At 43.2% G+C, this 144,179-nt stretch overlaps 2 protein-coding genes and 1 long non-coding RNA gene across 7 annotated transcripts; 1 reads left to right on the top strand and 2 right to left on the bottom strand.

The window, feature by feature from the left end:
- Positions 1 to 25,925: 25,925 nt before the first annotated feature.
- Positions 25,926 to 26,513, top strand: LOC116652258 (uncharacterized). Its single transcript, XR_004305242.2, has 3 exons — positions 25,926 to 25,940; positions 26,001 to 26,162; positions 26,228 to 26,513. It is a non-coding gene; the product is annotated as an uncharacterized lncRNA (long non-coding RNA).
- Positions 26,514 to 27,225: 712 nt separating this feature from the next.
- Positions 27,226 to 52,151, bottom strand: Cep164 (centrosomal protein 164). Of its 5 annotated transcripts, XM_032440499.2 has the most exons (5): positions 51,981 to 52,151; positions 51,783 to 51,855; positions 39,995 to 40,399; positions 35,458 to 35,569; positions 27,226 to 35,385 (listed from the first exon to the last, which is right to left on the bottom strand). In XM_032440499.2, the coding sequence occupies exons 3-5, from the start codon at positions 40,173 to 40,175 to the stop codon at positions 31,728 to 31,730; spliced, it is 3,951 nt and encodes a 1,316-aa protein (XP_032296390.1). In that variant the 5' UTR covers positions 40,176 to 40,399; positions 51,783 to 51,855; positions 51,981 to 52,151; the 3' UTR covers positions 27,226 to 31,727. The 5 variants fall into 5 exon arrangements, with proteins under 5 accessions (XP_032296390.1, XP_032296391.1, XP_032296389.1 ...); XM_032440500.2 differs by lacking the exons at positions 51,783 to 51,855; positions 51,981 to 52,151 and adding an exon at positions 41,237 to 41,312; XM_032440498.2 differs by lacking the exons at positions 51,783 to 51,855; positions 51,981 to 52,151 and adding an exon at positions 41,081 to 41,285.
- Positions 52,152 to 57,437: 5,286 nt separating this feature from the next.
- sog (short gastrulation) lies at positions 57,438 to 100,628 on the bottom strand. Its single transcript, XM_002058223.4, has 7 exons — positions 100,276 to 100,628; positions 86,927 to 87,379; positions 72,625 to 72,734; positions 69,154 to 69,286; positions 62,685 to 62,744; positions 59,661 to 62,050; positions 57,438 to 59,553 (listed from the first exon to the last, which is right to left on the bottom strand). Exons 2-7 carry the CDS (start codon positions 87,270 to 87,272, stop codon positions 59,314 to 59,316), a joined length of 3,279 nt encoding a protein of 1,092 aa, XP_002058259.2. The 5' UTR covers positions 87,273 to 87,379; positions 100,276 to 100,628; the 3' UTR covers positions 57,438 to 59,313.
- Positions 100,629 to 144,179: the final 43,551 nt, after the last annotated feature.

The raw sequence follows: 144,179 nt of genomic DNA on the forward strand, positions 1-144,179 counted from the left end.
GAGATATGACGTTCCAAAACGACATAACTCCGCGCGGTATGATGGATAATAGCTCCGCGCGGAGATATGACGTTCCAAAACGACATAGCTCCGCGCGGTATGATGGATAATAGCCCCGCGGGGAGATATGACGTTCCAAAACGACATAACTCCGCTCGGTATGATGGATAATAGCTCCGCGCGAGATATGACGTTCCAAAACGACATAACTCCGCGCGGAGATATGACGTTCCAAAACGACATAACTCCGCGCGGTATGATGGATAATAGCTCCGCGAGGAGATATGACGTTCCAAAACGACATAACTCCGATCGGAGATATGACGTTCCAAAACGACATATAACTCCCTCCGCTCGGATGGAAACAGCTCCGCGGGGAGATATGACGTTCCAAAACGACATAACTCCCTCCGCTCGGATGGAAATAGCTCCGCGGGGAGATATGACGTTCCAAAACGACATAACTCCCTCCGCTCGGATGGAAATAGCTCCGCGGGGAGATATGACGTTCCAAAACGACATAACTCCGCGCGGAGATATGACGTTCCAAAACGACATTACTCCCTCCGCTCGGATGGAAATAGCTCCGCGGGGAGATATGACGTTCCAAAACGACATAACTCCGCGCGGAGATATGACGTTCCAAAACGACATAACTCCCTCCGCTCGGATGGAAATAACTCCGCGCGGAGATATGACGTTCCAAAACGACATTACTCCCTCCGCTCGAATGGAAACAGCTCCGCGGGGAGATATGACGTTCCAAAACGACATAACTCCGCGCGGAGATATGACGTTCCAAAACGACATTACTCCCTCCGCTCGGATGGAAATAGCTCCGCGGGGAGATATGACGTTCCAAAACGACATAACTCCGCGCGGAGATATGACGTTCCAAAACGACATAACTCCGCGCGGTATGATGGATAATAGCCCCGCGGGGAGATATGACGTTCCAAAACGACATAACTCCGTGCGGTATGATGGGTAATAGCTCCGCGGGGAGATATGACGTTCCAAAACGACATTACTCCCTCCGCTCGGATGGAAACAGCTCCGCGGGGAGATATGACGTTCCAAAACGACATAGCTCCGCGCGGTATGATGGATACTAGCTCCGCGGGGAGATATGATGTTCCAAAACGACATAACTCCGTGCGGAGATATGACGTTCCAAAACGACATAACTCCGCGCGGTATGATGGATAATAGCTCCGCGCGGAGATATGACGTTCCAAAACGACATAACTCCGCGGGGAGATATGACGTTCCAAAACGACATAACTCCGCGCGGTATGATGGATAATAGCCCCGCGGGGAGATATGACGTTCCAAAACGACATAACTCCGTGCGGTATGATGGGTAATAGCTCCGCGGGGAGATATGACGTTCCAAAACGACATTACTCCCTCCGCTCGGATGGAAACAGCTCCGCGGGGAGATATGACGTTCCAAAACGACATAACTCCGCGCGGAGATATGACGTTCCAAAACGACATAACTCCGCGGGGAGATATGACGTTCCAAAACGACATAACTCCGCGCGGTATGATGGATAATAGCTCCGCGGGGAGATATGACATTCCAAAACGACATAGCTCCGCGCGGTATGATGGATAATAGCTCCGCGGGGAGATATGACGTTCCAAAACGACATAACTCCGCGCGGTAAGATGGATAATAGCTCCGCGGGGAGATATGACATTCCAAAACGACATAGCTCCGCGCGGTATGATGGATAATAGCTCCGCGCGGAGATATGACGTTCCAAAACGACATTACTCCCTCCGCTCGGATGGAAACAGCTCCGCGGGCAGATATGACGTTCCAAAACGACATAACTCCCTCCGCTCGGATGGAAATAGCTCCGCGCGGAGATATGACGTTCCAAAACGACATAACTCCGCGCGGAGATATGACGTTCCAAAACGACATAACTCCGCGGGGAGATATGACGTTCCAAAACGACATAACTCCGCGCGGAGATATAACGTTCCAAAACGACATAACTCCGCGCGGTATGATGGATAATAGCTCCGCGCGGAGATATGACGTTCCAAAACGACATAACTCCGCGCGGAGATATGACGTTCCAAAACGACATACTTCCGCGGGGAGATATGACGTTCCATAACGACATAACTCCGCTCGGTATGATGGATAATAGCTCCGCGAGGAGATATGACGTTCCAAAACGACATAACTCCGCGCGGAGACATGACGTTCCAAAACGACATACTCCGCGCGGTATGATGGATAATAGCTCCGCGGGGAGATGTGACGTTCCAAAACGACATAACTCCGCGCGGTATGATGGATAATAGCTCCGCGCGGAGATATGACGTTCCAAAACGACATAACTCCGCGCGGTATGATGGGTAATAGCTCCGCGGGGAGATATGACGTTCCAAAACGACATAACTCCGCGCGGAGATATGACGTTCCAAAACGACATAACTCCGCGGGGAGATATGACGTTCCAAAACGACATAACTCCCTCCGCTCGGATGGAAATAGCTCCGCGGGGAGATATGACGTTCCAAAACGACATAACTCCGCGCGGAGATATGACGTTCCAAAACGACATAACTCCGCGCGGTATGATGGATAATAGCTCCGCGCGGAGATATGACGTTCCAAAACGACATAACTCCGCTCGGTATGATGGATAATAGCTCCGCGAGGAGATATGACGTTCCAAAACGACATAACTCCGCGCGGAGATATGACGTTCCAAAACGACATAACTCCCTCCGCTCGGATGGAAATAGCTCCGCGCGGAGATATGACGTTCCAAAACGACATAACTCCCTCCGCTCGGATGGAAATAGCTCCGCGGGGAGAAATGACGTTCCAAAACGAAATAACTCCGCGCGGAGATATGACGTTCCAAAACGACATAACTCTGCGCGGTATGATGGGTAATAGCTCCGCGGGGAGATATGACGTTCCAAAACGACATAACTCCGCGCGGAGATATGACGTTCCAAAACGACATAACTCCGCGCGGAGATATGACGTTCCAAAACGACATAACTCCGCGCGGAGATATGACGTTCCAAAACGACATAACTCCGCGCGGTATGATGGATAATAGCTCCGCGCGGAGATATGACGTTCCAAAACGACATAACTCCGCGCGGAGATATGACGTTCCAAAACGACATAACTCCGCGGGGAGATATGACGTTCCAAAACGACATAACTCCGCGCGGTATGATGGATAATAGCTCCGCGGGGAGATATGACATTCCAAAACGACATAGCTCCGCGCGGTATGATGGATAATAGCTCAGCGGGGAGATATGACGTTCCAAAACGACATAACTCCCTCCGCTCGGATGGAAATAGCTCCGCGGGGAGATATGACGTTCCAAAACGACATAACTCCGCGCGGTATGATGGATAATAGCTCCGCGGGGAGATATGACATTCCAAAACGACATAGCTCCGCGCGGTATGATGGATAATAGCTCCGCGGGGACATATGACGTTCCAAAACGACATAACTCCGCTCGGTATGATGGATACTAGCTCCGCGCGGAGATATGACGTTCCAAAACGACATAACTCCGCGCGGTATGATGGATAATAGCTCCGCGAGGAGATATGACGTTCCAAAACGACATAACTCCGCGCGGTATGATGGATAATAGCTCCGCGGGGAGATATGATGTTCCAAAACGACATTACTCCGCTCGGTATGATGGATACTAGCTCCGCGCGGAGATATGACGTTCCAAAACGACATAACTCCCTCCGCTCGGATGGAAATAGCTCCGCGGGGAGATATGACGTTCCAAAACGACATAACTCCGCGCGGTATGATGGATAATAGCTCCGCGGGGAGATATGACGTTCCAAAACGACATAACTCCGCTCGGTATGATGGATACTAGCTCCGCGCGGAGATATGACGTTCCAAAACGACATAACTCCCTCCGCTCGGATGGAAATAGCTCCGCGGGGAGATATGACGTTCCAAAACGACATAACTCCGCGCGGTATGATGGATAATAGCTCCGCGGGGAGATATGACGTTCCAAAAGGACATAACTCCGCTCGGTATGATGGATACTAGCTCCGCGCGGAGATATGACGTTCCAAAACGACATAACTCCCTCCGCTCGGATGGAAATAGCTCCGCGGGGAGATATGACGTTCCAAAACGACATAACTCCGCGCGGTATGATGGATAATAGCTCCGCGGGGAGATATGAAGTTCCAAAACGACATAACTCCGCGAGGTATGATGGATAATAGCTCCGCGCGGAGATATGACGTTCCAAAACGACATAACTCCCTCCGCTCGGATGGAAATAGCTCCGCAGGGAGATATGACGTTCCAAAACGACATAACTCTGCGCGGTATGATGGATAATAGCTCCGCGCGGAGATATGACGTTCCACAACGACATAACTCCGCGGGGAGATATGACGTTCCAAAACGACATAACTCCGCTCGGTATGATGGATAATAGCTCCGCGCGGAGATATGACGTTCCACAACGACATAACTCCGCGGAGAGATATGACGTTCCAAAACGAAATAACTCCGCTCGGTATGATGGATAATAGCTCCGCGCGGAGATATGACGTTCCAAAACGGCATAACTCCTTCCGCTCGGATGGAAATAGCTCCGCGAGGAGATATGACGTTCCAAAACGACATAACTCTGCGCGGTATGATGGATAATAGCTCCGTGGGGAGATATGACGTTCCAAAACGACATAACTCCGCGGGGAGATATGACGTTCCAAAACGACATAACTCTCTCCGCTCGGATGGAAATAGCTCCGCGGGGAGATATGACGTTCCAAAACGATATAACTCCGCGCGGTATGATGGATAATAGCTCCGCGGGGAGATATGACGTTCCAAAACGACATAACTCCCTCCGCTCGGATGGAAATAGCTCTGCGGGGAGATATGACGTTCCAAAACGATATAACTCCGCGCGGTATGATGGATAATAGCTCCGCGGGGAGATATGACGTTCCAAAACGACATAACTCCGCGAGGTATGATGGATAATAGCTCCGCGCGGAGATATGACGTTCCAAAACGACATAACTCCGCTGGGAGATATGACGTTCCAAAACGACATAACTACGCGCGGTATGATGGATAATAGCTCCGCGGGGACATATGACGTTCCAAAACGACATAACTCCGCTCGGTATGATGGATAATTGCTCCGCGGGGAGATATGACGTTCCAAAACGACATAACTCTGCGCGGTATGATGGGTAATAGCTCCGCGGGGAGATATGACGTTCCAAAACTACATAACTCCGCGCGGAGATATGACGTTCCAAAACGACATAACTCCGCTGGGAGATATGACGTTCCAAAACGACATAACTACGCGCGGTATGATGGATAATAGCTCCGCGGGGACATATGACGTTCCAAAACGACATAACTCCGCTCGGTATGATGGATAATAGCTCCGCGGGGAGATATGACGTTCCAAAACGACATAACTCCGCTCGGTATGATGGATAATAGCTCCGCGGGGACATATGACGTTCCAAAACGACATAACTTCCTCCGCTCGGATGGAAATAGCTCCGCGGGGAGATATGACGTTCCAAAACGACATAACTCCGCGGGGAGATATGACGTTCCAAAACGACATAATTCCGCGCGCTATGATGGATAATAGCTCCGCGAGGAGATATGATGTTCCAAAACGACATAACTTCGCTCGGTATGATGGATAATAGCTCCGCGCGGAGATATGACGTTCCAAAACGACATAACTCCGCTCGGTATGATGGATACTAGCTCCGCGCGGAGATATGACGTTCCAAAACGACATAACTCCGCGCGGTATGATGGATAATAGCTCCGCGGGGAGATATGACGTTCCGAAACGACATAACTCCGCTCGGTATGATGGATACTAGCTCCGCGCGGAGATATGACGTTTCAAAACGACATTACTCCCTCCGCTCGGATGGAAATAGCTCGGCGGGGAGATATGACGTTCCAAAACGACATAACTCCGCGCGGTATGATGGATAATAGCTCCGCGCGGAGATATGACGTTCCAAAACGACATAACTCCCTCCGCTCGGATGGAAATAGCTCCGCGGGGAGATATGACGTTCCAAAACGACATAACTCCGCGCGGTATGATGGATAATAGCTTCGCGGGGAGATATGACGTTCCAAAACGACATAGCTCCGCGCGGTATGATGGATAATAGCTCCGCGGGGAGATATGAAGTTCCAAAACGACATAACTCCGCGGGGAGATATGACGTTCCAAAACGACATAGCTCCGCGCGGTATGATGGATAATAATAAAACGACATAACTCCGCGGGGAGATATGACGTTCCAAAACGACATAACTCCGCTCGGTATGATGGATAATAGCTCCGCGCGGAGATATGACGTTCCAAAACGACATAACTCCGCGGGGAGATATGACGTTCCAAAACGACATAACTCCGCTCGGTATGATGGATAATAGCTCCGCGCGGAGATATGACGTTCCAAAACGACATAACTCCTTCCGCTCGGATGGAAATAGCTCCGCGAGGAGATATGACGTTCCAAAACGACATAACTCTGCGCGGTATGATGGATAATAGCTCCGCGGGGAGATATGACGTTCCAAAACTACATAACTCCGCGCGGAGATATGACGTTCCAAAACGACATAGCTCCGCTGGGAGATATGACGTTCCAAAACGACATAACTACGCGCGGTATGATGGATAATAGCTCCGCGGGGACATATGACGTTCCAAAACGACATTACTCCGCTCGGTATGATGGATAATAGCTCCGCGGGGAGATATGACGTTCCAAAACGACATAGCTCTGCGCGGTATGATGGGTAATAGCTCTGCGCGGTATGATGGGTAATAGCTACGCGGGGAGATATGACGTTCCAAAACGACATAACTCCGCGCGGTATGATGGATAATAGCTCCGCGCGGAGATATGACGTTCCAAAACGACATAACTCCGCGCGGTATGATGGATAATAGCTCCGCGGGGAGATATGACGTTCCAAAACGACATAACTCCGCGCGGTATGATGGATAATAGCTCCGCGGGGAGATATGACGTTCCAAAACGACATAACTCCCTCCGCTCGGATGGAAATAGCTCCGCGGGGAGATATGACGCGCCAAAACGACATAACTCCGCGCGGTATGATGGATAATAGCTCCGCGGGGAGATATGACGTTCCAAAACGACATAACTCCGAGCGGTATGATGGGTAATAGCTCCGCGCGGAGATATGACGTTCCAAAACGACATAACTCCGCGCGGAGATATGACGTTCCAAAACGACATAACTCAGCTGGGAGATATGACGTTCCAAAACGACATAACTACGCGCGGTATGATGGATAATAGCTCCGCGGGGCATATGACGTTCCAAAACGACATAACTCCGCTCGGTATGATGGATAATTGCTCCGCGGGGAGATATGACGTTCCAAAACGACATAACTCTGCGCGGTATGATGGGTAATAGCTCCGCGCGGAGATATGACGTTCCAAAACGACATAACTCCGCGCGGAGATATGACGTTCCAAAACGACATAGCTCCGCTGGGAGATATGACGTTCCAAAACGACATAACTCCCTCCGCTCGGATGGAAATAGCTCCGCGGGGAGATATGACGTTCCAAAACGACATAACTCCCTCCGCTCGGATGGAAATAGCTCCGCGGGGAGATATAACGTTCCAAAACGACATAACTCCGCTCGGTATGATGGGTTATAGCTCCGCGGGGAGATATGACGTTCCAAAACGACATAACTCCGCGCGGTATGATGGATAATAGCTCCGCGCGGAGATATGACGTTCCAAAACGACACAGCTCCGCGCGGAGATATGACGTTCCAAAACGACATAACTCCGCGCGGTATGATGGATAATAGCTCCGCGCGGAGATATGACGTTCCAAAACGACATAACTCCGCGCGGAGATATGACGTTCCAAAACTACATAACTCCGCTGGGAGATATGACGTTCCAAAACGACATAACTCCCTCCGCTCGGATAGAAATAGCTCCGCGGGGAGATATGACGTTCCAAAACGACATAACTCCGCGCGGTATGATGGATAATAGCTCCGCGCGGAGATATGACGTTCCAAAACGACACAGCTCCGCGCGGAGATATGACGTTCCAAAACGACATAACTCCGCGCGGTATGATGGATAATAGCTCCGCGGGGAGATATGACGTTCCAAAACGACATAACTCCGCTGGGAGATATGACGTTCCAAAACGACATAACTCCCTCCGCTCGGATAGAAATAGCTCCGCGGGGAGATATGACGTTCCAAAACGACATAACTCCCTCCGCTCGGATGGAAATAGCTCCGCGGGGAGATATGACGTTCCAAAACGTCATAACTCCGCGCGGTATGATGGGTTATAGCTCCGCGGGGAGATATGACGTTCCAAAACGACATAACTCCGCGCGGTATGATGGATAATAGCTCCGCGCGGAGATATGACGTTCCAAAACGACATAACTTCGCGCGGTATGATGGATAATAGCTCCGCGCGGAGATATGACGTTCCAAAACGACATAACTCCGCGCGGTATGATGGATAATAGCTCCGCGCGGAGATATGACGTTCCAAAACGACATAACTCCGCGCGGAGATATGACGTTCCAAAACGACATAACTCCGCGCGGTATGATGGATAATAGCTCCGCGCGGAGATATGACGTTCCAAAACGACATAACTCCGCGCGGAGATATGACGTTCCAAAACGACATAACTCCGCTGGGAGATATGACGTTCCAAAACGACATAACTCCCTCCGCTCGGATGGAAACAGCTCCGCGGGGAGATATGACGTTCCAAAACGACATAACTCCCTCCGCTCGGATAGAAATAGCTCCGCGGGGAGATATGACGTTCCAAAACGACATAACTCCCTCCGCTCGGATGGAAATAGCTCCGCGGGGAGATATGACGTTCCAAAACGTCATAACTCCGCGCGGTATGATGGGTTATAGCTCCGCGCGGAGATATGACGTTCCAAAAGGACATAACTCCGCGCGGTATGATGGATAATAGCTCCGCGGGGACATATGACGTTCCAAAACGACATAACTCCGCGCGGTATGATGGATAATAGCTCCGCGGGGAGATATGACGTTCCAAAATGACATAGCTCCGCGGGGAGATATGACGTTCCAAAACGACATAACTCCGCTCGGTATGATGGATAATAGCTCCGCGCGGAGATATGACGTTCCAAAACGACATAACTCCTTCCGCTCGGATGGAAATAGCTCCGCGGGGAGATATGACGTTCCAAAACGACATAACTCCCTCCGCTCGGATGGAAATAGCTCCGCGGGGAGATATGACGTTCCAAAACGTCATAACTCCGCGCGGTATGATGGGTTATAGCTCCGCGCGGAGATATGACGTTCCAAAAGGACATAACTCCGCGCGGTATGATGGATAATAGCTCCGCGGGGACATATGACGTTCCAAAACGACATAACTCCGCTCGGTATGATGGATAATAGCTCCGCGCGGAGATATGACGTTCCAAAACGACATAACTCCTTCCGCTCGGATGGAAATAGCTCCGCGGGGAGATATGACGTTCCAAAACGTCATAACTCCGCGCGGTATGATGGGTTATAGCTCCGCGCGGAGATATGACGTTCCAAAAGGACATAACTCCGCGCGGTATGATGGATAATAGCTCCGCGGGGACATATGACGTTCCAAAACGACATAACTCCGCGCGGTATGATGGATAATAGCTCCGCGGGGAGATATGACGTTCCAAAACGACATAACTCCGCGGGGAGATATGACGTTCCAAAACGACATAACTCCGCGGGGAGATATGACGTTCCAAAACGACATAACTCCGCGGGGAGATATGACGTTCCAAAACGACATAACTCCGCGGGGAGATATCACGTTCTAAAACGACATAACTCCGCTCGGTATGATGGATAATAGCTCCGCGCGGAGATATGACGTTCCAAAACGACATAACTCCCTCCCCTCGGATGGAAATAGCTCCGCGCGGAGATATGACGTTCCAAAACGACATAACTCCCTCCGCTCGGATGGAAATAGCTCCGCGGGGAGATATGACGTTTCAAAACGACATAACTCCGCGGGGAGATATGACGTTCCAAAACGACATAACTCCGCGGGGAGATATGACGTTCCAAAATGACATAACTCCGAGCGGTATGATGGATAATAGCTCCGCGCGGAGATATGACGTTCCAAAACGACATAACTCCGCGGGGAGATATGACGTTCCGAAACGACATAACTCCGCGGGGAGATATGACGTTCCAAAACGACATAACTCCGCGCGGTATGATGGATAATAGCTCCGCGGGGAGATATGACGTTCCAAAACGACATAACTCCGCGGGGAGATATGACGTTCCGAAACGACATAACTCCGCGGGGAGATATGACGTTCCAAAACGACATAACTCCGCGCGGTATGATGGATAATAGCTCCGCGCGGAGATATGACGTTCCAAAACGACATAACTCCGCGGGGAGATATGACGTTCCAAAACGACATAGCTCCGCGGGGAGATATGACGTTCCGAAACGACATAACTCCGCGGGGAGATATGACGTTCCAAAACGACATAACTCCGCGCGGTATGATGGATAATAGCTCCGCGCGGAGATATGAAGTTCCAAAACGACATAACTCCGCTCGGTATGATGGATAATAGCTCCGCGGGGAGATATGACGTTCCAAAACGACATAACTCCGCTCGGTATGATGGATAATAGCTCCGCGGGGAGATATGACGTTCCGAAACGACATAACTCCCTCCGCTCGGATGGAAATAGCTCCGCGGGGAGATATGACGTTCCAAAACGACATAACTCCCTCCGCTCGGATGGAAATAACTCCGCGGGGAGATATGACGTTCCAAAACGACATAACTCCATCTGCTCGGATGGCAATAGCTCCGCGGGGAGATATGACGTTCCAAAACGACATAACTCCCTCCGCTCGGATGGAAATAGCTCCGCGCGGAGATATGACGTTCCAAAACGACATAACTCCCTCCGCTCGGATGGAAATAGCTCCGCGGGGAGATATGACGTTCCAAAACGACATAACTCCGCGCGGTATGATGGATAATAGCTACGCGGGGAGATATGACGTTCCAATACGACATAACTCCGCGGGGAGATATGACGTTCCAAAACGACATAATTACGCGCGGTATGATGGATAATAGCTCCGCGGGGAGATATGACGTTTCAAAACGACATAACTCCGCGGGGAGATATGACGTTCCAAAACGACATAACTCCCTCCGCTCGGATGGAAATAGCTCCGCGTGGAGATATGACGTTCCAAAACGACATAACTCCCTCCGCTCGGATGGAAACAGCTCCGCGGGGAGATATGACGTTCCAAAACCACATAACTCCGCGGGGAGATATGACGTTCCAAAACGACATAACTCCCTCCGCTCGGATGGAAACAGCTCCGCGGGGAGATATGACGTTCCAAAACGACATAACTCCCTCCGCTCGGATGGATAATAGCTCCGAGGGGAGATATAACGTTCCAAAACGACATAGTTCCGCGCGGTATGATGGATACTAGCCCCGCGGGGAGATATGACGTTCCAAAACGACATAACTCCCTCCGCTCGGATGGAAATAGCTCCGCGGGGAGATATGACGTTCCAAAACGACATAACTCCCTCCGCTCGGATGGAAATAGCTCCGCGAGGAGATATGACGCTCCAAAACGACATAACTCACTCCGCTCGGATGGAAATAGCTCCGCGGGGAGATATGACGTTCCATAACGACATTACTCCGCGCGGTATGATGGATAATAGCCCCGCGGGAAGATATGACGTTCCAAACGACATAACTCCGCGCGGTAAGATGGATAATAGCTCCGCGGGGAGATATGACGATCCACAACGACATAGCTCCGCGCGGTATGATGGATACTAGCCCCGCGGGGAGATATGACGTTCCAAAACGACATAACTCCCTCCGCTCGGATGGAAATAGCTCCGCGGGGAGATATGACGTTCCAAAACGACATAGCTCCCTCCGCTCGGATAGAAATAGCTCCGCGGGGAGATATGACGATCCACAACGACATAGCTCCGCGCGGTATGATGGATACTAGCCCCGCGGGGAGATATGACGTTCCAAAACGACATAACTCCCTCCGCTCGGATGGAAATAGCTCCGCGGGGAGATATGACGTTCCAAAACGACATAGCTCCCTCCGCTCGGATAGAAATAACTCCGCTGGGAGATATGACGTTCCAAAACGACATAACTCCCTCCGCTCGGATGGAAATAGCTCCGCGGGGAGATATGACGCTCCAAAACGACATAACTCACTCCGCTCGGATGGAAATAGCTCCGCGGGAAGATATGACGTTCAAACGACATAACTCCGCGCGGTAAGATGGATACTAGCCCCGCGGGGAGATATGACGTTCCAAAACGACATAACTCCCTCCGCTCGGATGGAAATAGCTCCGCGGGGAGATATGACGTTCCAAAACGACATAGCTCCCTCCGCTCGGATAGAAATAGCTCCGCGGGGAGATATGACGTTCCAAAACGACATAGCTCCGCGCGGTATGATGGATAATAGCCCCGCGGGGAGATATGACGTTCCAAACGAAATAACTCTGCGCGGTATGATGGGTAATAGCTCCGCTGGGAGATACGACGTTCCAAAACGACTTAGCTCCGCGCGGTATGATGGATAATAGCCCCGCGGGGAGATATGACGTTCCAAAACGACATAGCTCCCTCCGCTCGGATAGAAATAGCTCCGCGGGGAGATATGACGTTCCAAAACGACATAGCTCCGCGCGGTTAGATGGATAATAGCTCCGCGGGGAGATATGACGTTCCAAAACGACTTAGCTCCACGCGGTATGATGGATAATAGCTCCGCGGGGAGATATGACGTTCCAAAATGACATAACTCCCTCCGCTCGGATGGAAATAGCTCCGCGGGGAGATATGACGTTCCAAAACGACTTAGCTCCGCGCGGTAAGATGGATAATAGCTCCGCGGGGAGATATGACGTTCCAAAACGACATAACTCCGCTGGGAGATATGACGTTCCAAAACGACATAACTCCCTCCGCTCGGATAGAAATAGCTCCGCGGGGAGATATGACGTTCCAAAACGACATAACTCACTCCGCTCGGATGGATAATAGCCCCGCGGGAAGATATGACGTTCCAAACGACATAACTCCGCGCGGTAAGATGGATAATAGCTCCGCGGGGAGATATGACGTTCCAAAACGACTTAGCTCCGCGCGGTATGATGGATAATAGCTCCGCGGGGAGATATGACGTGCCAAAACGACATAACTCACTCCGCTCGGATGGAAATAGCTCCGCGGGGAGATATGACGTTCCAAAACGACATAACTCCCTCCGGTCGGATGGAAATAGCTCTGCGGGGAGATATGTCGTTCCAAAACGACATAACTCCTCGCGGTATGATGGGTAATAGCTCCGCGGGGAGATATGACGGTTCAAAACGACATAACTCCCTCCGCTCGGATGGAAATAGCTTCGCGGGGAGATATGACGTTCCAAAACGACATTACTCCCTCCGTTTGGATGGAAATAGCTCCGCGGGGAGATATGACGTTCCAAAACGACATAACTCCGCGCGGTATGATGGATAATAGCTCCGCGGGGAGATATGACGTTCCAAAACGACATAACTCCGCGCGGTATGATGGATAATAGCTCCTCGCGGAGATATGACGTTCCAAAACGACATAACTCCCTCCGCTCGGATGGAAATAGCTCCGCGGGGAGATATGACGTTCCAAAACGACATAGCTCCGCGCGGTATGATGGATAATAGCCCCGCGGGGAGATATGACGTTCCAAAACGACATAACTCCGCGCGGTATGATGGGTAATAGCTCCGCGGGGAGATATGACGTTCCAAAACGACATAGCTCCGCGCGGTATGATGGATAATAGCTCCGCGGGGAGATATGACGTTCCAAAACGACATAACTCCGCTCGATATGATGGGTAATAGCTCCGCGGGGAGATATGACGTTCCAAAACGACATAGCTCCGCGCGGTATGATGGATAATAGCTCCGCGGGGAGATATGACGTTCCAAAACGACATAACTCCGCGCGGTATGATGGGTAATAGCTCCGTGGGGAGATATGATGTTCCAAAACGACATAGCTCCGCGCGGTATGATGGATAATAGCTCCGCGGGGAGATATGACGTTCCAAAACGACATAGCTCCGCGCGGTATGATGGATAATAGCTCCGCGGGGAGATATGACGTTCCAAAACGACATAACTCCGCGGGGAGATATGACGTTCCAAAACGACATAACTCCGCGCGGTATGATGGATTATAGCTCCGCGGGGAGATATGACGTTCCAAAACGACATAGCTCCGCGCGGTATGATGGATAATAGCTCCGAGGGGAGATATGACGTTCCAAAACGACATAACTCCCTCCGCTCGGATGGAAATAGCTCCACGGGGAGATATGACGTTCCAAAACGACAAGGCTCCGCGCGGTATGATGGATAATAGCCCCGTGGGGAGATATGACGTTCAAAAAGGACATAACTCTGCGCGGTATGATGGGTAATAGCTCCGCGGGGAGATATGACGGTTCAAAACGACATAACTCCGCGCGGTATGATGGATAATAGCTCCGCGCGGAGATATGACGTTCCAAAACGACATAACTCCCTCCGCTCGGATGGAAATAGCTCCGCGGGGATATATGACGTTCCAAAACGACATAACTCCGCGCGGTATGATGGATAATAGCTCCGCGCGGAGATATGACGTTCCAAAACGACATAACTCCGCGCGGTATGATGGATAATAGCTCCGCGCGGAGATATAACGTTCCAAAACGACATAACTCCTTCCGCTCGGATGGAAATAGCTCCGCGGGGAGATATGACGTTCCAAAACGACATAACTCCGCGCGGTATGATGGATAATAGCTCCGCGGGGAGATATGACGTTCCAAAACGACATAACTCCGCTCGATATGATGGATAATAGCTCCGCGGGGAGATGTGACGTTCCAAAACGACATAACTCCGCGGGGAGATATGACGTTCCAAAACGACATAACTCCGCGCGGTATGATGGATAATAGCTCCGCGCGGAGATATGACGTTCCAAAACGTCATAACTCCGCGCGGTATGATGGATAATAGCTCCGCGCGGAGATATAACGTTCCAAAACGACATAACTCCTTCCGCTCGGATGGAAATAGCTCCGCGGGGAGATATGACGTTCCAAAACGACATAACTCCGCGCGGTATGATGGATAATAGCTCCGCGGGGAGATATGACGTTCCAAAACGACATAACTCCGCTCGATATGATGGATAATAGCTCCGCGGGGAGATGTGACGTTCCAAAACGACATAACTCCGCGGGGAGATATGACGTTCCAAAACGACATAACTCCGCGCGGTATGATGGATAATAGCTCCGCGGGGAGATATGACGTTCCAAAACGACATAACTCCGCTCGATATGATGGATAATAGCTCCGCGGGGAGATATGACGTTCCAAAACGACATAACTCCGCGGGGAGATATGACGTTCCAAAACGACATAACTCCCTCCGCTCGGATGGACATTGCTCCGCGGGGAGATATGACGTTCCAAAACGACATAACTCCGCGCGATATGATGGGTAATAGCTCCGTGGGGAGATATGACGTTCCAAAACGACATAACTCCGCGCGGTATGATGGATAATAGCTCCGCGGGGAGATATGACGTTCCAAAACGACATAATTCCGCGCGGTATGATGGATAATAGCTCCGCGCGGAGATATGACGTTCCAAAACGACATAGCTCCGCGCGGAGATATGACGTTCCAAATCGACATAACTCCGCGCGGTATGATGGATAATAGCTCCGCGCGGAGATATGACGTTCCAAAACGACATAACTCCGCGCGGTGTGATGGATAATAGCTCCGCGGTATGATGGATAATAGCTCCGCGCGGAGATATGACGTTGCAAAACGACATTACTCCGCGCGGTATGATGGATAATAGCTCCGCGGGGAGATATGACGTTCCAAAACGACATAACTCCGCGCGGTGTGATGGATAATAGCTCCGCGGGGAGATATGACGTTCCAAAACGACATAACTCCGCGCGGTATGATGGATAATAGCTCCGCGGGGAGATATGACGTTCCAAAACGACATAACTCCGCGCGGTATGATGGATAATAGCTCCGCGGGGAGATATGACGTTCCAAAACGACATAACTCCGCTCGATATGATGGATAATTGCTCCGCGGGGAGAAATAATGACGTTCCAAAACGACATAGCTCCTTCCGCTCGTATGGAAATAGCTCCGCGGGGAGATATGACGTTCCAAAACGACATAACTCCGCGGGGAGATATGACGTTCCAAAACGACATAGCTCCGCGCGGAGATATGACGTTCCAAAACGACATAACTCCGCGCGGTATGATGGATAATAGCTCCGCGCGGAGATATGACGTTCCAAAACGACATAACTCCGCGCGGTGTGATGGATAATAGCTCCGCGGGGAGATATGACGTTCCAAAACGACATAACTCCGCTCGATATGATGGATAATTGCTCCGCGGGGAGAAATAATGACGTTCCAAAACGACATAGCTCCTTCCGCTCGTATGGAAATAGCTCCGCGGGGAGATATGACGTTCCAAAACGACATAGCTCCGCGGGGAGATATGACGTTCCAAAACGACATAGCTCCGCGCGGAGATATGACGTTCCAAAACGACATAACTCCGCGCGGTGTGATGGATAATAGCTCCGCGGGGAGATATGACGTTCCAAAACGACATAACTCCGCGCGGTATGATGGATAATAGCTCCGCGGGGAGATATGACGTTCCAAAACGACATAACTCCGCGCGGTATGATGGATAATAGCTCCGCGGGGAGATATGACGTTTCAAAACGACATAACTCCGCGGGGAGATATGACGTTCCAAAACGACATAACTCCGCGCGGTATGATGGGTAATAGCTCCGTGGGGAGATATGACGTTCCAAACCGACATAGCTCCGCGCGATATGATGGGTAATAGATCCGCGGGGAGATATGACGTTCCAAAACGACATAACTCCGCGCGGTATGATGGGTAATAGCTCCGCGGGGAGATATGACGTTCCAAAACGACATAACTCCCTCCGCTCGGATGGAAATAGCTCCGCGGGGAGATATGACGTTCCAAAACGACATAACTCCGCGCGGTATGATGGGTAATAGCTCCGCGGGGAGATATGACGTTCCAAAACGACATAACTCCGCGCGGTATGATGGATAATAGCTCCGCGGGGAGATATGACGTTCCAAAACGACATAACTCCCTCCGCTCGGATGAAAATAGCTCCGCGGGGAGATATGACGTTCCAAAACGACAAAGCTCCGCGCGGTATGATGGATAATACCTCCGCGGGGAGATATGACGTTCCAAAACGACATAACTCCCTCCGCTCGGATGGAAATAGCTCCGCGGGGAGATATGACGTTCCAAAACGACATAACTCCGCGCGGTATGATGGGGAATAGCTCCGCGCGGAGATATGACGTTCCAAAACGACATAACTCCGCAAGGTATGATGGATAATAGCTCCGCGCGGAGATATAACGTTCCAAAACGACATAACTCCTTCCGCTCGGATGGAAATAGCTCCGCGGGGAGATATGACGTTCCAAAACGACATAACTCCGCGCGGTATGATGGATAATAGCTCCGCGCGGAGATATGACGTTCCAAAACGACATAACTCCGCGCGGTATGATGGATAATAGCTCCGCGCGGAGATATGACGTTCCAAAACGACATAACTCCCTCCGCTCGGATGGAAATAGCTCCGCGGGGAGATATGACGTTCCAAAACGACAAAGCTCCGCGCGGTATGATGGATAATAGCCCCGCGGGGAGATATGACGTTCCAAAACGACATAACTCCGCGCGGTATGATGGGTAATAGCTCCGGGGGGAAATATGATGTTCCAAAACGACATAGCTCCGCGCGGTATGATGGATAATAGCTCCGCGGGGAGATATGACGTTCCAAAACGACATAACTCCCTCCGCTCGGATGGAAATAGCTCCGCGGGGAGATATGACGTTCCAAAACGACAAAGCTCCGCGCGGTATGATGGATAATACCTCCGCGGGGAGATATGACGTTCCAAAACGACATAACTCCCTCCGCTCGGATGGAAATAGCTCCGCGGGGAGATATGACGTTCCAAAACGACATAACTCCGCGCGGTATGATGGGGAATAGCTCCGCGCGGAGATATGACGTTCCAAAACGACATAACTCCGCAAGGTATGATGGATAATAGCTCCGCGCGGAGATATAACGTTCCAAAACGACATAACTCCTTCCGCTCGGATGGAAATAGCTCCGCGGGGAGATATGACGTTCCAAAACGACATAACTCCGCGCGGTATGATGGATAATAGCTCCGCGCGGAGATATGACGTTCCAAAACGACATAACTCCGCGCGGTATGATGGATAATAGCTCCGCGCGGAGATATGACGTTCCAAAACGACATAACTCCGCGCGGAATGATGGATAATAGCTCCGCGGGGAGATATGACGTTCCAAAACGACATAACTCCGCTCGATATGATGGATAATAGCTCCGCGGGGAGATATGACGTTCCAAAACGACATAGCTCCGCGCGGAGATATGACGTTCCAAAACGACATAACTCCGCGCGGTATGATGGATAATAGCTCCGCGCGGAGATATGACGTTCCAAAACGACATAACTCCGCTCGATATGATGGATAATTGTTCCGCGGGGAGAAATAATGACGTTCCAAAACGACATAACTCCTTCCGCTCGTATGGAAATAGCTCCGCGGGGAGATATGACGTTCCAAAACGACATAACTCCGCGGGGAGATATGACGTTCCAAAACGACATAACTCCGCGCGGTATGATGGCTAATAGCTCCGCGGGGAGATATGACGTTCCAAAACGACATAACTCCGCGGGGAGATATGACGTTCCAAAACGACATAACTCCGCGACGTATGATGGATAATAGCTCCGCGGGGAGATATGACGTTCCAAAACGACATAACTCCGCGCGGTGATATGACGTTCCAAAACGACATAACTCCGCGGGGAGATATGACGTTCCAAAACGACATAACCCCGCGCGGTATGATGGATAATAGCTCCGCGGGGAGATATGACGTTCCAAAACGACATAATTCCGCGCGGTATGATGGGTAATAGCTCCGTGGGGAGATATGACGCTCCAAAACGACATAGCTCCGCGCGGTATGATGGATAATAGCTCCGCGGGGAGATATGACGTTCCAAAACGACATAACTCCGCGCGGTTATATGACGTTCCAAAACGACATAACTCCGTGGGGAGATATGACGTTCCAAAACGACATAACTCCCTCCGCTCGGATGGAAATAGCTCCGCGGGGAGATATGACGTTCCAAAACGACATAACTCCGCGGGGAGATATGACGTTCCAAAACGACATAACTCCCTCCCCTCGGGTGGAAATAGCTCCGCGGGGAGATATGACGTTCCAAAACGACATAACTCCGCGCGGTATGATGGGTAATAGCTCCGCGGGGAGATATGACGTTCCAAAACGACATAAATCCGCGCGATATGATGGGTAATAGCTCCGTGCGGAGATATGACGTTCCAAAACGACATAACTCCGCGCGGTGATATGACGTTCCAAAACGACATAACTCCGCGGGGAGATATGACGTTCCAAAACGACATAACTCCGCGCGGTATGATGGGTAATAGCTCCGCGGGGAGATATGACGTTCCAAAACGACATAACTCCGCGCGGTATGATGGATAATAGCTCCGCGGGGAGATATGACGTTCCAAACCGACATAGCTCCGCGCGATATAATGGGTAATAGATCCGCGGGGAGATATGATGTTCCAAAACGACATAACTCCGCGCGGTATGATGGGTAATAGCTCCGCGGGGAGATATGACGTTCCAAAACGACAGAACTCCCTCCGCTCGGATGGAAATAGCTCCGCGGGGAGATATGACGTTCCAAAACGACATAACTCCGCGCGGTATGATGGGTAATTGCTCCGTGGGGAGATATGATGTTCCAAAACGACATAGCTCCGCGCGGTATGATGGATAATAGCTCCGCGGGGAGATATGACGTTCCAAAACGACATAGCTCCGCGCGGTATGATGGATAATAGCTCCGCGGGGAGATATGACGTTCCAAAACGACATAACTCCCTCCGCTCGGATGGAAATAGCTCCGCGGGGAGATATGACGTTCCAAAACGACAAAGCTCCGCGCGGTATGATGGATAATACCTCCGCGGGGAGATATGACGTTCCAAAACGACAAAGCTCCGCGCGGTATGATGGATAATAGCCCCGCGGGGAGATATGACGTTCCAAAACGACATAACTCTGCGCGGTATGATGGGTAATAGCTCCGCGGGGAGATATGACGGTTCAAAACGACATAACTCCCTCCGCTCGGATGGAAATAGCTTCGCGGGGAGATATGACGTTCCAAAACGACATAACTCCCTCCGCTCGGATGGAAATAGCTCCGCGGGGAGATATGACGTTCCAAAACGACATAACTCCCTCCGCTCGGATGGAAATAGCTCCGCGGGGACATATGACGTTCCAAAACGACATAAATCCGCGCGATATGATGGATAATAGCTCCGCGGAGAGATATGACGTTCCAAAACGACATAACTCCGCTCGATATGATGGATAATAGCTCCGCGGGGAGATATGACGTTCCAAAACGACATAACTCCTTCCGCTCGGATGGAAATAGCTCCGCGCGGAGATATGACGTTCCAAAACGACATAACTTCGCGCGGTATGATGGATAATAGCTCCGCGGGGAGATATGACGTTCCAAAACGACATAACTCCCACCGCTCGGATGGAAATAGCTCCGCGGGGAGATATGACGTTCCAAAACGACATAACTCCCTCCGCTCGGATGGAAATAGCTCCGCGGGGAGATATGACGTTCCAAAACGACATAGCTCCGCGCGGTATGATGGATAATAGCTCCGCGGGGAGATATGACGTTCCAAAACGACATAACTCCCTCCGCTCGGATGGAAATAGCTCCGCGGGGAGATATGACGTTCCAAAACGACATAACTCCCTCCGCTCGGATGGAAATAGCTCCGCGGGGAGATATGACTTTCCAAAACGACATAACTCCCTCCGCTCGGATGGAAATAGCTCCGCGGGGAGATATGACGTTCCAAAACGACATAACTCTGCGCGGTATGATGGGGAATAGCTCCGTGGGGAGATATGACGTTCCAAAACGACATAACTCCGCGCGGTATGATGGATAATAGCCCCGCGGGGAGATATGACGTTCCAAAACGACATAACTCTGCGCGGTATGATGGGTAATAGCTCCGCGGGGAGATATGACGGTTCAAAACGACATAACTCCCTCCGCTCGGATGGAAATAGCTTCGCGGGGAGATATGACGTTCCAAAACGACATAACTCCCTCCGCTCGGATGGAAATAGCTCCGCGGGGAGATATGACGTTCCAAAACGACATAACTCCCTCCGCTCGGATGGAAATAGCTCCGCGGGGACATATGACGTTCCAAAACGACATAAATCCGCGCGATATGATGGATAATAGCTCCGCGGAGAGATATGACGTTCCAAAACGACATAACTCCGCTCGATATGATGGATAATAGCTCCGCGGGGAGATATGACGTTCCAAAACGACATAACTCCTTCCGCTCGGATGGAAATAGCTCCGCGCGGAGATATGACGTTCCAAAACGACATAACTCCGCGCGGTATGATGGATAATAGCTCCGCGGGGAGATATGACGTTCCAAAACGACATAACTCCCACCGCTCGGATGGAAATAGCTCCGCGGGGAGATATGACGTTCCAAAACGACATAACTCCCTCCGCTCGGATGGAAATAGCTCCGCGGGGAGATATGACGTTCCAAAACGACATAGCTCCGCGCGGTATGATGGATAATAGCTCCGCGGGGAGATATGACGTTCCAAAACGACATAACTCCCTCCGCTCGGATGGAAATAGCTCCGCGGGGAGATATGACGTTCCAAAACGACATAACTCCCTCCGCTCGGATGGAAATAGCTCCGCGGGGAGATATGACTTTCCAAAACGACATAACTCCCTCCGCTCGGATGGAAATAGCTCCGCGGGGAGATATGACGTTCCAAAACGACATAACTCTGCGCGGTATGATGGGGAATAGCTCCGTGGGGAGATATGACGTTCCAAAACGACATAACTCCGCGCGGTATGATGGATAATAGCTCCGCGGGGAGATATGACGTTCCAAAACGACATAACTCCCTCCGCTCGGATGGAAATAGCTCCGCGGGGAGATATGACGTTCCAAAACGACATAACTCCCTCCGCTCGGATGAAAATAGCTCCGCGGGGAGATATGACGTTCCAAAACGACATAACTCCGCGCGGTATGATGGGGAATAGCTCCGTGGGGAGATATGACGTTCCAAAACGACATAACTCCGCGCGGTATGATGGATAATAGCTCCGCGGGGAGATATGACGTTCCAAAACGACATAACTCCCTCCGCTCGGATGGAAATAGCTCCGCGGGGAGATATGACGTTCCAAAACGACATAACTCCGCGCGGTATGATGGATAATAGCTCCGCGGGGAGATATGACGTTCCAAAACGACATAGCTCCGCGGGGAGATATGACGTTCCAAAACGACATAACTCTGCGCGGTATGATGGGTAATAGCTCCGCGGGGAGATATGACGTTCCAAAACGACATAACTCCCTCCGCTCGGATGGAAATAGCTCCGCGGGGAGATATGACTTTTCAAAACGACATAACTCCCTCCGCTCGGATGGAAACAGCTCCGCGGGGAGATATGACGTTCCAAAACGACATAACTCCCTCCGCTCGGATGGAAATAGCTCCGCGGGGAGATATGACGTTCCAAAACGACATATTTCCCTCCGCTCGGATGGAAATAGCTCCGCGGGGAGATATGACGTTCCAAAACGACATAGCTCCGCGGGGAGATATGACGTTCCAAAACGACATAACTCTGCGCGGTATGATGGGTAATAGCTCCGCGGGGAGATATGACGTTCCAAAACGACATAACTCCCTCCGCTCGGATGGAAATAGCTCCGCGGGGAGATATGACTTTTCAAAACGACATAACTCCCTCCGCTCGGATGGAAACAGCTCCGCGGGGAGATATGACGTTCCAAAACGACATAACTCCCTCCGCTCGGATGGAAATAGCTCCGTGGGGAGATATGACGTTCCAAAACGACATAACTCCCTCCGCTCGGATGGAAATAGCTCCGCGGGGAGATATGACGTTCCAAAACGACATAACTCCGCGCTGTATGATGGGTAATAGCTCCGCGGGGAGATATGACGTTCCAAAACGTCATAGCTCCGCGCGGGATGATGGATAATAGACCCGCGGGGAGATATGACGTTCCAAAACGACAAAACTCTGCGCGGTATGATGGGTAATAGCTCCGCGGGGAGATATGACGTTCCAAAACGACATAACTCCCTCCGCTCGGATGGAAATAGCTCCGCGGGGAGATATGACGTTCCAAAACGACATAACTCCGCGCTGTATGATGGGTAATAGCTCCGCGGGGAGATATGACGTTCCAAAACGACATAGCTCCGCGCGGAGATATGACGTTCCAAAACGACAAAACTCCGCTGGGAGATATGACGTTCCAAAACGACATAACTCCGCGCGGTATGATGGATAATAGCTCCGCGGGGAGATATGACGTTCCAAAACGACATAACTCCGCGCGTTATGATGGGTAATAGCTCCGCGGGGAGATATGACGTTCCAAAACGACATAACTCCCTCCGCTCGGATGGAAATAGCTCCGCGGGGAGATATGACTTTTCAAAACGACATAACTCCCTCCGCTCGGATGGAAACAGCTCCGCGGGGAGATATGACGTTCCAAAACGACATAACTCCCTCCGCTCGGATGGAAATAGCTCCGCGGGGAGATATGACGTTCCAAAACGACATATTTCCCTCCGCTCGGATGGAAATAGCTCCGCGGGGAGATATGACGTTCCAAAACGACATAGCTCCGCGGGGAGATATGACGTTCCAAAACGACATAACTCTGCGCGGTATGATGGGTAATAGCTCCGCGGGGAGATATGACGTTCCAAAACGACATAACTCCCTCCGCTCGGATGGAAATAGCTCCGCGGGGAGATATGACTTTTCAAAACGACATAACTCCCTCCGCTCGGATGGAAACAGCTCCGCGGGGAGATATGACGTTCCAAAACGACATAACTCCCTCCGCTCGGATGGAAATAGCTCCGTGGGGAGATATGACGTTCCAAAACGACATAACTCCCTCCGCTCGGATGGAAATAGCTCCGCGGGGAGATATGACGTTCCAAAACGACATAACTCCGCGCTGTATGATGGGTAATAGCTCCGCGGGGAGATATGACGTTCCAAAACGACATAGCTCCGCGCGGAGATATGACGTTCCAAAACGACAAAACTCCGCTGGGAGATATGACGTTCCAAAACGACATAACTCCGCGCGGTATGATGGATAATAGCTCCGCGGGGAGATATGACGTTCCAAAACGACATAACTCCGCGCGGTATGATGGATAATAGCTCCGCGGGGAGATATGACGTTCCAAAACGACATAGCTCCGCTGGGAGATATGACGTTCCAAAACGACATAACTCCGCTGGGAGATATGACGTTCCAAAACGACATAACTCCGCGCGGTATGATGGATAATAGCTCCGCGGGGAGATATGACGTTCCAAAACGACATAACTCCGCGCGTTATGATGGGTAATAGCTCCGCGGGGAGATATGACGTTCCAAAACGACATAGCTCCGCTGGGAGATATGACGTTCCAAAACGACATAACTCCGCTGGGAGATATGACGTTCCAAAACGACATAACTCCGCGCGGTATGATGGATAATAGCTCCGCGGGGAGATATGACGTTCCAAAACGACAAAACTCCTTCCGCTCGGATGGAAATAGCTCCGCGGGGACATATGACGTTCCAAAACGACAAAACTCCCTCCGCTCGGATGGAAATAGCTCCGCGGGGAGATATGACGTTCCAAAACGACATAACTCCCTCCGCTCGGATGGAAATAGCTCCGCGCGGAGATATGACGTTCCAAAACGACATAACTCCAAGCGGTATGATGGATAATAGCTCCGCGGGGACATATGACGTTCCAAAACGACAATACTCCCTCCGCTCGGATGGAAATAGCTCCGCGGGGAGATATGACGTTCCAAAACGACATAACTCCCTCCGCTCGGATGGAAATAGCTCCGCAGGGAGATATGACGTTCCAAAACGACATAACTCCGCGCGGAGCTATTACCCGAGATATTAAAAAAATCATCGAAAAAGTTTCGATTTTCACACCGACCTAGATTTTGAAAAAATTTTGACTTTACAAGAACCAATTGTTTTTTGGTCAACAACTTTTTTTAGACCCATCGATATTTAATTTCTATGAATGCAAATTGATATAAGGGTTCCGTACGAATTCAAATAGGTATAACATTTCAAAATCCGACAATATTTATCCGAGATATCCAAAAAAAAAAGTATGAAATAAGTTATGATTTTTGAACCGACTCCGATTTCGACAAAAAAAAAGGGTATGATTTGGAAGGTCCGCGCGGAGATATGACGCTCCAAAACGACATAGCTCCGCGCGGAGATATGACGTTCCAAAACGACATAACTCCGCGACATAACGACATAACTCCACTTCCTTTTTTTTATGGTAAGTATATAAGGTCTACGAAAACACATCAATAATGCATCATACTTATTTTCAAATCAGTGTTGCTTTGTCTCGCCTGCAAGACGAAATGTCAATGCTGAAATCGGAAAAGGTTTAGAACATTTTATACAACCGATTAGGGCTAAACTTTTGTAAATTTTAGGACACTTTTCTCATAAAAGTCAGTTATGTGCATTTGAGGTCTGGGGCAGAGGCCATTAGGTAAGTGCTCTTTTGTATTAGACGACTCAAGAAGTGGAACTGCATTGATCCGAGTTTTTGGCTAGAATGGATCGCTGGCTAAACGAGAATTTAACCCAGACGGAGGTCGGGGAGAACTTCGGCAAGACTTGCAACGTGGAGACGGACCCAAGCGATGCATTTAGCAAGCTTTTAAACCTGATAACCAGCGCCACCGTCCAGCTTTTCAAGTGGGTGCTGAGCCACTGTTGCAGCTACGTGGATCCCGAGAACATTCTGCATATTGACTAAAAATTCAATCATTGATCTTCTTTATTTTTAAATTTTTAGTTCCCAATATGGTAATCAAATTAAAGATGCTCTAACAATTGGTTTATCAGGTTTAATATAAGATAGAAGTGCTTTTTTCGATATCTCTTGGTCGATTAATATCGATTTTGAGAGAAGGTTCTTTGAGCCTAACTCGAAAGTTATAAGATCTAGATATACTTATCTTGGTGTATATAAGTACAAATACAAATAACTACTCTGGAGAGCCTTTCGGTTTCCTTTATCAACAGACTTTGCCAGCGACTCCAGCTTTTAAGTCTTTCGCAACATTAATTTGTTGTGAATTGTAGCAAAGCGGGCAAAATTGAAATTAAATGAATTTATACACAAAAAGTTTTGCCTTCAAATAGTAAACTGAAAAATGTTCTAAAACTTAATGCTATAAATTAAACTTAATTAAAAAAAAATACTTAACAAAAACTTCGGATTCGTTTATAACTACAATACAATACAATTAAAAATAAACTATCTATCTAGTATCTAGTATCTGGTATCTAGTATCTAGTATCTAGTATCTAGTATCTAGTATCTAGTATCTAGTATCTAGTATCCAGTATCTAGTATCCAGTATCTAGTATCTAGTATCTAGTATTTATATCTAAGTCCATGTTTATAAAAAGAAGACAATATGATTGTGTTTTTTATTTATTTTTTATTCTTTAATTTTGTTTTATGACTGTTAAATTTCGTGCTAAATATTTTGTTCTTCCGGGTTTTATCTATTTCATTTAAGGGGACTCTCGTTTAACTCACAATATTTACTTGATTTTCGATTTATGTTTATTTGATTTTTTTTTGCAATTTTATGAATCTGTTGCTGTCTGTCTACGCAGCTTTGCCCAGTTCTTTAGTCCTATATCATATCGTAATAGATAAATATATAATAAATTGTTCACATTTATATTCAGTTAATTAATAAACATTTCTCATAATTTACTTCTTTTTAATTGTTTGTTTTTTTTTTAAATATTTTCTTTAGTCCAAAAACCTTTTGTACTTAACCGTCGAGAAAAACCGAAACAACATTTTTTTTTTTTGATTTTTGATATCATTCCCTTTGTTTTTTTTTTTTTGTAAATATTATAGAGCATTTTTTATAATAGAGGGGCTTGCTATGAGTTTTTTTTTTGATCGTGTTAATTTGTGCCTTGCTGGAAATTCAAAGATTTGCTAACCGTATGCAAGCTATGAATTATTTATTTATATGCATATATATCTATATATGAATATATATGTCTATATAGTATAAGGTTATGCGCTTCAGGCTGCAAAACTATTTTCAGCTCAAAACCAAATCCCAGACGAGTTATTTTGAATTATTTCTTAATTAACAAAAAATCAAATTAAACGAGAAAGTAAGTTGATCTTCGGTACGCCGAAGTTTTAATACCCTCGCAGATATTTTCCTCGATTTTGCAGATATACGATAAGGGCGAAGCTCCTTGATAAAAATATCTTGGAAAACAGAATATTTTCATATATAAGATCGTACTATTCCCACCGATTTTTCCAATATAGCAGCTGTATGATATAGTGCTTCAATCTGGGAAAAGAGGATAGCTTTAATACAGAGAGACAAGTTCTTATAGAAACAGACAGTCGGACGGACAAACAGAGGGACTTGTACTTAAGTATATATGTTCTAGTTCAGCATCAACAGCCGATGTCATCTGTCCGTCTGTCTGTTTCTATTCGAACTAGTCTCTCTCCATTTCAAAGCTATCTTTCTCGATATTTTCCATCTCTTTCTTTTGCAGACAGTACATATGTCGAAATCGGCCGAATCGGAGGACTATATCATACAGCTGCTACATAGGAACAATCGATGAAGTATGGGAAAATATTCTGTTTTCCAAGATATTTTCAAAAAACTTCGCATTTATGAGCTTCGCTCTGCTCACATATCTGCAAAAGGGTATTGTCTACAAGGGCATTAAATCTTCGGCGTGGCAAAAAGGATTTAAAAGATATAATAGAAAAAAAGGGAATGTAAAAATGGTTTTGATTTAAAATATATAAATTGTTGAAATTTGATATAAATTAATTTAAAGAAAAAAATAAATATTCAAACAAGTAAAATCAAACGGTTTTCTTAATTGACATTCGAAGTTCTAGAATGTAGAAAACCAGTTTCACAAGCGAGACACTGGTTCAAACCCTAATCCGTAGCATGGCAAAGCATATTATAATGGAGCTTGCAGCCAGAATGTTTCTATACATATATATACAGATATAGACATCTATCATCTGAATATAGACTGAATATAGTATATATATATATAGTTTTGATGTATGTAAATCTTTGCGGGTGCGCACAGAAACTGAAGCGTACATATAACATACATATACATACATATATATGTATCTAGATATATCTAGATATTCTATATAGATATATAAACTTTAATTTTGTTACTTAACTAGCAAAAACTGAACTCGCAATGTCATTGATCAGATGCTGGATATAATCTATCGAGTCGCTATCACATGAATATATCTAGGGGAACAAAAAAACCAATTGACGCGTGCGATGGGTTGAGGGGGCTGGAGGTGTGAAGGGGAGGGGTAAACTAAATAATATGGCTATATCATCATGAAATCACACTAAATAATACATACAGAAACGTATTCAAACTCAATTAAGGTCTTATATGGCTAGAGTCAAATATCACAACATCACATATACATAAGTTCATATATATATCGATATATATATATAATGGTAAATCGGTTATCGTTAATCGATAATAATCGTAGGCATAAATATATGGTATTTAGCCAGACTCGAATGCTACCTGCTCTTTAATCTTAACTTCTTTGAATGTATCAGGGGGCGGGGGGCGTGGTCGGGGCACAACTTGTCAGTTATCGATTATTCAAATTCAGACTTAACCTTCTACATTTCTCTCTCTATATGTGTGTGTGTGTGTGTGTGTGTGCACAGGAACTGAAAGTGTCGGAAGTATATTATTTTTCTTATATTTTCTATACTAGAAATGCCATAGAAAATATAAGTAGAAAATGTTTATAGCTGGGCGTGTATTTTATTTGGAATCTTCTTCTTGTTTTCATTCATATATATATATATATATATAAATATATATATATATATATATATATATAGGAAGAAAGGAAAATATGAAGTTCATATTTTGGAATATTGTTTTTACGTAGAGTTCGTCATAGTTATTTTTTTTTTTTTAAATACTTTAAATTGTATAAATGTATTTGGGCTCTGCCACGAGCTCATATCTAATTTTCCAAACCTTACAAAAAAAAAAAACTATTACAACAACCTTCAACAATACGTGACCTGCATTCCACTAAATTGTGCTTCGAGTTCGCTTCTCTCTCTCTCTCTCTCTCACTCTCTTATTTTTATCTATGACTTCCACTGCCATCTCTTTTATCTTCAATATCTATAAGATAAAACATTTAAACATTTAATAATATTTTTCTTCTTATGTTTTTGTTTCAACTCTGGTACAATTTGTTGACATGCTCGAGACAAACGAACTTTAAAGATCATTTGTTGCAAAAATTTTTACTGATATGTTAAATACCAAAAATACCGAAAACATACCAACAAATATACCAAAAATACCAAAAATGAAATTTGCAGATAATTGTATGAATTATAAAACTAGTTAAGATCTGTAAAGCTAGTTTGCCTCGAGCATTATTTGATTTTAATTATTTAGCTAAATTTTCGGTATATTTTACTTTAAGTATTTTATGTTTTTGTAGGAGCTACTTTTCTAGAAATTTGTTTCATCGAAAAAAGAGTAGAGTAAGTTCTTATTCGGCTTAAGTTCGTCTTTGCTTACGTATTTAGTATTATTTTGATGTCTTTGGTATTTAATTTTTTTTTTTTTGTTAATTATATATAACACATAGTTTTTTGATAGTTCTTCAAGTTGCTATATAAAGTATTTAGTTGTGCATTTTAAGTTTTTAGTCAGATTCAGAAATCATATCAAAATAATTATTTATATATTTATATAAAATATAAGAGTACACAAAACTATCTAGATTTGACACGCTTGCAGGCGTTGACCGTTATGGTATATATATATATATATATATTATCTGGTTCAGCTAGAAATCGGAATGGACTGAAAAACTTTTTAGTTTATCCTCTTGGCATTTAAATGTTATGGTCAGAGTAAAGTCAGACAACTATTTTATATAGTTACTATAGGCTAAATAGGCTAAAATTGGACTGAAAAACTTTACTTTAGTATGCTTTTAAGATTCCCGCAAAATCTTAATAGCGGAACAAATATATCGTATCGTAACTACGTGTGAAATCGGTCGGGAAATAGAGTTTTCGTATGCAAATAATTCCCGCTTTGGCTCTTGAATGAAAACTTTGGCCTTTAAAAGTTGTAGTCAAATTTCAGACTCAAATCGGACATCTATATCATAGAATTACTATGGGGTAAATGGGTCAAAATTGGAGTGAAGAACTTTATTTTATTATTTTATTTAAATGTAGTTTGCTTTTAAGATCCCCACAAAATCTTTTTAACAGCGGACCACTTTATCATATAATAAACAATGAATCGAAAGGAAAATCGCTTTTTTTTTAATATGGAAATACTCCCTGGTAAGCTCTGCAAGGGTATTTTAACTTTGGCGCGCCGACGTTATTCGTTTTTATTTTATCTTCTATTTTGTCTTCATTTATGTTGCTTTATAGATATATATATATATATATTTTTTTTGGAATATCTCTTGTAAGTTTGATTATATTTCTTTCAGTGTAAGCTGCTAAATAACTTTGACAGTCAGATTAACTTGCAGTTAATGTACTCAGTTAATGTACTCAGCCCTTTGCCATTCGACTATGATTTCTCTAGTTGGTTGGCCCAACTGTGAACATACCTTATATGCAGAAAATTTTAGGGTATATATATATACTCGTTTTTTTTTTTTATGATAGCTTGTGGTTTACGCTAGCTTAAAACAAGTTGTCAAAAACACTTAAAACTTAGATATAACTAAAACAATCAAGCTGCATATATACCCTGTAAGCCCGGTTGGCACATATTTACAGGGTATGCGCGCAGCTGTGGCAACTCAGTGCAAAAAACAAAAACAATGCTAGGCTCAAGTAAAAGGCAGACACAAAAGGCATAATAATCGGCTAAATCAAGCTACCCCTCTGCACTTTTTAGAGGGTATTTGTTTTTTTTCTTTCTGTAAAGGGTATTACCAGACTCTGTCCAGAGCTTGGACTAGTGATGCTTTGGCTTACAAATTAGTTTGGGTCGAGCACGCCGCTCCTCCGCCCCCGCCCCCGGCCGCGCCCCCAGCGCCAGCGCTGCCGGGCACTGAGGGCGGCAGGGTCAGGCCATGCTGGACACCGATGCCGGTGAGCAGCTCATGCTCGGTCTTGGCTTGACGCAGCCAATTGCGCAAGTCGCGCGTCCGCTCCACCAGGCTGGTCGTATAGTTGACGGCGCGCGGACTCTGCGAGACAATCGTATTGGCCGCCAAGATGGCGCCGCCCATCGAGCTGTGCATGCGTCCGGCGGCCAGCTGGCGATACGTCTCCAGTCGATCCGCCAGCGTCGGTATCGATTGCGGTGCATGCACGCTCGGATTCGATCCGGCGCTGGCCGTTGCCGTGCCCGTGGCCGTGCCCGTGCCGGACTGCTGGCTGAGCATGTGCGACCAGCTGAGCTCGTTCGGGGAGATAAGCGGCATGGCCATGGCCAGGTGCTGCTGCTGCTGTTGCTTGTGGCCGAGTATGTCTAGGATTTCGCGTATTTCGGCATTGAGTATCTCGAGATTCTGTATGCATTCGTTGGACTCCTGCTGGAAGTACTCCTTGCGCTTGTGCAGATCGGCGGCAGCGCCGCTGGCGAAGTCCGTGCTGCTGAAGCCGGAGCTGGAGTGCGAGGACAGATCGCTGAGCGTGGCCGCCTCATCCTTGGGCTCCGGCTCGACACTGGGCTGCTTCTCCTTCTCGTAGATGCGCAGCAGACTCTGCTCGAGATGACGCAAACGGATGACCTTCTCGCCGAGCAGCGCACGCGTCCGATGCAGATTCACCTCCATTTCGGTCAGCTCCTTCTCCTCCTGGATGAGCTGATCCAGCGAGTGTCGCGTCGCGGCCAGCGCCAAACTCTTGTGGCGCTGCTTAATCTCACGCTGACGTGCCCGGAAATTGGTGCGTTGCGTGCGCAGCGATTCCTTGGCCCGACGCACCGAGTCGCGCTCCAAATGGATGCGATGCTTGAAGAACTCCAGCTCGGAGCCGACCACGGTGCCAACCAGCTGGGCATGCTCGCCGGCAATGTCCGTGAACGGATAGCGCAAATGATAGGTGGTGTCCAGCGTATGCTCCGGCAACTGATCCTCCAGATCCTCCAGCTTTTGCAGCTGATGCCGCAGATTCTCGACGGGCGTACACGGACGCTGTTCCAGCTGCTTGAAGTTCTCCGAATTGAGACGCGATGTCGAAGCGGATTTCGTGCGTGAGAAGAGTTTCTTGCGCGGCGCTGCCAACTTGTTGTTGTTATTATTGTTATTATTGTTGGTCTCGTGCTGTGCCTCCGAGTCGGAGTTGCCATTGTCGCTGAGCAGCACGGTGCTGGCGGTGTTAGGAGCCGGCGCCAAATAGCGTCCCTTGCCGTAGTTGTTCGATATGGTCGTGTCCGACTGGCTGAGCGAGGTGTTTGTGTCCTCCTGCAGCTGCAGCTGCTTAATGTACTTGCTGGCAATGCCCGACGGCTTGCTCAGGTGCGTCTTGGGCGGCACAGGCGGCTTCAGCTTGACGCCGCCAGAGCCACCAATAGCTCCAGCGCCGGCCTGCTCCGAGTAGCTGAGCGAACGGTTCTCGCTGTTGCCAATCGAGGGCTTCTGCGAGAGCGAGCGCTCCGTCTCCGAGTTGGTTGTCGTTTGCGTCTGGCCCTGACCCTGGCCCTGCTCCAGCTGCTGCTGCAGCGCCTGCGCCTCGCGACGTCGACTGCGCCGCTCTAGCGAGAGCTTCACATCGGTCTTGAGCCGCACATACTTCTCCTTGAGGCAGCGATACTTGTCCTCGAGCAGTCGCTTCTCGCAGCGCACCTTCTCGTAGAGACGCTCCTCGCCATTGTCGCGCAGTCGCTGCTTCTCCAGCTCCAGCTCGTGGCTGAGCTTGTCGCGCATCTGGCCCAGCTTGGCGGCGTGCTCGCGTCGCAGCAGCTCCTGTTCGGAGCGCAGATCGCGCTCCAGCTCGTGCAGCAGCTCGGCATGATTCGATTGCAGCGTGGCCATGCGCTGTTTGTGCTCGTGCACTACCTGGGCGCGCTTCGATTGCAGCTGCTGCTCCAGCTGTCCGCGATACTCCTCCAGCTGCAGCTGGAATGCCTCCTCCAGCTGCTGCTGATGCGCGCTCAGCCGCAGGTCGTAGTCGTGGCGCAGGCTCTTCAGGCGCGCCTCATGCTCCCGCTTGATGGCCTCCATGTCCTCCTCGCCGAGCAGCTCGCCGGATCCATGATGCTGCTGCTGCTGCTGCTGCTGCTCCTTGCTCTTGAGCAGCCCGACCAGCTTGCTGGCCATTTTGAGGCTGCGCATGCCGAGCTTTTCGCTGGTGGCCAACGATTTGCGCTGCAGCTGCTCCAGCTCGAAGGGATTGTCCTGCTCCGATTTGTTCACAATGAAACTGCGCACCGAGCTGCCCTTCGAGTCCGAGTCGGTGTCCTCGTACAGAGGCTTCACGGTCGCCCCGCCGGCGCACTCCTTCAGCTTGTCCAGATAGCTGCTCGTCTCCGCCTTAACGCCGGAGGACTCCTCCTGTGCCTTTAGCATTTGTATGGTCTGCGACTTGGGCAGGCTGATAATCCGTATGCCTTTTGGCGAGTCACTGATGAAGGGATTCAGGCTGCACATGCCCACCATGGCGTCCGGATCGGCCACATCCTCGTCCCAGACATCGTCGTCGTCGTCGTCCTCGTCTTCCTCCTCATCCTCCTCGTCGGCATGCTCTACTGCCACATCCTCCTCATCCTCTTCCTCTTCCTCCTCCTCCACCTCCTCCTCCTCCTCCCCCACGCGCTGCTGCTCATGCTCCTCCAGCCCGGCGGCCTCCTCGTCGGACACCTCAGGCGATTGGCTTGGCTTGCGCGCATTCTCCTCCTCCACGACGGGTGAACTGCAAATGCGCTGCGTCTCCACCAGATTAAATCGCACGCTCTTCTTATCCTCCGTCGCCGTCGTCGTCGTCGTCGCCATCGTCGTGGCATCCTCGTCCCGTTCGTAGCGACGTCGCATGTCCGTCAAGCTCGTGTCCCGCAATATGCCCTTGACGCCATACGCATTGCCCGACGCCGGCTCTGTTGGCTCCAGCTGGCGTCGCGACTTGAGGAACATGGCGCCGTTGCCCGATAGCTGAAATCCGCTCTTGGGCTGCGACTCGGCGGCAGCTGGTGCAAATTTCATGGCCAAGCTGATCTGTGTATTCGTTTTGGCCACTTCGAAGCGCGTGTTCTTCACCGGCTGAAAGATCGGCCCGAAGCTCTTGCCGCGCGTCTCCAGAAAGCGGCTGACGCCGCCACTAAATCCGCTGGGACCCGGAAAAGCGGCGGACGCGCTTGCATGCGGCTTGCTGCTCCCAGCTCCAGCTCCAGCTCCAGCTCCCGGTCCTGGTTGTTGGCTGGCGACGTTGTTTAAGGGCGAACTCATGTCGTCCAGCAACTCGTCGGTGCCTTGCATGCTGCGTATGCCCGAGTCCAGCTGCGACACATCGTCCGAATTATCTATAATGGGCGTGGCAGCACCAGCAGCCGCCCCCGTGCCCAGCAGCAGCAGCTTCTGGCGCGTCTGCTCGACCAGCTCACGATAGACGGCGTCCAACGGATGATCCCACTGCGATTGCTTGGTCCGCGTATTGTAATAATAATGTCCGCTCTTCTCCTCCGAATAGCTTAATGGGATAAAGGCAGAGAGTAAGTGCATCCTCAGCTAGCTTGCGCAGAGCCTCTGGCCATCTACTCACCAGATCTTCCACTCCGGGGGCAATGCGGCCATAAGCCCCTCCTTGGCCAGATACAACAGATGCGGCTCCTTGCTCGGCTCGATGCCAATCAGAGACGCATAATCGTTTATCTCTGCGAATCGAAGAGAACAAGGTAAGTATATACAATTTATATGATTACAATAATTATATTATGCGACAATTGTGTTGCCTTACAGCAGCTGCCACGCCTACTAAGCCCAATTAGTTTCTACAAAGGAGAAAGTGGATATATATCCGGCACACCGAAGACTTGATGCCCTGTCCAACATTTGCCCAACAGCTTGGCAGTTATGTTAGAACTGTGAACCTCTTAAAAGCGAAGCTCGATGAGAATATCTTGAAGAACGGAATTTATATATATTTTAAGCCTATTCCTCCTTTAGAGCTATATGTTATATAGCATTAAGATAAGACCAGGCATTATAGCTTAAATCGTATTTCTAGGTCAACAAAATAAATAATTTTTCACAAAAGAATATTTCGCATTTGTTTGGGGAGCATGGTGAAGCTTATAAATGCCAAGCTTTGTCAAGTTGTTTTGATAAACTAAAAAGAATGTCCAGCCAGACCCTACTTCTCGAGCGGCAGCTATATGATATAGCGATTCGAATCATTCGAATCAACAACAGAACAGAACGGACCCTGGCTAAGTTTCAAGAAAATAGAGAGACGAACATGGGCTATATCTACTCGCCTGCTGATCAAGAATATAAAAATAGTTTATGGGTTCGAAGAAGCAGGGAGTTTCACTTGCTGCCAATTATCAGCTACATTTGTGACTTTTCTGCCATTCACTTTTAGTTGAAAGCAGGTTTAAAGCAGCTTTAAGACTATCTGAATAGCGCTTTCGAGTGGGCAAATAATTGTAATTCGGTTTTGACATAATTGAAAATATAAAATTAGTCGCCAGTCAGTAGCTAAATTCAAGCTAAAGGAGCTTTAAAGATGATTTTCCGACATATTTGGCTTTACTTTTGCTTGAAAGCGGGTTTAAACTTAAAGCAGGTTTAAGACTAACTGAAAATCGTTAGTCAAGTGGTTAATTTATTTGAATGAGGTTTAAAAATACTTGAAAATATCAAAATTGTAGCCAATCAGTAGCTAAATTCAAGCTAAAGCTGCTTTTAAGCCAATTTTACGACTTTTTTGGCTTTACTTTTATTTGCAAGCGGGCTTACAATCGCTTTAAAGCCAGATAAATGGAATATTTTATAAAAAGCGGTAAAAAACTGGAAACAAGTTAAATTTCCGATTAAAAAGTAGCTAAATTCAAGCAAGTGTGCTTTAAAAGAGATCTAGCGAGTTTTTTGGCCGCCAAATTCAAGCCAAATGTGCCTTAAAGCGGATTTAATGATAGTTCTAGCTTCTTTTTAGTTAAAAGCGGGTTTAAAACTAGAAAAAAACGCAAAGCAAATGCTGTTAAGTGGGTCTCCTTTGTGTGTATAGACACACATATTCATTTCTTATAAATATTAAATAACCATATAGGATATATAAAAAGCCTTGGCTTTTGTTTTCAAGTGGCCCACATAATGGCTGGCAAGCTTGTTGGCCCAGAGCTATTGGCCAGATTGTCTGGGGGCGCACAAAAGGGCCTCTAATGCTAATTCGGACTAATGAAAAGCTTACGAACTGTGTCAAATCCAGCTGGGCCCAGCAGCTGTTTGTCCTCCTTCTACTGCAGCTCCTCCCGCTTCTCCTGCTCCTCGAGGCACTACGTGAAAAGGAAATTTGTGATTTTGCTTTCAATATGAGGCTTGCTTTTCATTTGAAAAGAATCTCGGCTCTGGCAAAAGCTTTCTCGAAGCGCTTAAAAATTCCATTTGGCCAGGCCAAACAAAGCGGCACCAGATTGAAAGCCCGGCTAAGAAATGCGACTGAATGCCAATCGACTGCGGCTTGTGGCCTGTGCTCGCTTTTGCTCTCTCTCTCTCTCTCTCTCTCTCTCTCTCCCCCTTATTGATTGTGGCAGCACCTGCAACCACCGTCAACCACAAAAACATATCTCGTGCAGCGGTCAACGCTGGTTTCCTGGCAACGTCAATTGCCACAAAGAAAAAAACGTTGCGTTTTGGCCAAGTTGTGCGCAATATGTCGCTGCGTTTTTTCCAGGGTGGTTCGTCGTCGTCGTCATAGCCAACCCCTCGCATACAAACGCACACTCGCTAAGCTCGTTAACAGCTCAACACTCAAGCTCTTAACTCCATAAGGTGCTCAGGTTTTACAGTTCCCCAGTTCCCCAGCTCCCTAGTTCCAGTTCATTTGAACAGTTTACACCCAACCATGCACTCCTTAATTCGATAACATCTCAACAGTCTGTATAGTGGCTAAGAATTTCCCAATTCCACATATTCCTCAAGTTTAACAGTTCCTTTGTTCCGTAGTTCCAGAACCACACATTTACTTAATTCGCTCACAGCTCAACAGTCTGCTTAGCGGTTTTGCCTGTCTCAATTCCACACGTTCCTCGAGTTCTACAGTTCCTCAGTTTTCTTTCTCCAGTTTAAGCAGTTCCATCTAAAACACAAACGTCACAACTTTTAATTTCTTGAGGGAATCGAGTTAAATGGCTTAGAGTTTCCCGATTTCACATGTTCCTCAGCTCATCAGCTTTCACAGTTCCTTTGTTCCCTAGTTCCAGTTCATTTGAAGAGCTAACGTTCAGTCACAACTTTCAACTACTTGAGGATATCTAGGGCCTAGAGTTTCCCAATTCCACACGTTCCTCAAGTTGCAGAATACCCTTGTTCCCCAATTCATTTGAACAGCTAAAACACACTCGCTTAAGGCATTTGCAGTCACAATTAATTAGTTGAGCAGATCCATGAAGCGGCTTACAGTTTCTCATTTCCACATGTTTCTCAGGTTTCACATTTTCCCGATTCCTCTGTTTCCTGGTTCCAGTTCCCTTGAACAGCTGACCAAAAGTAGCCAAACAAAACGCAAAGCATTAACCAACCACCGAGGCATACACACACTCACGCACACACACGCTCACAAACACTTTAAGTTGACCCATTAACCGAACTGCGAAAAAGAATGTACCTTAAACCAAGCCCATGAACAACCCCTACACACCTATTTTTTTTAATAGCTACAGTGTTCGCTCGCTAGCTGAAACGCTTTGTCTTTAAAGTACTTTCTTATTGGCATAGAAATTCTTATTTGTTTTAATTATAAATTCGAAATTCGCAATGAAGACAAGAGAGTAGAGGGGTTCGGTGATATTTCTGTCTATAGACAAGGTCTATTTAAATCCTACATGAACGTGATTTTTCTCTTGGCCGAAGCCCGCACAAAAAAGGAAGTTCTGCACTTTTAATATTGGTAAATCATATTTTTCTCTTCGCCAACTTTAGAATCAACAAGGTTTTTCTGAGCCTTTTTGAATTATTTAATGTTATAATTTATTTATTTAGATTTTGCAAATTGGTTTTCCATTTGTTACTTCTGCAAGTTCTTCTTCGCGAGCGATCACTGTACCTAGTATTTACATACGATAATTCCCCTGACTGAGTCCCTTTAGCTTTGTCACAAATGGGTCCGTTAAAGGACATTCTTATTGGGCGTAGCCCGTACAGTGAGCACGCGCTAGGCGACATTTGATCAAAACGAAAGGGAATTTGATATCTATTTGCCGTCTGCTGAGCATTGACATTGGGTACCCTGATATTAATTTTAATCAATAATAGCATTTACAGCACAATTTAAAATATGTTAATGTGTTAACATATTGAGTGTCACATTAACAGTGATAGGCTGGCCTTAACATATGTTGGTCGAGTCAGCAATTCAATAAAATCAATAAAATACTCTCAAGAGCGACAGTTTTCTTGCGTGAACATAAACAGCATCAATTTGACATACATTATGTTAGCCCAGCTATTAAGCTAGCAGTCATAACATAACAAATCAGAGGCGTCAACATATTTGGCATTACATTAACAGAGACATGCCCATTTAACATATGTTAACAGCCTCTGTTTTATGACAAAAAAGTTGGCATAAAGCTATCTCGACGCGTTAACATACTGATTATTTTACATAAATTATTTCAACATATGTCAGCCTAGCCAAAACGAGTTTTCTAACAGCAATAACATCAACAGCATTTTAACAGCACTCATGTTAGCCAAGTCAATTAAGAACCCTGTTAAGTGCTAAGATTAACAGCATCGCAACTTTAACATATGTGCCAGTCACAGCTTTCAATCTATGCCAACAATAATACAATTAACAGCAATGCTTACGTGTTCAGCTTCACATTAACATTAACAGCACTGTTAATGCACATGTTAACACTGACAGCGTCATTTTTACTGCATTTACAGCAACTGCGTAGTTCTAGCTTATGTTGACGCAGTCCTACGCCAAAACGAACCTGCCGCAAGGCAAATAAGTTGCGCACAGGACTCAAGTTTCGAATGCTGGGTAAGGGGCAGGTGCAGGGGAGGGGGTGTCTGCTCTACGGGTTAGAGACTGACGTGCTTGCCCTTAGGCCCCGTCTTCAACTCACCCTCGGAAGATGGCAAACATGCCTCATCGAAGACCTCCTCGCAGATGACCGACGCGGTGGCCGCGGGAGCCGTATAGCCCAGACGTTTGGCTGTTGTCGCCGCCGTTGTCAGCGCTGTTGGCGTCGTCGCCGGCGTTGTGGCCAGCGATGCGGTTGCCGACGAATTGCTGTTGTTGGCCATGCTTCTTCTTATCTCTATGCCTGCTGCCCTTAGTTGCCGTTAGTTCTTGTTGTTGTTTGAATGCAAAAGCGAGCAGCTACACGATTAGTGTTGGCTAATTACGCCGTCAGATGTCGCCAGCGTTGCGTAAGTATTGAGCAGCATCCTGTGTCTGTGTGTGTGTGTGTGCTTAGCCGGCAGCAGTCGCAGCGAATTTAGAGCTTAGGGCGAAAATCGAATGTGACCTAAAAATAGGAAAACAGCAGTAAAAGGAATAAGAAACAGGGATAACGGTTAACTGAAAAACGTCGCACGTTTGTTGCTTCTGACATACGTGGGCAGGGGGAGGGGCTGGTGTGTGTGCGCTTGTTGCCCTCTGCCTGGCAACAGCCAAAAGGAAAGGTATATAATACATACATATGTGTGTGTGTGTGTGTGTGTGCATGTGTGTAGGTGTGTAGGTGTGTAGGTGTGCGGCAGCTGGAGTCTAGTTTTCAGCGCATTTGTTTTCTTTGAGAATTGCAATGAATGTTTGCCAATACGCAGAATTCCAAGCACACACACACACACACACACACACACATAGAGAGACAGGCACGGGGCGAATTGAGTGGGGAATGTGCGGAGAGGCAAGCACAACAACAAAATGCTAACGGTATAACGGTATTGATTTTTCACTTGTATTTAATTGTGGCGTTGACGTTGGCGTTGCCACAGCGCCGCCCCCCCCCCCCCCCCCCCCCCCGCCCCCGCCACCATCCGTGCCCCTAACAGGACTTACTTACAATTTATATACACACGCACACACACGCACACGCACACAGCAAATGTTGGCAAACGTATTGCAAATAAAAATAAACGACAGTTCGATTCGAATAAAGTTCACTTTAAGCTATATAAATACATAAACACACGCACACACTCACTTGCATATGTGTGTCACTTGCAGCGAGATGACAAAAAAAAAAAACAACACAACAACAAGAACAGCAACAAGAACAAGAACGATTTATGTATGTATTTGTAGAGATTGTCACAGTGTGCGTGTGTGCAATGGGAATTAAATTTGAAATAAAACCGACCGATTCCGCTGCCCGACGTTGACTTTGGCTATGGAGAGCGTATGTTGCCAACTGCAGCGAATGTTGCCAATGCGTTAATGTTGCTAGGCGCCGCTTTGAGTGCAATCACAAAATATATCGACGAACAGCAGGCGGCATCGATAGGCGCGCGTGCGCGTTAATCATTCGATATATCGATATTCCAATGTAATCACATTTAAACTAAAGGGAATATGCGCTGGGGCAAAGTGCCGCAGCGCGCTGTAAAAGCATAAGAATATGTAAGCTGAATTTTAGAACATATCGTTAGCAATGCCAACAGCTTTCGTTAAGTGAGCAGCATGTGTCTACACTGGGGCTCTTGCTGGTCAGTAAATTGGGTAAGACCAAAGTGAAAGGTGTATGTCTGAATGGGGCTTACGACCACACAAAAGTCGTTGAGTTTACAATGTGTAAGGATGAATAGTACAAAACATAATAATATTAAGGTTGCAAATAATATGGTGTAAAAAGTTGCTACGGAGTATTAAGTAGCTTTCTGTGCCAAAGCTCAGCGCACGATTAGTACTTTTATATACAGCAAAATTTAGCACTGGTTGTGTGTCTGACTAAGCGTGTGTCACTACTGACGGTGAGTGTCTTAATTTTGGTCTGTTGTCTTCGCTTAAGCACTAGTAACTTGACTAACAGGTGTGTGTCTAAATACGCACGTGTACGCTAATAAGGGGTGCTGATCGGCGCTGAGAATTCGTTTAGTTAGCAACGCGTTGGTGTATGTATCGACTACAACTGTTCGTTGAGCTTGAACGACATTTGTGGCGGGCTTTTGGGCGTTTTTCAAAAACGGATTAAATTATATATATTAATTTTCAATCAATTTAACTTTGTCTATAATATTGATTTCCGATTGGCCATAGCCTGAGAATTGCTAAGTTAAGGAAAACGCTCTCGTTGAAGCTTCCATAAAGTTGTCTCGATATTTTACGCTTGTTTTTATTACATAAATTAGTTTTTCTGTTGATTAATGATGCAAATGTATTATCAATAGACACATGTATTATGTGTGAATGTTATATTTCGTGTAAATTACAAATAACACTATACATTTTTGCATATTTCTCGCACATTTCAGCTATTTTGCATTTAACATTGCCGCATTGCCATTAGGTAAATGCCATCATAAATTTTGTCCCAGTGCCAGCACCCGCGACCGCGATCGCGACGTTTGCCCCCTCCCACAGACGGTCCGGGTCGGGTCTTCCGAGTAAATCAATGCCAATAAATACATTATCGATTGTATTGATCGTTTGTTGCGGTTCGTTCAGATCTTTTCGATTAGAGATGGCTGCGTATTTCGACACGAACCACATGCCAAAAAGTATCGATATATTCTGGCAATGTATTCCATGATACTTTTATCGATAATAAGATTTCATTGCAGCCAATATATTTATCGATACATTTTGCCCAACCATTATCGATGAATTTATCGAAAGTTTCTCAAGTACTAATCAGTAAGATTTCAAAATATATACTTCCTGCCGTTTTCTTCAAATATATACATGACAAATATCGATATATTCATCGACTAAACTGTTATAGTTATCGATATATTTATAACAAGAGACAAAACAGCTATTCGAACTATCGATTAATTTATCGTAGCATTTATCGATTAACTTATCGGTAGATTAACATAGTTATTTTCTTTCGACAACACTCAGTGTTCGCAACACGTTCGATATGCGCTGCGTGTCACGCGCCCATCTCTAGCTCGCAAGTAGCTGGTAATTGAGGCTGGAAATGCGGCTCATTGAATTTCAAAAATGATGAAAACAAGAAGCAAAACAAAAAATAAATTAGCAACAAAAAACAAAAGGATGGAGGAGGGGGGGGGGGGGGGGCAGAATTGGGGCTAAAGTGAGAAAAGCTTTCAATAGAATTTAATGTGAAATGTTGATATGCAAATCGATCGCAGTTCAGCTCTTGTTGTTGCCATTTGTTTACTTTATTTATTAATTATTTATTAACTATTTTGCTGTCGTGTTCGTATGCTTTGGCCTTTTTTTTCTGCTTTGTTTTTGTTTTTGCTTCGACTTTTTTTTTGCCGCACTTGTTTTTTAATGTTTCGATTGGCATATTTAAGCTTTAATACGAATAAATGGCAACATTTAGCGGCCCACAGCTGCCGCCTACAAGCTCTGGCTACTGGCTCGCCCACCCCCCCCCCCCCTTCCACGCCCCCCTACCACCCTGCTGCCCTGCCACGCCCCCGTATGACTTGGCCAATTGGCAGGCTACAATTAAATGCACATTCATCATACGCCCGGTGTTACACGCAAAGGAGCTGATACCATCTACGCTACCCTAGCCGCTCTCCACTTAGCAGGGCCCGCCCCCGCACCGCCCCACCCCTTTTTAGCTGCATTAATCCCTGACCCGCCTCCCTGCCTTGGACACGGGCTGACATGTGTTTGCTCGTTGGCATTTGTTTAAAAACTCGCTCGCTGACATGTTTATGCATGCGCTGCTTTTCACTAGTTATCGATAAATATGCAGACACACACACACACACACTCGCACACACACTCGCACACACATACACACACTCGCACACACACGTTCGCACTTGGCTTATTAATAGCCTCTGATACATAAAACGAATCACTTATTGGAACCGATAACAGTTGAGCGGAACGGTAAAAGCCAATTAATCATTTGATTGCTGTTTGCTTTTCTTTTTTTTTTTTTTGCATGTGAGAACAGTTCAATTGTGAACCAGTTCCTTGGCGCGACACACTTAAATGTGCGCTCATTCGCAGAGCAGCAAAAACAACAAAAACAATTGATAAAAATGTTTCATTTCTTCAATTGTTTTTGTTGCTAGCTAGTTCATTTGGGTGCTGCCTTGAACTGGTTCCAATGAGCGAAAAACTAGAGAAATACAATTTGAAGTCTGATTTTAATTAGTTACTGTTCTCTACATTTGCTTGTTGGAACTGGTTCTTATGAGCGAAACATTTGATAAAACTCATTTTAGTTTTGTTTTTAGCTAGTTAAATTCCGCATTTTTGCTGGTTTGAACTGGTTCTTATGAGCGAATAACTTGATGAAACTAATTTAAACTTTCAGTTCAACTAGTTACATGTTTCATATTTTGCCTGTTGGAACTGGTTCTTATGAGCGAACAATTTGATGAAACTAATTTTACATAAGTTTTTAGCTAGTTAAATTTCCTTCTGTTTTTAGCCTGTTGGAAAACCATTTTCCACCGCTAACTTTTCACGCATTTTCCGCGCGTGAACAAGAAAGTTTTTAACACGTATTCACTTACGTTTTAGCTTCAAGTACTTTTAATTCGGTCTTAAAGTTTTTATGAGTTGCGCTAAATTTACGCTCATTTTCCACCTGACGCCGTGGAATTGCCCAAACGTATGACTTTGCAGATTGACTAGAGAACAAAAATAAATTACAATTTTAAAGAGTTTCCGGCGATTTTCCACAGTCACGTGCGAAATCGGAAAAGTTGGCTGCTGTCAAAAATGCAGACGTAGGTCGTCAATCAGTCGGTCAATCACTGTAGTGCTTCAATCAATCAGTCAGTAAATCAAACACTGAAGTAAAACTAATTTTATTTGTTGCAGAAAGCAGGAAAATCTCAGCTAAGAATTCTTCTATGATTATAAAAATATTCTTTTTCAATTAAATTTCCTCTCCCACATCTTTTGTCAGCAAATTTGGCTGCCAGTCCCACTGTGCGAATGTGCAACATGGAGTTTTAGCATTTCAGTTCAGTTGCCACCGTTTCTTACAACGGTTGTTGTTGTTGTTGTTTATGTTGTTGCTTTGGATTAAATTGTTTCAATTGCGCACGTTGCTCACAATTTGTCAAGAGTCCAAAGTGGCGCTTGACTTGTTGTTGCTGCTGCTGCTGCTGCTTGTTGCTGCTTGTTGCTGCACATGGCGCGTGGCAGCAACAACAACAACTGGCAACAACCGCAAACTGCCCGACAAACAACTGGAAATTGGCAATTTCTATGCATTTGTTGCTCCTTTTTAAAATACCCTGTATATGAAAATGTCCAACAAAAGGGTATATTGACTGTGTGCCCACGCATGTAACAATTAGAAAAAGACAGCTGCAGGCTTAAAGCGCACATATATCGATATAACCACACGCATTTATCGAACATATCGATAAATATCGATTGAGAGCAGTACACGGATACGCTGGCTACAGGGTATTCTTTAGTCGAGCATGCGCAACTTATTATATATTTCTTGCTCGATTTGATTTTGATGTTGTTTAGTTTTTTGGCCCCAGATGTTGTTTGTGCCTTTTCCAAACTAATCACGACTAATGAAAGACAACAACAACAACAACAACAACAACAGCTCAGATTGGCATTTGGGGGTCGAACACGCCCCGTAAGTGGCCACGCCCCGCTGCCCCCGCCTCTGATTGACGGCTGCTGGGCACGGCCAAAACAAACGGCTAAACAATTGGCGAGCGGGACTTGAAGATGCCGAGGCAGCTCTGTTAAGCAGAGGGGCCGGGTTGAGGGGGGGTGGGGGGAGGAGTGGGCGCCAGAGAATCAGATTGAACAACTGTCCCCGTTTGGTCAGCCGGCGCTGGTCTGGTCAGGCCAAAGCGAAACCGAGTCGAGCCAGGCCATAATTTAGCCAAATGTCGTGCCAGTCAACTGATCGCGCAGCCCGACTATGGCACACACACACACACACACACACACGTACACACACACGCACATACACTAACGCACAACAACATGCACTTAACATATATACCCTAAGCCTTACATAAGATGGGCATATCTTAAGCCGAGCAGCTATCCGTAAAATGAAAATTACTTTTTTCCTCCCCCATTTTCACGCCTTTTCCACCCATTTGAGTGGATTTGCAGTGAAAGAAGTTAAGATGCATATTTTATGCATATTGAAAATGAAATTAAAATATAATTCAGTTTAGTAAGATTGTAATTCGATACTCTATACATAGAGTCAAAAGGAGTTTACATAGTAATATACTCTGTTCCTAGAGCGAAAAGGCGTATATGGACTTAAAGCAATGTCTGACTGGCTACTTTTGTCTCCCTAAATGCATTTATTTTTGAAGCATTTACAGTGGAAATAACCCCAAAATCTTTTTGTTAACCAGTTCACTGTGCAAATGAATATATAGGACTTTCTCACACATATTCCACTTTTGCGGGTGAATTCCACAAACATTAAACTATGTCGTTGGGCGTAGCTCATAGCTCTTGACTGAAGCTCTAAACATCTATAAGTTTGTTAGTTAGTGTGCAGGGTATGAGCTTACGGCGTAGGCCAATTCAGTCAGTTGTGCAGGGTATCACAACTCCACTCTGAATGTTCCTTCAGCTTCTAATTTCCAGGGTATCTGTTGGCTGATCAGCTGCCTCGCTCTCGCTTGCCACGCTTGCGCATGTTTGTTTATTGTTTTTTATGTTCGGCCCCGCCTCGAATTTGTTTACTTTACTGAAGCCAACAACTTCAACTGGAACTTCAGCCCCCACCAGGCACTTGCCACTTCTTCCCTTCCCCGCGCATGCCAATTCTCATGCATTTCCTTCCTTTTTTCTGCTCATTAAGTTTATTGGCACGCGCCGTCGTCGTCGTCGTCGCCCACAATGCTAATTGGAGCATTTGTTAAACGACTTTTAAATTTTGATTGCATTTTGCCCAGTGCCACCGGCTTTCGGTCCATTAGGAGCCGATCGAGCGATCGACCGACTTGTGCGACTGATCGACTGATCGACCCGTCGACCGACTGGCATCGAGACCCGTTCTTGAGCCGCGATATTTAATGGCAAGCTTTTTACAAACAGATAACGATGCGACACATGCGACGACTGATTGATTGATTGAGGGACATGGTGAATTTCTGATTGATTAAATGTTCATCTGACGGAAGCAACTTCCACTTCCACTCAGCTGCTAAAGTTATGTTTCACAAGGGATTTGTTTCAATTAGTCGTCTTTACTCAGCTATGAGAATATCAATTTCGATTTATCGATACATTTTTATCTCTGATTAAAGACAACAGACTGATAACATAAATCATTAAATCGCAATTAATCGATAAGGTATCGATACATGCAGTAAATACATGCATCGATACATAATCGGAGGGGGAAAGAGGGAAGCAGCGAGAGAGAGAGTGAGAGAGGCGGGGAGAGAGATAGAAGAAGATAGATAGAATTTCAAAGCTTACTTGCTTTATCACTACATAATTCATTTAAATCCGTGCTCACTAAGTAGTTCACATTATCGTTCACTAAGTAGTTCACATATTGAGTCACTTAGCTGTTAATTTCTGTATTTCATCGAGGTAAGAAGTTTACTTAGTAGTTCAGTGAACATGCGAACTCAGGTGAATTCACTTCAATTCATGATCAATAAGTAGTTCACATGGTAGTTCACTTAGTAGTTCACTTAGTGGTTCATATTTGGAGTCACTGAGATGTTCATTTAGGCTTTAAATTTATGCAAGTAGCTTACTTGTAAATTCAATTCGAGATTCACTTACATTGCGGCTCATTAAGTTGCTCACATCTTGGTTCTTTTGGTAGTTCATTTAGTGGTTCAGTTCGGTTTTACATTCAACTATGTTGCTTGTTCATTTGCCAGCTCAATTTTTGGTTTACTTCAATCATTTGAGTGTTCACTTAAAAGTTGGCTCACCAAATGTTTCATTTAATTAGTTCACTTAACTGGTTCACTTAATTAGTTCAATTAGCAACTCATCAAGTATTCAGGACTTTTCTCCAATTCTCAAGCCGTCTTTCTTGCCTACCCCCCATTATTTTCCACTCGCTCTCTCTCTCTCACTCTCTCTCTCTCTCTCTCTCTCTCTCTCTGCCCCTCTGGTGGCTGTCGCATTGCGAACATTTCGAGCATTGTCGATTTAATTAATGACTCAGTGAGGTAATCAATTTGTAATTTAATTTGCAATTTTATTTACATAGCAATTGATTTTGATTGTTGCGTTACAATTACACAGCCCGGCGGCATTTCGAGCCGTTTCAACCAGTCCCCAGACAGAGTCTCGCTTGCAGATACAGATACAAATGCAGATGCAGATACAGATGCAGATACAGATACAAAATCAGCCTGAGCTGGCTAAAACAGCAACAACAACAACAACGAATACAACACGACATGTTACGATATTAAGCGATACGATACGAGATACGTTACGCTACGATACGATGTAAGCCATATTCCAGGTTCATGTCGAAGGGGCCCGTGGCCATTTGCAGTTACAAATCACACGCGGGTCAACTGATCAATTTGGCCAGTCGACTTTTCTCATGGTTAATTCAATTTGAATGCATAACATAACCTCACATTTGGCATAGAAACTACATAACCTCACTCTTTCAGTGCCAAATGTGAGGTTATGTGAAGCATTTAAAAGAAGTATAGGTAGCTAGTTAAAGGAAAAGGGATTAAGTTGGCTTGGAAAAGAATGGCTTGACATTCAGAAAAATTGAGGTGATGTTTGCTTAGCTTATGCTCGGATAAAGTGAGGTTATGTGATTCACTTAGCTTAGATAGAAACTAATTCTTCTTATATCTAGTTAATTTGATTGTAAGTTTAGATTAAACTAAAACTTTTAAGGCAACTCTCGCATAGCTGGCTGCCTCTAGAGCACGTCTCGAGCGCTAGCTCTGGCAACGGCAACGGCAACGGCTCCGGCTCTGCCCCTGGCTTTGGGATTTGCTGTGATTTGATTTGGTTTCGTTTTAGCGCTACGATTGCATACAATTTGCATGCGATTAACCAACCCCCAAACGCGGGGGGATTGTGGAGTGGAGTGGGTGGGTTGGTGGGAGCATGTTTTGTTCAGCATGGTATGGATCATAAATAAAAATAGATGAAATTCCATAGTTGAAGGTGTTAAATGCAAGCGAGCGCAATTTACATCATCGATTTTATTAGCTCGAACGTTTATAATTCAATTAAATTGTTGCAACAACAACAACAACAGCAACATACTCAACATTCATAAGTATTCACTAGAGCATTTGCATTCGTCACAGCTCACACTGAGATTTAGCCTAGGTTAGATTAGCTAAGACAGGAAGCTTGTCGTGGAGCCTGAAAATATGGTCTGTCTGCATTACTAAATTAAACGCAGAAGTCGAGCCAGTTGTTTCAGTGGTCGTCATGCCGGCTGCCAGCTGGCAAATTTGTAAATTCTCAGGGAAAGTTTCGGAGTTTTTCGGAGCTTCCTTTTTTCTTCAGTTTTCCAGAGTTTTCGTAATATTTCGGAGTTATTCTGGGCTATCTGAGTTTTAGGAGCTTTTCGGAGTTTTTCGGAGTATTTCATCTTATTTTCTATAAGAAGTTTCACTTTTATTTTAACCTCCGTAACCTCTGCGGTTATCCTATCTTAGGAGTTTCTTCACCGAGGAAGTTTTCGGAGTCTTTCTCCCACCAAGAATTTTCATTGAGTTTTCGTATTCAGGAGTTTATTTCATGCGCTTCGCTCTGTAACTTTCTAGCAAGCATTTTCTTTTCGAATTTCAATTCGTACCTTTTCCCCGTAGTCTAATTTTCCTGCACATGCTCTGTAGGAGCTGCCTTCGGCCTAAGCTAATATGTATTTAAGTTATTTTCCTTGAATCTATTTCCCGACTGCCTTTCGACATTTTCGCACATTGCGCATACGCCGCGTGTTTTTTTTTTTAATAGTTTTTTGATTCATTTATTTTCTTCTTCTTTGGATTGCCCAAATCAGTGGCCGCTAATTGTCGCATTTTGTTAATGTTTATTGAATATCGAATATTATTATGATGTTTATGGCCTTTTGGCCGTTATTATTATTGTTATTGTCATGCTGACAAATTAGTTTCACACTTTGCAAATCGCCAAAGCGTCGACTTCGGCTTCCACATTTTGAGCTTTTTGTTGTAGTCGCCCACAACTGGCTCGCAGCTGAGCTCTTGGCTTTCATTCATGATTGCCACCAATTGTCGCCCCTTTACCGCCCACCTCCTCTGCAACTGTGACTGGCAGCAGCATTTGGCATTCCGCCCACCCATTGGCTGAGACCCGGCGGAGTCGGTTTTGGCTTTGGTGCTGCCTGCATTTATAATTAGCTCCAAATTTGTCTTTTAGCCAGTTTTATGGCCGTGTCCAGTTGCTTGGCTAACCCGTCCCCGTCCCCGTCCCCGTGCCCGCCTCCGCCACCGCATAGCCCCCTTCGGGCAACATGTTCTGGCCAAATTGGCAGACAATTCATAAAGATTTAATTTTCGTTGATTTTTTGTATACCCTACAGCCATAAATTCGCATAAGCGGGTATGCTCAGCTTGTGATTGTGAATGAAACCCATAGAAATATATTTAAGTAAGAAGAAAATGGAATAAATAAAAGAATTCTAATGGTATCTATATAAAACAAGAATGCTTTATTCGAGTGTGTACGACTAGGGGATACCCTGAACCTTCTGCTACTAACAGCAAAGGCAGCTCTAGCTAAGGGGAGGGGGAGGGGGTGTGGCGTTAGCTATTAAATGGCTAAGATGCTTGATCTGCTTCTACTATTCTAGTAGAAGAAACAGATATCGATAACGATTCTTATCGATTGCTTGGAAACTGGACCAGTTATCGATTATCCGAAAACAAACACATTCTGCGCGAACAACAGAAGGACCTACGCTCAAAATTTCCCTCTATCTCCTATAGCTTCTCAGATCTCAGCGTCTATACCTACGAACAGACAGAAATGGGTAGATCGTTTCGTCTATTGCTGTTGATCAGGAATATATATACTTATTAGGCTCGCAGATGCTTGCTTCTGTCTGTTACATACATTTGCACAAAAATAATAGGTACAGGGTATAAAAATATAGGGAATTTCGGAGTAGCCGGCTGCTGTTTTTTTTAGTAACTTTTTTTTGACACAGAAATACAGGGTATTGTATAGTCGTGCACACTGCACTTCTATTAAGCGACTTGTTTTGGCATTGTTTTGTATTTTGATTGTTGTTGGCGTTGTTTTTTTTTTTGTTTTATTATTATTTTGTTTATTTTGATTTGTTGACTCTAGATGTGTGTTTAAAGCTGATTGTGTCCCGAGCGCGTGGTCAACAAATTGGCCAAAAACGAAACTCATTTTGTTAAAACTGGAGCAAATCGATTCGAACAAAAACATTCTACATTCATTATTTTCACAGGTATTTTGATAGATCGATTCGCGTGAGGGTATTTGTGTGTTTATGTATGTGTGTGACCATGGACAGTTGTTGCTTTATTCTTTTCATTCCTTTTAACTCTTTTTAAAATAAATTTGCCTAACTTTCGTATGATTAAAAGTGAGCTTAGCTTAAAGGCTATTTAGCATGTCATATTAAACTTTAATATGTCTTAAAATGTTGGCTTTTTTCGGAAATTGTAAACAAGTCAAAGGAGAAGTCATCAGTCAATCAATCAATCAGTCAATCAGTCAGTCAGTCTGTCAATCAGGCGAATAGTTCTATATATATAAAGATACATACATTGTTTTTACGTACTTACCTGTAAATTCAAGCGCATGATTATATCTGTCATCTGTCAGTGGGCAAAAGACGAATTTTTTATAAACTCATCCCTGAAAGAAAAGAAAAGAAGAGAAATGGCTTATTAGTTTAAAAACAGCTTGTTTGCTTAGCCTTACGTGAATTAGTGAGAATCGCATAGTAGAGCAATATATAAAGTTAAATTTTTAATACGCACCAATTTTCATCCTCCGCAAAAACCGTTGCACCGTCTCCTTCAATATTGGAAATGTTGCCTTTCCTTTATTGAACCCGCCGCCTCCTCCTGCTGTCATTTCATTCCCAGTTGAAGCCGTCTTCTCTATAGGAAAGCCGCCAATGTTAAGGCCGTCGTCCCCTACACTTGAAGCGAAGCCAGTGAAGCTTACTTGAATTTATGAGAATCGAGTAGAAGGGAATAAGTCAAGCGCATATTTTTTTGAATTCGCGTATGCATACATACATACATACATACATGCACACATACATACATACATACATACATACATACATACATCATACATACGTACATACATCATACATACATGCATACATCATACATACATACATACATCATACATACATACAAGCATACATACATACATACATACATGCATACATACATACATCATACATACAATCATCATACATACATACATAAATCATACATACATACATACATCATACATACATACATCATACATCATACATCATACATAAATACATCATACATACATACATACATACATCATACATACCTACGCCTCTTGCTCCGTCCCCATGGTGCTCCTCCGGATGCTCTGCTTCCAGCGTTGACGCCGCCTGCGCCTAATTCATAGGTGAAGCCAGCAAGCCTTACTTACATTTTTGAGAATCGAGGAGGAGGGCAGCTTTAATAAATACGTTTTTCTTTTTAAAATTTGCATCCCAACATGATAATTAAATCTGCTATTGGTATTTCATAAGATAGTTTACATGCACACATACATACATACATACAAGCATACATACATACATACATGCATACATACACACATACATACATACATCATACATACATACATAAATCATACATACATACATACATCATACATACATACATCATACATCATACATAAATACGTCATACATACATACATACATACATCATACATACCTACGCCTCTTGCTCCGTCCCCATGGTGCTCCTCCGGATGCTCTGCTTCCAGCGTTGACGCCGCCTGCGCCTAATTCATAGGTGAAGCCAGCAAGCCTTACTTACATTTTTGAGAATCGAGGAGGAGGGCAGCTTTAATAAATACGTTTTTCTTATTAAAATTTGCAGTGCAACAAGATAAATTGGTCTGCTCTTGGTATTTTATAAGACAATTGACATGCACACATGCATGCATACATACATACATACGAACATACATGCATACATACACACAAACTTATATACATTTACAAGGTTACCTCTGGTTAACCTTTTCTTGTGGCTACTTTTATACTTTAAATTTTAGATGTAAATTACTTTCTAAATACTTGCAAATTGACGGTTAAACTGCTTGGGAATTACAAGCAGAAAGCACATGAAAACTATTCGACTGCTAATGTAACTTAAAGAAAAGTAACTATGGAAAAGTGTATATCTAATTGATGTGCATTTAGGAAGAGCAACTGCAAGTTGAGATTGTTTTGCTGAAAAGGGAAGTGATTCAACTTTCCGGCAGTCTCCAGGCAGCTTCAGGGATCACAAAGATCGCAGAGATGATCGCGTGTGTTTGAGCCTTGTTGTTGTTGATGTTTTGGGGCTTGTTGCAGCAATTAGCCACTGACAGCGAGTGTCAACGTGATTTGACCCATTGGCGTATTTGCATTTGCAATCAGCCAGCGGCAAATGACAACTGGAGAAGCTGTAAGCCAGCCGAATTCAATTTCAATTCTATGTTGAATGTCAAATGGCCGCAAGGCGAGTGGGCGGCACAATAAAAATAAATATATATAGATATATATACATATAAATGTATATATGCACATATCTGCCAGACCTTGCCATGCATTTCAATCAGTCAGTCAGTCAGTCGGCTAAATGAATGACGGCTTCAATCAGCACAAGCTTGGCATGCGAATTGAATGTCACATATGGCATTTAGAACTAGATATGCAGTGCTTGACATACTATATCCAGTTTGATTTTCAATTTCTATTCAATGTTGAATGTATGTCGACTAACAATTGGCTCCGACTGCGTTTGTTTTGGCCAAATATTTGACACCTTGCACGGGCTATGCATTGAATTTCAATCAGTTTAAGACTATTTCAATCAACGAAAGACAGCTGTTATCTAAATGGAAACTGGACCTTGTGCCTGGGAAGAGTATTAGTGAGTCGGAGACATTCCGAATTAAATTTTTGATTTGAGCATGATTTCCATTTCAGTTATATATCAATTTTATTTCATTTCAATTCAATTTTAATTTCAATTCAATTTTGACTTCAATTTCAATTTCAGTTCAATTTTCTTATAAGTGCATTATGAATTTGTTTTAAATTTTAATTAGTTTCATCCCAGCTCAATTATATGATATTTTGTACACGATTTGCATTACACTTTTACATCAATTCTAATCAGCTTTAATTTCAATTTCAATGCTTTTTTTTTTAAATTAAAATTTCTGTTAGCTTTTGTTTTCAGTTTTGTGTCAATTTAGCATAAATTAAATGTTGAATGCCAATAAGTTAAAAGCACTTAAATTATATGACACTTAGAACAACATTTGCATTTCATTTCCATCAGTCAGTCAATCAATTAGTTAACTATTCAAGCCTTAATTGACGGGCGCTATTATGTTAGAGCTGAAATCCAAATTTAAACTATTCAAAACGAACTCAGACAGTTTGACCAAGCGTAGTATTTCAATTTCAATCTTAATTTGTGTTAGTGTTGAGTGCTTCAATCAGTCAATTAAATGGGCTGGATTATATAATGGTATTTTTCTACATAGAATAAGACTGGTTTAAAGTTTAAAGCGAAACAGTCTTGAACAGCTGTCAATCAATCATAATCGAAAATAAAGTGAGTATTAGGATTTGGTTAGTATGATATGGATAGAGTATATCAATAGATATAGTTCTTCAATTCTATCTTCAGTTTCAATTTCAATTTGGTTGAACGTGATTTGGCGAGTGGGCGTCAAAAATATTTAACACCTTGCACCGAATTTGCATGCCACTAAAAAAAACGAAAAACAACAAAAGCAATCAATCAAGCTGTTCAGTCAGTCAGGCAGTCCATTCAATCATGTTGAATGACAGCTGCAATCAAAACAGAGCTGCAATCGGAATGGCAAACGACGTTTAAGATTAAAAACAGCCTTTTGATATGAATAAAATTGTTGAATTGTTGCAATGCCTAACATATGTGTGAGGGCCACAAATAACCAATTTCCATTTCCATTTCCATTTCCATTACCATTTTCATTTCCATTTCCATTTCAATTCGCATTCTCAGTTCAATTTCAATTGCCAGAGACGACAGCTCAGATAATTGATGATTATGAGTGTCGGCTAAATGTCGTGAGCGTGTTATTGCAATACATATATTAACATATGTGTATATCTATATATATATATATATATGCATATCCAGGTAAACAGATATATGTATGACTGTGGCGTTTGGATGTCTCGTAAATCAACTGAGCCAATGCTAGCCGCTGAGAGCTCAAAGATATCATCTAACTACTCTGGCTCTGTCTGAGTGTGTGTGTGTGTGTGTGTGTGTGTGCTTTTCGTGCCGCAAATGTCCAAATGTGGGCGCTAAGGTTTGGCCAATTCCAATGCAAATGACAAATTCCCCCCCGCTTCTCGCCCCCCTTTTAATAGATCCATATATAGAATTTAAAGATGCCATCTCCAATCTTCAATGCGGCACGACAGACGCCAACGCCAACGCCAAGCGCCACTTGGTGCCAAGTTTGGATATCTGAATGCAATTGGCTTTGGCTTTGGCTTTGGCTTTGGGATTGAGATTTGATTGGTTGATGGAGGAGCGAGGAGGGTAGGGGGGTTGCTATGCATACGGCAGAGAGATACGATCGCGTTTTGGCCCTTGCGTGTGCTTACAGTAGCTGTTGGCCTAGAACTGTGTGCCACACCCACCACAGCCAGCCACACACACACACACACACACACACACACTCGCTAGCTGCGGCAAATGGCGACGTATTCATTTGTTTGCTGTTTGCCAATCAGCCTGTCAATAATTGTCAACAAGGTGTGACTATGCCAATATTTAATTATTCGATTTCATTTGCTTTTCATTCGCGACAACTGCGACAGCAACTACCCCCCCATGGTCTCCCCCACCGCCGCGCTGTTAGTCTAAGCAACTAAGACTGTAGTGTAGTATACCCTGTAATGGGCCAGGTGCAGGCTAAGGGCATGGTAGACCATACAACTGTTTTTGACTTTGCTGCAGTTCTTCACTTAACTTCGCTTAGAAAATTTTACAGCGCAAGAACAAAGAAAATTCTTAAAATATTTATGTTTATATATATGCAATATATATATGGAAGATTTCTATAAAAAATATGTATATTTCATTAAGCATAAGTGAAACTCAAGCATATTACTTACATGCACATATTTAAACTCCTTGTCAACAAACAAACAACTTGTAACAGGGTATTTGACAGTCGCGCAGTCTCTTCAAATAGCCACTTAGTTGGTTGCTCTTTCTCTTGCTCGCCCATTAGTATTTGTCTTTGTTTTTGTTGCTTAAAATTTGTTAAACATTTGCGTAAAAAACATTTGTCTTCAACAGTTGACGGGCGAAGTACTCAAAGTACTCAAAGCACTTGTCGCCAGATACTCATTACCTCTTCGCTAGTATACGCCTATTCATGGTAGCTTTTGACTCTAAAGCGAGAAGAAGGTAAGTCATAGAATTAAGATCTACTTTGAACTGTATAAAAAAAAAAAAAAAAAACATTCAGAACACAATCTCTGAAAGATTATGAGTATCTTGCCAATACTCAAAGTACTTATCGCCAAATATTGAGAACTTTTTCGTTACCATTTAAAAAATTATGGTAGTTTTCGATACTTATGAACTTAATTTAATTATATTTGATGCAATATTTATTGAAGCTTAGTTCCAGATCAGAAACTCTGAATGATTATGAGTATCTTGTGAATACTCAAAGTACTTGTCGCCAAATACTGACTACTCTTTGTTAGTATGCAACTACTTACGATAGTTTTTAGCTCTACTTTGAACTGTACAAAATGTGTTTATATTTGATGCCAGATAATAGAATTATTTTGCTAATCAAATTTGCCCAATTTCGTATAACTTTTATTGACAACAACCAATTACCAACATTTAGCAAACATTTTTCAGCTCATTTCCGCTGTAAATGCTGCTCATAACTATATTTTAAGTTTTCAAATATTTCTCATTTGCAGAAATGTAATTTAATAAAAAACACAACTGACAATTGTATATTTATTTGTATACATATATTTATATTTATTTTTTAAATATATATGCATATATTTTTGTGCAAGTTTTGCGTATTTAAGAAAAATTTGAAAGAAAAATAAATCAAAGAAAATCAAATAAAAATAAAAAATAAATAAGTGAAAGCTTTAAAAAGAAAAAAAAAAAAAATTATGTTTTTTGTTGTTTGTTTATTGTGTGTTTTTTGGGAAGTTTTTGTTTTTGTTTTTCTTGTTGTTGTTGTTCTTTTTTGTTGTTTTTTTAATTTATAAACATTAAATTTAAATATTATTAGTACAATTTGTTGCTGACGTTGCATAAAATGTTTTTGTTTTAGTATTTCGCAATTAATTGTGCAAATTTAATCGATCGATATATAGCATATATATGCATATATATATATATATATACATATAAATATATGTGTATATATATATATAAATATGTATATGTATGCATTGTATATATATATATGTATGTATTTATATGTATTGGTATATCATATATGTAAAAGCTACAAGAAAATAAACATAAAATTTATAATAATAAGAATAATTTAATAGAATAAAATTTAATAAAAATTAATACAATTTCATTTTCCTTTCATTTGCTTTTTCCTTTTCTTGTTGTTTCTTGTTTGTGTCCGTGTGTGCGTGTGTGTGTGTGTATAAATATGTATACATGGCATTTGCTTTTTTTTTCTTTCTTCAAATTTTGTACATCATTTTTTTAATGATTTTTTTAAATTTTTTTCAACATTTTACCAACGCATTAAAATTATATATAAAATATTTATATATTTTTTTCAATTCTTTTTTAATACGCTCTGCAATATGTGTGTGTGTGTGTGTGTGTGTGTGTGTGTGTGTGTGTGTGCGTGTGTGTGTGTGAGTAAGTAACAATTAGTACAAAATAATTTCACATTGAAAAGCTTCAGTTTTCAATTTATGTTTCCACAAAAAAAAAAAAAAAATTTATTGCTTACATGCTAAATATTTGTTATTTTTTTTTTATTTTTATATATATATTTTTATATATTTTTTTTGCCATTCAGTCAATCAGTCGAAACTTTTGGTTGGCCGCCGCTGCGCAGGTGGGCGCGGCAAAAGATATCGATAACACATCGATAACACGTACACATATAAATTATTATCGATAGCAACTAAAATCGCGCCAAAAGCGTTTCCCACTGCGTTTAGTTTCTCATAAAATATTTCTCAAAAAAAAAAAATAATATGATAAATAACACACACACACACATATATATATATATGTATAAACATATATAAATATTGTGTATATATATGTGTGCATAATATATGTAAATATTTATATATAAATATTTCGCTCAGTGTATGTTTGCTGTTCGCTTTCAAATTGCAATTTAAATGTGAATTTAAATTAATTGAAATGAAGTGAGTTTTTTTTGTTCTGTATGAATTTTTGGGCTGCTCTGCTTCTTCTTCATGCCATTTTGTTGTTTCCTTTTTTTCTTATTTTTTTGTTTTGTTTTTTTTTTTTTTTTTTTATGTTTAACGAACATTACACAGCACAGTTTTTCATATGAATTTTAAAAATTTCAAAGAAATTCTGAAAATGCTTTCGAGCTAAATTCTAAAGTCGAGAATTTAAAGCAACTGCACTGGTTATTCACATACGCTCTCTCACTCTCACTCTCTCTCTATATATATATATATATATATGTGTGTGTATATGTATATATATAATATTATATGCGCTCTCTCTGTCTATCTCTTACTCTCTTCCTTGCTTCCTTGCTGCCTTTCGTCTAACGCTACGCTACGATCTCTCGCTCGCTCTCTGTGTATGCTTTTGTGTGTATGTATGCATGTATGTGTGTGTGTGTTTGTTTTCTTTCTCTTTCCTTCCCTTTTGTTCTATAATACAAGTTTACATGGCTGTCGCTCGCTCTCTTGCTCTCTTGAGAGAGCACAAACTGTGCTGTTGTTGCTTTTGCTTTTGCTGTTGCTGCTGCTGCTGCTGCTGGCGTCGCTGTCGCTGTCGCCGTCGCCGTTGACTGCGCTGCTCAGCTGCTGGCCGCGCGCTGCTGATGGTGCGGCTGACGCTTGTGATGACGTCGCGAGCGTCGGCATTGCGTCGAGCAGCACTCGTCGATGGGCGCCGCAGCGCCGGCCACGCCCCCAAGCTCACTGCCAGCCGTTGGCTTGTCAAAGAGGCGACGCTTGCCGGAGACGCGCGTCTGCTGCTGCTGCTGCTGGCACGTGGAACGCGAGCAGCGCTTGCGATCGCAGTTGACCTTCGAGTCCTTTGAGAGAGAAATAAAAAAAAAGAGAGAGAGAGAGAGATAAATAAAACAGTTAGTTGAGGCCAACACTTCTGGCCATTTGGAGAGGGCGGGATGGGTTAACTTACCTTGCAGCGGCATTTGATGCACTTCTGCTCGCCGTGCGACATCAGGATCGGATGCCATTCCTGTCCGTTCTCGTAGATCTTGTTGACGACCTTGCAACCGCCCGCGGCCAGCACCTCCTCGGCATTGTGGGCGGCGGTACGCTGTACGGCCTGATCGAGCAGCACGTTGGGATTACTGGGCGTATGCTTGCCGCTCTGGCCGTGATTGCTCTGCTTGCCCTCGGGGCAGACCTTGCAGCAGGCCTTCTTGTCGGGGCGATAGGCAAGCTTCTCGCTGCACTGCAGCGGCGGGCAGACCATGCGCGGACAGCGCACCTCCAGCGTGAGCGCATCGCAGCTGCAGGTGGTGCAGGTGTCAAAGCCATTGGGCGGCAAGAACGGATGCCAGCTGGCGCCTGCGGCATGGAACTGTTCGCCCAAGCGGCAGCCGCGGCGCTGCTGCAGCACATCGCTGGCGTTCAAAGCGGGCGAGGAGCCTGAGCCGGAGCCGGAGCCGGTGGAGGAGGAAGAGGAGGAGGAGGAGGAGCTGCTGCCCGCCGTATGCCAGTCGGCATCGCGTCTGGCCACACAGCTGGGACAGCATTCACCGTCGCGCTGGAGCAGCTGCTCGCTGCCGGTTTTGCACTTGAGAGCCGGACACTTGATCAACTCACAGTTGGCCTGGCCACGCTGGCAGGCGCACATGTGGCAGGTGTCCTGGGCGCTGCGCCATTGCTCGGATTCGTTGTAGAAGCGGCCGGAATGGAAGCACTTGCTCTCGGCCGTCAGCATTTGGTTATCGTTATGATCGCCCGGCACGGGCACATTATTGTCCGTATAGATGGGAAAACAATGGGCGGGCACCTTCGTCGACTTGAGCTTGCCGCGCAGCAACAGCTGATGGCTGTGCTTGGCGTGCAGCTCCAGATAGCAGACGCTCGTCTCCAGCTTGATCAGCTCCGCCGAGGGCATGCCCAGCACAAAGCCCTCCATGTAGGCGCCGTTGAACTCCTCGAGCAGCTTGCGTGTGACGGGCGCGCCAATTGCCTCGATGGGCTTCTCCTCCAGATATAGCTGCAGATCCTGGCCAGCGTTGGGCATGCCGCTCAGCGTCAGTTCGTAGTGCAGATTGCATTCGTTATCGATGGACATCCAGGCCATGCCCATGCCCAGGCCCGGGCTGGCGTGCTCGCCGTGCGGCTTCAGCAGGATTGGTTCCGCGGAGTCGCGTGCATCGGCAACGGGGCGTGGCACCAGGCGACCACGTATCAGGCTGGCCTCGTGCTCGGTGGCCACATTGACGCCCAGCTCGCCGGCATATAGTGATTCGAGAACCTTGGGTCCGAGTTTCTCAACGCTGCCGATGGCCTGATTGAAATTGAAGCTGGGCGTCAGATCCTCCAGCTTGGCCTTGCGTTTGCCCTGCTCCTCGATCAGGCTGATATTGGGCCGATCCCGTGTATTCACATGATCCGTCTCAATATTGTACGCCAGCGAGCCGTCCGTGTTCAGATAGACCCAGGCCAGGCCGCTGCTCCGGGTGCTCAGCTCGTTGCCGTGCGGCGGAGCGAGCAGGGTCTGAAAGATCTCGCAGCTGGCCCGGGTCACAATGTGGCCCTGGATGCGCAGCTGCGGATACTTCTTGGACTCGACAGTGAGCAGCAGCTTGCCGCGCGACATCAGGCGCAGATTCTGTATGGAAATGGGCGAGGATAGCTCCAGTACATTGATCTCGGCCGAGGGTTTGCGCACGCGCGGCACTTCATCAAAGATCAGCTCCTTGCGCTCCGGCAGCTCAATGCGCACACTGAGCGCCGCATCCGCATACTCCTCGGCGCCAAAGATGCCATTAAAGACCAGAGTCAGATGCATAGAGCTGGCCGCGCCGCTGCTGGTGGACACAATCGCTGTGCCGCCGGCGCCCGCCAGCTGCGGATCCGGCTTGCCGCCGACCAGAGCCGGCGGCTCCAGCAGCGAGCTAAACAGTTCCGTCTGCAGCGCCGTATACTTGGCTATTTTGCCGGCCAGCGCCAGCTCCGCCTGATGCTTGTTGCCCCACAGCAGGACGACGTGCAGCCGATCGTCGCGCAGGATGCGCTTGTAATCGCGCGGCACGCGTCGCCATACGCCGCAAATCTTGCCCGTCGCATTCTGATAGACGCTCAGCGTGCCGCTCAGCGTCGTCTCCAGCTGGTGCTCCTCCAGAATGACGCCCGCATCGTCCACAAACTGGATCGCACGTGGTCGTCCAATGCGAGACGATGTATAGAACGAATAGTATAGATTCTTCTTGTGGAATAGGAAGCGCGCCGTTGCGACCACGTTCTGCGGATTGTAGGTCGTGTACATGGACTTCATCTCCTCGCCCTTCAGGAAGTACGATGTCCGGCCCGTTAGCAGAGCTGCGTAATCTGTGAATGGCAAGAAACAAATTGTGAATGAATCCGTGTGAGTCTGAATGTGTCCCTGCTGGGCGGGCATCATAAAATTCCCATATAACACCTGCTGTGCGATTGTAGCTGCATTTGTTCTAAGGTAACTCGACTCTCTGTCGTGCTAGATGCTTCGAATTGAGTGCAGCTGCTTCTTGGGACAGCAGAAGTTGCATATTAAGTGTGCGAACGGATCAGCCTACTATATCATATAGCTCTCATATGAATTAACGCGAGAAAATTGTCTAAAAATGGGTTTCTTGAAGAATTATTCTTCGAAAAATTATAAAAACTAAAAATTAGATATTCTTATATAAGATATTCCAAAATCAAGATATTTCCCAAAAAAATGATTAATTTAGAAATTATATTTGAGTTTTTTAAGGGTTCTTTCAGTTTTCGAAATATATATAATAAAATATATTGGATCGAAATGCTCCAAGTCTAAATATGTTTAATTATCGGACCAGAGTTGGGTTCTTCCATGAGAAAAATAGTTAAGCAATTGTCTAACAAGATTTCATTCAAGATCAATCTATGTCTATATATAGTCATCTATATCGGAGATCTTGAGATTGTTTCGGATTGTTTCTATTGATGTGTGTGTACTTACGTTTCATGTTGCGCTCCTCTTCCTCGCTGGGCACGGGCACATCCAGGGCCACATCCGTATCTGGAATGGAATAAGAAGAAGAAGAAGAAGTAGAATAAGACGATGAACAAGCTGAAGGTTAGAAGGAAATGCTCTACTTAAATGGAATTCAGATAGCACTAAATGGCATCAAAGGGCCCGCAATGAATGCCCCGACAAATGAATGTCTATGAATGCAATGTGAATGAATGAATCTGAATAAAAGAGGCCACAAGCACAGGTAGACGGATCAGCCTCTCTCTCGCTCTCTCTCTCTCTCTCTCTCTCTGTGTGTGTGTGTGTGCCTGTCCAGGTGGCAATCATTAATCGTGCATAAATTGAGCAGGTATAAGAAAACAAAACTAGTCAAGGAATTCCTAGAAATTCACACAGAGCCAGGCAAATGCGGCGTGAAAGTAGGTGGACATTTCCGGATGTGACAGGCACACACACGCACACACGCACACACACACACACACACACACACACACACTCGCACATATGCCGCTTGATTGACAGCAGCTTCGTTAGAGGCCAAAGCTGATTAAAAGCAGAACAAACGAAAACAAAAAAAAAACGGCTAAAAAAATAAAGGAGCTGCTCGAAAACAGCTTCAAAATGTACGCAGAAAAAAAGGCTAAAGCCAAAGCTGCGGCTGTTGCATTGGAATTTCGTTTATTTAGCCACACACACGCACACACACACACACACACACACACACACACTCCGCTCTTAAGCCGCAAAAAAAAGAAGAAGAAGACAAAGAAGAAGCAGCAGCGGCTGCGACGGCAGCAGAAAAAAAAAAACTTCTGCTTGCCGCATAATGAAGGGCGACAAATCTGACACCTTGTATAGCATTTTATTGAGCCGAGGCCGCAGCAGGGGGGTGGGGAGCTGCTTAAGGTTGGGGTTCGTTCCAGGCCAAGAGCATGCTGCGGTCGTGCATGTGTGTGTGTGTGTGTGTGTTTGTGTGTGCGCCTTCCAATGTCGTCTTCGGCTGTCCGATCTTATCGCCTGATCTTAATACGAGCCACTTCTGACCGAAAGCCGCGCGGCTGGCCTGTCTCCCCTCCCCGGTCCCCTACTGCAGCAGCGACTGTCTACCTCCCTCTCTCTCTCTCTCTCTCTCTCTCTCTCTCTCTCTCTCTCTCTCTCTCCGCTCGCCCACATAGTATTTGTGTTGCTTTTTGTGCTGCGTTTTTCAATTTGACGCGTCGTCTGCGTCGCATTCTTCAGCTTATTGGCGATGGTCCGCAGATTGCGCACAGATCCTTCCTGCCCTCAGGTTAACAAACCCCCCCCCCCATCGCCCACCCCCTACCTGTTCCTTGTACCACTGCTACTCCTTGCCCTTGACTCGCGCTCACTTCCATTGCAGATGAATGAATTTTCGTTTCGTTTCGTTTCTTGTCGTTTTATATGCCGTGTGTGGCTCTCGTGGTGTGCCTGTTGTTGTTGTTGTTGTTATTGCTGATTGTTGTTGTTGTTGTATTCGTTGTTGTTGTTGTTATTATTTCGGTCTGCTGCTGGCCGTTTTTGTAAGTCAAGATAAATGAGTTTTGGTGCGCACAAAGACGACGACACGTTGCCCATCATGACAAATACGGCGAAACGCAGGGGGGGGGGGGGAGGGAGGGTGCGAGAGAGAGACAGACAGCGAGAGCGAGAGAAAGGAACGAGGGCTCAGCCAGAAGCCGACAAAGCCAGGGGCTAAGACAAACGACACCTTCGGCCATTGAGTCAACGCTTTGGTATGTAGCTTCCAGCAGAGCCCCCCCCTCTGTCACTCTTTCAGTTGCCGCAGCTCATTAAACGAAAAAGAATCGATATATTTATGTATAAAAAAAAAAGAAAAGAAGAAGAACAACAATGCACAGTTTTGAAAGTGTTTTTTCAAATGATCTCTCCGAAGGGGTTCCTCGCAGCGTTTAGCATTTACTTATGAAAAGCTGCTGCACGGCGAGAGAACTTAACCGATTGCTAATTGGATTCGATTCGATTGGATGGAATTGGATGGAATTGGATTGGTTATCGTTCTCGTTCTCGTTGTTGTTGTTCTGTTTTATTCCATGGAATCTGAAGCGTTGCGTGTGGCTTAAAAGCTTTTAGGACATGTTGAAGCAGTAGAGAAAGAATTCTAGCTATTTATAGCAGAGAGAGAGAGAGAAGGAGAGAGAGAGAGAAAGCACACGCTCAAGTCCCTCTATGAGCTTTATGTAAAAAAGAAGCTTTTATTGAAACGCATTAAGCAAAAGCTCGCCCGGGCATATAAGGATACCAAAGAGTAAAAGCTTTTTGTCCGTTTTTTAGAGAGCAGGGATCAAGAGCTTTTGCTTTTTGCTGCGCCAGGAAACCAAAGCTACCGCTGACACACACACACACACACACACCTGGTTAACTACCTTAAGGCAAACAATCTAAATGGGATCTCGTGCAGCAGAGATGTTTTTTTTTTTTGTTTAATAGACAGTTCCGTTCTTGATGCCGTTCGCGATAAAGATAAAGTTGAAAATTTTATTAGCCAAGGCGCTGAGCAAGAGTCCAGCGATAAAAATCTCTCGCGCCCCCCTCTCTCACTCTCTCTCACACGCTCTCTTCCCTCTGTCTGTATGTGTGTGTCCCGATGCGACGTCAGGGTTCGATTGGGTTCGATTGGGTTCGGGGTAGCCATAAAATGGTCGAAAAAGGAAACGAAGCGACCGCAAAAGATGTCATCAACTTGAATTGTCAGGCAGTTAATGGACGCGAGCAGATCGCAGCCCGAAGATCCAAAGATCCCAGCACGACAGTTGCCCAGGCCTTATCGGAGACGGAGACGGAGCCGGAGAAGGAGACGGAGCTGGAGACGGAGCAGGAGATGTCGATCGATCGATCGATCGTTGTGCCAAACGATTGCCATGGAGCATTAACTTTTATTGTGTCTACCTGGCCATAGTCCAGCCCGACCAGGTTTGGTGTAGCTCCCTTCTTCCCCTTCCCTCATACCACTCCTCTCCATCTCGCTCGCTCGCTTTCTTTCTCTCTCTCTCTCTCTCTCTTGCTGAGGACCGCCCGCTGTTTGTGGCGGCAAATGAGATAATTTAATAAGCGTTAAAATGCTCGAGTTATGTCATTATAAAAATAACGAAAAAATGCATAAATTAATGGCAAGGAATGCGCAGAGACAAGCCGAGACAAGCCGAGACAAGCCGAGAAACTGAGAAACGGAGAAACTGAGAACTGCAGATCGCAGAGCTGGGGGCAAGCCCCAAAAATGGGCATTTAAAACGTGGGCAATTTGGTGGCAACAACGTTTGCGGCAGATGCACAACCGACTAAACTGGACATGCATCTATATTTATATGTATATATATATATATATATATATACAGGTGTATATACTTATGTACCTGAACAAAAGCGGCAGCCAGGCCTAGACCAAGTTGGGCGCAAAACAAAATAACTTTGGTAAATCAAAAGCAAAGTCTGCGCTGTTGCCAGTTGCCAGTTGCCAGTTGCCTGTTGTTGTTGTTGTTGTTAAATATTTTTACAATAGAGCGACGTGGGGCATGCGGCATGCGGCATGTGGCATGCAGCGAGCCAAGTTGGGGCCGCGCCCGTGCCTTCTAACTATTTATGGCAAACGAGTTGCCGCAGCCAAACGGGCAGCAAGCGGTTGCCTGCCTGCAATTTGATGTGGCAGCAATTTAAGCCAACCTCTTGTTGCAACCCATCCTCCACCCTCCCCCCTCCCCCATCCCACAACCCTTCCGATCGAGCCAGCGGCATAAAAGTGAAATCTTTCGCTGCGTCCGCTCTCGTCAAAGAGGAACGCGCCAAAGGTCAACGGCTTTGCATAAGCAAATGAAAAATTGCCGCAAAACGGAAACTAATGATGTGCTGCTGCAGCAACTCGCAGCAGCAGCAGCAACAGCAGCAGCAGCAGCAGCAACTGGCGGCAGTTGCAACCAGTTTGGCGGCGCGGCCATGCCACACAGCGGCAGCAACTGGGCGACGCAGACTGGAATTCAGGCACAGCACTTGGCTTGATTATGTGAAAAATGTCACACACACACACACACACACACACACACACATACTCAACACACAGGCACACACACAACACAACTTTCCTCATAAGTTTTTCTAATTATGAATTCAATTCATGCAGAAAATTAGCAAAAGCCAAAGAATTGCCTGTGATTCAGTCGCTCTTTAAGCTATGCGTGTGTGCGTGTGTGTGTGTGTGTGTGTGTGTGTGCGTGTGTGCGTGTGTGTGTGTGTGTGTGTGTGTGTGTGCGTGTCCATAAGCATGCCTAAGCTTTAAGGCCACTTTTGGGCGCAAAGGAATTCTTTATAAATGCTGAAGTAAACAGAGTTGCCAGCTTGTTGCACTTGGGGGCTGCCAGCTAGTTGCTTGGCCTTGCCACTTGTATATATATATAAATATATATACCAATGCTGTTTAATACTTTTTTTTAGAAATATACAGAGTTGTCACCATTTTCATAGAAGCATCCCGTTAAGCAAAGCTGTCAGAGTTGCCAGCACTTTGTTGACTGTCTTGAGATCTAAGCTACTTGCTGTGCAGAGTTGCCAGCTTTTGACTGGCCAGAAAGAGTTGCCTGCTTTGTGCTTATTATTGCACCCAGGGTTGCCACTTTATAGTAAATGGCGTATGGGGCTGCTACCTGGCTTAAATAAACCTCAAACTTAATTGATGTATTTGTCTTTTAGGCTTATTTCTCAGCCTGTTTGTCCTCTCCCTCTCCGCTCTCTCTTCTCTTCACTCTCTCTTTCTCTCTCTCCCTCTCTCCCTCTCACTCATCAGTTGATCTCTCTCTTTCTCTCTAATAGCTATGCTGTCTTTGAACCTAGAATGGCAATGGAATCCGTTCGTTTAATGTGGCACGTGTGTGTCCCCAGTGTATAACGCCCGTCTGCCTCCCACACACACCACGCTCCCCCCCCCCCCTTTTTTTAAAGAAAACAAGAACATAATTTTCAGCGAATTGTAGCCCAATTCCAGTGACACCCCCTTTGCCTGAATCCTCTTCCTCATATATGGGGGACATACCAAAATTTTGATAGCCATATATTCCCCATGGTCTTGTCGCATGATGTCTGCCGCAGTTGCCCCACCCCTCCGCTGCCCCGCTGGGGGTGGGATATAAAATAAATTGTATGGCCAAAAGGAAAAAGCAAAAGAAAAAAAAAAAAAAAAACAAACAAGAAGAAGAAAACATTGGAGAACATCGAACAACATGCAAAAGTCGAATGCTACAATACAATAAATAAATGCAGAGATGGTCCGAGAAAAAAAAAAAAAAACCAACAACAAAATTAAATAACATACATCAAGAATACTAAGTATAGATTGGAATATGATGTTGTATATAGATAAACAGATACATATACATATATATAGCTTGTATCTGTATATAACCCACTATATAGAGACAGAGAGAGCGGGAGGGAGAGGCGACAAAATGGCATAAAAAAGAATTATAAATTGCGTAGCGTTGACCTTCATTTCGGGCCAAGTAATTTTTCATAAACAATTTACGCGTTTCGGGGCACAAGCACAGAAAACAAACTATTCACTACATATGTCTATATACATCTATATAGTATTTGTATAGCATGTTTTTAGTCTCCTCTACTTTTTTTTCTCTGATGATTTTTATGGTCTACGTCGCGTCGCGTCGCGTCGCGCTGAAAAGTGTTGTACAGCTGCGTTTGCTGCTACGCTTAATTATTCATAGATATATAGATCTATAGATCTATGGATCTATATGTGTTTGCTTTTAGCATTTTGCCAAAAAGAAAAACAAGCAAAAACAAGCCTTACAACATTTTATCCGTCTACGCAGCCCATTCGATATCTGTCTACCTCCATCTTGCGCTCTTTTTCATTTATTATGCGTAACAAACAATTGCATGTGTCAAAATATTGAGCTATTTAGCAAATTTATTATATATACCAGATACCCCTCCACCCACCCACCAACCCTGCCCAATGGCTCTTTGTATGGTTACCATGGGGCATATCATAGACGCATGACGCATATCTTTGGCACGATATTTGCCTAGAGGCGAGGGAAAGTATTTATCGTTCTTCAAGAACAAAGTTACGCATAGTTGGGGATTATGTGTGCATACGAAGGGATTATGATATGACGATATGATATGAAATGATAGGATATGATAGAATATGATATATAGCAAACAATATAATATAAGATATTATGATATAATTTCGATGGGATATTATATGGCATGATAGGATATCGTAGGATATGATATGATATGATACAATATATGAAATATGATATGATATCATATGATATGATGGGATAGCACATGGAAATATCTACTGAGATATCATGGATTATATACTAGGATATATGAAATGATACGATATGCTGGGCTACGATATGATCTATGACATGATCTTTTATGCTTAACTTACCGTTACGATCGCCGGGACAGGTCTTGCAGCATTTGCCGGGCAATGAGATGGGATCATCGCATTTGGCTGGCGGGCATTCGTTCTTGATATTGCGACACTGAACGCGTGCAACGATGCGACGCTTTTTGGGTATCTGGAAAGAGCAGAGCACACACACACACACACACACATATGTATAAATATATAGATTATAGATTAAAGATAGAAACATGAAAAACTTTGTATATAGACGAATAAAGTGCAAATCAACATGTTGTCGTTGCCTGTCTTCTAGTTTTCTTTGGTGCAGCTCTTGTTCTTTTTTTTTCCTATAACAATATTATTATTGTATGATTTTTTTTTTGGATTCTTTTTATCTCATTAGTTATGCTGAGTGGCTGGCCAATGTGTCACTTCTGTCTGCCTGTTGCCATTACTGTATATTTTATTTATTTTTTATTTACTTTTTATATAATTTTTGTAGCCGCAAAATTAATTAGCGCTGCCATTCGCATAACTGAAAACTGACTCAATAGCTTGTTTTCTTTCCCCTTCTTTTTTTTTTATATTTTCTAATAACATTTCTTTCACATACCCTGCTAGCATAAACTGCGTGCAAATGCGTTCGCCTGGGCAACAGGTTTGCGGGCGCCGAATTTCGGCTGCATCGAACGTGTTTTGGCTAGCCCTAACTCAAGAACTAACTATCGGAACTCGGCAACTAGAGCAGCTAGAGTGCTCTAGTTTTCTTTATGGGCCTGGTTAACGATAATCTTAAGTGCATCCTACGTATCAGCACATATGGCATATAATATATAGTGAGCTTTACTGCAACTGCCACGAGTACAGGGTATGTGCTAGTCGTTGGTCTTTTGGCGGCCGTCTGGCGCTGTTGCTTCCTCTTTCGCACTGTCTCGTCGCCTGCTTTAAAATTAGAACTAAATCAAGCTGCGATTTTCTTAATATAAATATTTGAGTATATTTATAATGCTCAAGTTTGTTTGTTTTTTTTTTTTGTCCCCCACTTTTTTTTTTTCTTTATTAATTCATTTTTGATCTGCGCGAATCTGCTGAGAGTTTTTGTGTGTCGTTCTTGCCTGTTTGATGTTCATGTTGATTTTTATGGCTCTCCGACAATGTTGTCGCTTTTAATGGGCAGCAGCAACAGCAGCAACAGCAACAGCTACCCCGCTTCTTACAGAAGAGCAGTAGTCGGCAGTAGGAATTATTTTATGATGTGCCTCGTTTATAACGCTTGCAGCCACATAAATTATAATTAATTAATACACAACTAACTAAAGACCAAAACAACAGCCAACTGACCGCATGTCCAGCGAGACAGCTCCATAAAAAAAATGAGTACATAAAAATCATTCAAGGGGCAGCCTGGAGCGGGCACGACAGGGGGGGGGGGGGGGGGGGGGGGTGCGGTTGCGGATGGGCAGGTGCCAAGCTGCAATTAGTTCTAACAATTTGCCAAAAAAGTAAACGAATGAAAAGCAAAAAGAGAAAGACTTATAAATTAAATTAATTAAGCATAACTTGGCTCGTAAAGTTGACGAACTCGAAGATTTACGCTTGAACTAGTTCTTGTCGGAGTTGGTTCAGCTATGAACTAAATCATCAAATGGAATAAGAACAAGTAAGTCGGGAGTGCACGACTAGGGGATACCCCGCAGCAAAGGCAGGCCGACAGATATCTGAGCTGCATTTGAAGACTCTAGCTCTTAACAGCTAAGAGATTTGCTCAACAACAGAATTATCGATAACGATGCTTATCGATTGCTTGAAAACGTTGCGTTATCGATTATCGAACTAACAAATTCGTACTGAGCGGGCATTAAGCGGAGCTACATGCAGTTCCCTAGCTCTTATAGCTTCTGAGATGGAAGCGTGAATCGACTTGCCTATTGCTGCTGATCAGGAATATATACTATACTATATAGGCTTCCTTCTGCCTGTTACATACATTTGCACAACGACATGAGACCCCTTTTTGCCATATAAATCATAATAATCCGTCGAGAGTATTTGATTATCCCTTTAACTGGATCATATCTTAAAGGTATTTCGAATAGATTTGAATTTCTGAAGCTGTTGCATATTTCACTTGGGCTAAGCTTTGCCTATTTTGGAGTTAAGTCTTGTATGTTTTCTTTGCTTTGACCTGGAGCACTTTTGGGTCCAATATCATTCGATTGGGGTTTGGCTTGGCTGTCTGGGATCGTCGCTTGTCTGGCCGTTGGCAGACGCACAAAAACAACAACAACAACAACAAGAGCAACAAAAATATGCCAAGACTTTATGGCATCAATTAATTTTCTGGGGCCTGGATGCAAACTGCGCGAAAGTAAAGCACACAGCGCACACACGGCTATATATAATCCATGGATATATATATATATGTATATGCATGCATATATAAGAAATCGTTATATGTTATATATAAAATCTTTATAATTTGTTGTTATTTTTACTTAACGCAGCACTTGAACGAGGACACAAGAGTTTGTTGTTGCTTGCTTGTTTTTTTTTGTTGTTTGAGTCGCCCCCCTTTTTCTAGTCTCAGCAAAGCCCCGCCCCTGTCTCTGTCTCTGTCCCTGTCCCTGCCGTGCCTCGGTTTTTTTTTGGTTTTTTATGCGCAATGCAAATTCTTTTTGCGTAACTCGATCGTAACAACAAACACAATGTTAAATTTGTTTTTAGTTGAGTTTTGGCAAGACTCTCGCACTCGCCCATTGGCGCTGTCTATAGGGTATATATATATATATATATATATATATATATATATATGTATGTGTGTGCTCGTTGTCTCGCTTATAAAAAGTGCTTTCAAATCAATATTAATCATGCGTAAAAATGCCATTAATTATGCGCTTTGTCTTCCTGCTAACCACCTCTTCGACCCCTCCTCGACCCACTCGCACAACCTTAAGTGAAAATACATTTTTCGCCAATAATTTTCTTTTGGCAACTTTGTTGTTTGTCTCGCAATTGTTTGGTCTGTCTGTTTGTTGTTGTTGCGTGTAGTAAATGTCGGCGGTCATTAGTCAATTAGTTGGCCGCCCATCAGCGGCAGCGCCTCAATTTGCTGTGCCACATGGCCTGGCCCCCAAAAGACACACACAAAAAAAACCAAAGATGAGATGCAAAAAGTATCTTCAACTTGCATCTGTAGCTGCAGCTAATTGTGCATTAGTCTTCATTTGCGTTTGCCCTAACATCAACTTTCAAAGCGCCTTAAAGCTTTAATTAACTCACTAAAGCTTTAAGCTCCACAACCTTTTAGTCTGTATGTGATCTGAAAAGCTGCTTAATTGGCAAAAGCTTAGACAGGTCTAAAGCTCAAAATTCAAATCGATTTTATTTCCATTCTATTTCCAATCTTAATCTTCAGCTGTGCTTGGTTTGTATTTGACTTCTGATCTATGAGCTTTGCCCAGCTTAAAGCTGTTTAATTTAAGTGTTAGTTGAAAGCTTTTGGCTACTTACCGCCACACATTCACATTTGATGCAGTACATGACGCCAAATGGCGGTCCCAGATCCGCATACCAAGTGGAGCCCAATTCGCGCAGAACTTTGCCAAATTGACATTCGGTAACTGAAAATGAAACGAAAGAAAATGCCGTTAAAAATCGTGAGAAAATTGTATCTCAAAATGAGGTAAATGGAAAAATGTGGGCAAACACAAAATAAATAATAAATAAATGGCAATATTTGAGTATTTTCCTCAATTGCCAATTTGCAGTTGCATTTTCTTCTTGTTGTTTTTGTTGTTGTTTTTGCTATAAAAGCATATATATTACATGCATGTACATATATGTATATCTGTGTGTGTGTGTGTGTGTGTGTGTGTATTTTTGTTTACGCCGATTTGGCTTGCGGAATTGTGGCGCCAGCTAATTGCATTTGCCCATATTAGAAATTAGTCAATGCCCGCCGCTGTCTATAGCCTATATCAGGAGGAGCAGCAGCAGCATCGTAAAAGACTTTATAGACATATATTGGGTGAGTGGGTTGAGGGGGAGCGGTTTGGGTGAGGGGGTGTCGCCGTAGTTGTTGCTGAAAATGTTGCCGCTGCCTGGCGCCACAGGCAGCAGCCGCTTCCGGCAGCAGTTTTCAATTACAAAAAACCAAAATAAAAGCCAAAAGCAGCAACAACAACAACAACAAACAACAACAGCAGCAGCAGCAACTGTTGCTGTTGTTGCCGGCGCCAACAAGTGTCAAATTGTTCGCAGGGGGCAGCTAGACTCAGCTTTTATTTGTTGTTGTTGTTGCTGTTATTTTTGTTTTAGTTTTTTTTTTTTTGTTTCGCATTTTTGGCTTTTTAGCGGCTTTTTTGTTGCTGCCGCTGTTAATTGGATGGGCCACTAAAATCGGTATGCAAATCGCTGCGAAGCGCGTTAAATTATTAATATATTTTAATTACCCCGGCTGAGTGGCGGCCGACACACACACACACACACACACACACGCACACACACTAAAAAAAAAAATAAAAAACAACAAAAAAAAAACGAAATTACAAATGCTAAAACTTTAAACTCTTTGGCGCCACACATCGAACGTTGGCGACGCGCAGCCCATAAAAATAGCAAAAAAAAAATTGCCAAAAAAAGCGACGAAAAAAAGAGTGGCAGATGCACGACTAGGAGTTACCCTGCAAAAGCTGAGCTGTGCCAGTTTAAGCCTATGCTAGTTTTCCTTCTTATTTTGCTTTAAAATCTTTAGACAAGTAAGAGTTTGCTGGTGGGGAGTACATGACTAGCAGATACCCTGCAGCTTCAGCAAGGGCAGCTCGCGCTAGGCGACAGATATTTGAGCTGTTTTTTACTATTCTAGGAGCTAAAAGTTGAATTTGTTGACTCTAGCTCTTAAACTCTAAGAGATTTGACAAGGAAAAGATTTATCGATAACGATGTTTATCGATTGCTGGGAAACTTTGCAAGTTATCGATTATCGAACTAACAAACTTGTACTGCGCGGGCATTAAGCAGTTCCCTAGCTCTTATAGCTTCTGAGATGGAAACGTGGATCGACTTGCCTATTGCTGCTGATCAGGAATATATACTATACTATAAAGGCTTTCTTCTGCCAGTAACATACATTTGCACAAGGACATGATACCCCTTTTGCCCATTTGCAATGGTTCGAGGGTATTGTTAGAAATGAGACTTGTTAACTAATATCCCGCTTAACAGCTGCGACAGGGTATTTAGCATTAGCTATATATCAAAGGAAGTTCAAAGAGTCGAGCGAGTCGGCAAAGCAAGAAACAATAGAAATATAAGAAAATGTTTATTTAAAAATATGATTAAATAATGAAATATTATTTAAGTATTGCAAAACAAAATGAACTCCACTTTAAAGCTACTCTCTAACAGCTGAAGGGTGGGGTATGCTGAGCATGTACATTATGTAGGGTATGTGCGTGTCTCTCGCCCAAATATCAGATTGTATTTGTATTTGTTTTTTGTTTTGTGCTTTAACTTTGTTGATGGATTGTTTGTTTTTGCTTTTGCTTTTGTTTTTGGGGCCAGTTGCTTATCATTGGGCGGCGCAGCTGCTGATTTTTGTTGGTCTTGAATCGAAGGCAATAGCAACAACTAATTAACTAAACACAGCGACAAATCTATCTCGCTATCTAAGCGGGGGGAGGGGATGGGGGCAACGCCCACCCACCCAACAGGCAGCAGCAGAGAGGGGAGACAGTTGGAACGACTGCGCAATACCCTGTTGCAAGTGCAAACTGTAGCCGAGACTGCAAAACTGTGACGCTAACTAGGCGCATGCGGCTCACAAACTGTGCACTTCCATTGAGGTGGGGCCGCACTACAACTGTGACTCCCAAACTGTGACCCTTCAAGTGTGACTCTCCAACTGGTGACTATCAAAGTGTGACTACCAGACTTTGACTTTCAAGCTGGTTATCCCAAATGGGGACTCCCAAACTGTGAGCCCCAAAGTGTGACTGCCAAACTGTCAACTCCAAACTGTGACTCTCGAACTGTGTTTCTCAAACTGTGACTCTCAAACAGTGTCTCCCACAAACTGTGGCCTTGTGCGTATCCCTTTAGTCTATGCAGCTAATATGCTCGCCTTTGGCAATGCCATCGGCTAACAGGGTAGCCAAAACAATCAGAATAGTAGAGTAATCGAACAGCAGCAGCAACAACAAGGGCAACAACAACAACAACAACAACAACAACAGTATCAGCGGCAGCAGCAATATGTGAAAGAAGCAGGGGGGCATTGCCCGACATGGCGTATACGTGATAAGTGGCGCTAACGACGCGCGACGTTTATCAAGTGGCGGCCTTATTATAATTCGCTGCTGCTGCTGCTTCTTCTGCTTGTTGTTGTTGTCTTTTTTCATTTGGCGCCAGTTTTATTTGCGTGCGAAAATAAAGAAACACAATTGAAATGCAGGCAACAACAACAATAGCGAAATAATCAGAAGAAAAAAAAATGACAACAATTCGAAGCGCCCTGCGATACACAAAAGCTGCCGATTTACGCGCAATAGATTTATAAATATTTATAAATAAATACACACACACACACACACACACACACATATATATATATATATATATATATAAACAATAAATTGTTTTTGCGTTAATCAAAGAAATGCTTCGGCTCAGCCTCATTTTCGTCAACTTTCTTGTTGCTGCCCATTTTATTTTATTGTTATTATTATTAATATTTAATTTTAGTTATTTGTATTTCCATTTCCAATTCATTTGCGACTGATTGTTGTTTTTATTTCTTGCGCAATTTGAAAAATACTTTTTCGCCGCGCAAAAATAATTGAAAATTTACGTTAATTGGCGCTTGGCAATTTTTGCGCTTGATTTCACATTTCTTCTTTTTTTGTTTTTTTTCTCTCTTCTTATTTTTTGTGCCCGCCTGCAAATTCAGCACAAATTTCGATACATAAATATTGTGCATATATATAGATAAATATATATATATATATATATTTATATATTTGCCAGGCCGCGAAATGTGCACAAAAACATGACCTTAAAAGCGGCCGCAACTGTTTTGGGAACTGTTTCGCGCCTGCGACATAGAATTGAATTTGTTGTGCGAAAACTTCTTGGCAACAAGGCCAACAATGTTGCCAAGCGGGAAGTCACAAATTAATTCAGCTCAAGTGCTGCCCAGCTTCGAACAGAATTAAATAAGCCTTGGGGGCTTATGCATCTTTAAAGTGCTGCCCAGCCTTGACTCCATTCAAGCGCAGCTCCAAATGTTGCCTTAACTTAACTTTGAACTTAACTCAAGTGCTGCCCCAGTTGCATGCAGCTTTAAGTGCTGCCCAGCACATCTCCAAATGTTGACCCACAAATACGTTTAGCAACATGTTTGCTTGTAGCTCAAGTGCTGCCCGCCTTTTCAATGCAGCTTTAAGTGCTGCCCTGCTGCTCTGTGCCGCAACATGTGCCCAGCGACTGTCAAGTGCTGCCCCGGCACAGCTTAGCAACACGTCAAAGTGTTGCCCAAACTTGGCCACATTTCTGACTGCTGCTGCTGTTAATAACAGCTGTTAAAACTGGACTGGTTGGACAGCTGTTAATGGTTAATGTTGTTGCTAACAAAAGTCGGCGGCTTGATTAACAGCCGCTCTTCCTGTTGCTGGCGGAACCGCCCCTCATTTCCGCTCCAACAACAACAGCTCATCAGCATTTAATTATGCGCTGTTGATCTACAGCTTGATTCGTGTCCGTGTGTGCGTGTGTGCGCGTGTGTGTGCTGCCTGCATTTGTTGTTGCAATTTGTCTAGACTTTTGATTAATGGGCGCAAAAATGTTTTTGCCTGGCACAAAAATGTTATTTCAACCATTTTATTATTAATATTTTTGCTGTTGCTGTTGCTGTTGCTGTTGCTGTTCCAGGCTATTTATTGCTTTCGGCAAATTCATTCATCGATGCACAAAGTTTTTGACAAGCAAAACGTGCAAACACAATAAAAACAATAACAAAGAAAATAATTTCAATTTCGGCATGCGCAATTTTTAGACCACAAATAATAATTATTGTCTGCGCGCAGCGTGGGCGGCAACAACAACAACAACAACTAAAGCTTAGGAAAGTGCATTGGGCACACACACACACACACACACACAGGCACACACACTGCACTTGTGTGTTATTTTTAATTTTAATTTAAGGCGAAATGTCTAGAAATAAATTTACGCGTTTTGTGTGCGGTTTTCTATGTGGTTGTTGTTGTTTCTTTTTTTTTTCAGTGCATTGACTCACACCCAAAGCAACAACAACAACAACAACAGCAGCAACAAAATGTTGCGTCTGGCAAACATTTTGCCACAAACAAATTTGTTTGTTAATATGCAAATATTTGTTGTCCTGCTCACTTTCACCTCTTTCTCTCTCTCTCTCTCTCTCTCTCTCTCTCTAACCCCCTTTCACACATACAGCAACAACTTTTTGAAACAGCTTTTAAAGCACATGAAAGCTCTCTGATTTATGCATTTAAGCTATACGTGATCTAAAAGCTCGGTCGCATGACAAGCTTTCGATTAAAGCTTCTTGCCTGCCAATTAACTTTTTTTAAGGTTTATTCTCTCTACATGAACTTTTCTTAAAGTTCTTCGCTAAGCTTTATTTGTTTTAAGCAACAGCGCAGTGAGAAGCTTTCAGCTTGATTTAAAACAGCCGTCAGATTATTTATATAAAATTTAAAACTCATTTAGCTTCTAATCAGCCAAGTCTTCGCAAAGCTTATTTGTCTTAATTTAATGGCTGATCAATTCCCAAGTTTTTGTTTAAGCCAAAGCTGCAATTAAGCTTAACTTTCAGCTAGAAAGCTCTAGTTAAAATTTGTATTTCTCTTTACGCAATGCTTGCGATTTGTAATATCTATTGAGGAAGCCCTTGGCGACAATTTTGTGTGGTGTACGTTGTGTATTTTAGGCAGCATGTGGCATGTGCTTAGAGGTGTGTGTGTGTGTGTGTTTGTGTGTTTGTGTGTGTGTGTATGTCTGCTGCATTTAGAGACAACAACAAACAGATGAATCTTCGCACAATGTGCTAATTACAGTCAAAAGGCAGCGACAGGCATTTCAACTTCTAATAAACATTGTGGGGCTGCCGACAACACGTGGCCCACAGCAGTTGTGTGTGCGAGTGTGTGTGTGTGTGTGTGTGTGTGCGAGTGTGTGTGTGTGTGTGTGTGTGTGCCTTGTTGGTCATTTGTTTTAGCCAACGAAGCAGCCAACTAAAAATTCGCCTTGGTGTTGCCAAATGCGTTGCTGACTCACATGACGCAGAACCTCTGTCGCTGTCGCTGCCGCTGTCGCTGCCGCTGTCGCTGCTGACGTCGACGTCGACAGCGGCGTCGCACTGGCGCACAGTATATTTAATTTTTTGGGCTATTTTTTGTGTAGTCTACACATACACACACAGACACACGCACCAGGGCGCGCAAAAGTGCCTTTGAAAATTGCTTTGCTCTGAGTTTTCCATATGCGAATACCCTGTAAAAGAAAAGGCAGAGCGAGAAAATCTGCTGGCGCTGCTAGAAATGAAATGCGGCCAAAAGTGTGCGCCCTGTGTATCACGAGGTATATGCAAAAAGACTGCTTACAGGGTAGCTGCTAGTCGGGCAGACAGTCACAGTGCTCACTTTTTGCCTTGGCTGCGTGCGCTTTTAATTGAGTTAAAAGATCAGCACAGATCAGCGTATATTGTCTGCGGATTGGTAGCAACGCGATGGGCGGGGGGTGGCTAAGGGGTGGGCAGGGGGGCGGGGCTGATATATATATATAGAGCCGTATGTGGCTAGTTGTTGTTGATGATTTGAGAAATGTTATTTCTGTTTTGCGCCTTAATTAATTGTTGCAAAATAATTAGCGTAAAAGTTAAAGCTCAATGTTGAATTTCATAAAATCAAATAAAATAAAAGCACCAAAAAAAAAAATGTATATATATATAAATAAGATGAAAAGAAATGTGAAGAAGAAGCTTAAAGAGCGGCACGAATGCAGTGCTCTGAGAGGGCGGCAGGGGCGTGGCAGTCAGCCAATCAAATTGCGGCATATTCGAAATTCCGATTTCAATTCCGATTTCAAATCCGTTTTCGATTGCGATTTCAATTCCGCTTTGGATTTCGATTGCGATGATCAAACTAAGAGCTTTGAGCTCTCAATTTGTGCTCATCATCACTTTAAGGGGGCGGCAGGGGCGTGGCAGTTAACCAATCGAATTACGGCATATTCGAAATTCCGATTTCAATTCCGATTTCGTTTTCACTTTCGCTTTTGTACGCGTTTTTGTTTGGGCTCTTGAAAACTGACAGCTACGAGTGTTGAGCTGTCAATCAGTCTGCGCGCTGGCTCAATCAATCAATCAATCAATCAATCAATCGGCAAAGGAATCAATAGATCGAGCGATCGAGAGAAGCAAACAACAACGCGGCAAACAACAAAAAGAATACCCCAAATAAAATAGGTTCGAAAATTATAACGCAAGAGTGCAGCAAGTGTAAATACATATGTGTGTGTGTGTGTGTGTGTGTGTGTGTGTGTTGGTTGGTTTGTTTTTTTTTTTTTTTTTTTGGAAAATGCATTTAAATGCGAGACGCACTCAGTTTGTCAACGGACGCGCCCCAGTTTATTTATTTTATAAGCAATTAAATTATTTAAGTGCAAAGCTAACAAAAAGCAACCTGAAGAATGTTTTTGGCCTGCGCTTCGAGCACGCACTACTTACCAAACCCCCCTCTCTAAATACCCTGTAATTCAAGCAGAGAGAGAGAGTGAGAGAGCAGCATTGTTGTGCCTTACTTTCGTGATTTTTTATAAAACTTTTGGGCAATTGAAATGAGAATATTAAATTGATATAAAATTAAACTAGAATTAATTAAAATAAACAAAATTAGACTCGAGAAAATATTTTCTATATATATATTTTTAGGCCAGCTTGCTGTCTACAGGGTATTCTTTAGTCGCCTACTCCTGTGTTTGTCCACCTTTTTTTTTTGGAACGCTTCGAAATGAAGATCTCTAATGGCTGATTAAGTGCGCCCGCTGCCGCAGACGACAGACGACAGACTTGGGAGTCGCGCTTGTTGTTGATAATTTATGACAGCTGTGCGCTAGGTGTTAGAACTTTGAGGGGGAGGGGGGCGGCCTATGATGGAAGGGGGAGGGGGAGGCGGGGTGACAAACACTACGCGGCGACGGCAACGGCGGCGGCAACAAAGCAAACAACAACAGCCGAGGCCATTGGACAAACGCACACAACGAGGTGTTGCGTTCACAGCCCCCTGCCCCTGCCCGCCCCCCTCAGCGCTCAACCCTACGCCCCGCCACGCCCTAACAATTTTCTTATTACCCAACCAAAAAAAATGTATATATATAAATATATATGTGTAAGTAATTGAGAAATAAAAGTTCAAAAGTGAAAAAGCCGCAAAGGTGCGACGAGGCGTTTAAAGTCGCTAGCAAAACGCGCGCACAAAATACACAAAAAAAGGGGCTCGTTCGGATGTTGTTGTTGTTGCTGCTGCTGCTGTTGTTGTTGTTGTTGCTGTTGTTGCTATTGCGCCTTGGCAACTACAATGGCCAAAAGAAAAACTCGCAACTCGCGAAAATCGATTGAGACGAAAAGATTTTTCGCGGGCGCAGCTTATGTAAAAAACGCGTCAATCGCAAATGAATCAAGCGACAACAAACTGAAGAGGCGAAAGGGGTAGAGGGGGCATGGAGGAGACGCTGAGAGAGAGGCGAGACAGAGAGAATGAGAGGGGAGGGGAGAGAGAGAGCAAGCCTCAATCTTAATGAATGACAATTCCTTTCCAATTAGCCAGCAGATCGGTCTGTGCCAGATGCATATAATATATATATATATATATATATATATACACATATATGATAAAACTATATATATAAACCTATGCAAATATACAAATATATACAAATATATATATATATATATATATATATATGATATATGCCTGCTCGAATGTGCTTCACTTTGGGCTACATCCGGTTCGCCTTCTCGTTAATGTAGAGAATATATTCGGCTCTCGAAAAAAACTTACCTAGCTTGGAGAGCTTACATTCAAAATCTCTTGAAACTTCAAAAACTAAACTTGGTCTACTTAAGATAATATTTATTAATATACATATATATATATATAAGACCCAGCCCACAGTCCCACAATGAGAAGCGCAAAGAAGGGCAATTGATTATTTGAAAAAAAAAAAAAAAAAAAAACAAATCAAAATTCAAAATTGTTTTCAATTAACAAAAAAAAAATAAAGAAGAAGTAGACGAATAGTGTCAATTTGCGGCAAATGTCACGAGTGCGCCAGCGGCAAGCGGAAAACTAGCGTATCTGGCTTGAAATTGGCTAAAATGGCGTAGAACAAATTTGAGAAATATGCGAAAAAAAAAAGTAAAGGAAGCCAAATGGAAGCCAAACGTGGAACGAAGTCTGTTGCAAGCGTTGCAATTATTTTAGTGTCTGTGAAATTTGTTTAGACAATTGCGCATGAGTTGCCCCAAAAGCAGCTAATTTGTGAGTGTGTGTGTGTGTGTGCGAGTGTGTGTGCGAGTGTGTGAGTGTTGGCTATTTTGGAACAGAGCTGAAGGCAGGCAAAGGCAACGTCTCTGGCCGTAAACATTTTCAATGACTATTTTTATTTTTATTTTATTTGTTTTTGCTTGTCGTTGGCCTTTTTTTTTTGGTTTTGTTTTTGTTTTTGTTTTTATTTATTTTTTTTTTATTTATTTATTTTTTGGTTTTAGTTTTGCATTTTTGCTCATTTACAAAGCAAATCACGCGACTGCGAGTTGCCCCCGTCGCAGATGTCGTCAAAAGTTCAGCCGCGGCAGACGGCAAAAACAATTCTGTAAACTTTGTTCTTGTTGTTGCTGGCTAATTTTAAATGCGCTGATAAGTTGCACAAATATTCTAAGGATGTGTATCTTGTGGGTTGGCGGGGTTGGCTCTAGTTTTTTTGCTGATGACGTTCCCGATGATCGTTGCGCGTTGCAGCTGCAATGAATGAGCCACAACCACAAGCAGGAGGCAGCTAATTAAGTTCAAACAAATTATGATATTGAGCGCTAATTTAAATGCAATTAAAACATGCGATGCTATTTAAGCTCGCTGGACGCTTAAAGCTCCACAGGCGAGCTTTAAGTGCGCCTTAACGTGAGCTTTAAGCGAGCTTTATGCAGCTCAGTCATCAATAAGCAATGAACGCTCTTTAGCTAGCTTTCGACGAGCTTTAAGTGAGTTTTAAGCAAGCTTTGTGTGAGCTCTAAGTGCGCTTGAAGCGATTTTATAGCGCTAACACAGTTTACTTGAGGGCAGCTGACAGCTTTAAGTCTAACAAAATCAGTTATAAAAACTTTTCGCTATGTAACTGTCTTTACTGAGCTTTTGGCGAGCTTTAAGTGCGCTTTAAGCTCAAGATAAAGCTTTTGTCAGCTGCTGTACACACACAATTAACAATTAACAATTAAATAAATATTCAAGCTTAAATGAAGCTTAAGTGATCTAAAGCTTTAAGCTGGCAATGCTTGGCTGTTTCTAAGGCTAAAGATGTGCATTTCAATTAAAGATTTTCGTTGGCAATTTAATGGCAAAGAAAATATGCTATACGAATTTGGCTTTGGCCTGCGAACAGTTGCACAAACACATCACACATCACACATCACATGCCTATCAGCGATGCACAATTTTGATGATGCGCGAACGGCCATTTAATGGCCAAAGGGGGGGCAGCGGGGCGGGACTGGCGCTGATTGTGCATTGATAAGTGAAGTGCATGACAGGAATGCCAAATGGGAAATGGGCAAAGCCAAATGGCAAAGTTTTGGACGTTTTTGCCCGAGCTGCGCCCGGCGGCAGCTTGTGCTAATGAAAGGCATATCGAATGGCGGCAATAAAAACTAGAATTTGGCTTTAGCCCAGTTGAAACCAGAAGCAGCCAAATTCTAGCCAAATACAGCCAAGCCAGCCACCGCTCCCTCTTCCCTCTTCCCTCTCTCTCTCTCGCTCTCTCTGTCGAGTCGTTCGCTTTGGAACGGAAATGCGACAACGAAAAAAACAAAAACAAAAAAAAAAAAAAAGGCTAAATAAAAAACTGTAGCAGCCCACGAATCTGTGAAGCGTATCTGTATCTTATTTGCCTACGCTGCAGCCGAAATACAAAAAAAGAGCCAAATTAATTAACATACAGACAGACAGACAGACAGACGGACAGAGGGAGGAAGGAAGGTAGGGAGGGAGGGAGGTAGATTGAGCGAGACGGCATTTGGCGTTTTTTCTAGCTATAGCTGGGTGGGCGAGCCGCAGCCAGCCCAAACTCGAATTCAAGCTGAACTCCAACTCCAACTCCAACTCGAAACTCTCTGCTGCAATTTGACACCTTGTGGGCATTAAGTGCTTCCTCTGCCCACACGCGACTCCAGAGACGCTCGACTCCAGCGACTCTCGACTTGAGACTTGAGACTTGGGACTGGAGACTGGAGACTTGGCGGCGATTTGGCGATTGCGACGAAGCTGGCGACGCCTCGTCTCCAAGCCAAAAAAGGCTGCAATTGGCTGTTGTTGTTGTTGCTGTTGTTGCTGTTGCCAGCATTGCTGCAACCGGCAACAAATTGGTTGCATTTCGTTTTCGACTGCCTGACATGCAACTGACACTGACGTCGACGTCAGCGTCGACAGCGACAGCGACAGCGACAGCGACAAAAACAAGAAGAAAGCACGAAAAGTGTCCAGCAAAGCCGAAGCTTAAATGCTCTAACTTGTCAAAAAGCATCATAATTGTATTCCTCTCGGCTTTTTCTAAGCTAATAGATAGCGGACTTTTAGCATTTTGGCTAGCAAATCCTTTAGCTTTCAAGCTAAAACAAACTCTACGCGAACTTTGTCAAAGGTTCAAAGTTTGGCTTAAACTAAAGCAACTCTTCAATTTAACTGAACAGGCACATTAATTTAGAAAAAGAAAGCAAATATATTTTTAGTTCACATGCAAGAACTTAACTCAAGCTTTGAGCTAAACCCCAACAACTAAGGCAGAAAGTTAGTTGAGAAGCCTTTTTTTTTTCTGTCCCTTTCGTTTTTTTTTTTTTTTTGTTGCCAGAAATGCATTTTGTTGTTGCCAAACATATGCTGCATATTTGGGCCAGTTCACATATTTTGCCGACCAAATGCGAGTACCTTAAGACTTGAGGCCGAAACGCGAGCCCGGCAAAAAACTTGGCTCTGACTGCGGCTCTGACTCTGACTCTGGCTCTGGCTCTGGCTTGACTTGACGTTTTAACGTGTTTCGTTTTTGTTTAGCTCTTTTTTCGCTTTATTTTCTTTTATTTTTGGCCTTTTCATCTGCTTGTGTTCGTTTCGTAAAAGATCATGGATATGTTTGCCGAGATGCCAAACGAAACGCAGCTCTCTGTCTGTCCCCCCACCCCGCCATCCATCCACACCCTTTGCCTGTCCCGCTCTCTGTCTCTGTCTGTTTGTCGTCTCGTTTGCTGCTTTACGTAGGCACATCTTGATTTTCGTCGTTGCTGTTGTTGTTGTTGTTGTTGTTGTCTTTTACACGCATTCATTAAAAATAAGTTAACAACTTTTTAACACCTAACTGGGCGGCAGACAGTTGAATAAATGAATTATGCTGACGAATGGCGAATGCTGTGTGTGGATTGTGCCTTGGTTAAGGGGGGCGAGGGGCTTGGCCGGGCAACGTAGGCAGCCCGGTCTTTCAAGGGGAACGCACGGGTGATCGTAGGGTAGGAGGGGGGGAGCTTCACTAAGCAGCTCGCAGCTCGCAGCTCGCAGCTGGCGGCGGCTTGTTAATCAGCTAAATTAAATGCGAAATGAACAAAACGAATTGGTAGTTAGTTGTTGGCCAGTTTGTTCGTACCCCTCTCCCCCCCCCCCTCCCATTGACGCTGTCTGCTTCACCTGCTGAAAACGTGCGTGGTTTTTGATGTTTGATTAGCCCAATCTTGTGGCGTTTCCCCCCCTCTCTCGAACTCGCCCTGCCACGAGTCAAAAAGCAGAAATACGGCCAAAAAGAACGGTTGATTTACTGTGTGTGCATGCATGTGTGTGGCTGTGTGTGTGCGTGTGTGTGTGTGTGTGTGCTGTGCGTTGGCTTTTCATTCATTAAAAAAAATAATGTTGGTGGGATTTGCCGTTGCCCGAATTTGTAGTCAATCGCGGTGCCTACTACAGCATACTACGCCATAGATACAGATACAAATACAGATACAGATACAGATACAAATACAGATACAGATACAGATACAGATACACAGAAAAGATACATATCTAAGCATACGTTTATATATAGCTGTAGTTTGGCATATTATGCTTTTAATTAGCGCTCGAGTGGGCCGTGGGCTGTGGGTGGATGGATTGGGTGGGTTTGTGTCTTGGCAAGTGCCAGACATGATAAGCTCGTGCTTGTGCTTCTTCTTGTTGTTGTTAGTTGTATGTGATCTTAACATATGGAGTATTTCTTGTTAATCGAAAGCGAACCCAAGTCTTTCAGTTGGTCTCAAACGTAGCCCAAGCCATAAAAATGTTATGTGGCATATATTATGCTTTATTCCATAAACATTTAAAGAGCCAACCTTACAAATTCTCTAACCGTTTGCACTGATTAGCATTATTTAAACGTTGTGCGATTTTGGAAATATTTGATATATGCCAATTTATCGAGATAATATATGATTTACAAAAGGATTTAATTGCTTAGCCAAACACCTGGCCTAGTTATGCTCATGTTAAGGTTTTAGCTTTATGTAAATGACGTGCGATTTGAAAAAGATATTTAATGAACTCAATTAACAACAAAATACGTAGATTACAAAAAGATTTGTCGAGTTAACTATTGAGACTGAGAAGTTACGCACATTTGAAGCGAAATACTTGGAGGAATATTATAATAAAACGAATAGAAACCCATTAAACCTTAAGTTAAGTTAAAATTGCGCGGCTTTGAGCGGCAGCCGTAGATTAACAGCTGAAGATTAACATGAACATTAACATGAACATTGCGCCCGCATTGTAAGACGAGAAACGGCTCAAAGTCGTTGCTAGCGAAACCGCAAACTGTTTTTAATTGAAACGAGGCAAAAACAAGCCAAGCTGAGCGAAATAAAAAAAAAAAAAAAACGTGGAACGCGAGCGGGGGCGGGGGCGGAATAACAAAGGAAAAACAAGCGCTGAGACTGACAGCAGGCTGCCCCCCTCATCCCTACGCACCCCCTCGTTCTGTATAGAAACAGGAAATGCAGCTAATCAAGCGTGTGAGTTGCAACAAATTGAACGCAAGGAGCTCTTAACTGGGCTTGGGCCTGGGCCTGGGTCGAGCTGCTAAGCAGCTTAGCAGAGGCAGAGGCAGAGGCAGAGGCATAGACAAAGCCGCGCTGCTTGCCACATATCTTTTTGTTGGCGTCGCCTCGATGTCTGGCTGTGCAGGCCAGCGGAAGGGAATTCCCGTTTTCCGGATTAACACAAGCATAAAAAGAAGAAAAACCCAAAGCTGCAAGGCAATGCAACAAAACACACACGCACACACACACCGCATCGCATCGCACCGCCCGGCTTAAGGGTGCGAGCCAGTGCAGCGGCTGTCCGGCCAGGTAGCCGGAAAAACCCAAACCCGTAAGAAGAAATAGGAAAAACAGGGCCCACTTTTATGGCCCAGCCGGCGGGCGTGGCGTATGCGCAATATGCGCTTGCATAACAACTATAGACTATATATATATTATATAGGTGTGAGGACTTACCTGCCGGTCGATTGGAGCGTCTGGCCGTGTCGGCCTCCTCGAACATGAGCGGCGCATGGCGGCGCGCCTGGACCGCTTGGGGCCAGCAGCTGCTCAGGCTGGACAGGCAGAGGAGCAGCGCGACGAGCAGCAGCTGTTGCAATCTTCTATGATAACGGTATGTGGCGCCGGTTATGTTGCAAGTGCAACTGTTGCAATTGTTGTTGCTGCTGCTGCTGCTGCTGCTGTTGCAAGCTGTGCTGCTGTCCGTTGCCGCCGCCCCCGCAACCGCTGGCCTGTCCAGCAACTGCACGGTGCCCGTGGCCGTGGCCCAGGCGGTGGCAGCGTTCGTTTGTTTGTTGTTCATTTCGTTGATTTTTAATAATTATTATTCAATTTCTGATTAAGTTAAGCACGAAAAAAAAAATAGTAATATGTACTAACTGTAAATAAGTTGCACGCACTTTGTTGCTGCTACGCAAACAGAAAAAAAAAAACAATATATATTTATTTCGACCGACCGTACCGTTATTTGTTGTTCTTGTTGTTTGTTTGTTGTTGCATATATATATATATAAAAATATATTTAATTTTGTTGTTGTTTTTTTTTCTTTTTATTTTTTATAGATTAGATAACACACGCGTGTTTCTTGCTTTTGTTTCTTTTTGCAACACTTTTTTGTTGCTGTTGCGCGCACTATTTTGTTTTTTGTTTTTTTTCTACTTTAATTGAAATCTATTGAGAAATTTCGTCAAATTTTAATCACAACTTGTTTTTGCACATTTCTCATTTGTGCGTTTTTTCCCCAACAAACTTTTCATAAAACAAAAGTTAGCCAAAATAAAATCTGTTGCCAGTTGTTGTTAATGTTGCCTGTTGCTTGTTGCTTGTTGCTTGTGGCTTGTTGCTTGTGTTGCTGTTGTCGGCGAGTCGGCGAGTTTTTATCTACTAGATAGCTCACGGGGCGCACACGCCGTGTATATGGGCTCTGGCTGCTGCGCCGCTGCTTGCTCAACTGCGACTGTGTGTGAATGTGTTTGTGTGTGTGTGTGTGTGTGTGTGTACGACGATGACGACGCGACGTGTGCGTGTGTGTGTGTGTGTGTGTGTGTGTGTGTGCGGTTACGAACGTTTCAGAAAATAATGTCCACACACGGTATCGGTCGGTTGAATAAATAAACTAAAACAAGCGCAAACGATGACAGCAGCGACCGCGACTGCGACTGCAACTGCGACAGCGACGCTGACGGCAACGGCGACTGCGACGCTAAAGAGAGCGAGAGAGAGCGTGTGCACACAGTATGTGCAGGCCAGACAGGCAGGCAGGCACGCAGGTGAAGCGCAAACAAAAACAACAACAATTGTTAAACTTGTGAGAGAGCGCGCGCGCGTCAGCTTCAGAGAGTGAGCGAAAGAGAGAGAGAGAGAGAGAGAGAGCGGCTAGCGTGCAGGAGAGCGCGAGAGCCATTAAGTTGCTGCTGTCGGCGTCGTGTACACGATCGTGCGGCGCTCGGCTTTCGTCGTCGTCTTTGCTGCTGCCGGCGTCGCAGCAGCAAACGTAGCGCTTGCAATTTTCTTTAGATGTTGTTGTTGTTGTTGCTATTGTTTGCCGTTTGCAAAACCTGCGCCTTGCTGCTGCTGTTGCTGCCGCCGCCGCCGCCGCCGCCGCCGCCGTCGCTGCTGCTGCGGCTGAGTCGCGTGTCGCCAAGATGTTTGCCCGATGACGAACGACGCGCCGCCGTTCAATGCTTGCGCTGCCAGCCTAGCAGCAGCGGCGCATGCGTGCGTGCTGTTGGCCACCCCCTTCTCCCACCATGTGCCATTTGTTGCGCCAGCAACATGTAGCCTGCATGGCATTTGCACGCAACATGTTGCCGGCCACTCGACCCGCGCACACCTTGATTGCCTGCTCTACCTGGCGGACTGCTTGTGTGCAAATTGCGTTGACTGCGCGTGGGCGTGAGCCTGCGCCCAGTGGGCGAGGGAAACGAAGATGGTGTGGGCAGCGGCAGCGGCAGCGACTGGCCAGCGCGGGGTAGGGGTGTGCAAGCGTGACATTTATGGCCTGCGCATCCTTTCAGCCAATCGCAGGCTTGCAAATGCATTGAGCGAAAGAGCGAGAGCGGGCGAAGAGAGGCGCGCAGCAGCTAAGATTTTGTGTGTGTGCGTGTGTGTATCTATGCTAAATTATCTTGATACGATTAGTTGATATGATAGAGTGACTAAGAGAGAGAGAGAGAGAGAGAGAGAGAGAGAGAGCGAGAGCTAGTTTCTCTTTCTGTTGTTGTTTTCTTTTGGGTTTCTGTGCTAATTAGTTCGTCAGCTGAGACTGAGACTGAGACTGAGGCTAAGGCTCGACGACCCCGTCAATTACCCAATTACCCAGTTAGTATGTTTACCTTATGTGAAGGGGAAGGAGGGGGGGATTTAACCCTAGGGTATATGGATCACTCTTTAAAAGGCAGCAAATGGTTCGCTTTGATTATTCTTACTTTGGACAAATATTCCCATCTGGACGTTCCATATAATTTATATTAAAAAAAAAAAACATTAATGCACATTTTGTATTTTAAATTTATCTGTTTTTTATATGCCAATTTTATGGGTTTTATAAAAATTCCATTTCAAGTGGTTCACAATGGAAAAAAACATTTTTCAAAAATATTCTTCCCAAAGAATACGAATTTTGCTTGAAACGTCATTTATTTTTTGGAATATTCTAATTTTTTGGCAGTTCCCATTGAGGGATCTCTCATTATTTGAGACCTTCTCAAGCCCATGAAGAGGATGACGATATGTTTAACCCATGGAAGAAGACATCTATAAGACATATGAGCTATATATATCTTATATATATACTAGCGAGTTTTACTGGGCAAAACGATGAACTTTGCTTGGAAAACGACAATAAAGAAAGAGTTTGCAAATTTTCCACCCGAATTTCACAGTTGCGAGTGGAATTGCCAAAATCACTGAAAATCGTATTCTTTTAATTTTAATATTAAGGGCTACGAAAATCAGTTTAATAATAAGTTGGAAGCTGATCGGGAATTGGTCTCTCACCCCCTTTATTATTATATATTGCTGTAATGGAAGGATCGGTCGAAAAGTAGCTTCTTGTCTAGACAACTTTTTATCAAGATATCTTAATCAAACTTGACATTAATAGGTTTCACTCTGCTTCATATATATGCAAATTCTCATCAACATCGGGCTACTATATCATCTAGCTGCAATAGGAACGATTGGTGGAATATCAAGTTCTCAAAAATAAAAAACATTTTTCAAGAAATCTTGACTATTTACCATATTATAAAGCACAACAAGAAGAATCAGTCGCGAATTGAGTTCTGTGTGGCAAACTGATATGTTCTTCAACATATTTCCATCTAACTCAACATGTTCACACATCTGCATAATCACAGGGCAAGTGCCTGCAAGGGTATTAAAAAATATCCTTAATTTATCGTTTTCTTCTTTTAAGATATTTTAAACTATTTTCAGATAATATCAAGGATTGTTTGCTTTGATCTAAGCATTAAATAAAATACGACTTTATAGGGTTAAGAACTGATCGGGCATATTGCCACATATGTCAGAGTAAGGGTATTCAAGCTACGACATTCAAAAAAAAAAGTTTTCTTTTCATATGGTTTTTAAAGTGAATTGCTGAATAGCAAATTATTAATTGAATTATAATTTATTCTGTTTAGTTTAAGATGCGGCGAATTGCCCGCCTAAGCTGCAATTGCAATTTGTTTGTGTGTGCGTGTGCCTGCGCTGCTGACTGCGACGGCGACGTCAGCGTTGACGTTGACGTCGCTCGCTAAAACTACATAAATCAAAGGAAAAGCATTTTTCTCTGCTTTGTTGTTGTTGTTGTTGTTGCTTTTGCTTTTGCATTAGCATTATGTACGCATGTTTCAGACATTTAACATTTCTTTTCATAAAGACAAGAGACAGATATCGCACTTAAACGCACACACACACACACACACACACACACACACACACACATGCGAAGATACATATATTAAATATATTAAGTTTTATATATTTGTTCGTTTTTTCTTTTTGTGTTTTGTGTTTTGTGTTTTTTTTGCGGCGGGCCGTGAGGCCAAAACATTTATAGGAATATTTCAAATCGCAGACACGACGCCAGTCACAGCGTTGACGCCGGCAGTGACGTCGACGTCGACGCCAACGTTGCGGCGGCAGCGCATTAAATGAGGCTGACAAAAAGAGTAGCAAGGCAAAGAACAAAAAAAATATATAGAATTCAACAAACAATAAGTGAAAAGTTCTCGCGTTCAAAATTCTATGCGCAAAAAATGGAAAATTATGAAATGGAAAAGCAGACGGAAAAAACATATATGACTAACCGAAGCTGAAATACCCTAACTTAAATAACTTATGCCAAATATGGAAACTATGAAAATACCTGACAAGTACAATTAGCCGAAGCTGAAATACCCTAACATTATTAAAGCGCAGTCGAGCAACAAATATAACAAATACAACGACTCAGTTACCCTAACATTATTCTTTTATATGGCAGCTATTTGATATAGTGCGCCGATCTATATACACTATCTAGAGCCAAAAGCTGAAGCTGTACCAAGTTTCAACAAGAAAGCTGCATCCAGAGTCGAGTTCGCATAGGTTAGAGAACAATCTTTTATCGCTTTCAAGCTATCAGAATATTTCACATAATTGCCATACACTTTGTTAGGGTATGTGTTGAGTCTGTGTAGCCTGTTGCCAGCTGCCTATTTTCGTGCTTATTATTTCATAATTTTCTTTGCATTCCAAATTTTTTTTCCATTATTTATTTGTTTAGTTTTTGGCTTTTTTTTTTTTTTTTTGGTTTTTTTCAACTATTTTAATTTGTTTTATTTTTGCTTTAAGAGTGACAGAAATTATGGTTAAACGATATCGCGCGATTTTATGGCCAACGCCTGGCGCTACATTAAAATTGTTGACCCGCCTTTGCGACTCGTTCTCTTTGTTCTTGTTGTTGCCGTCTGTCTGTCTTTTATCTTGTGCAGTTGTTGTTGATAATGAAATTGACAACATGGGAATCGAAAAAACGCGAAAGCAAACAAATTAATTAACTAAACGCCAGCCTTGTGCTGTTGCCCCCTCACATCCCACTCGTTATTCGCCGCCCACTTCTTGCCTCTGCCCTCTCGCCGGTCGTCAGTTTATACAGATTTTACTCAGATTGTCATAAATTTGGCAAACGAACCGAGTAGTATTGTTTAATACTAATACATAATATATTTGCGGTGCTGTTGCCCCCTCTTTCGACACTCGCTGCTTGCCACTCCTGACTTGCCACTCGCTGCTTTCCTCTTGTCACTCGCCACTCTAGAAAGCATAAAAATTGGGTAACTAATCGTTAGCCTTTTGCTGTTGCGCCCTCACTCTTCACTCGCTGCTAGCCACTCGTTGCTCGCCACTCGCTGCTTTCCTCTTGCCACTCTCGAAAGCAAACAAATTAAGTAACTAAGCGCCAGCCTTGTACTGTTGCCCCCTCGATCGCCACCCACCGCCCGCTACTCGCCGCTTTTCTCTCGTCCCTTGCCTCTCGCCACTCTCGAAAGCAAAAAAATTTATTAATCAAGCGCCAGCCTTCTGCTGTTGTCCCATCACTCGTCACTCACCACTCGCCACTCGGCACTCGCTACTCGTCACAACCCTCTTACCACTCGCCGCCCGTCACTCGTCAGTTTTTGCTTTGACTGTCACAAATATCGCAAATATTTTGTTTTCGCCTTATTTATTACCAATACTTAATATATTTGCGGGGCATTTTCATTTAATTGCTCTCACACGTGCCCCACTCGAACAACAAAATCCAGAAAAAAACTACAAGACACAACAAAAAGCAAATGTGTGCTGTGTGTGTGTGAGTGTATGTTGTGGCAGCTTTAAAATGATATATGGACGGCCATAAAGGGATTTGTCGCCAGCCAGAGACAAACACAAAATCAACATGAAAAAAGTGAGAAAAAATAAAAAGAAATGCCAAAGAAAATTCATACGAGAATTTTTCTTAAATTTTTGGTACAGCGAAAGCGTTTCGTGTGCTAAGAAATAGTTGAATGATTAATCTTTTGCTTTAGTCATTCCTCGAAACAATTTATTTTCTCTCGTCTCTGGCCAGAGTTAATTGATCGCATCATCGTTAATAAATTGGCAGCTCTTCCAGGCATGACTTGCACGAAAAGCGGCTCCAAAGAAGCGAGCTTCTCCTTCTCGCTTTCCACCCTCTCTCTACCTCTCTCTTGCACACGCACTCTCACAGATCCTATTAATTAACAACTGAAGAGCTCATGTCATGAATTTGCAGGAAAAATTTATTTTTTCTAAATTGAGAGCGAGCTATCGAAATCCGTAGGATATGCTCAAAAGATATATGCTGAAAATTATCGATATTTATCGATATACGCATACAGGCCGATAAACAGACTTTATAATATGTCTCCTTCAGCCCATTATTTAATTTTGTCTTTGTCTTTCTCTCACCCTCACCATTCAATTTTCTCTGCCTCTCTTATTAATTACCGCCCCATTGAGTTCTACAAAGAAGCTTGCGAATTGAACAAAACTGTTTTCGTATATTCGATTGTTGCGTAGCTTTCTTCTGCATTACCCAGTTATATGGCTATGGAGCTATATATAGATATATATACAGTTATAGATATCGCTGAATGCAGCGCTTATCGGGCAATTGTTGTGCGGCGACGATTGTTTATAGATTTGCGCATTGTCCAAGTTAAGACTTTAATTGGTTTACACCGAATACGCAACGGTAGCGACCGATCGATACTGCGATCGGATTGTACGATCGCGCGATCGGGCTTATTATATCATCGCTATATACGGGGAGGTTGATGGGCTCATGTAATTGCTCGGCGGGCGCCCAATTGGGTTGACTGATAAGCACGGCGACTGGAAAAAGACTGGAAAGAGCTGCGGCTGGCATTGCGCATACGACGCGTAATCCGAGAGTCCGGACTGGTATGTGGGTGGGGTTTGGGGTTTGGGGTTTGGCGTGGGGTTCGAGGGAGGCGGCTGCTGCTAGCCATTTGGCACGGTAGCTGGCAGCGTGTGTTTAGGTTTTGACAACGTTGTCAGGCGACGGCAACCACAGACATCAAAATCAGGTAACAAACCAGGTAAATCAAGACGCGAATCGCCCCTCGTTCTCTCTCTCCCTCTGTCTCTTCTAACTGTATCTTGATGTGTATCTGTATCTGTATCTGTATCTGTATTTGTATTTGTATCTGTATTTGTATCTGTATTTGTATCTGTATTTGTATCTGTATTTGTATCTGTATTTGTATCTGTATCTGTATCTGTATCTGTATCTGTATCTGTATCTGTATCTGTATCTGTATCTGTATCTGTATCTGTATCTGTATCTGTATCTGTATCTGTATCTGTATCTGTATCTGTATCTGTATCTGTATCTGTATCTGTATCTGTATCTGTATCTGTATCTGTATCTGTATCTGTATCTGTATCTGTATCTGTATCTGTATCTGTATCTGTATCTGTATCTGTATCTGTATCTGTATCTGTATCTGTATCTGTATCTGTATCTGTATCTGTATCTGTATCTGTATCTGTATCTGTATCTGTATCTGTATCTGTATCTGTATCTGTATCTGTATCTGTATCTGTATCTGTATCTGTATCTGTATCTGTATCTGTATCTGTATCTGTATCTGTATCTGTATCTGTATCTGTATCTGTATCTGTATCTGTATCTGTATCTGTATCTGTATCTGTATCTGTATCTGTATCTGTATCTGTATCTGTATCTGTATCTGTATCTGTATCTGTATCTGTATCTGTATCTGTATCTGTATCTGTATCTGTATCTGTATCTGTATCTGTATCTGTATCTGTATCTGTATCTGTATCTGTATCTGTATCTGTATCTGTATCTGTATCTGTATCTGTATCTGTATCTGTATCTGTATCTGTATCTGTATCTGTATCTGTATCTGTATCTGTATCTGTATCTGTATCTGTATCTGTATCTGTATCTGTATCTGTATCTGTATCTGTATCTGTATCTGTATCTGTATCTGTATCTGTATCTGTATCTGTATCTGTATCTGTATCTGTATCTGTATCTGTATCTGTATCTGTATCTGTATCTGTATCTGTATCTGTATCTGTATCTGTATCTGTATCTGTATCTGTATCTGTATCTGTATCTGTATCTGTATCTGTATCTGTATCTGTATCTGTATCTGTATCTGTATCTGTATCTGTATCTGTATCTGTATCTGTATCTGTATCTGTATCTGTATCTGTATCTGTATCTGTATCTGTATCTGTATCTGTATCTGTATCTGTATCTGTATCTGTATCTGTATCTGTTATCTGTATCTGTATCTGTATCTGTATCTGTATCTGTATCTGTATCTGTATCTGTATCTGTATCTGTATCTGTATCTGTATCTGTATCTGTATCTGTATCTGTATCTGTATCTGTATCTGTATCTGTATCTGTATCTGTATCTGTATCTGTATCTGTATCTGTATCTGTATCTGTATCTGTATCGTTATCTGTATCTGTATCTGTATCTGTATCTGTATCTGTATCTGTATCTGTATCTGTATCTGTATCTGTATCTGTATCTGTATCTGTATCTGTATCTGTATCTGTATCTGTATCTGTATCTGTATCTGTATCTGTATCTGTATCTGTATCTGTATCTGTATCTGTATCTGTATCTGTATCTGTAATCTGTATCTGTATCTGTATCTGTATCTGTATCTGTATCTGTATCTGTATCTGTATCTGTATCTGTATCTGTATCTGTATCTGTATCTGTATCTGTATCTGTATCTGTATCTGTATCTGTATCTGTATCTGTATCTGTATCTGTATCTGTATCTGTATCTGTATCTGTATCTGTATCTGTATCTGTATCTGTATCTGTATCTGTATCTGTATCTGTATCTGTATCTGTATCTGTATCTGTATCTGTATCTGTATCTGTATCTGTATCTGTATCTGTATCTGTATCTGTATCTGTATCTGTATCTGTATCTGTATCTGTATCTGTATCTGTATCTGTATCTGTATCTGTATCTGTATCTGTATCTGTATCTGTATCTGTATCTGTATCTGTATCTGTATCTGTATCTGTATCTGTATCTGTATCTGTATCTGTATCTGTATCTGTATCTGTATCTGTATCTGTATCTGTATCTGTATCTGTATCTGTATCTGTATCTGTATCTGTATCTGTATCTGTCTGTATCTGTATCTGTATCTGTATATCTGTATCTGTATCTGTATCTGTATCTGTATCTGTATCTGTATCTGTATCTGTATCTGTATCTGTATCTGTATCTGTATCTGTATCTGTATCTGTATCTGTATCTGTATCTGTATCTGTATCTGTATCTGTATCTGTATCTGTATCTGTATCTGTATCTGTATCTGTATCTGTATCTGTATCTGTATCTGTTTCTGTTTCTGTTTCTGTATCTCCTGTATCTCCTGATTATATATATGTATTTGTACTTGAATCAATTTATCTATCTGTATTTTCCACTACCTCTCTTGCCTTTCTATTCCCTATCCCTATCCACTTTCAGCTCAATAAATGTATCTGTATTCATTCATCTGTATATTCATCTGTATTTGTATCTGTCGCTGTCTGTGTATCTGTATCCGCATTTGCGGTAGGCTCAAACGCTTTTGTTGTGTTTGTTGCTGTTGCTTGGCCGTTTGGCTGTTTGGCTGGTCGGCTCGACGCAACGTTTGTAACTGTCAATCATAAATTAGATGCCAATCAAAGTAAATCACAAAAAAAAAAAATAAATAAAAAAAAATTGTGCCTGATTTAAATGGCAAATGGCAAAAGCCACTGCACCGCACAAACATCTGTTTTCAGATTGAAACCAAATGAAATCGTTTATCGTTTATTTTTAATTGTTTATTGTGTTTTGTTTTATTAGCTGCGGCAATATCCATCATGGGATTAATCATGCAGAGAAAGCGGCTAATGGATATTAACAATGTGCTTCCCCTGCCCGACGCCCCCCCCCCCCCCTCTCTCTCTCTCTCTTTCCACCCCTTTATCTTGCCCAAAAGCTGTTTTGAGTAGCTTTAAGCATGATTGAAATAAGTCGCTGACGACTTACAGCTTCGGCTTGAGCGAAGCTGCAAGTTTTATTAAGTGACTTTTAAGTTTCTGTCAGCTTAAAGCTTGAGGCAATAGTAAACTCCTGTGGCCAGAGCTTTGACTAAAACCGAAAGCTTCATCATTTCGATAACATTTTCTTCTACACATTTTGTGGCCTTGACATTTTGAGGTGCTTCCCCCCGGCTGCCCTGTCAGCGTTAGCTTCGACTTTAGCTTTTAGCTTTAATAGCTGACTGATTTCTGTTCGCGCCTCTTGCTTTCACAGTCGACTTAGCCAATATTAAGTATAAGTCATGTATTTAGCGTTTTAGATCGCTTGAAAGCAATTAAAAAAAAGTTGGGAAAGTTTAAATCGCGACTCGCGTCTCGTATGAATATTCATATCGCAGCGAGAAACTGGCAACTGCCAGTTGACAACTGGCTGACAAGAGCCGCAAAAGCTGCTAACTCGGTGAGTGAATCGCGTTGCCGAGTGATCGATCAATTGATCGATCACGCAACTGATCGATCGCCATTTATCGAATAATGTGTAGAGTCTCATTCGTATGTTATTGCAGCGTAGCTGGCTTTGATTGAATCAAGCAATATATATATATAAGCTTTATGTCTCTCTTTTACTTTGCTCTCGAAGCTGGACTTCAGCTCAATTCAAGTTCCGCCCTCTTCGATAAGTTTTGGCATTTGTTATCAGAAAGTTCTATATTTTTTGCATTTGCTGACTTTTTTGTGGAGCATCGCGACAACTGAATACCCTTTTGGAAATATATAACAGAAATATAGATTAAAGCAAACTTTTTTATTTGATTTTTATGCTCAATATTCGTCGATTTTCTCTAGCGGAAATATAAGTCCACTTTTTAATATATCTTGCTTATATTTTGCTAGAATTTAACTTGTAAAAAGTTCCTATTGGAAGAATTTAAGATAAATTTCCCTGAATTTACCTTTTATATATAGATAACGGACAAGAAGGAAAAAGATGTACCCAAGCAAAGCTTCACGGAGATTGATAGATCCATAGACAGACAGGATTCTATCGAATCGGTTTGGAATATATGTACATGCTTATCAAGTACACGAAGTCATGTGTGTTTTATGGGGTAAATGAATCAAATAGCAGATATGCTTTGTTAGGGTATGCACATGTTGGTTGCCGAACCTGTGATTTAAATGCTTCTTTTCTCATTCAGTTTTCAGCTGTTTTTGCCATGGGTCGAGCTTATTTTAATTGATTTTTGAAGTTGTCAGAATCTCTCTCTCTCTCTCTATCTTTCTCTCCCTTTCATTCGCTCTCTGTCTGTCTGACTGTCTTTTACTTCTCTCTCCCTTTTTTTACCTTTCTCTTTCCTATTCTCTCTCTCTCTCTTTTCCCCCCTTTTCTTTCCCTTTCTCTCTCTCTCTCACACCCTCGCCCGCCCTTTCTCTATGTCCGTCTCTCTCTCTCTTTCTGCCTGTCTCTTCATCTCTACACCTCACTCTCTCTCACCTGCTCTCTATGTTTCTTCCACTCTTTCTCTCTCTCTCTCTTACCCTCTCTCTGTCTCCCTCCATCCTTTTGGCCACTTCCAAGTTAACTCTCTGACGCGCTGCTTGAAACGACGCCAAACGCTGCTTCACAACGGAAATGCTCAGCCCATGTAGGGCATTAAAAAAAACACACACACACACACACACACACACACAAACAACGACAGCAAAAACAACAACCATAGCGAAATACCTAAAGAATGTGTATGAAACAAAAAAAAAAAAAAGAAGAAAAATGCGTCATCAGCGCCAGCAATTTATGTGCTTATTTAATGCCAGCTCCCAGCATCGAGTGCCCAGCTCCCAGTACCGCAGCACCCAGTGCCCTACCCCTGCGTACCGCTACCGCTTCTGCTTCCCCTCCAACCCAGCCAACCCCTTGGCAGTGGCACGCCCCGTTGCTGCAGTGCAATCGCCATGCGGTAAGTCACACCAATTGCTAATTCCCCCGCCCCGCCCCGCCGCGCTGCGATCCGATCCGATTCCGATTCCCAACCGATCGGAAACGATACGGCTCGAGCAGCCATTGAATTGTAAATTGTAAAATTGTTTTTCGCTTTTATTTTTCTCTTCGCTTTCGGTCGGTATTATTATTATTATTTTTCTTTTTTTTTTTTTTAGCAAGGCATCTAGAGACCCCCAACCCAAGCCCCCGATCGATTGATTTCTGATTTGTTTTCGCTTTTTTTTTTGTGGGTCACCCTTCCATGTTCGGTCTCTAAACATGGTAATAAAGGCCAACTTCATAGCCGGGTAATTGCCACATTTTTTGTTCTGTTCTTTTTGGGTGTGTGTCTTGGCTAAGTGTGTCTGGCTGCGGGGCTGGGTTCTGTTGCCGGCGCATTCCTCGAGTTAATAACTTGATCAGTTTGCCTGAAATTAGCCGAGAATGTGCCTGAATAATATTCCACTTAATATTTCGCTCAATCCCATCGCAACCATATTGATTTATGGGAATTTTGTATAGCTATCCATTCCACATGCTTTTAATTGGCACTGTAAATACCCTCCACCCATAAATGACTGAAAGCGGGTATACCAAGGGCACAAAGGGTGGGTAAGAGGGAGAGCCTGAGAGAGATGCTACTGAGTTGTTCTATCTTCTGACTGTTCTATGTGGTTCCGGCTCTACCTGGGGCTATCAGGCTAATACATTAGTCGAGCTCTCAATTTGGCAATAAGAACTTCGCTTAAACCGCACACGACATTTTTTTTTTTATAAAATTTCTAATTGGATAATGGATGACTTATGGATTTTGAACTTTTAATATGAAATTTATGTTCAGTTTGTTTTCTACTCGATTAGCGCTCATAAAACTTTTCCAGTTACAGGGTATTCGAAGTGCGACTCTTGCTTTTTGTCTACTGTTTCTTGTGTTAAAGTGCAGCTTCGTTTAGTTCCTATGAGACAGTTATGTATGTGTGCATACATCTAAATCGATTGGTCTAGCCATCAATCACACGATATTGTTCCATACATCATCTATCACACGTAAATATCATACATACTGTTAATATTAAATGTAACATTTATCAATGTCCAATTTAATGCAGTTTCTATTGCTTTCTGTGAAGTAGCTGCAAGTGCGAGCAGTGCAGCTGTCTATATATATATAAATGTGTGTGTGTGTGTTGTGCGCGCTTCTTTTTTGGTCACTTACAACAACTGCAAATACGCGTTCGTTAAAAAAAGCTTCGTTATTCTGCTGCTGCTGCTTCGGCTGATGCTGCAGGACGACGCTTGCGTTTTACCGTTAACGTTTAACGGTTAACAGTTCGCGTTTATTTGTCTATTTTGTGTGTGCACTCGTATCGGCTGTCTTCGCTGTTCGTATTGTTTGATATTTTTTTGTTTCTTTTGTTTTGTTTTTTTTTTGCTTTTTTGTTTTGTTTTTCATTCGAATTCGCTGCGTTTTTCGTCATTCGTTTTGTTGTTGTTGTTGATGTTGTTGTCGCCTGCGCGTCTCGTTTGCGCGCGCGCGTCTTTTCTAGCGTCGTTCGTTCGGTCGACGCGATCTTGGACAAACTGAAGTTCGATTGACGCTGACGCGCGCCGGCAGCAACGGCAGCAGCAGCAGCAGCAGCAGTAGCTGAAGCAGTCGCCGCATAGAACAGATGCCGCACTGCGTCGCGCCTCTCTCTCTCTCTCTCTTAGTTGACGGCTAGCTCTCTCACATGTGACAAACGCGCGCACACACACATGCACACAAGTGTACGGCAAATAGGCAAATAGACAACGGCCGACAGCTGCGCTCTGCTTGACACTGACGCTGACGTCGCTGTCGCTGTCGCTGTCGCCGTTGACGTTCTTTCGTGTTGTTGAGCTTTTTTTTGTTGTTCTGTGCGGTTTTTTTTTTTTTTTTAGCTATTTTTTCTCAATTTTTTTTTTTTTTTTGTATTTTGTCAACATGCACGACGCGCACTTCGTTTGCTGGATTAGTTGTTGTTGCTTTTTGGCTTATTGTGGATTTTAATTTCATTTCTGTTGTTGTTGTTGTCGCTGCTATAACGTGTATTTTATATTGTTTGTTTTGTCTTTTGCCTGTCGCTATCTATTAACCTAATGCGCGCCCGCGCTTGCCCCGCCCCGCCCAGCAATCAGCATTCGGCATGCCACCAAGCCCACCAAACGCCACCTACCCCCTACCCTCCTCCCCCTCCCAACACACACGACGCTCTTTCCATTGATTTTGTGCTGCCTATTGAAGCGTGCGCTACTTTCCAGTGAACAGCATACATGTGTGTGTGTGTGTGTGTGTGTGTGTGTGTGTGTGTGTACACTTAGCCCCCCGTTGGAGCTGCTGTCGGCGGAACTAACCTACGACAGGCAGCCGCGCATTGGCGCATTGGCGCACGCGGCGTATGCGCAATGTGCGAAATATTGTTGCATTGAAATCGGAGCAAGGCGCAGCATACCCTGTTGCTGAAGATTAGGGGAGGGTTGGCACAACGCGCTGTAAATGTAAGTGAACTGTCTGACAGTTCTTACAATGCGATTCCTTTTCAACACATGAATTCAGTGTGCATAAATATTTAAGTTTAATTCACGAACTTTTGTGGAAAATGTGTGAAAAATTGTAATGGCCTGTAAATTTTGATTTAAGTTGACAAATAAGTTTTCAATTTCCTTCTCCTTATCGTTGCAGGGTATTACATAGTCAAGCAGACTTTTGTGCACTCATAAGTTGTGCATTTGCCTCGTGCTGTTCTTCTTGCAGGGTATTTCAGAGTCAGGCACGCTGGCGCACTTATTTATTATTGCCACTGTGCGTAAATGCAAAAATATGTTTTTAGTTTTGCACAAACTTTTCATTTTTTTTTTTGGTAATTTTATTTTTTTTTGTGTGGTTTTTTTTTTCTACTATATTTTTGCATTTGGGATATTTTTGGTTATACGGAATTTTTTGGCTGGCAGTATTACGATTACACTCACGATGCAACGCATGATCTTTAGCCGAATTCCGCATTTTGTGCAGCTGCTGACGTCATTTGTTTAGCTGGAGATGCCATCGCGATGATCCATCATCGTCACGAGGCTCACTTTCGACTGTTTGCCAGGCAAATTTAGATTTAGATATATGTAGCTACGACTATATCTGCGCCTCTGTGTGTATGCATCTCGAGGTGTCTAAAAATAGTCGCATTCGCCTATAGAACATTCTCTCATGGAATGTCTCGAGGTGCACCCCCAGACCGGAGACATACCCGACAACTTAGTCAAGCTATTTATTTACCTAGCTAAATACCTGTTAACATATTGCCCGCCCGTGTCTGTGCATGTTTTCTCTTCTTCGGGTCTATGTCTGTGTCTATAATCTGGTTTCCCTTTCAATTCATATTCTGTCACGATCCGACGTCTACAACTAGTCGTAGTCAGCGACAGCAACGACTGGAATTGAAACTGGCAAGTGTGTCGAGTGAGTCTAGCGATAGGCTTGATTTCAGCTTTGGAATCCATATCCTTGAGTGAAGCAGAACTAATATATATCAATTCCATTGTTCCGCATTGAATATACATTGCATTGGGTTATTACATCGCGTTAGTTTGCTTTCACACGTTCCAATTCCAGCATTCCAACTCCAATGCCATTGTTCCGCATGCAATATATTGTGCATTATGTTGTTTAATGGCTTTACTTTGCCCTAACATGTATAGCTTGACAAATTGTAGTGTTCCAATTCCAGCATTCCACATCGAATTCCACTGTTCCGTGTGAAATGTATTGACCGTTCTATTGTTAACTTGTTTCATGACTTGTTTGGCTTGACATAGTGCCGTTTTCCAATTCCAGCATTCCAAATTACACTGTTTCATATTCCACTGTTTCACATCGCATTGATACGTATGCAACATTTCTAGAGTCAACTAGACTAGAGTCAGCCACATTCTCCACTGTAAAAGCATGTTCATATTGATATGCTAGGTTTCCTTGCCCAACAGCTGTTCCACTTGCCGTGTGTCTTACTGTTCCACATGCCATACTGTTCCACATTCCATAGGTCTTTAACATTGTGGGCGATCGCATGGCACACATTAAATTGTTTACCATTTCGTTATTGCAATATTTACCTTCCACTTAGCGCCAAATCAGGCTTGGTTCGACTTCGACTTGGGGTTTGGGTTCGGGCTTGCCAATTCCAGATGCCGCTGTGCCGCATCAATTAGCGCGTTTTGTTTTGTTTTGTGCGCTGCCTTCATTAGAAGCCAGCAAAGCAAAGCAAACAAACAACACGCGATCATAAATATAATGGCACGTGCATTTGGCAAATGCCTTAAACAATGCATTGGGCTTCAACTTGTTTCCGTTCCGCCCGATTTGGGCCCCGTTGCCATGTGACCGTTGGCCATTGAACAGATCCCGAGACTGCCAAATAAATCAGCGCTGGACATGTGCGAGCGCATGATCCCAACGCCAATTAGTTATTCCAGTCCAAACAATGCCCGGCGCACCGCGAATGGACATAATTACGAGTCGACGGATGCGCCCACGTTTAATATATTTGTCGAGACCTGCCTCCTCTAGAGATAACCGAGCGACTCTTCGTGAGCTGAAACTTCGTTCGTGCCTGCTTCAACATATTTCCTATTTTATACTCCATTCTCTCTTATCTCTCAATATATTCACATATATGTATATATATAAATTTTCCTCTAGTTTACTTCTTCTTTTGATTAAGATCCAGACCTATCCCAAGTATTCTACATATGTGCGTATATTGATCTCTGCTCTCAATAGCACATCATTATTTATTTATTTGTTTTAAACATGTTCTTAGTTGTTAGACCAGCAGGCATTACCCGGCTTTGCTTGGCAATTTCTAATCCCTAATATCAAAAACTCATTCGTTAATTTTGCACGTAAATTTAAATTGAAAACCCAACAGTCTAAAATTGCACTCATGCCGATACATGACTTAACCATAACCATTTTCCACCGATTTTCCACCAGGACAGGTGGAATTCGAAAGTTTGCGTTGATCGGAAATCAATCAGAATGAAACGTTTTCTTTTTTTTGTATATTTATATATAATATATTATTTTCTTCTTCCTGCTTCTTTATCTCTAATTATATTTCATTAATGAATAATATATTATCTAGCAAATCTATGGATTGCAACTATTCTGACCCAGCATATTAACTGAGAGACTTTGATGTAGATTGCGATTTTGTGTTGGTTTGTTTTTGCGATTGCAGATTCGTTATATTTGTGAATTTCGTGTCGTTGCGCCCATCTCTAAATTAGAACACTCGCAGATTAGACGCAGAGCGCTGCGCCCCTCTCCCCAGCTGCCTGCCCCCCTTCCCACCCGCGCTTCGCCTCACCTCTTGAGAAAACGTACCATATGCGGGCCCCCGAAAAGCAATTTTATCAGCAATCGCTGCGGCGCGTGATCTTGCGAGAGCGCCAAATACTTAGAAATAAACAAGTGGCGACCGACGGTGACGACGACGGACGACGGAAGCCGGACGATGGACGATGGACGATGGACGATGTCGATGGTCACTTCAGCGGGAAAAGGCAAAGGCAATGGCAAAGGCAAAGGCAACGGCAACGGCAACGGCAACGTCAACGTCAACGAGAGCGGAACGGGCAAAAAGCGAGCCAACAATTCGGGCACTTTATGCGAGAGGCTGGCCAAGGGAGGGGATGGTGGGAGGGGAGGAGAGGGGAGGGGGGGGGCAGGGCTAGCTGATGAGACGATGAGTAAGCCAAGCGGCTGCGGCTGTCTGGCATTAGATAGTCACGCCTTGAGCAGCAGCAGCAGAGGCAGCAGCAGCAGCAGCGCATAATTAAGACAATAGTGGGCCATACACTGAGCCAAAAGAGGCCCCAACACAATGCGAGCATGTTTAAAAGGAAACTTTATCTGATTTTTTAGAATATCTACCATGAGCATTAATCAAGTCGTGCTGCATATGAACTGCCCTTCTATTCGATTCTCAGATCATCCGTATAACAAAAGTTCAATCAATTTCTTCGGAAGAGTGCATATCAGAGAGTTTAGAGAACGTTGGATATTTCACATTTCGCATTTCACACTTAAAAGATTTCCCATTTTCATGATCATTGGGTGTTTAGCCTTTGAAATTCCATTGTTTCACATTTCCAAGAGCAATAATGATCGAGTGTGTTACATTCCACTGTTTAACATTTTAATGTTCCATATTTCAGTGTTCCACATCGATATGAATAAAATTCCACTGTTTCACTGTTCTATTTTTCCAGTGATTGAGTATTTTACATGCTGACTTTATACTTTCACTTTGACTGGGTTTCAGTGTTCCACATTCCCATGTTCCATGCCAAATGTTAAATATATCTAGTTAATTTCTTCCCGTGTAGTTACAGCGAGTAGCGAGTAGTATCTATCGCTGGCACAGGGCACAGCACACACACACACACACACTTACACACACACACACACACACACACAGCATCGGTTGACTGATCATTGATCGCAATCACAATTTTGCAGACAGCACACAAAATTGTGTGGCAATTATTTATTTATTTGCTCAGTTATTATTATGCAGGCGTGCGGGGCAAAAAGACATATCGCGGGTACACAACGAAATATTCCTATAATAATTTTCCATCGAGACAGAGAGAGAGAGAGAGAGAGAAAGAGAGAGAGAGAGAGAGGGAGAGGGAGAGAGATATGTCCATTCGTTATGCGCGGCGTATGCGCAATATTTGCCTTTTGCCTCCCCCTCCACCCACTGCTTCATCAGCCTCTCCCCCTGTCACACGGGGCGTATGCGCAATATTTGCCCAGCGCTTTATGAGCAGAAGGCACCTGCTGTAACACACACTCGACTTTTATTTTTTACGATAACATTTGCTGCTTCTTCTCTCGCATTTCATTTTATTTTATTAGCTCCATTCCCTTGACTTTGTTAATTTGCTCAGCTGTTTGCGGCGCTTCTTCTTCTTCTTCTTCTGGCTCGTAAATTGTAGAACCTGCTAATTGATCGTTAGATAAATTTGCCCAACTATAAAAGAGCTGCGTTGCCTTCTCCAAATAGCAAGTAAATAGAACAACATTGTTGAAGCCTTAAACTCTGTCGCACTTATTCACATTTCTCACATTTCGGCTAAAGCGATTTTATTTTATGGCCAGCTGATCTTTATCAAAATCGTGACAACTTATCAAATGAGAGTTTCACTTAAGACTAAACAACAAAACAAATATTTAAATTTCGCTAGATTTCCATTTCAAACTCAAGTAAAAAGTATTTGGCACAACGTCGTTTTCACATAAATGTTTCCACAGTATTTACATAAACGTATCGAAAATATTCCCACAAAGATCTAAAAGTGAGGCCGATGAATCCGATGAAACACAAAATTGTTCCACAGCTGCGGGTGGAATATCCAAAAAATGTGAGAAAAGCTTTTCAAATTTAAGTTTCACAATGAAAGAAAATGTGGGTGGCATTCATTAAGTTCTTGTGTAGGGCTTTAAAATTAAGTCAGCGGAACATCCGAGAAAACTTAAAACTTCGTCTGAAAACATTTTTGAATCACATTTCCCGTCAAAAAGTGTGAAAGATGTCTCTTATAAATTCTCATAGAGCTTTCGAGATGAAATTGAGCCCGAAACTAATCGAAACTTATAACTATCGTATGATATACAAAAACGTTTCAGTCAGTCGGTCAATCAGTTGGTCAATCAGGATAAATGGTTCAAACAAATAGGTTTGTATATGGAGATATTTGTAATTACGTACTCACCTCTAAATTCACACGCATGATTATTATATCGTCATCTATCAGTAGGCGGGAGATAGACTTTTACATAAACAATTCCCTGAAAGTACAGAAAAAGGAGAAAATGTTTATTAGTTTAAAAACGCAGCTTGCTTGTTGCAACTTCATTCAGTTAGTGAGAATCGCATAGTAGAGCGATAGTTAAAAATAATTAGTTTTCAGCTCAGCTCAACATACACACATATTTATATACATGCATACATGTGTATATTCAAATACATTCAAACAAACTAGCAAATATACGATTGTAATAATTATTACATCTAATTAAACATAGTTAAATTTATAATACGCACCAGTTTTCATCCTCCGCAAAAACCGTAGCCAGCGTCTCCTCCACAGTTGAAGCCGTCTCCTCTATGGGTGAAGCTGCCGCCTCCTTCCATATTGAAGCCGCTTCCTTCTTTGTTTAAGCTACCGCCTCCTCCAATGTTGAGGCAGCCGTGCCCTGCACTTGAAGCGAAGCCAATAATGCTTACTTGAATTTATGAGAATCGAGTAGAAGGGAATTAGTTAAGCGTAGGTGTTTTAGAACTTACATATAAGCATTTTTATATGAACACACATACATAATACATAAATACATACATGCATGCATACATACATACACACATACATACATACATGCATATATATATACATACATGCATACATACATACATACATACACATAAATACACACATACATACACACATCATATGGTCATACATACATGCATCTCTACATATAAAACTGTTTCTCCCGACTGACTGACTGACTAGTGATTGACTGACTGATTGACTGAGTGACTGACGCACAGACTGATTGACGGATTGGCTGACTGATTGGTGATCAACGCACAGCCTATAACGTAAGAGCTAAGAAACAAAAATTTTCACAGCAGTTACCTAACGTGATATGGACTTGGTATAAACCTAATTTGTTTACCATCCGTTCGGTTTCATACTCATTTTCATAGACCTCTGAGGGAATTTATTTTATACATGCCGCAGATATATATATATATATATCCATCTATATCCGCTCGAATCTTAAGCCTGCTCTAAAGGTTTCTTATTTGAATACGCGTTATTTTTCCATCATAAAAAAGAAATCAGAAATTGTTATGCCACACAGATCTCTTTACAGATCACTCGGGCTTCCAGGCTTTGCATACAATACTACGCGAATTCTCGAGAATTCCAATTTGATGAGCAATATGTGTTTTAGACGCGTCGAATCTACTTACGGAATGCACCCGAAAAAAAAAGACTTATAATTAGTTTTGTGCAGTTGTCAATGGAAATGCGCACGTGCGAGGGACACAGTTTTGGCCGGTTTCCTTTTGGCCACGTCTCGAACGGATCGTGTCTCACGTTCCGATTTGTCAATGTTCGAACTGCGGGGTGGCTACCCTCCTCCTCCGCCTTCTTCTCCGCCTCCGTCTCTGCTCAACAATCGCAATGCTTGCAATTTTCCATAGATATTTCCGACTCACTTTTGTTGTGCCTGTGTGTTGTGTTTGGCACGTTCGACTCTTGCGTGGGTGTAGGTCAGTGTGTGTGTGTGTGTGTGTGTGTGTGTGTGTGTTTCTGTATATGTGTGTGTTCGCATAGGCCTAAGGCGCATGTCGCCGTGCCGGACAAGGGTGGTGAAGCAGTCGCTGATGAGTCGAAGGTTGATGAAAATAATTGATGAATGCCGCAAATTTATTTCTTTGATGAATTTTTCCATTTTCCATTTATTTTTGGTTTTTTTTTTTCGATTTAGATTTGTTGTCTAGTAAAAATTCATTGAACGGGCAGGCAGTAGAAAGTGGCCGGCAAACGGAAATGAACAGTCACGTATTTCAGAGGCAGGGTCCAAAGCGCAATGCGCCCAATTCATTTGTTCACTTGATTTTCTCACACCTACAACCAACTGTTGACTGTGTGTGTGTGTGTGTGTGTGTGTGTGTGTGTGCGTATGTGTGTAGAATTTCTCAGGCTCTTGGCGATGATCGCTGACACGCAGCAGCAACTGTTGCTGCTCTGGCAACAGCAACAACTTGTTTCTCAATTTGCTATTGTTGCTCCTCTTCCTCTTCCTCTTCATCTTGTTGTTGTTCCTCTTCTTCTTCTTCTTCTTCAGTTGTTGTTGTTGCCTTTCGCATTGCGCACTTTTGCTTTTTCCTGGCCAAGCATCAGCAGCAGCAGCAGCATCAACTCCCACCACAAGCCTGGGACTGGCCGAGTCTGAGGCTCGGCTTCACTACAAGATTATTGACATGCCAACATGTTGTTGCTCTCTGGGGCCCACGGACTTTAGCTGCGGCTGCTGCGACTGCGACCGCGGCTCGCGGCCTCCTCCTTGGCAGTTGCATGTGAGAACTAAGCTATGAAAATTGCACAGGCATTGCGCCAACGGCAGAGCTTGCACGGCTAAAAGATGCCACAGAAAGAAGCAAATCTTCTTGCATGAAAATCAATCTGAAGTCAGGGTATAAGCCAAGTCGGCTATTGGCATGCAGATCATCTAAACGGAAGAGTGCATATAATAGAGTATAAAGAAAAGTGGAATTTTCCATGCTAGTTAAATATTACGGCAAATCCCAATTGTTCCCTATTACGTCTATAATATGCTTCATTTTACATTGCAGTGTTCCACATTCCACTGTTCCACTTGCCACTGTTTCATATTCCATTGTTCTAAGCACACTTCAAATACTCCACTGTTGCAAATTCCCAGGCACAATAATTATTAAGTGTTTCACATGCCACGGTTCCACATTTTCAGTGTCTTATTGCGCCATATTCCACTGTTTCATATTCCACTGTTTCACAATAGCAAATTTTGCTACTCCACATATAAATAAAATTGCACTAAGCACATTTCGAGTACTTCACGGCAACACATTCCGATAAATAATAATGATCAAGTGTTTCATATTGCACTGTTTCACATTCCAATGTTTCTCAGTTGCACATTTTCGCAGTTCCACATGTAAATAAAACTGCACTGTTTCACAATTTGATTGTTTTGCGGTTTCTCATTTTTAGTTACTTTTCCTTTTACATACTCACTGCTGCAGTGTTCCACATTCCAGCGTTCCGCACTTGTATGCTGAGCATTTCCACTTGCTCTTTTTTCACTAGGTTTATCTGTTCCATAGTTAGCTTCAGCTCTGCTGCATGCTTATCTACATGTCACATATGTTCGATACATTCGTATATACCCCTGGTACGGGCATCATTTACAGGGCATCGCAAACAGGAACGAAGCCGCTTGACGAGCTGCTGCCTTGGCATGGGCATCAGCATTGAACAATCAGCTTGTTGCATCTCTTGTACAACTTCCCTCCTCTCCCCGACCCACCCCATAACCGCATGCCCCACCACCCGCACCCCTGATTGCCAATCCCCCCTCCCCTTGCTCGTTAGCAGCGGGCCTGCTCCGTTGTTGTTGGCTATTAGAAAGGCATGTGAAATGTTCCCTAATTGTTGGAATTTTAATACTGACTGCCTCTAACCGACCCCCCCCTCACCGCTCCTTGCGCTGCCTGTCCGGGCTGTGCAGCTGCCCGGACAACTGGGCGGGACGGGGCCAACTGGGGGCCTGGCGCTGTGAGAGATACGAGCTTTGTGCTTGTCACTGCTGACAGTTGCTGGGGCCTGCTCGGAGCCCGACGAGCTGCCTGGGCGTTGGTCAGTCCCTGGTTGGGCTCCACTTCGGGGCGCTGTCCAAATGTTAAGCTAACCTCCAGAGCCCTCCCTTCCTCCCTGCCATTGCTGCTGCTCCTGGGAGTTGGAAGTTCTTTAGCAGTTGGTTAAGTACTCTATTAGTGCAATTGGCGTCGGAGTCGCGGATGAAGTGCATCCAGTTGTTGCTTCCCAGTTACAATTTCACTTCATCTAATTGACAATTTAGCGTGCGTGCTGAAAAGGGTTCACAAGGCTGGGGGTAGGGGCGGGTTCGGGGTTTGGGTAACTTGAATGGGCATTAAAGAGATTCGCGTTGGGTGTCAGCAAGTCTGTGGCCAAGTGAAAGGACTTTAGTTGAGGCAAAGTCAACGGAAAATAGCTGAAAGTGGGCAGAACCTCAGACGCGACTAATAGATACCCTGTAGTGACAACTTGTTGCGGCTGATATATACTATAAGTACGCAGAAATGTACAAAAGTAACTGAGAATAGACTGAGACCAGCAAAGTTTTAGTCCGGACTAGAAGATACCCTGTAAAAACAGAAAAGCAATCCGTGCTGGCAATTTATTAGCCATTTATAGCCAGAAGGCAGCCTAGATATAAATACAGCGAAATCAGAGTGTATTTTTCGTATATAAAAGCAGTGGCATGTTTCACAAATACCCTGTAGAAAATAATGTTGGAAATTAATCGATAAGTTTAATACAAATATGCATAACAAAAGTTCGAGTCAATGTGCAAGCATCTTTAGACACCAACAAGCACTCGACTGAAAAATACCCTGTAGCAAATCTGATATGTCACACATATGCAACAGTTGGCGCTCATTAAACAAATATTCAGATAAATGATTGACAAAATCCTATATATACCCTGTAAAAATTATGCTATAGTGCCCTGTAACATATCCTATGGGCAAACGCATGTGAAATACACTCCAGTCACATAAATATATAAGCTAATGAGCACAAACTGAAGCAGTGCTAGCACCATTAGATACCCTGTACCGCTTATCGCATAGCAGATACCCTGTAATATACCGTAAAGTAGTATGCAAGTTAAGTGTAGCTGCACAAGCCGTAAATAACGTTAAAATCTGCGAAAGCTGTGGGATATGCACAACTAGCAGCTACCCTGTACCAATTATAAAGTCTATCCAATGAATAGATGTATGTAAAAGCCTACTCTGTTTTCCTCATGCACAACTGTTGACATGTTATAGCCCATTGCAAGCAGTTGATTAAATACAGGGTATAGAAAATAGCTTTCAACTTGCAATTGACTTGCAGCTGGACTCCAGTTTGTCTGCAACAGAGAGTCAAGGCAACTGCCCTCTCCCCCTCTCACTCTCTCGCTCTTTCTCTCTCTCTCTGCCTCTCTCGCGCTCTGCATTCGCTTCGTGATCGTGTAACAATGCGAGTGATTAGTACGCGCCGGCGTTCAAAAATTCGCAGCGCGGAACTTTTGTTGTTGTTGTTCTTTTTGCGAGTGTCTGTTGCGATTGTCTGTTGCAGTCGCCGTCGCCGTCGCCGTCGCCGTCGCTGGCAGTTGCATTGCAGCATATGCGTCTTGCACCGGGGGCAGCATTGAAATGATTTAGTGTGATTTATCTGTAAATTCCTTCTTTCAATCTCTTCTCACGCCACAGAAAACACAAAACAAAACAAAAAAAATCAACCGAAACGACTCAGAGGCAGAGGCTGAAGCAGAGGCTGAGGCGGGGTCTGCAGCGTGGTCAGACGGGGAGGGGGGGCAGAGGCTGCGCAGGAGGAGCTGCGCAGAAGAGATGGCAATGCTGAAGGGCCTCAGTTTGGTTAAACGGTGTCCGCCCAGTGCCAAAGCGACACACCCCCTAGAGCACAGTGCCTGGGCCCGACCCGTGCCCCTTTTCTGCCCGCCATCCAGACTTACATATATCTGACGCTTTGGCGAAGGTGTTATAAAAACGATAATAAAAAATTGTAAGCTACGCGCCATAAATTGGCATTTAATAGTTGAAATTTACACTGAATTGACAGGCAACAACAACAGCAACGTGCAACAACAACAACGTGCCACAAATGTGGCATGAAAAATGGCTGCAGCACAGGTAGGTCTCTCTGTTCCGCACACCTATTGCTGCCCTTGCCCCCCTCTCGCCACTCTCGCCACTCTCGCCACTCTCGCCACTCTAGCTGCCCTGCCTCACGCAGCGCCCATTGCCGCACATGCCCCTCTCCCAGCATGCCAGCAGCATCGTGCAATTTGATGGCGACTAAAAACGCGCGCGCCGCCGGCATTTGGCGCGATTTATGATGCATCATTACGAGCATTTTTATTATGGTTATATTTTGATACGCACGCCAAGCGAATCATCCCAAGCAATCCCAAAGCTAAATACCCAAAGCCAAGATTCAACACACACACACACACACACACACACACACGCACACAGATTTAGCTGGCGGCTTGAACTGCATTGCGTTCGCCTCGACCACAGACTTCTTTGCGATCTTATCACTTGTCGCTGCTGTCTGTCGCTTCTCTCTGCTGCTGCTGCTGCTGCTGCTGCTTCCTCTTGTTGCTTTTCAGTGTCAGCTTAAAGCAACAACAACAACAACAGAAGCAGCAACAATATATATGTATATATATAATACTATATAGTTGAAAAACAACCTTCTTCCTTTTTGCGTTACTTTTCATTTGTATTTTTATTTTCCTTTGTGCTACCCCGTCGCCGTTAATGATCATAATCAGAACGTCATTATGCCTGATAATGGCAACAACTTAATCTGAAACACGTACATTTACAACGTTGCGCTTCTCACTCATATTTCACTTCCCTCACGCTGGCCTCCAAATGCCACCAAAGTTGTGCGAAAACAAAAAACAAAAAACAAAACCGATTAAAAAAGTCATCCAAAAAGTATCGAAAACTTTGGCATTGCGTTTTCAGAAACGCAGTGCTCGTTTTTTAATATTTTGTACAATGTTTTAAATTAAATTTTTGTTCAAATCTTTTCAGACTAAAAGTCTTATTTGAACACAATTCTTAAGATTTGAGCATTTCATCAAATTGTTGTTGCTCGAATCTAAATTTGTTTAAACGGAGACTAATTGGATTTGATTTCGCCTTGAGAAATATTTGCAGATTTCTGTTTTATATTTTATTTATATGAAAAGTAAATTCAGTATATTTAATATTTGGCAATGGCGTTTGATAGGTTTTCATGCAAAATATATCACCAAAAATATAATTGCTCAATTTTGAAAGTTTTTACTTATAAAATCGTAACGCCTAGAAGGAGACCCAATAATATATATATATATTCTAGATCCGAGTTGATATGTCCGCCTGTAAGTCTGTCCCATCTCTCCCCTTGTCCGTCTGTATCTTTCTATGCGTATAAGTCTCAGTAAGGCTCACGTCTTGAAACTTGGCAAAGATCTGTCTGTCTTTTGTAAGTTGTACGTATATCGAAAGCGGCCACTATATCATATATATAGGAACGATCGGTCATAAAGTAGGTTATATATTATATCGGTCAAAAAGTAGGTACATATGCCAAGTCTTATCAAGATCAGAAGGCAGAATCGCTCGAAAACAAGAACTCATTTTTCTATGGCAAAGCAATTTTCATCAAGCTCCGCATTTACGAGCTTCACTTCTATCCACAAGGTTATTAAATGCTTACATTCTCATCTTAATTTGAAAATTAATTTTTTTTGAACATTAATAACGAAACTTCTGGGAAAATATCGCCTATAACTAACTTTTTCCAGACTTTTACTTTCCTTTATGGATCTCAAGTTGTCCACAGAAACGAAGCTGACTAATTTGTGGACTACTCTACTAACTAGTTTTTAATGGAAAGGTTTTCGAAAGGAATTTCAATATCCAAATGAGTTTCCATTTGAGCAAATGCATTTTGATCTCAGCAGAAGCGGCATGCGTTCGCTTTATCTGGGCTCGTTTGTTTGTTTTTGTTAGTGTTTTTTTTTTTTTTTTTTTAGTTACTTGAGTTTAGTTTTTCTGTTTACTTGAGTTTAGAAATGTTCGCGGTGCAAAAACCTCAAGTGGCAATAAAAACATCTTAAACGGCTAACAACAAATTATCTGTCGAGGCCGTCGCCTCGTTTGGCCATGAACCAATTTCAGGCACTTTTCAAATAACACAAAACAATGGCCAACTACAAAGTTTTTTTGGCCAGCCAGAGAGGTGTGCGTGTGTGTGCGGGCCACAACAAGTTCAAATGGTTTGAACGCAGGCAACGCGTTTTAAAACGCGCGCAAAACGCGCGCCCTTTGGCAACGCTCCTTAAAACGCATTCAGCGCCAGCCGCTAGATGGCGCCACCTGTTGCGGCTGGCGCAAACATTAGCGGTTTTATGGCTAAAACTACAATGGGCGACGACAACAACATCGACCGTTAATGTTAGCTAATGACTTGGATAATGATTTCTGATCTCGTTCATTTCATTCAATGCCCCTGCCCCTTACCCACTATTCCCCCCTCCCGCTGACAGGCTTTTCACAAAAAAAAATTTCCTTTTTATGTAGCTGTTGTTGTGTTTGTTGTTTCGGCCATTGCGGATTCGTGCGTCAATAATTAGATCATCTCTGGGTTGGCTTTTGTAGACGATTAACAAAATCAAAAAGCCACAGACCGACACACACACACACACACACACACACACACACGCACACTCACACTATAAATTGGTTTTCTCTATTTTCCCAGCAGTTTTCATATTGTTCTACAAGTAATGTCGAGCGCTTTGCAAATGCGCCCGCAAACAAAACACACATAAGCAAAAAAAAAAAAAAAACAAACAATTAGTTGGCAGACAGTGATTGACTAGAGGATGCCCTGTAATCATCCGAACATCCAACAATATTTCCTTGCCAAACTTTTGTGAGTTTAAAGTTTTCAGACTTAAATAAATACATATTACATATATCAAGTGACAGACAACGGGTAAAATAATCGAGTATTTGAAATAAACTTTAGCTGGCGAATATATCTGAGTAGTTTCTTTCATATAGCCAGACCGTCAGAGGCATGGTTAGAATAGAGCTAAGCACAAATGTTAATATCATATAATATATATATCATGTGAAACATTTAAATATTAAAGTTCTTTCGCTCAATATAGCACACATATCTTAAAGATCAAGTCTTGCTCCTGTCAAACTAAAGTTAGCTTTTCCACATTGCGCCACGCCGCGAGAAAAAATCGGCTGATTTAAATAAACTTAAGCAGATTTTGACAGTCGAGCATCAATGTCTGTCTATAGCAAATTTTGTGACTCTAGCTCGTTTGGCAGCCGAGTTCAGATAGTTGGTCGGCGGCTGAGGCTTGATAGGGTCGGGAGCTCCACAAGCTAAAATATTAAAAACTATAACCAGAAGAAAAACTGTTCAGTCGAAATGTGTTGCAAGTTCTTGCTCTAGTCTAGACAAAGCGCCTTGTTATACTTTTACAGGGTATGCAAAAAAGTGAAAAGTGTAGAAAAAAAAAATGAAAACGCGCAAATTAAATGAAATTTTCGACTATTAGTTAGCTCTTTAGACTTTAATGAATCATGCGCGACTAGATAAGCACACGGTGGGTTGGGGAGAGGGGGCTGAGTGTAGTATGTCTGGGCGTGGCACTAGACAGGGGCGTAAAACGTGGGCGTCAAATGAACTAACCAAGTGGCAAACACAACCAGACAAAATATTTGCTTTATGGCCACACAAATGGCATTGACTTGGTCAAGAGAGAGAGAGAGAGAGAGAGGAAGAGAGAGAGAGAGAGAGAGGGAGGGATGGGCATGCCAAGAGGTAGATAATTTATTAATGCACAGTCGTAAAGCAGGGATAAAAAACAGATCCACACACACACACACACACACACACACATCAAGTTATAAAGATTGAACAAAAATGATAAACCGAATCGCGAATCGCGAATCGCAAATCGCAAATCGCGCGGCGCATTAATTGGATATGGTTCAGGGTTCGGACTCCGCCGAAAAATGTGTGTATAAAAAATGTATATAAAAACAACAAAAAAAAAAAAAATAAAATAAAAATCAAATAATGATTGTTGTTCGTCTTGTTACTGCAAAGGCAAAGCATTAAAAACAAATTCATTTTCAACAATAAACAAATGCGAATGCGCCAAGCGCCAAGCGCCATGCCGCCCCACAAAACCCCAACCCCACACCCCCCCTTGCGCCGAATGGCTAAACCATAAACAGCCAACACCCCCACATCCCCCACTGCACCTAGCTTTTTTTTTTGTTTCCTTCCTTTTTTTTGTTTTTGGTTTATGCCCGTCTGGCGCCGATCTGTTTTTTGTGTGTGTTTTGCAGCGCCCATACTCGAATAATAGCTGGATATATGTGCCCCCCTCTCTCTCTCTCACCCTCTTGATATATATATGGACGTCTATATAGTCGACACAAAATGTCGCTCAAAAGTGGCTACAAAATTTTGACGACCCTCGACGGCGCCGGCGCCAGCAGCTTAAAAGCCAGCGACAAGTGCGGCCAAAAAATTGGCTGCAAGGCGGCAGCGGGCGGGGACGGGCAGGGTTGGTGGGGGTGGGGGGGTATGTGGCATGATTTCAAGTGCTCGTCAATATGTGCCAGGCATTAAGTCAAAGCTTCCATACACAATAATATATATACGTTATTGAAATGGTTTTGGAATGAAATTTGCGCATGAATATATTGAGAAAAAGGCTTATGTCAGGGCAAAGAGGCGGTAGAGAGGGGGTGGGGGGGTGTGCAATTGCGTACTACTGCACTTAAATTATGTAATGTGCACAGGCAGAACTTGAACTAAACGAGACCTAAACACAAATCAAAATATTGTTAAGAGCCAAAGGAAATGCTCAAGAGATTCGGCTTTAGAAAATGAAGCTCGAAATAAGTTGATGCACTTATAAAAGAAAATATCAAGAATAAGTATACAAAATGCGAATTACAACAATTTTGAGGTCAAATCATATAACTAAATACAGATTGATAATCACGAAACTAGCTTTGAGGCAACGCACTGGTTCAAACCCTCAATTGAGTACTTGGCATCTTAATTTGTATGTGTATTGAAAGCAGCTTGCTTTGGCTGATGTGGGCCAAGTTGCGGGTTCGAGTCCTATGAAAAATATGTGTTGTTTTTTTTATAAATAAAAAAAAGAGAAATTATTATGCCTTTCTGTGCAATCAATCAAACTATGCATAATTAATATTAATATAAACATTTGTTCTTCCACTTTGATTGAGCAGCAAACTCATGGAAAGCTTCTGCTGGCCTTGCTTTGGCTTGGCAACGTTGAGGACATTGTGGCTGGCAGGTAAAAGGCTGGCACGGAAACAACGAGGCAACGGAAACACGTAAATTCCCATAATGTGAGCGGATCATAAACACCAACACAACACAAGACAACACAGCCAAGCAGAAAGTGCGAAAAACAGATGCGTTGTGCGGTGCGGTGCGGTACGGTGCGGTGCGATGGCTCATAAAAGGGGCACAAGAGATAAGCGAGATTGGGCCGTGGGAAAAGCCCAAAAACCGTACCGACGACAGCAACCTGTAGGGAACGGATCCTGTTCGCTGGATGGATAATGGCGGCGTCATAAAACGCAGTCGTCCTTTGTTTATGCTGCTTATTTAAATTGGCTTCTTGGCGGGCGTTGCGCGGCCAAAACCAAAACCGAGACGCAGATTGAGAGAGAGAGAAAGAGAGAGAGAGGGAGACGGCAACCTAACCGATCTTAACTTTAACCTGACCTGAGATCTGAGGGTCTGCCTGTGGGCTACCTGTGCCGGGGAATTCCCGTAACCTTTAACCCATATGGCTGGGCCGCTGCCGTGAGAGTACGGGCAACAGGGGCAGACAATCTGTCGCATTTCTGGATCATCATGGCCCAGCCAAATAGCGCGTTATTGTTAGCAATTGGTTTTCAAGAAAACACACACACACACACACACAACGGGGTTTTCCCACAATGCACTCGGTGTGTGTGTGTGTGTGTATGTGTGTGTGTGCACGGGCCCAGCCAAAACGTGCGTCATCTGTTGCTCCTGGACGCGACGCGCACTTGGAACGAACGAACCTGGGCAGGATTACAGATTGCGACAATGCGTTCACTGGAAACAGCCGTCTGCGTGAGCTGTTTTGTGGGTTTTGGTTTTGGTTTCGGTTTCGGATTTGGATTCGGTTTCCGTTTCGCCATTGATTGATTTATGCGCCGCTATCTCTGAGCGGCCGCTGATTTCTGCTGTCAGCTTTAGTTGTACCCTGTTGATCGGCACGTCTGCCCAATGGGGTAGCCTCTGATTTCTGTCATATAACTCACAAGCAAAGCTATTGTGAAATAACTCGAGGAAAAGTAAAGTAAGGGTTCGGAAATTTTGAACACTCAAACATTTAGCATCTCTTTCTTATATATCCCAATTTTTGTTGGCATCGTCATAAAAACACAAAAGTTATCTTCACATAACTCGAGCAATAGACGAGCAAGACTTCTGAAAATTGACATACTCGAGCAGAAGTAACGCAACTTATGTTACTTAGAAACAATCGAATTTATCGCAAGACACAAAAGCTATTGTGAAATAGCTCGGGAAAAGAATATGCTAGAGTTTTCAATTTTGGTATACCCCAACTTAAGCATCTCTTCATTAAGTATCCCAACTTTCGAAAACATCGCCGTTTAAAAACAAGAGTTATTTTGAAATAACTCAGGAAATAAATAAGCTAGAGCTTGGAAACTCGGCGCACATTTAGTTAAGTATATTTCGTATCAACGTACCAAATTTCATTAAGATCGCTCGAAAAATACCTCATTTATAACATTCAAACAAAAAAAAAACAGTATAAATAAATTCAAATATCTATTCTTGTAAAGGGTAACTTCAAGTCGATGAACTTTGCCATAAATACAATATAAAAGGTTTACTTGATCTGACAATAGAATTTCCGGATGAGTTAAGACTCGATCTAACTTTCATCTATTTAATATACTCAGACTTTGTAGAACTAAACATCTTATTGAAGCACAGCCTAGCATATGATACAGGGTATTTTCCGCTGCGAGCTTTTTCAGCCCATTTCAAGCACTGCAATTGCATTATATGTATGCACATTGCCATAGGCTCTCGTTGCAGTTGTTGATGTTGTTGCTGTTGCTTTGAATTTTGATTTATTTGTGATTCGTTTGTCAATCAGTCGCTGATGATGATTAATTGCGCCGGTGAATGTCAATTGTCGCCATTGCCGACACGACTGGGCGCGTGCTGGGGTCAGCTGGAGAGGCCAGCCTCTGGCCACACCCACAAATTATTTAGCTAAATCACGTAGAGCCCACATAATGCGTCGCCATGCCTGGCCCCTGGCTGTGCTCCAGCCCACAACAAAGCTGCATACCCCCATTCCCGCTGGCATTCGCCCAATGCAAATAAAATGGGCATAATGTTTGACTGCAGCCAAAAAGTTAGTTTTGTTCGGAGCTTTTGTTAAAGAGAGAATAGCTTCGGCTTAAGGCTTTTCTTTACATATATGCCCATAGCTAGCTCTTCGAACTCGGGAACTATAGCAGCTAGCCTCGGCAGATTTGTTTTAGTTCTTCTTAAGCATATCAACTGTGATATTTGATCTGTTTCCGAATGAAGAGTGGACGCGAGGTTGGCTTACGAACAGCAAACACTCGCACGGAGAGAGGCAGAGAAGGTTGTCTTTTCTTATGTGAATCTCACGATCAATGGCCAGAGTTGTGCTCGGCTGTCGGGCAATTGTCAGGCGCTATAAATTCATTTGGCTAATTGAACGGATGCATTGGACCCCGGCAAATGTTCAATTTATGGGCGTGTGTTCTTCTTCTTCTTCTTCTACTACGCTCTGGCTCTCAGGCGGCAAATGTGATTGATAAACGATCGAAATGTATCGATAAATTGCATTTAACGCGCACACTTGGCGCATATTTATCGCTTCACACATTTGCCAAATGGGCGATATTCAAATGCCATTTGGCCAACTCAGTCAATTGGGGGCGTGGGCGTTAAGAGGGAGGGGGAGACGGTGCGGAGCGGGGCAGGTGGCAAATGTATTGCATAATTGTCAACTGACAGATAATTTCTCAAGCTGGCGCAGATCAGCTAGCGGCTCTTCAGTTATTTGTCAGCGTCAATGACGCCAGCGACGATGCGATGGCAACCAGTTCCCCCACTCTCCCTCCATCTCAATGACCCCCCCCCCCCTCCCCCCACCACTTCCCCACTCTTTGTGCGAGACACACCCACCCATCCATCCATCCGAGGCAATTACGTGTGAGTCTAAATTTCCACTTTGGTGTCTCGCATACTATTTGCATACCCTGTGGCTGTCAAGCACAGGGTGTTTCGACACAAAAGCTCAGAAGTTCGAAAGAAATGTTTGAGTTAAAGACGGAGGCTCTGAGTTGGCGACTGCCACGGAGATCCTCTCGAGATCTGCGATCGAATAGCCTTTTGATTACGCCCATCTCTGAAGCTTGAAGCTCTATCTGAATGCCACAGGACGATCTTCCTTCAAGCTGATCGACTTGAGCCGAGTACAGCCTTATATGTCTGGGCTTATCCTGTGATATAGGCTATAGATATATATATATATATATATGTGTATCTTTAGGATACAGATGTATGCAAATGTTTTGCTAGTGAAAGCTAAAAACTTTCTAAGCTTAAGTCGAATAGAACTTTGATTGTTTTTGGGCTGCTTTTTAATGCATCAAGTGCTTAAGCCTTTTGGAATGTGTCGAGCTTGCCCTGCACAACAACAACTCCTATCCCCGCTCGCCTGCATACAGGGTATTTTTTATTCAACATATTCCATATTCGCTTCTTCAAATATTTTTTGTTTCATGTTATGGCAAGTGGAAATAGTTATTACAGGGTATCAGCATGTCTACTTTGTTCTATATTATACAGAATTTTGTTTCCCTTCAGACAGATATTATATTAGGTATTTAGGTAGATATTATTCTCCACTTAATTGTCTTGTTAGGGTATTTTCCTACTCTGATTGGTTATGCTCCAGCTTTGACACACCTAGGGTATCTGCTAGTCTAACATATTTGCTCATGTAAATGGTTTGTTTGCTTTTAAGTTTGGTTTTGTTGCATTTCAATTAATCAAAAAATTCGCGCTTCCGTTTCAATTTTCCGCTCAGCTTTCAAATGGCCGCTGCGCGAGGGGGCGGGGCTGAGTTGTGATGAGAAGGAGAAGGCGAAGGAGGGAAGTGGGGAGGTGAGGGGGGGGGGGGGGGGGGTGGGTACATAAATTGTTACGCCTTTTGAATTGCAGTAAATGCATTTGTATTCAATAAATTATTAATTGAGCGAACGAGCGCTGCCAGATGCTGTCCCAGTCTCTCGCTCGCTCCCGTCGGCCCAGTCTGGCAACCCTGGCTGCCACTTGCCACTTGCCACTTGGCAATTCATTTTGCATTGCGCCGCCGCATTTCGCTTCGCTTTTTGCCAGTGATTAAGATTTATTGTTTTCATTAAAGTGCACACATTTGCACCTCCATTCGAAAGTGGACGAGCGCCTCCTGCCTCACAGCCACCCCCCCTACCGACACACCCTCTCTCACACTACGTCTGCGTCCCTGCCGCCGTTTGATTGGCTGTTCATTTTATTTATTTGACATTTATTTAGGAACGGTTCGACTCCTCGACTTTGCAAGTGATCGATGGCTCGCTGGCATCGATAGATCGTTTCGACCATCGATCGATCGATCGTTCGATTTGACTACCCCCTTCCCTCCTCTCTACCCCCCCCCCCCCTCACTTGACACCCCTCCCCTACCATCTGCTGTGCTGAGCTGTGCAAATATTTGCCTGGCCTATGCATAAATTACGCCCAAAGCAATTGACCAACTTGTGCCTTGCCTCGGGCCGTGGCTCATGTCTTATAATTGACACTGGGCACAACAATGCAACAATTGCAAACCCTTCCCCTTCTCTACCCTAATATCAAGGGGAAGGGTGTGGGGCATGCCACAGATCGCAGCACGCCCGCACGTACGCTGCCAATCAACACTGGAAAAGCGGAAAAACTTTTTCTTTTTGCATGCGTAGCTACGCGCTGTCGGGCGACGCGTAAGAGGGTGGTGGAAGGGGGGGGGGGGGACGGGCGGTGCAGGCAATCGACGGCAGCAAGGCCATCGACATCCAACAGCAATAACGATCGCCGCCAATTGCTTAGACCGAACGCATTTATCGAGAATTTATTATTGACGATTTGTGTCAATAAACAGTTTTTGGGGTCAACGAGCAGCCTTTAGGCCTTTGGGACCGATGAAGAGGGGGAAGGGAGGACAACAGGAGCGGATGATATTGTCTAAGTCTTAGTCTCTTCCCATAACTAAACAGCTTGCCAAATGCTGATGCAGTTTATTTAATTGAGCCAAAAGGAATGCGCACACAAAGGAGAAAATCAAAGAAATGCTTTTACTTTGGTGTCATTGCCCGGCCAAAGTATTTGTCTTCTTCTTCTTCGATTTTCACCCAAATACAGAAATTGGGCAAGTGTTGAATGCAGCCGTTCCACCTTGAACTCGCCAGACTTCAATGAACTTTAGCACAGTTCTTTGAAAATAATTCTGCGTATACAATCAATTCCCAACAAATTACCACACATGTGGGAGGCATTCTTTTGAGTACTGTCTAAGTGTTTACTTTTATCACATAAAGTAGCTTTAGTACAAAATTCAGGTGCTGAGGTCTTACAGTTTGTGTTGATCATCAATCAGTCAATTAGTGAGGTGAGGCAGTCTGTCGAATTGGTCGATCAGTCAATCAGTTAGTTAGACAGCCAGCTGGTCAGTCAGTCAATCAGTCAGACAGTCAGTGAATCAGTTAGTCCGTCTCTCAGTCAGTCAGTCTGTCAATCAATCACTCAGTCAGTTAGTCCATCAGTCAGTCCAACTATCAGTCCATCAGTCAGTCAGTCAATCATTCAGTCAGTCAGTCAGTCAATCATTCAATCAGTCAGCCAGTCTGTCAGTCAGTCAGTCAATCAGTCAGTTAGTTAGACAGTCAGTTAATAAGTCAATCAATTAGCCAATCAGGCAGTCAATCAGTCAGCCTTTTGTCTTTTGTCAGTTAGTCAGTCGGTTAATCAATAAGTCAATCAGTCAATCAGGCGGTCAGTCTATTAGGCACGCAGACAGTCTATCAGTCAGACAGTCCATCAGTCAGTCAGTCAGTCAATCATTCAATCAGTCAGCCAGTCTGTCAGTCAGGCAATCAGTCAGTTAGTTAGGCAGTCAGTTAATAAGTCAATCAATTAGCCAATCAGGCAGTCAATCAGTCAGTTAGTCGTTAAGTTAATCAATCAATTAATCACGACAATCAGTTTGCATACATATATTATATAGACATGGTATAAATACCAGGGTTAGTTACTTGCCTTATGTTAATTTAACTTGTAGATACTTTTAGGTACGTGGACTCTATATAGAAGGCTGAGCTGCAAATATAATAAGGAAGAGGGGTGTTTTTAGAATGACTCCACAACTGCGTATAAAAGATAAGTTGTTGTAGTAAGACATAGATAGATGTAGACTAAACACAGTACAAACATTCTGATTAGAAGTGGCTCGGGTCTAATAACTATGAGTACTTCCACCGAATTAAAGAAATGAATCAAGGCAATAAAAAATACTCGAGACTAAAGTGTTAAAGTTCCAGTGAAACCTTTAAGGAAGTAAATGTACGAAACGAAAAATATGTACTCTAATCTTGCACCCAAGGCAACAGAGAAGTTAAGTTTGCCTTTGCAATAACTCATGGATATATTGATATTTTTTATTGATAACTCATTACCGAGTTATATTGTCTATTTTTAGAGATTGATCGATTGAAAGATTGATGGGTCAATAGATAGAAAGATATATATGAGCAAACATATTGAGAAATATATCTACAGACAGACTGGTAAATACATCGATATATAGACGCAGCGCCTATTGTATCGATATGTAGATATATCGATTGGTTCAAGATTGACATCTAGATCCATATATTTATCTACAGACATGTATATAAATCAATCAACGTAAATTGAAACGTAGATTAAAACGTCGATCGGTATGCAGATCGACAGGTATATCAATAGGACGATCGATAGGCCTATCGATAGGCAGCTCGATGGCAAATGGTTCAAGAATAATATCTACGGACAATTTAATAGGGCTAAAATGCTAGCGGATGGGTTAGCAAGGAGAATGAAATGATTTATATTTAGATAAATCAATTAACTTAGATTAAAACGTATATCGATAGGTGTATCGATAGGCAGATCGACCGGTATATCGATAGGGAGATCGAGTTAGATTCTTATTCATAAAAACTGATCAATGTATCACGATGGAAACATAACCATTGGCACTGCTTGGCTGCCGCTTGAGCTTGAACCCATGAAGATAAGTCTTTTATGTATTTATCCCAGGCACTCGTCGTGCTACGTCTGCTTCATTACAAATTATTGAGAGGGGGGGATGTTTTCATGGGCTGCATTCAATGGCGGCGCCTGGCGAAATGCGAATTTGATTGGACGACATTGCAACAAAGTCATTTCAATTTTACAAATTTTCAATTTCAATTTCAATTTGAATTCAAATGGCAGACAAGAGCAGACGAATGCCCGTACAACACAAATGACATTATCGGAGTAGCTTCATCTCTTCCTCTTAATGCAGCAGCAGCAGCAAGAACAGCAACAACTTGTACAACAAATATGCATGCACATTCATCCACAATAAATTCCAATAAAAATTATAAGAAACCGCAGCGCAACGAACAAAAAATAAATAAACCGAAGATGCCAGAGAAGCAGCTGACCCTGTACATACACTGAGAGAAAAACAAGACATGGAACTCCAATTACATTTTCCTCCAGCTGGCAACCCTGAGCAGCAGAGTTTGGAAAGGAATTCCCATCTTTTCAGGTGAATATTTAAACACTCTAGCTGTTCATTCAGATACTAGTGGATAGTGGATAGTTGTATTATCCTGAGGATAAATCTTAATGGTAAATAGTGGTATCGTTGGCCAAGCATAAACATTGCAGAGGGCGTAATGAACCTGAGTCAAAACTGAAACCTGTTGACTTTATCTTGTGGTTAAATCTTCATGGTAAACGTTGGCAGCTATTTTGCGCTGAATATTGGCACTACGGCGAAACATTGTGTAAGGAGAAATGACCTTGGGTTCGTAGTGGATTTTAGTTGATTTTATCTTGGCGTTAAGTCCCCATCTTAAATTTAGGAAGCTATTTTGTCAGCTATTTGTGTCGGCAGTGAAGCCTGTTTATTTTATCTTCGTGTTTTAGCTGCATGGTAAATGTTGATGTTGTTGGCATTGCGACCAAACATCGTTGAAAGGGAAACGACCGTCTCCCTGTGGTGGAATCTGTTAAATTTATCTTGTGGTTAAATCCTCACGTTAAATTTTGGAATCTATTTTGCGCTGCAAACAGATACGACCTTGGGCATTAAATTTATCATGTGGTTAAATCTTCATGGTAAATTTTAGCAGCAGCTATTTGATGCAGGCTAGAAGAAGCATAAGCCACTTTTGTGTGTGCACAGATATGAACTTCATAGATACTTAATTTATTTATACTTATCCAACTTTCAGCTGGGTTTTGGGTTTCTTTCAGTGTACATATATATATATATAGCCTGGGGCTACTCCACTCAATGCTTCATTCAATTTGTTAATTTGTTTCGTTGTTGCTTATGCATAATTGTCGACAAGATCGGCGCCGGCTTCGACTGGCCGATGGCTGATTAACTTCAATGAAACTGCATTTATTGTTGCAATGCAGCAAATGTGGCAATGTTGCAGCTTGGTTTAATCAACGCAATGCCATTTCTCTAGCTGCTGTTGGCTTCCCTCTCTCTCTCTCTCTCTCTCTCTCTCTCTCTCTCTCTCTCTGTACCCTTTCCCCCTTCCCGTAAGCCAAGCAAACTGACAGCAGCTGAGTTTCAGCTGCATCATCTTCCGGGTTTTCGGCCGGCGGCCAAAGTGTGCCACAGCACGTGTGGTCCCACTGTACAATCCCTGTGTGGCAACCTAGACACACCACCCCCCCCTGCTACCCCTGCTCTATCCCGCCCTCTTGGCATTTCTTGTGGCTGTTGCTTGTAATTAGCTGCAATTAATTTGCCTGCCTTCAGCTGCAATGGCAATTGCCATTGCTGTATCCAATCTACGTTTACTTGAACTGCGAACTCCCAAGTTTTTGCAACTCTTCACTCCGCCCCTCTTCCCATGCCCTCGATTCCCCTTCGATTAGCAGGCCATCAAGTTGTTTTTGTTTTCTTCTTTGCAGTTGCATTTGCAGTTTATGGGCCCATAAAACATTTGCATAATAGTTTTTTCCACTTCTTCTTCAATATATACCCTGTACTTGTGTGCTGTCATTTAATTGCGTGACATATATCACACATCATCAAATTCGCATAAAAGTTGCAATTAGAACTGTCTGTGCGACAGTGTCTACGGCCACGAGATACCCTGTAAAAGTTAATAGCTAACAACTTTAACCAGTTTTTAGCCTAGATCGTGTAGTTTTCATAAATATACCCTGCATAGGCTACATACAAAATTTGCACCATATAACTCTTCTGATTCTCGAGTTCGTACAGTCAGACGCATTCGGATAGATAGTTTTAGCATATGCTTTATGTGGACTCTTCACTTAAATGTAAGCTGTATAGCTCTGGGTGAGGCTACGTTCCAAATTTCCTGGCTTCAGCTCTTCCAGTTTCTGAGTTCGATTAGTTAGACTGACCAGGTAAGTACTTTAGACAGGTTGTTGATAAAAGACGCAATTACGGGGGAGAAGTTCTTATACCTCTGTATATATATTTTATATATGTCTATATATGTATACTCAACAGCCGATTTGATACAGACATGTCTATCTGTATGTTTCTATGCGAACTAGTCTCTCAGTTTTAGAGCAAATTTCATGATACTTTGCATAGGTTCTTCTTTCTTTATCAAACAGTGAATATGTCGGAATCAGCTGGATCGCATGACCATAACATATAGCTGCCATAGGAACGATCGGTCGAAATGTGAGTTCTTGTACGGAAAACTTTTTTGTTTAAGCAGATATCTTTATTAAACTCGGCATTTTAAAGTTTCAATATGCGTCTCATATATATGCAAAATCTTATCCAAATCGGGCCACTATAACATATATATCTGTCATGGGAACGATCGGTCGAAAAGCAGGTTCTATATGGAAAACCTGAGAAAAAGCTCCAGATCTCTCGTCATAAATCAACCGCTAGTTTTCTTCTGCTGTCTGTAACAAACATGTTGCCAGCGCTATGATGCCCTCTTTGCACGCACTTTATGATTACAGGGAATATAAGCATGCATACAGAGCGTATGCAGGGGGCAGGATGGGGGCAGGGCTGGGCAATAATGGTCTATCGACACCAACATCGTTTAGCTTTAAGTGTTTTATTATCCAACGTCAATTGAACAACGTCTCGTATGAGTAATGGAAAAAGCTGTTGCTGCGCCTCTTGCCTGACGACTGCCCCCCCCCCCCCCCCCCCCCCCCTCTACCTTCTACCCTCTCACACCCTCAGCACCTGACCCACCCATTCAACCCACCAGCTCAGCCAAAGGCCGACAGCAAGTCACCTGTTGTGGGTGTAGCGCATGAATCGAGTTAAGATTAGAAAAGGAAAAATATTCAATTTAATGTTTGCAATCAAAAGTCGTAAATACATAAATATCAATTATAAAATCGACTCGATTCAATGCCCATTCAAGTAAAGCCCATTAAATGATATTGTTTGTTTATATTATCTTTCGATTTTCCAATCTATTTTCATCCAATTGCAGTTAATTATAGATGGATTATTTGTATATTTTCGATTTTGGCCAAAAAGTGCGCAGCAAAAGCGAATCTTGCTTAAAATACAAACCCCAATCATCGCCACATATATGTATATACCCTACGGTAAAGTCCATGAATGGAGCCTATTGGGTAGGCCCATCAATCGGCCTAGAGAGACACAATGCCAAAAGGCTGACGCAAATGTCAAGTTGAGTAATCGCTTTATTGATACGCAAACTGGAACATGCGACATACGACAACTGTTGTGCGTTATGCGGGATAGATGGTTGGATGGCTGGCTGGCTAGCTGGCTGGATGGATGGATGGATGGATGGGATCGTTATCTCAAAATATATTGTAGGCGCGTAAGCACTTATCATATATGAAAGCGGCACATTTCGGCTGATAGCCCTCCCAACAAAATTATGGGAATCACATAGCAAACATGATAAAACTAATTATAGTAAACAACTTGCATAATTCGAAATTATCTAATTTCGTTTATTTTTTCGTTATGTTTTAGCAACCGAGAAATCGTATACTACAAGTCCCGTCGATCGCTTAAACTGTTTGGGAATTCGAAGCACTCGCTCTTTACTTCAAACTAAGATCAATTGATGTTTCGTTAAGTCAGGTTGTAGTCCCCACTAGAATACACCTTAGAGCTGATATCGTGAGTATATAAGTTAATGTGAATAAGCTGTCTCTAACGATAGTATAGATAAGCGATAGGCCCGACTCCATATCGATAGGCACAATTATAGTTTAGGCTAGGCAAAGAACTCAATCTATATATCCATAATTTTGGCATGCTGTTTAAGCTCTGTTCGGTTAATTTTTTAACGATAGTTATCGAGTGTGTTAGCGATAGATATATGTGTAATTATCGATTGTGTTATCGACAGATGTATTGATAGTTTTGCGATGCTGTCTTCTGGCTTTATCTAGACGGGGCTTGGTTTAGGTCTGTTCAGTTCAGTTGCAAGCGATAGTAATCGATTGTGTTATCGACAGATATACCAATAGCCATCGATTGTGTTAACGATATATGTATCGATAGCAATGTCGTGTCGTTTCTTAGGCATAGTCAAGCCACCACATCTAGTTTTAGCTCTGCTCAATTCAGTTGCTAACGATAGTTATCGATAGACAGTATCGATAGATCAAAAGTTCCACTGACAGAATAGGGTATCTAAGAGTCGTTCAATCGTAGCAATATGTCAAACTTGGTTAAGATTTTATGCGAACACTTAAACGTGCTTCAACTAGAGCTTGTCTTTAGTCCTAGGGTATCTGCGAGTCGATCAAGCAGCATCTTGCGTTTTGCGTGTCATTCAGCGAATTTGAATGTCTGCAAAGGTGATTTGCTGCCAGTCGATTGACTCGATGACTCTCCAAATGAACTCTCGGCGATGCCGACGATGAGCTCTGCAACTGCGGGTGGGCGCAACTTGTGGGCTGGTGTGTGTGTGTGCAGGTGTGCAGGTGTGCAGGTGTGTGTGCGTGTGTGCATAATGGATAAACAATAACTGTAAGCGAAGGCGTCACAAATGGGCAATGCGTAATAGAAAATAGACGAGAATAGGAATCTCGAGCGGCTGAATGTATCATTGGCCACATTTGGCAAATGGGGCAAATGGTTAAAATGTTAACACACACACACACACACCCCTTTTCTAATTTAAAAATGATTAAGCGAGTTGTTTGTAATATTCTTCTCTTGTTTTTGTTTTTTGTTCTATTCGCTATGATTGCAATTAATAAACACGCTGCTTGAGTCACGCCGCCCACCTCCCCCTCTCGCACGCCACTGCCAGCCGCCCCTAGGCCAATTGACGCCCCTTCACTCGAAGAGGGAGCGGGGCGGGGCGGAGCGGTGGCTTGGTTTGGTATCCCAGCGGAACTGGCGACACCGCGTCTGTTTCTGATGAAATTGCGAGCGCTTAAAACGCGAGCGTGTCCACAAAATGAGATGAGGGGCGTGGCACAGGGTCCACAGTTTGTTGCAATTGCAATTGCGGCAATTGTTGCCGTGCGACGACATTCGAATTTGCCGGGTTGATTCATGTGGCATTCATTTATTTATTAGATCATTCATGCGATCGATTTCATTATGATGTCATCTCGCCGGCTAAGATATGGCAATTGGACATGGAAAAGCCCATGTGAAAAACCTGTGTTGCCATCCGCTTGTCCGCCAAATGGCCAATTATCAATTGGCCAGCAATAATATCAATCAGAGGGCGCATTGTTGTTTTTCTTATAAGCATAACGATTCACACTAATCTGATAATTTTATACATATGTATGTATGTACATACAACTACGTACTTCTGGTGAAGCGCAAAGCAATTCGGAGAATAACGCACATTGCATGATGATAGCCCAAACTTATATACATATCGAATGGAAAGCACAAACTTGGGCTTTATTCGCCAGACGGAAAACGTGCTTTGAACTCAAACGCTGCCAATTGAACCTTTAATCGGTGTTAGATAGATTCCACATTAAGATTTCAAATGAACGTAGCCAATTAATATAAAATTAAAATTAAAATCGACCAATTTCTCTCCTATTTCACATTGTTTTTAAATTTATTATAATTCTCAAAATAATATTTAAAATAATCAAGTTTGAATTCAATTTTCCAAAGTCAAGCTGAATATTAAAATGAACTGCCTAAAAGTATGCTACAAAATATGATTTACCTTAGTGCGGACAGCAACCTAGCATGGAACATGCGTCTGGCTAAGTTGCGTGTATCGTTCACAAGTAAAACATAATCTATTGATGCATGTCTGGGAAAATTGGCAAATATTGCTGTCATTGGGGAAATTTCGCTTTTAAGGAAATCCAAAAATGGCTGCAAATCTCCATTTCTTAACGTTTCGTCAGCTGTATAACAACAATTTGTGGGTCGCGCCGCCGTTTCGTTAGGTACATACATGTCCTGGCCAAGTCGGCAAGCAGCACACGTCGTCAAGTGTGTGCGACTTGACGATAGTAGCTGTCCGACAAAGGCAATTTACTCTTTTAACGAATGGCCAGACGACGCTCTTTTAACGAATCCAACACTTTAGTGTTTAGCACACTTAACGAAATGCGGTTGCCAGCTATATATTTGGACGCTAAACCAACCGTTTGGCACTTAGCCAATACACATACCTCAATTTAGAGCTTTTAACGGAAACCGGAAATTGATGTGAGAATAAAAATTGTTCAATGCGAGATTTGAAAAGAGAAAGCAGAAGCATTATTTACATGGGAATCAGGCATATTATGTATCTATATAAATAGTCGACTGTTCATCTGAAACCCATTGAATCCATTGCATACCCTGTAGCCATACCCTGCGAAGAGGGTATCTTGACGTTGTCTAAGGCGATTCCATAATCGAAGAAGAAGAAGCTTAGCCAGTTGGCATGGCCTTCTCGTTTGGCTACAGGGCATTTGGTAGTCGTGCCCACCCGACAGCAAACGCACCTACAAGTTGCATTAATTGGAGGCCAGCAGCGAGCGGCTGTGGCGTCCATTTAGGAACTGGATGACATTTGCAATTTGTGATTCATTCACAATGCACAGCTATTCGTCTATTCACAGCTCAGCTATTCACAATGCAACTATTCACAATGCGAAATGCAGTTCGTCGACGATTGCATGAGTCACGGGCCCAGCTATCGATTGATCTTCGGCCCGCAGACAGTTGGCTTTGGCTTTGTCTCTGGCTCGAAACGTATAAAATTCTTATAAAATAAATTGCTAGTAAAAATCAGAGTGCTCTGGCCGAGATGGCTCGACTGGTAGATACCCTCTATCCTCTACCGAATCGATATTTGCTACAGAAATTGCTGCGAAATCGATAATAAACGATTTTAAGAGAATGTTCTTTTCAAAATCGATAATAATCGGTTTTAAAAAAATGCGTCAAGCCACAAGAGCTCTTAAAAATGAGAAGGTATATCAACTATAAAACTTTTTGCTAATCGATATTTATCGATCTGCTTTATATGCTTGAAAACTTGTTGAGAAATCTATATATATCGATTTAAAGCAAATAACACAAGACTACAATAACGAAAGCTCGCCTCGTGCATGCTCGAGAGTTATCGATTTTATCAGAAATTGCATTCGAGCTGTGTAGATCTCTTTCGATATTTATCGATTTTGAAAGCCGGGGAAATAGTGCAAAAAAATACATTCGTTTGATGAAGGTCTTATAAATTGCGAAATATCTCTACAGAAAAACTTATTGCCAAATCGATATTTATCGAACTCTTGCTATAAATATTTATCGATCTTGGGGAAGCAAGGCAAGATATTACAAATTGAAGCTTGTTCTGCGTAGCGCTTACAAATTGCGAGCTATACAAGATTGGGACATGTGTCAAAATCGATAATTATCGATCTTTTATATAAATCTCTTGTTCTTTGGTAGTTTTTTCGTCTCAAAGCAACCCAATTTGCATAAGCGATATTTATTGTTTATTATTATTATTGCAAACGTGGCATATGCGAAATATGCCCTAATAAGACCTGTTGCAAAATCGATATTTATCGAACTCTAGACTAGTGTTGAACATTTTCGAAAGAAAAAGAGAGTAGGCTTTCTCTGGTTTTAATACACGGCAATATATACTTCACGTGTTCTGGCTCTCATCTACACGCGAGAGCGCATGCATCGATTGGGCCAGCATACCCCAACACCATAGCCAACACCGTTTATAGGGTATACCTTCAAAAAAAAAAAAAAAAAGAGGTATTATTGTATGCATGTGTAAACCGCAATAAAAGCAAAGACCGAAGCAACTGAAGCAACAGCAACAAATGCAACAAACAACAATTACAAAATCAACAATTCTGGTCGCGCCAGCAGCAACAACAACAACAACAACAACAATGTTGGCGACGTGTGCAACAGTTGGCCAGTTGCCTGTTGCCAGTTGGAAGTTGCCACAAGCCCGTGCGGCGCAGTCAACCAAGTCTCAGAGTCCAAGTCTCAGCTGGCGTCGCCTACTTCGCTTCGGCTCCCAGTCTCCAGACCGGGCCCAAGCTAGACTCATGTGTGTGTGTGTGTGTGTGTGTGTGTGTGTCATGGCACACTGCACTTACACACACACACACGCACACACCCCCAACTGGAGGCAGCTGTCTAAATGCAAACTGCAAGCCCAGCGCCCAATTTCAAACCCAAACCCAAAATCCAACTTCAATTCCAGTTGGCATACAAAATTCATGTGTGTGTGTGTGGAGTTTTTTTTTTTTTGGATTTTTTAAAGTTTGTTTATTATTTTTATTTAGTTTTTGTTTGGTTTTTGGCTTTTCTGTTGCCAGTTTTTCGAAATTGGAAACATTAACGGAAAGTCCGTTGAGGTAATTGGACGCGTTTAAAGAGCTCAGCGTGAAAAGCGAGAGAGCGAGAGCGAGAGCGAGAGAGAAACTAAAGAGAGCGAGAGCGAGAGAGAAACTAAGAGAAGAAGAAGCAGCGCAGAGTGTAGTGTGTGTGTGTGTGTGTGTGCGCGACTTAAAAATATGTATAAAAAATAATAATTAAAAACGAAACATAAAAAAAAAAACATTTAAAAAACATTTCAAGAAAACTTGAAAAAAAAGACTTAAAAATAAAACATCAAAAAAGAAATGCCACATTTAATTTTTCCTTTGTTGTTCGAAATGCATTTTATTTTTTATTTTTTATACACATTTTTTATTTTTATGTCTAATTTGTTTTCTTTTTTTTTTATGTTTGATGAGCGCCAATAAAAAGTGAAAAGGGCGCTTAGTGAAGTGTTTACATGTGCCTATTGTTGTTGCTGTTGTTGTTGTTGTTGTTGTTGTTGCATTTATGTATATTTTTGTTGATCAAGATTTGTTTTCGCACAATTTCCCATTGATGGTAAGCAACAAGCAGCTCGTGGAGCAGCTCCCAAGCCAAATACCATATAAAAAACAGCACAAAAAGAAAAATACGAAAAAAAAGGAAATTAATGATTGCAACTGCTGGACTAGCGCATACCCTGCTTGTCCATATATTTCTTTTACTTTTTATATTTTATCTATTTTTTTACATTTTTTTTTTTTTTAGTTTAAAGGCAGCGCGCTGCTGGCTCAGCCCTCGCGTGTGTATACCCTTGCCGAGGGTATTTTGATTCTGTCAAGAAATGTGCAACGCATAGAAGAAGACAACACCGAGCCCATAAAGCATATATTATATATATAGTCTAGATCAGTAGCAACAGCCGAGCTGTCCGTCTGTCACAAGTCTCTCAGCTTTAACATCTAGTAAAAGATCCGTTTGACACCGATCGGATCGAAGCACTATATCATATAGCTGCAATATATATATACATATACATATATATTTTGTAGAAAATGAGTTTTTGCATGGCTCTATTTGTGAATTTTGTATGGAACTAGGCTGTAAATCCAAAAGAAAATATGGCCAAAGGCAAAAATATGTTTAGTTTGTGTCTGGGTAGGCCCTTTAGATGGCACATTTGGTACTTTGAGCTGTTCTTAAGTTTTTGTTATGTGCCGCAAAAATTAAACTTAAATTTGCCGTATTATATTCTAATCTTTCGCTCAGCTCTTCCGTAAGATTCTCTGCCAAAATAGAGCTGAAATTGCGAGCCAAGTCCTAAAAACTCAAATTTGACTTCAAATTTTTTAATATTATTATTTTAGCATTTAGTTTGAATGCATCCGTGGCGACATTAAAGAGAGCGAGAGAGCGAGAGAGAAGCAAATGAAAGAAGTTCAACGTTTGCCCAAGATCTTTTTTATACTTAAACAAACAAATTTTTAACTTCTCTTGATTTTGCTAGATCTACTTATATACAAATCTAGGGTATTTGGACTCTCAGAGGCAGAGAAACTTAACTCAACTTATCCCAGCTGTGCTTTTGTTTACTTTTATTGGTTACTTTTTAGGATAAAAGATTTTGTTTGCTTTCATTTTTTTTCTATTTATTAGTTTGGATATTAGTCCAAGGGAGGTGCTGCTGTGCCAAGTTTGTTGCGCGAACCAATATACCCCTTTTGGGCTGTCTTGGCCTGGCTCGAAATGATTTTTACTCTTTTCACGGTCTTTGCCATTCAACTGCATTTCGCTTTGGCGCACTCACCAACTCATGAATACACCCATTTATAAGTATATACAGACATACATATATAAATGTATCTGTATCTGTATCTGCTTTTGCATTTGTATCTGTATCGATTTGTGCTTGTGTTGCATTTATTGCCGGCAATTTCTTAGCTTTTGCCAATTTCGAAAAGCGTTCATCGATTGTTCAATCGATCGAATAATGAAAGTCGTCTCCATTGTTGTCGTTGTCGTTGTTTGGCAACAAGTTTTCTAAACATTCCCAAACAACAACAACAACAACAACAACTACAATCCCCCCCTGTCTTTCTCAGCCACTCGACCAGGCCAATTGCAAGGCATCTGTTTTTTTTTCTAGCCTTGAAACAGAGCTTCGTTTCGTCTTCTTCCTCTTGCACTTAGCTTAGAAAACGTTGAAAGACTGCGCCCAGATTTGGTCAGGGAATGTCTTGTGATTCCGAGCTATGCCGCCAGCTGATTGCATTGAAACTGAAACTGGAAGTGGAAGTGGAAATGCAAGTGGAAGTCGGATGAGTAGTAGCATTTCCAATTCCAATTCGAATTCCAACTCAAAGTCAAAGTCAGCCCCAAGAGATTATTCGCATTGATCTCTCGATAAGGCAATGCGCCAGTCGGGTGATTTACAGATTTACAGCTCAGTGCAAATAGATGGCACAAAAGATGCTTTTCTCTTCTTTTTATCGCCTGGCAGATACATTGAGGATAAATAAGGTTAAAGTGCGCCAATGTATCGATGTATCGACTTTTTAACTTCCCAAGCGATACATTTAGAATCATAATCATGAATCGCGAAAATAACTAAAGATAGTTGCTATCGCAAATGTATCTCCCAGGCGATACATCTTGGAAACATTTGTCTCTAATCTAGCAAAACTTTGAAGGGGGGCTCTTCTTTGTATCGTCTGGAAGATGCTTCGGCGATAGAGCACAGCACAAGTCAAAATAACACTCAATGTTAAATATTGAAAATTTGATTTACTTTGTGCCTATCGCAAATGTATCTCCCAGGCGATACATCTGAGAAACAGCCAAGTGCAAGGCTTACTTTTGTATGCCAAAAAAAAAAAAAAGAAGAAGCGCTCCAGAATCTGTCGCAAGCTAAAGAAAATTGTAAGCTCAGTATCGCCTTTCTATCGCTTTCCTATCTTCCCTAGCTAAATGGAAGATATGAATGCATTGAACAAACAACATATATCTTATTTAAAGTTCATTGGGTTTGAGCGCCTTAGATTATGTGATTTATGTACGAATGTCATTTGCCAATTATTAAAGAATATCAGGATCTCAGGATCTTTTCGAGCTTTCCAAAGTCTTTGCCCGAAGCTGAGTTAATTCCCTTCATCATGAAAGACTCGGTGATCTAACCTTTGGCGAGCGAACGATTCGTCAATCGAGCCGCAATCGTGAATATGAACAACGTTGCGATTAGTATTTGTTGTGTGTGCCTCACTAATTGCTTGTCGTTTTGATTGCCTCGGTTCATCTTTCGGCTTTCGACTTTCAACACACTGTTTGACAGCGTGTAGCTTAATGCACTTTCCATTCCTTTGGCGCTATGCAATGCGCATGCCAAAACTTTTCACCAATCAACAAAATTGTGCCCATCATCATTTGTTTATTTTTTTTTCTTTTATTTTTTCTTTGTGTTTTTATCAATTTTGTCGTAAATTTGCTTTTGTTTATCGTGTCTTACGTCAGCGGCCAAAATTCAAATGCGAATCCAATTCCAAAGTGCGTTCCACACATAATTAGTTAACACTGTGGGCAACTTAGCTGCCCGCTCTCGACGACAAACCCAGCTCGCATGCCAAATGCATAACCTGACGATCACCGATCACCGATCAGCGATCACCGATCAGCGATCAGTTAAGCGCAACGGCAATTGGAAACCGGCAAATGTCAAAATGGAAACCGGAACCATTCGAACGAACCATCGGCCGTTAAGTGAGCCACAAAAAGCCCAAAAATCGTGTAGCTATTGACAAGTAGATCACGAACACCTCGGCTTCGCTTACTCATCACAGAAGCCACTGGACATTGGTTGTCTTTTCTTAACGATCGCTGATCGGATCACGTCAGATCTGCCACTGATCACAGTCACCGATCACAGACAAAAAAGGGAGAATAATTATTTGAGCTTGCGAGCAGTTTGCACAGAACTCGATCTACACTTTCTTGATCCTTCGATCCTTTGCTTTACATCTCATGCTGATCTCTAGAGCACATCCAAAAGTCAAGAGTATTAATACTACTAATAAAGAGAGCATCAATTTCTCACGATCTTTAGTGACATTTGCATGTTGATCTTGGCTGTTTATCGATCACTGATCAACGAAAGAACTGAAAGAGAGATCATCGCGAGCTTCATTCTGATCTCGAAGCTGATTACAATGCCCGCTTGTTAAAAGAGATAAAGAATAGAAGTTCGATCCATGTGTAACGATTCGTTTGTCTCCATAACGATCTTTAAGGCGATCTTCCTTGATATCCAAATCTTCATTACTAGCTCAATCAATGTCTAAGGCTGATCTTCATCCGTCTTAATTGAGAGCGAGTTAGCAGTTCGATCTGTCTCTAGCTTGATTATCAGTTTGATCTGGCAACAGTCATCACTCGGTATGTATTTATTGATCACTGTTCACTGATCACTTCACCACTTGCACTGATCACAATCATTCTGCACAGAGCGAGAGCGAGAGCGACAGAACTGCTGAGCTGCTGAGCTGATCTCTATTTCGGTCTCGAGCCGGGGGCCATAGAAACAAAAATCTAGTTCAACTAGTTAGTTAGCATACGAATCTGGTCTCTAAGGCTGATGCTGATGCTGATGCTTGGGGATTGACGTCTGGCTCTGGCCTTGAGCTTCAGCTTCAGATTTAGATTCAGCTTCAGCTTCAGCTTCGGCTTCAGTTTCAGTTTCAGTTTCGGCATTAGCTTCATTTAAATGCGGCCGAGTCGGGCCATAAAAAATAGACCACAATGCGACGTTCCGATGGGCATTAAATATTGTTTTTATATGTGTGTGTTGCCCCGCCAATGCAAATCACCAAATTACCCAATACCCCAAAAATACATATATATATATATATATATATATATATATTTAGTATATATATAAATTTATATAAATTTAATAAACTTGTCGCCAGATTGACGCAAGATCGTTGCGAGTGTCAGCTAAAAGGCGGGAGGGGGGCGACAAGTTTTTCAATGGAATGCGAAACGGAAACCCAGTTTTTAAGCGGCTAACAGATTGATGTTCATTATGATCAATGATCAGTGATCAGTGATCAGTGATCAGTCGAGTCTGTGGCAATAATGTCAAAGTGTTAAATGCCATAACGAGAAAAAGTCAGCAAATGTGCAAGAAAACTGAACTTATCCAATTGAGCGAGCGGGGGGGAACTGTGTGTGTGTGTGTGTGTGTCGCTGGGGGAGGGGCAGCTGCTAGCTGGGGTGTGTGTGTGTGTGTGGGGGGGGGGGGGGGGGGGGGGGGTGGGGAGGGGGGAATGCTGTTCACCTTTTACAGCTGGTTCAAACGGGGTTCGCCAGCGAATCGGTTCGCTTTGGTTCAGATCTGTCTGTCACTGTATCTGACTGCTTCTTCTGCTTCTTCCTCTTCTTCTTCTTCCTCTTCTTCTTCACCTGCTCCACCTGATCAATACACGCAGAGCGAGACACACACACACACACGCGCAGACTGTCGCATGCAAATGCCAAATGGCCTGTTCGTCTTTAGCTCTGGCATCAGGTTTTCGCCTGTGGGGGGTATGCCCCTCAGCCCCACCCCCCACTCGCTCTCTCCCTCTCTGTCTTTCTCGAGTCCCCCCTCTCACCGCCTGCCCACATTTACAGCGCCCCGGCCGACTCATTTGCAGTTATGCTTTGGTCCACACAACTCAAACTCTGAATCGTTTTAATGCCATTTTATGTAACTCCGAGGCTGCGCTGCCGGCGCCGACGTCGACGCCGGCGTCAGCTGCGCAGTCAGACGGCGTGACTCAATTTCAAGTTAAACAATTTTAAATTAAACAAATTTTGTAATGAAAGAGCAGCAAAAAGGAAACAACAACAACAACAACAACAACAACACAAACATCTTAAAGTGGGTCAAAAACTACAACGCGATTAAATACCGAATACCGCAAAAGTGAATACCGAAAACCGAATATATGTATTCGTATTCGTATTCGTATTCGTATGCACAACTGCAAAACTTGATCACAATTTAATAATCAATATTTGAGTGTAGTTTTTTTTTTTTTTTTTGTAATTTATTTTGCACTTGGAATTGAGACATTGCGCGAGACTTTGGCTGAGCGCAAGAGGCGGCTGCTGCATGGCGCATTTCAATGGCGCATTGATTGATTGATTGATTGACCGATTGATTGATTGATTGTTGGCCTGATCGAGCCAGCGACTGCAACGGCGGACACTCATTAGACAGCCTTTCAAGTTTTATGCTCATGAACAATCAGCAGACCTGCAAACGGCTTGACCCATAGAAAACCCCAACACGATTTGACAGATGATCCCACATTCCACACACACAAACACACACACACACACACACACACATACACATACACATACACACACACACACACACACACACACACACACACACACACACACACACACACACACACACACACACACACACACACACACACACACACACACACACACACACACACACACAAACACACACACACACACACACACACACACACACACACACATACCAAATAACCCACTCGAGGAATGTCAAACATTTGATTGAGCTTTACGCAGGCAATTTGTATAACTAGGAGTTTTTGCAGACGCAACAGAAATTGTGCTGAGGAAAATACATTTTCATTTTGATATTTGATTTTTCAGCGTGTTTTCTTCTCTTGAGTCACGCTTTTCTTTCAAGTCTATCTATTTTTCTGTCTATCTATCTATCCAAGTATATCTATTTATCTATCTATATATCTTTACATATATCTCTCTATCCAGCTCCTCATATAGATCTTCATATTTCCCTATACTCTTCTGTCTGTCTCAAATTCTTTTTTGCGCATTGAAATCAATTTGTAAGCAAATTTGTTCTACTCGAATTGCATAAACTTAAGTCTAGGAAGTTCTTTCAGCTCTATATATGGCATATATGGCTTTGTCCTTCCCGCTTGATCTGTTTGGTATGCAGTTCAGTTCGCTTCCTTGATAAATGCTCTTTGTTTGATTATTTTTTTTTTTTTTTGGGGGGGGTTTGTGCGAGCTGCTCTATAAATAGGTAGATGATTTAAAAGACCTCCAGATGAGCGGCTCAGACTGTTGCCAACTTAATTATGCACTACTCGAACTTCAAGAGTGACGACTGACTGACTGAAAAATAATAATAATAAAAAAAAAACCCCAGACCGGAAGTCGTGGAAACGCCACGACATTGAAGGTCGCAGTTCAGCCAAGTTTTTGCAAAAACTTCAACAAAAAAACATTATAATAAAAAATGCAGTGAATCATTTAATAAGAGCCTACATCAGATCCATCAACATCATTAAGCTAATGATCATTATAATAGTCATTATTATTGTTGTTGTTTTTGTTGTCATGATTCTGTCAATTGGCGCCCCACACACGCACGCGATGCGTGCCACAAGGTGAGGTTCTTGAGGCAACTCGCCAACTCAGGCACCTCAGGCACCTCGGGCACCTCGGGCACCTCTTGAGCGCGCGCAATTGACGTACATTGAACCCAGAGGAGGGGTGCGGTTCGGGTATGGGTTCAGGCCATGATTCTGTTCGCCCGGGGCACTCCCAAGAACAATCAGTGCCAGCGGCCAATAAAAAACCAAAATTAAAACCAAAAAAAAAAAAAACAAAATAAATAAAACGACAAGAGCAGAACCAAAATATAAAAAAAGTGCTGAAAGAAATGAGAAACAAACAAGATATCAAATAATTGACCGGGTCCGGTAAACAAGCTTCTCGCTTCTGCTAACAACGAAAAGCCGAACTACAGAGATACCCTGTAAAATGATTCAGAATGTATAGGAATCTTATAATTGAATTCAAGGCGCAGTGCGGGAAATATGCCTAAATTATAGAAAATACTAATTAATACTAATTATATAAATACTGTTCATAATCAAACAATTATCAGTTAGATATCTATATATCACTTACCCAATCTATCTGGTAGAAGGTAGTCAGATTTTCTGAAAGAACAAAAAGAAATAGAAAGCGGATTAGATTAAGACTCGGATAGAACAGATAGGAAAACAGACAGAGATAAATCAATGAGAGGGAGAGAACGAGATAGAGTACAACAGAAAGAATTGCAGTGAGAGAAATTCATGATTTATGAGAATCGCAAAGAAGGGCGATATTATATCTATATCTATATCTATATCTATATCTATATCTATATCTATATCTATATCTATCTATATCTATATCTATATCTATATCTATATCTATATCTATATCTATATCTATATCTATATCTATATCTATATCTATATCTATATCTATATCTATATCTATATCTATATCTATATCTATATCTATATCTATATCTATATCTATATCTATATCTATATCTATATCTATATCTATATCTATATCTATATCTATATCTATATCTATATCTATATCTATATCTATATCTATATCTATATCTATATCTATATCTATATCTATATCTATATCTATATCTATATCTATATCTATATCTATATCTATATCTATATCTATATCTATATCTATATCTATATCTATATCTATATCTATATCTATATCTATATCTATATCTATATCTATATCTATATCTATATCTATATCTATATCTATATCTATATCTATATCTATATCTATATCTATATCTATATCTATATCTATATCTATATCTATATCTATATCTATATCTATATCTATATCTATATCTATATCTATATCTATATCTATATCTATATCTATATCTATATCTTATCTATATCTATATCTATATCTATATCTATATCTATATCTATATCTATATCTATATCTATATCTATATCTATATCTATATCTATAAATATATCTATATCTATATCTATATTGGTAACTTTATCGATCCATATCTATGAATATTTTGGTTACAGGGTATACGAGGAGCGTATCACAGCAATAAAAGATATTTCGAGCTGAGAAAACAATATGGCAAGAGGCGGCTCACAGGCAACGGGAATGCCTTTTGAACACTGGACACTGGGCTCGGGCATGGGATTGGGCAATGGAATGAGGAATCGGGAATGGAGCCATGGAGGAGGCTAGACAGTGGGTAGGGGGTAGGGCGGGAGGGGGAGGTGTTGTCTCTGTGTACTGAGTACTACGTGTTCCGATTTTGCGAGTGGATTGCGGTATGCTTCTTATTCAAGTATAGATACAGACGACACTGGAGTCAGGGAGGACCGTTGACTGTAAAGGGTAGAGCGTGGGAAGGGGGTAGGGGGGCGAGCTGTAGGGGCCACTTAATTTCGGTTAACTGTGCGTGCGTGTGTTTTTGAGTGTTGGTAAAGTGTTTATAACTTTTGCCAGTGTTCGTCTCCGTCGCCCGCTGTCTGTTTGTCTGTCTGTTGTCTCTGTGGGCATTCGCTGGAGATTCGGGTATTTCCTGATTGCTTTCCGTGGAGCTGAAGGAGAAGCAGAAGAGGTGGAGGAGGGAGAGAAGGAGGAGGTGGAGGTGCTGCTGCTCACAGCTCTTGCATAATAATTGACAGTTATAAATTTTACTCGGCTTCATATGCGACGACGCGGCAGCCTGTCGAGAGGTTTGTGTTCGCGGGGTAAGGCTGACGGCAGGGGAAGGGGTGTGGTGGGTAAGGAGTGAGGAAGGGGGGGGGGGGGGTGGGCGGACAGTTGCAGAGGCCGGTTAATTCTTTTGGCTTTTGTCCAGCTGCCGCCGTTACCTGCGCCTCGGCCACTTATCGCACTTAACGGACAACACGGCGCATGCTGTCCCACACACACACACACACACACACACACACACACATACACACACACACACATTCAACGCCCTGTGCTAAGCTCACGTAACTCTTGGGCTCAGCCCTGCGCCGGGCTGGGCTGGCCTGGGCTGGGCTGTCTCTGTCTCTGTCTCGCTCAGTCGCTGCGTTGCGAGCGTTGGTGTTGCCGCTGACGCTGGCTGCGCAGTCGACGTCGACGTCGGCGTCGCTCTGTTGCCTACGTGCGACTCTTTTGGAGTGGCTCTCGGCAACACCAACGATTGCAGCGCATTAACATTCCAAGTTGGCCACTCCTGTATATTTATACACTACACACACACACACACACACACAGAGAGACACACTCACACACACAGAGACACACTCTGATGTTGTCTTCCAAAACGGTTGAATAACAGTTGTTGTTTATTTTTATTATTTTTGTACTTTTTACTTTTTATAACAACTTTATTTTTATTTTTCACGCCAGGCGCAAGTCTGTGCCTATATCTCTCTAGCTGTGTGTGTGTGTGTGTGTGTGTGTGTGTGTGTGTGTGTGTGTGCTTGTTGTGTCTGCTAAGTTCCTTTTGGGTGGCTCGCTTAGCAGCAGCAACAGGCCCACAACAACAACAACAACAACAACGACAACAA

Source organism: Drosophila virilis, chromosome X (genome assembly GCF_030788295.1).
Source record: "Drosophila virilis strain 15010-1051.87 chromosome X, Dvir_AGI_RSII-ME, whole genome shotgun sequence".
Lineage (NCBI taxonomy): Eukaryota > Metazoa > Arthropoda > Insecta > Diptera > Drosophilidae > Drosophila > Drosophila virilis.

Coding starts and splice junctions, on each gene's coding strand:
- Cep164 (XM_032440499.2), bottom strand. CDS start 40,175: ATGGCCAACAACAGCAATTCGTCGGCAACCGCATCGCTGGCCACAACG. Junction 35,570..39,994: donor ATGTTTGCCATCTTCCGAGG/GTGAGTTGAAGA, acceptor TTCGATTCGCAG/AGATAAACGATTATGCGTCT. Junction 35,386..35,457: donor CCCCCGGAGTGGAAGATCTG/GTGAGTAGATGG, acceptor TATCCCATTAAG/CTATTCGGAGGAGAAGAGCG.
- sog (XM_002058223.4), bottom strand. CDS start 87,272: ATGAACAACAAACAAACGAACGCTGCCACCGCCTGGGCCACGGCCACG. Junction 72,735..86,926: donor ACGCTCCAATCGACCGGCAG/GTAAGTCCTCAC, acceptor TTTCATTTTCAG/TTACCGAATGTCAATTTGGC. Junction 62,051..62,684: donor AGAGGAGCGCAACATGAAAC/GTAAGTACACAC, acceptor TGCCATTCACAG/ATTACGCAGCTCTGCTAACG.